This window comes from Saccopteryx bilineata, chromosome 3 (genome assembly GCF_036850765.1).
Source record: "Saccopteryx bilineata isolate mSacBil1 chromosome 3, mSacBil1_pri_phased_curated, whole genome shotgun sequence".
NCBI lineage: Eukaryota > Metazoa > Chordata > Mammalia > Chiroptera > Emballonuridae > Saccopteryx > Saccopteryx bilineata.
The window spans coordinates 307,412,360-307,549,749 of record NC_089492.1 but is presented as its reverse complement, the minus strand read 5'-3'; the positions used below and the strand labels follow the sequence as shown (position 1 = coordinate 307,549,749).

General features: G+C 50.0%; 10 protein-coding genes across 14 annotated transcripts in view; 3 read left to right on the top strand and 7 right to left on the bottom strand.

The window, feature by feature from the left end:
• The window catches only part of LOC136332087 (sialic acid-binding Ig-like lectin 13), a 7,597-nt gene extending 4,365 nt beyond the window's left edge, over window positions 1–3,232 (top strand). Inside the window, exons 6-8 of the mRNA XM_066271351.1 lie at window positions 86–176; window positions 523–583; window positions 1,664–3,232. Coding sequence (XP_066127448.1) covers window positions 86–176; window positions 523–583; window positions 1,664–1,828 — 317 coding nt within the window. The 3' untranslated portion in view covers window positions 1,829–3,232. The remainder of the gene's footprint in view (window positions 1–85; window positions 177–522; window positions 584–1,663) is intronic.
• Window positions 3,233–12,395: 9,163 nt separating this feature from the next.
• On the top strand, window positions 12,396–28,655 carry SIGLECL1 (SIGLEC family like 1). 2 transcript variants are annotated; one of them, XM_066265260.1, is made up of 6 exons: window positions 12,396–12,822; window positions 23,411–23,540; window positions 24,765–25,046; window positions 25,167–25,269; window positions 26,732–26,885; window positions 28,499–28,655. In XM_066265260.1, the coding sequence occupies exons 2-6, from the start codon at window positions 23,516–23,518 to the stop codon at window positions 28,511–28,513; spliced, it is 579 nt and encodes a 192-aa protein (XP_066121357.1). In that variant the 5' UTR covers window positions 12,396–12,822; window positions 23,411–23,515; the 3' UTR covers window positions 28,514–28,655. The 2 variants fall into 2 exon arrangements, with proteins under 2 accessions (XP_066121357.1, XP_066121356.1); XM_066265259.1 differs by having other exon boundaries at window positions 12,396–13,190.
• Window positions 28,656–49,674: 21,019 nt separating this feature from the next.
• Window positions 49,675–62,837, top strand: IGLON5 (IgLON family member 5). The gene is made up of 8 exons (XM_066271347.1): window positions 49,675–49,772; window positions 56,614–56,692; window positions 57,465–57,697; window positions 58,954–59,073; window positions 60,447–60,581; window positions 60,763–60,883; window positions 61,398–61,552; window positions 62,699–62,837. The coding sequence occupies exons 1-8, from the start codon at window positions 49,694–49,696 to the stop codon at window positions 62,785–62,787; spliced, it is 1,011 nt and encodes a 336-aa protein (XP_066127444.1). The 5' UTR covers window positions 49,675–49,693; the 3' UTR covers window positions 62,788–62,837.
• Window positions 62,838–65,551: 2,714 nt separating this feature from the next.
• On the bottom strand, window positions 65,552–75,695 carry VSIG10L (V-set and immunoglobulin domain containing 10 like). 2 transcript variants are annotated; one of them, XM_066271345.1, is made up of 11 exons: window positions 74,251–75,695; window positions 73,212–73,337; window positions 72,285–73,130; window positions 71,633–71,926; window positions 71,217–71,501; window positions 70,636–70,890; window positions 69,885–70,163; window positions 69,338–69,634; window positions 67,414–67,533; window positions 67,039–67,193; window positions 65,552–66,546 (listed from the first exon to the last, which is right to left on the bottom strand). In XM_066271345.1, the coding sequence occupies exons 2-11, from the start codon at window positions 73,249–73,251 to the stop codon at window positions 66,475–66,477; spliced, it is 2,643 nt and encodes an 880-aa protein (XP_066127442.1). In that variant the 5' UTR covers window positions 73,252–73,337; window positions 74,251–75,695; the 3' UTR covers window positions 65,552–66,474. The 2 variants fall into 2 exon arrangements, with proteins under 2 accessions (XP_066127442.1, XP_066127443.1); XM_066271346.1 differs by lacking the exon at window positions 74,251–75,695 and adding an exon at window positions 74,053–74,068.
• Window positions 75,696–76,573: 878 nt separating this feature from the next.
• Window positions 76,574–92,371, bottom strand: ETFB (electron transfer flavoprotein subunit beta). Of its 2 annotated transcripts, XM_066271349.1 has the most exons (7): window positions 92,234–92,354; window positions 91,704–91,987; window positions 83,762–83,920; window positions 83,448–83,606; window positions 81,275–81,337; window positions 77,483–77,641; window positions 76,574–76,785 (listed from the first exon to the last, which is right to left on the bottom strand). In XM_066271349.1, exons 2-7 carry the CDS (start codon window positions 91,827–91,829, stop codon window positions 76,615–76,617), a joined length of 837 nt encoding a protein of 278 aa, XP_066127446.1. In that variant the 5' UTR covers window positions 91,830–91,987; window positions 92,234–92,354; the 3' UTR covers window positions 76,574–76,614. The 2 variants fall into 2 exon arrangements, with proteins under 2 accessions (XP_066127446.1, XP_066127447.1); XM_066271350.1 differs by lacking the exon at window positions 91,704–91,987 and having other exon boundaries at window positions 92,234–92,371.
• Window positions 92,372–93,046: 675 nt separating this feature from the next.
• On the bottom strand, window positions 93,047–94,652 carry CLDND2 (claudin domain containing 2). The gene is made up of 4 exons (XM_066265258.1): window positions 94,233–94,652; window positions 93,803–93,940; window positions 93,410–93,529; window positions 93,047–93,158 (listed from the first exon to the last, which is right to left on the bottom strand). The coding sequence occupies exons 1-4, from the start codon at window positions 94,414–94,416 to the stop codon at window positions 93,085–93,087; spliced, it is 516 nt and encodes a 171-aa protein (XP_066121355.1). The 5' UTR covers window positions 94,417–94,652; the 3' UTR covers window positions 93,047–93,084.
• Window positions 94,653–96,290: 1,638 nt separating this feature from the next.
• Window positions 96,291–97,465, bottom strand: NKG7 (natural killer cell granule protein 7). Its single transcript, XM_066265257.1, has 4 exons — window positions 97,047–97,465; window positions 96,809–96,955; window positions 96,592–96,726; window positions 96,291–96,496 (listed from the first exon to the last, which is right to left on the bottom strand). Exons 1-4 carry the CDS (start codon window positions 97,201–97,203, stop codon window positions 96,438–96,440), a joined length of 498 nt encoding a protein of 165 aa, XP_066121354.1. The 5' UTR covers window positions 97,204–97,465; the 3' UTR covers window positions 96,291–96,437.
• Window positions 97,466–102,694: 5,229 nt separating this feature from the next.
• LIM2 (lens intrinsic membrane protein 2) lies at window positions 102,695–107,449 on the bottom strand. Its single transcript, XM_066265256.1, has 5 exons — window positions 107,357–107,449; window positions 106,816–106,996; window positions 104,803–104,952; window positions 103,246–103,380; window positions 102,695–103,046 (listed from the first exon to the last, which is right to left on the bottom strand). Exons 2-5 carry the CDS (start codon window positions 106,988–106,990, stop codon window positions 102,985–102,987), a joined length of 522 nt encoding a protein of 173 aa, XP_066121353.1. The 5' UTR covers window positions 106,991–106,996; window positions 107,357–107,449; the 3' UTR covers window positions 102,695–102,984.
• Window positions 107,450–108,389: 940 nt separating this feature from the next.
• On the bottom strand, window positions 108,390–110,120 carry C3H19orf84 (chromosome 3 C19orf84 homolog). Its single transcript, XM_066265255.1, has 2 exons — window positions 110,058–110,120; window positions 108,390–108,921 (listed from the first exon to the last, which is right to left on the bottom strand). Exons 1-2 carry the CDS (start codon window positions 110,090–110,092, stop codon window positions 108,390–108,392), a joined length of 567 nt encoding a protein of 188 aa, XP_066121352.1. The 5' UTR covers window positions 110,093–110,120.
• An 11,399-nt stretch (window positions 110,121–121,519) lies between these two features.
• LOC136332083 (sialic acid-binding Ig-like lectin 10) lies at window positions 121,520–131,803 on the bottom strand. 2 transcript variants are annotated; one of them, XR_010730593.1, is made up of 11 exons: window positions 131,243–131,803; window positions 130,820–131,104; window positions 130,498–130,545; window positions 130,107–130,370; window positions 129,032–129,079; window positions 128,664–128,921; window positions 128,289–128,573; window positions 127,913–128,006; window positions 127,707–127,830; window positions 125,825–126,317; window positions 121,520–124,861 (listed from the first exon to the last, which is right to left on the bottom strand). XR_010730593.1 is itself a non-coding variant. In XM_066271344.1 (10 exons), exons 1-10 carry the CDS (start codon window positions 131,706–131,708, stop codon window positions 126,102–126,104), a joined length of 2,088 nt encoding a protein of 695 aa, XP_066127441.1. In that variant the 5' UTR covers window positions 131,709–131,803; the 3' UTR covers window positions 124,871–126,101. The 2 variants fall into 2 exon arrangements, 1 of the variants encoding a protein (XP_066127441.1); XM_066271344.1 differs by lacking the exon at window positions 121,520–124,861 and having other exon boundaries at window positions 124,871–126,317.
• Between the last annotated feature and the right edge of the window lie 5,587 nt (window positions 131,804–137,390).

The following is a 137,390-nucleotide window of genomic DNA, read 5'->3' as shown; positions in this document are numbered from 1 at the left end:
GAGTGCACCTGTTAGCACAGACCTGAGAAGGCAGGATGCTCAGTTGCCTGGGTGAAAAGTTCATGCAGTGGTGTCATATCTGCAGGGACACCAGGATACAGGGAAGGTGTGATTGAGGGGACCGTCAGGGGAGCTGGTGCCACAGCCCTGCTTGCTGCCTGCCTCTTCCTTATCGTGTGAGTGATGGCCCCAGTCCGGGCAAAGACCTCAGGAGGTGGTGTCAGTGTGGGGGAGCTGTGGGGTGGGACGGTTCAATGAACCTCTGCAATTCAAAGCCCAGAGCACTGAAAGGAAACAAATCCAGGAAGATGTTCAACAAGTCGTGGCGGCATCAGGAATTTAGCCTCCTGACACCTTTGCTGGGTGTAGAGTGTGTTCCCAACATCTGGTTCCCACCATCTGGGAGGAGGGAACAGGTGTTCCCATTGTGGTACCAGCAGCCTCCACACCCTGCCTCAGGCAGCCCTTCCAGGCTCCCAGCAGCAAGCTGGCTGGGCTGAAAGGCGCTGTCTCTGTCCTCAGAGTCAGGATTTACTGGAAGAAGTTGGCAGGGAAGGCAAAGAGCCAGGAAGCTGTCTCGCAGGTGAGTGATGTGGGCAGCGTCCTACCCCATGTCCCAGCTGGATTGCCTCTCCGGAGGGTGGGCCATGATGGTGACAAAAAAATGAGTTCCTTATCTCCGCACCCCACCCCCAAACTTGATTCTTCTGAGATTTCTTGGCACAGTCACTCAGATCTGGGAATCCTCTCCTGTTTCCTCTCCTTCATCTCCCAGAGCCGGCAGTTGACCAAGTCCTGTTCCATTTCCCTTTAAGCAAAGCTTTTCCCCATTTGGCCCTCTCCTGCTCAGCCCTCACTGTGTCTTCTGGGTCACCGACTCCATCTTTTCTCCCCAACATTCCCTAAACAGCTGCCATGCATCCACCAGCTCCTTGCTCCCCACCGTTTAGATCAGTGAGTCCTACAGAAAGATGATGCGAATGATCTATATGACTTACAGCTTTCTAGTAGTGATGTTAAACAACTACAGAGGTACACAAGGTCACTGTTCCTGTCTGTAAAATGGGGAAAACAGTCATCTCTGTGGAGAGAAGTCATAAGGATTAAATGAGGTTAGCCTGATGAGGCAGAGGCGCAGTGGATAGAGCTCTGGACTGTGATGCAGAGGGCCCAGGTTCAAGTCCCCGAGGTCGCCGGCTTAAGTGCAAGCTGACCAGCTTGAGCACAGGGTCACTGGCTTGAGTAAGGGGTCACTTGGTCTGCTGTAGCCCCCTGAAAATGGGAAAACAATCAATGAACAACTAAGGTGCCACAACAAAAAAGTTAATGCTTCTCATCTCTCTCCCTTCCTGTATGTCTGTCTCTATCTTTCCCTCTCTCTGTATCTCTCTCTGTCTCTGTCACACACACACACACACACACACACACACACAACACACACACCCAAATGGATTAAGTGAGGTTGGTAATAAGAACAAGCTAGTATGATTAAAGTTTGTTAAGAGTACACATGAACAAATGAGCGAATGAATGAATGAGTTAGTGAATGAATCCCCAGAAAATGGGTGTGAAATGCATAAATGGATAAGATCCCCTCAAGCCCCAAGGTTCCCTGTCCAGACCCCAAAGGTCAACTCTGACACCCTTCTCTTCTCCCAATCAGAGTCACCTGTATGAATCCTCCTCAGACCACCTGCTCTCAACTGTGGCCACGGCCACCTCAGGGGAGGAGCTCCATTACTCTGTTCTCAGTTTCCACAATCTGAAGCCAGGCAACCAGCAGGCCCAGGAGACCACCACATACTCTGAGATCAAGAGGCAGAAATGACGACCCCATCCCCACCCGCAGGAGCTGGCTGGAGCCCGGAAAAGCCATCCCTGAAAAGAAAGGGCCACTAGGCATATAGAAAAGTAGTCAACTTCAGTAACAGTCAAGGAAATGCAAATAAATATTGCAATGCTATACCAACCACACAGGCACCACACTGGCAAAACTAATAAAAATATCAAGTGTTAGGAACATAGCATTAAGTGAAATTAGCCAGTCACCAAAAGACAAACACTGCATGATCCCAGTTATATGCTATATTTAGTCATTCAACTCTTAGAAACAGAGGGTAGAGGAGACTCTGGGGAGGGGAGATAGGAAGTTTCTATTCAATATGTTCAGAGTTTCAGTTTTTCAACATGAAGGTGTTCTAGAGAAATGATGTACAACAACATGCATAGAGTCAACACTACTGTGCTTTGCACTTAAAATACAGTGTGTCCTTAAAGTCATGGTGCACTTTTGACCGGTCACAGGAGAGCAACAAAAGACGATAGAAATGTGAAATCTGCACCAAATAAAAGGAAAACTCTCCCAGTTTCATACTATTCAGTGCGGTTCGATGTGGGCTCACGCACAGATTTTTTAGGGCTCCTTAGGTAGCTATCCCGTATAGCCTCTACAGACTCGTCACTGACTGATGGCCTACCAGAACGGGGTTTCTCCACCAAACTGCCGGTTTCCTTCAACTGCTTATCCCACCGAGTAATGTTATTCCTATGTGGTGGCGCTTCGTTATAAACGCACCAATATTCACATGCACTTTGGTCATGGATTCGAATTTAGCGAGCCACAGAACACACTGAACTTTCCTCTGTACCGTCCACATCTCGACTGGCATGGCCGTGGGCTGCTCCGCTGTATACACGGTGTTACGTCATCATCTGTACATGCGCACATGCTGCCATATCATCCTACAGAAACTGGGAGGGTTTTCCTTTTATTTGGTGCAGATTTCACATTTCTATCATCTTTTGTTGCTTTCCTGTGACCGGTCAAAAGTGCACCATGACTTTAAGGACACACTGTATTTTAAGTGCAAAGCACAGTGGTGTTGACTCTATGCATGTTGTTGTACATATGTATAAAATATCTACAGTTAAGATGGTAGATTTTGTGTCTTTTAACCACAACAACAAAGAAAATAATACATAGTGGTTACCAAGGGCTTGAGATTGGTGGGGTGGGGGTGAACCGTTAATGTCTTAAGCAGGCGTCCCCAAACTACAGCCCGCGGGCCGCATGCAGCCCCCTGAGACCATTTATCCGGCCCCCACTGCACTTCCGGAAGGGGCACCTCTTTCACTGGTGGTCAGTGAGAGGAGCACTGTATGTGGTGGCCCTCCAGCGGTCTGAGGAACAGTGAACTGGCCCCCTGTGTAAAAAGTTTGGGGACTCCTGGAAGGGTACAGAATTTCAGTTTAGAATGATGAAAAAGTTCTGGAGATTGTTGGTGGTGATGGTTCCACAATATGAATGTATTTAAGGCTACTGAACTGTATGCTTAAAAATAGTTAAAAGAGTAAATTTTCTGTTGTGTGTGCTTTATAACAATAAAAAGTTTATTAGCATAATCAAGTGTTGGTGAGGATGTGGAGTAACTGGAACTCTCAGACACTGCTGGTGGGAATGAGAATTGGGACAAATGCTTGAAAAACGCTGAGCATTCAAGGCAGCAATTCCACTCCAAGAGTGTACCCAACAGATACGCATGCAAATGCTCATGAAGCATAACAAGAATGTCCTCAGCAGCACTAGTTTAATGTATGAAAAATGGAACGTGCCCAAATTTCCATCGGCAGGTCAATAGGTTGCAGATTATTCATTCACACAACCAAAGAAGCAAATAAGAACTCCTCACAAAGTGTGGGAGTACTACAAACATTATCTTGAATAAAAGAATCCAGACACAAAGCATCCATACTATGTGATACCATTCAATGGAATGCTCAGAAACAGACAAAACTCATTTTTGGTATTAGAAATCTAGATACTAGTTATCCCCATGGGGTAGTGACTGGAGGGGGGAAGTGGGGACCATCTTGGGGTTCCAGTAAGAATCTGTTTCTTGATCTGGTCACTAACTGCTCATATGTATTCACTCTGTGAAACAATTTTAGTCAAACACTTGTGATTTTTGCTCTTTTAGAGAGGAATATTACTCTTTAGTAAAATTTACATTACACTTTTTAAAATGATGATCCTTGAAAGTATATAATTTTGATGTCCACCAAACTGTGAGCTTCCCCGGGCGGGGACAGCGCTATGCCTGGCCCTGTATTTTCAGAGTCCAACCTTGGACACAGCACACAAAGTAGACTCAGTCAACCTCTGGCGTTATGTGAACTCAGGTTCAAGGGCACCACACGACAGGGCTCTGCTGAGGCCTCCCAGGTTTAATTTTCAGCCGAGGCCTCTCTCTCCTAGGTCCTAACTCCCTGTGTCTTCTTCGACATCCCTTCCTGACTAACCGCAGGCTCCTCACTTTTAGCGCATCTCAGACTGAACTCCGCCTCTTCCCTCAAAGCTGGTGCTCCCCCTGCTCCTGCATCCAGGACATGAGACACTCTCACATCCTGTCTCGCATGGCACCTGAGATGCGACATCTGGACAAGGAGAGTTCATGCTCGTGTACCTCGATCAGCTCCAGTTTCTCACCAGGGCACACAGTTTCTAGCCTAGCACTCACTGGAACAGGCTCCCTCCCATTCTCCAGGCTCTCGGGTCCCATTTGGGCTTCTCTCTGTCTGTCCTTCTAAGAGCGCAGTGTCTGCATCACTTCCTGAATCTGATGAGTTTGTATCTTTTCTCCCCCTTTTCCTGGAGTGCTGTGAGCTTCCCCAGGCCACCATAAAAAGTGCCTCTTTACAGTCAAGGTCAAGACTGCCAGTGTGAAGCCTTCTTCAACCCCTTCCCACTACCTTAGGGAAGACTCTGGAATGCCTTCCTCTGGGACCCCACAGACCCCGTTCAGCTCTCTACCATACCTTTAATTTCAGCAACTACAGACTACCTGAACTGTCTTAGTGAATGAAGGCCATAGAAGGCAGAGGTTAAAATTTTAAACCTCCACTTAAAGGTATAGACAACCAAAAATGTCCATCCAAACAGATGAATGGATAAAAAAATGTGGGCCATCCACGCAATGGAATAGCATCCATCCATCAAAAGGTACAATGATACATGCCTCAACATGGATAGATCTCAAAGACATGCTGTGGGAAAGACAGCAGACACCAAAGGTCACATATGGTATGATTCTATTAATATGAAACTTCCAAAATAGATAAATCCCGGTGATGGAAGGAGATTTGACTTGGGGTGGACAATGCGTGGGGCTGTGTACAGATGATGTATTATGGAACAGTACACCTAGAACCTATAAATTTTATTAACCAATGTCACCCCAATAAATTCAATTAGAAAACTAAGAACTAAACAAAAAATAATAAACATTCAAAAATAAATGAACCCATAGAGACAGGAAGCAGATTAGAGACTGCCAAGGGCTTCGAGGAAGACACAATGACAAGTGACTCTTTAATGGGATGGTGTTTTTTGGGGGGGTTATAAAAACTGTTATGGGGACGAGACAGAGGTGTACTAAATTGTGACTGTTCTAAATGCCACTGAACTGTTCACTTCAAAATGGTGAATTTTATGTTATGTGTTTTCTCATCATTAAAAAAAAGTCATTTAAGTCTTAAAGTCATTCTGCTAAGATTCAAACATCTGCTTCATCACTGAGAGTCTTGCTACTTTCACTAGCTCATCTGATAAATGGGGATAAGAATATTCCTTAGCTACTGTGATTGTTGTGAGAACTCCATGAATTAATGCACACGGGTATGGCCAGTGCCCAGTGCACGGTGAGCTTGCAGTCACACTCAGCTCTGGGCTCTGGTCTAAGTGCACTCTGCCAAAGGCGGCCAAATCTCTAAATGACCTTCCGGCTTCATGCCACAAACAAGGGGTTTTCCACTGCACCCTGACAAAATGGGTGTTCCTGTGGTTATGGAAAAGACAGCCTACATGCAAGTTAGCAAATAGGTAAGCATAGGCCTATTTCACGTATCTCTGGTCAGGGTTTTGTTTCACTTCCCCTCCCACATTGCTGTACCCATGCATCACCGAGTCCCTGATCTGTCCTCTCCAACCTCAGATCCGGTCCCAGCCTGATCTCTGTCCCCAGAACCATTGAAACAGCTCCCTCCTCTGCCCAACCTCTGGGCTCCATTTTACTCTAACCGGCCCATCACCAATGCCAGCAGCACAGGGAGCTTTCTAATACTCAGCTCCAACCATGCCCCGCTCCCACCTAAACATCCTTCCACACTTGCTGTTTTTGAGGTCTCAAATCCAGTGGGAGTTGTTCAAGAACACTCACAGTCTTGGCTCTGGCAGGTTGGCTCAATGGGAGAGTGTCGACCCAGCGTGTATAAGTCCTGGGTTCAATTCCCAGCCAGGATACACAGGAGAAACGCCCATCTGCTTCTCCACCCCTCTCCCTCTTTTTTCTCTCTGTTTTTCTCTTCCCCTCCCGCAGCCAAGGCTCCATTGGAGCTAAGTTGGCCGGGGCCCTGAGAATGGCTCCATGGCCCCTGCCTCAGGCACTAGAACGGCTCCAGTTGCAATGGAGCAACACCCCAGATGGGCAGAACATCACCCCCTGGTGGGCATGCCAGGTGGATCCCAGTAGGGTGTGTGTGGGAGTCTGTTTCTCTGCCTTCCCACTTTCACTTCAGAAAAATCTTTTTTTTTAAAAAAAAAAAGAATTTTCACAGCTTCGCCATCAACTATCTTACCCCTTTCTCTCAGCCACCAGCTCTCACACAGTTCAGCCACATCTTTGCCACCACCTGAAAACCTCCTTCCCCTGCTTGCCTCTCTATGCTTCTTTCCTAGCAGTCGATCCAGCTCAAATGCCACCTTCTCAGATAAGCTGCATTTGCTGCCGCCACCTTCCTCTCATGTCTTTTCCCACAAGTTGGATTAGGGCTCTGGTTTATCAACCTTAGTGCTATTGGTATTGGGGCATTTGTAGCTGAGTGATTTTTGTGTTGTGTATGTGGGAGGGGGCTGTCCTGTGCATTGTGGGGAGTTTTTTCTTTTCTTTTCCTTTTTTTGTATTTTTCTGAAGTTGGAAATGAGGAGGCAGTCAGACAGACTCCCACATGCACCCAACTGGGATCTACCCAGCATACCCACCAGGGGGCAACGCTCTGCCCATCTGGGGCGCTCTGTTGCAATCAGAGCCATTCTAGCACCTGAGGCAGAAGCCATAGAACAGGGCTCCCCAAACTACGGCCCATGGGCCACATGCGGCCCCCTGAGGCCATTTATCCGGTCCCCACCGCACTTCCAAAAGGGGCACCTCTTTCATTGGTGGTCAGTGAGAGGAGCTCATTGACCATCTCATTAGCCAAAACCAGGCCCATAGTTCCCATTGAAATACTGGTCAGTTTGTTGATTTAAATTTACTTGTTCTTTATTTAACATATTGTATTTGTTCCCATTTTGTTTTTTTACTTTAAAATAAGATATATGCAGTGTGCATAGGGGATTTGTTCATAGTTTTTTTTTATAGTCCAGCCCTCCAATGGTCTGAGGGACAGTGAACTGTCCCCCTGTGTAAAAAGTTTGGGGACCCCTGCCATAGAACCTTCCTCAGTGCCCAGGCCAACTTTGCTCCAATGGAGCCTTGGCTGCGGGAGGGAAAGAGAGAGACAGAAAGGAAGGAGAGGGGGAGGGGTGGAGAAGCAGATGGGCACTTCTTCTGTGTGCCCTAGCTGGGAATCGATCCTGGGACTCCTGCACGCCAAGCTGACACTCTACCACTGAGCCAACCGGCCAGGGCCTTTTTTTTTAATGAGAGGAGGAGAGGCAGAGAGAGATTGCCGCATAAGCCCCAACCAGGATCCACCCAGCAAGACCATCAGGGAGCAATGCTTGGCCCATCTGGAGCATTGCTCCTTTGCACTGGGAACTATTTTTTAGCGCTTGAGGTGAAGGCCATGGAGCCATCCTCAGCATCTGGGGCCAACTTGCTCCAATCAAGCCATGGCTGCAGGAGAAGAAGAGAAGAGAGAGAAATAAAGAGAAATAAGCGAGAGGGGGATGGGTGGAGAAGCAGATGTGTGCTTCTCCTGTGTGCCCTGACTAAGGAATCAAACCCAGGACATCCACATGCCAGGCTGTCACTCTACCACTGAGCCAACCGGCCAGTGCCACATTGTAGGATGTTAAGCAGCATTCCTGGCACCCCACCCATGAGATGCCAGCAGCTTCCCTTGCCCTGTTTTAAAAAGCAAAAGTATCCCCAGAGATTGCCAAATGTCCATGGTGGCAATAAGCCCCCAGCTGAGAAACACTAGGTTAGAGTTTCCCTTCCCAGAGATACTTCAGCAGAATAACAAACTTTCTCTGATTCTTCTTTACGAGGCCATCACAAAAACCCTCACTCCTGACTAGTTTCAATACAAAAGTGCATATCAGCTCCTTTGCATCGCATTCATGAAACAGGCATTGGGGAATCCCTATATTTTTCCCCGTTTTTTTTGTTCTCCAAAATTTTACTGTGTGTCTATTATGTATAAACCAGAAATAGCAAAAAGAGGAAGATACAGTTTCTGCCTCAGGGTAGCTCAAGTTCATGGTTTGGGGTTTGGGTGAAAGACAGACATAGGTAAATTATTAAAACACAGCCTGATAAGTTTCCTATGGTCTGGAGGTCCAAGGACTAGAGCTCAGACCTTTGTCTCAGGGGTGGAAAGGAAGTTAGAAAAGGCTTCTCAAGGGAAACTCCTTTTCAGATGCACTTTGAAGGAAAAGCAGAAGTTAGTCAAGCAGAAGAAAAAAAGAAGAAAAGTATTTCAGTAATGGTAACATCAGGCACAAATCAGGGAAAAGGTCCTGGCAGTTGTCTGTGCAAGAGCAGTCCGTGGGCAAGAGCTGGAACCTAGGGGGGCAAGAGAGAAGGTGAGATCACAGCCCTGGAGTCTGTCTGGAATCTGTTCTCCACGGGCTCTGTACTCAGTCTGAGAAGACTGGTGTTCAGCCTTCATATAAACAATAAATGTGTATTTAGATAAAAAGAGACTTAATTCAAAAGGATTATTGCAATAAAGAGAGTGAGCTTACTGCAAAGGGGGGGGACTATTACAATAAGAAAAGAAAGACTCCTCTTTGCCAAAAAGCAAGTCTTAATAAACTTTAAAATATGGATATCATCTCTCTAGGCCACAGTGGAATAAAACTGGACATCTGTAACAGAAGGAAAATTCAAAAACTCATAAATATGTGGAAAGCAAACACCATGCACTTAAACACTCAATGGATCAAAGAAAAAATCTCAAGGAAAATTACAAAAATACCTTAGACAAATGAAAACCAAATACAGCACACCAAACTTCATGGGATGCAGTGAAAGAAGTACTAAGAAGGAAATTTATAGCTCTAAATACTTACATTAAAAAAGAGTCAACTTCGCCTGATCAGGCAGTTGCTCAATGGATAGAGCGTCGGACTGGGACATCAAGGACCCTGAGGTCGCCAGCTTGAGTGCAGGCTCATCTGGTTTGAGCAAAGCTCACCAGCTTGGACCCAAGGTCTCTAGCTCAAGCAAGGGGTTACTCTGTCTGCTGAAGACTCGCGGTCAAGGCACATATGAGAAAGCAATCAATGAACAACTAAGGTGTCACAACGAAAAACTGATGATTGATGCTTCTCATCTCTCTCCATTCCTGTCTGTCTGTCCCTACCTATATCTACCCCTATCCCTCTCTCCGACTCTCTCTCTGTCTCTGTAAAAAAAAAAAAAAAAGTCAACTGGCATAGATAAACATCCTCCCACAACCACATCTAATAAAATTACAACTAACCTATAGAACAACCATCATTCAGAAACACCTGAATCTAGCTAAATGGAGGTCCTACAACTAAGGATTTAAAGAAGCCACATCAGGACTTGCAGGGGGAACAGAGACGTGAAATAGGATGTTTCCACACTCATGTGGCAGATGAAAATCAGAAGGGATACCTTGGCTGGAGAGGTGCTCCCTGAGGAGCGAGAGGTTCCAGCCCCATACCATGGCCCCCCAGCCCAAGGTTCTAGTGTCAAGAAGAGTAGTTCCCATAACGTCTGGATGTAAACATTGGCAGAGATTGAGGGTGATGGAAAAAGGTTGCGGGAGTTCCAGGAAGTTCCTCTTAATGAACCCACACATGGACTAACTCAGACTCACTCTTGATGCACTCCAGCACTGGAGCAGCAGTTTGAAAGGCACCAGAGAGATATGGGGAGAAATTGAATTGTCCAGCATCAGGATGAGTTTCTTTCTCCCAGACAGAGCTAGCAGGCAGATGCCACATCTGAGATGCCATCAACCTAGTTAATACTCTTTGCCCTGCTCTGGTGATTCCCTAAGATCCTGCTCCATCAAACTTAAAGGCTCAGCTAAGCTGTTTTCAGTGCTTTTTCTATATAAATCGCCTGTTTTAGCTCACACTTCAGACTTTCCTAAAATCTCTCAAACAAGTCGCATTTGGCCTGAGCATGCCCCACACCTTTCATTAAGTGGCCCAAGCCTGGCCCTAGCTTGGGTTACAGTTTGGCCCCACCTTGGCACCTCCAAGCCCTGCACAAGTATCAAGGAGCTGAAGATTGCTTTGTAGCTCAAGCCAGGTGGCCCTGGAGGAAGCTGACCTTTACCTGTACCTCCCAGGAGGCTCCAGAACCAGTGCACCTGGTGGACAGCTTCAGATCATGTGGTAAAACCGCCCCACCATCTCCACAGTAACACACTAAAGAGGCAGACTCAGTGGGTGCAAGAGCCCCACTGAAGTAAGTCCTGCTGTGCACAGCTGATCCTCCATGGTAGTCAGTGGTTGCAGCCAGAGTTTGCAGCAGATTGGACTGGGAGTAAATCCCTCCCACTGATGTGCCAAAAGCAATCAAAGTTCAACTACAACAGGAGGCTGTACACAGCCCACATGGGAGTTGCGGGGGGGGGGGGGGGACAAGCTGGACTGCCCAGCTTGGCACTTGGAAAAGCTGTGCCACTGGACCCTACAGAACACCTACCACATTAGGCCACTCTACCAAGCCTGGGAGATGTAGAATACATAGAAACAAACACAGGGAGGCTGCCAAAATGAGGAGACAAAGAAACAAATGAAGAACGGAACAAAACTCCAGAAAAAGAACTAAAAGGAAAAAAATAAAACAAGATGAACAATCTACTAGATCCAGAGTTCAAAACACTGGTCTTAAAAAAGCTCAATGAACTTGGAGAAAGAGCTGTTGAACTTGGAGGGAATTTCAATAGCATAAAAAAGGACATGGAAACCATAAACGGTACAGTAGATAAAGAGGGATGTTTTACCACCTTAGGAGAAGCTAAGAATTCTAAAACGAAAAACAGATATCACTACCATAAAAATTTTTAAATGACAACTTGAATTTCACTGAAATCAAGACCTTAATTATAAACACCATTAAGAGTTAAAGACCGGCAAAAACTTGGAGAAGACATTTGTTACAAAAAAAAAAAACATGACAAAGACTATCCAGGATATACAAATAACTTCTTTAAAACAATTTTTTTTAAAGGCCAACTACCACTAAATTTTATTACTGGTAAAGAGTCTACATGAGCACTGTACCAAAAAAGTATTTCCAAGTAGTTAACAAGAATATGAAAATCACATTATCCACTCAGAAAAATGCAAATCAAAACCACAGTAGATACGACTACACAAATACCAAAATGGCTAAAATTAAAAATTGGCTTATCACGTGTTGGCAAAAATGTGGACTATCTAGAACTCTCCATTTCTGAGTGTTCAACATTATAAGAGTTCACCATTTAAGTGGAAGTGTAAACTAATTCGTTCACTTTGGAAAATTCTTTGGCAGTATCAGACAAATCTAAACATATACTTAACATGAAACTCTCAGCCCTGCCTCCTCCAGCCTGTTCTTGATTGAATACTTGCTGATGAATATAAATCACCCTCAGTTTTCCAGGCGTGAAGAAAAGAGCAGTGGAAAAAAGAAGAAGAGGGGGGAGGAGGAGGAGAAGAAAGAAGAAGAAAAAACAAAAAAACCCCTCTGTCCACATTGGGTAAGAAAGTGTCTATGAGTACGGTGTCAGAAAAATAAAGCAGGGCTAACAAGAGCAACGGAGCGATCACGACCACAGCAGGCGGGTAAAGTGTTTTTTATTAAGGTGGCCAGGAAAGCCTCTTCGATAAGAAAACTGATGCCCAGATTTCCATGGCACCGCCTACCAGCACTGATTGGCTCAAGCCAGCAGATCACTCACCTCCCATCCTCCACAGAAGAGGGCGGGACATGCGTTTTCAGCTCATGATTGGCTCTGATCACTGTCATCAGCTCTAAGAGGCGTGAGCCTCTGAATGCAAATCTTTACCTGCCTCACTGATTGGCTGTAGAGTAATAAAGCGTGCAGCTGCTGATTGGTTGCGGAGTAACAGCACGTGGAGCCATTGATTGGTTGTGGGGTATTTGTGCGGGTGCAAGGTGTGCTGGGAGGGACCGCCGGGACTAACGCGCGCGGTTGCGGAAGCTACCCCTTGCGGGAGACGGATGATCACTGGCCTCGCAAGGCCACGCTGGGCCTGTAGGCTTTCCTGACAGTCCTTGAGTGTGGAACATGCGTTGGGACTGACCAAACTGGGCTTCCAGGAAAGCAGACTTGGTCAGTCGGGCAGTCCGCAGCCAGTGTGACCTTGGGCGGCCAGGCTGTCAGGCGCGGGGACTGCTATCTGGCCTGAGAGGCCCCCTTGAGCCTCCTGGTTGGGCAAAGACCAATTCTGGGTCAGTCAGACGACGGGGCTCCCTGAGAGCCCGTCCGCCCTTAACCAGTCAGTTCACCAGGAGCCTGCCTTTCTCTGTATTCGTTCCCTTGTCACCAAGTCGGCCACCTGGCCAGCCCGAAGGGCAGTCGAGCAACCTGTCCATTAACGATCAGGTTAGTGCTCTTATCAGTCAGCAGTTAGTCCCCTCTAAACCAGTTATTCCCATAACGCATCCCCCCATCGCCTTCTCTGTTAACCAGTTCATCAGACTCCCTCTGAATCAGACCCTTAATGTTCATCTCAGCTGTTAGTCACACAGTTATCCCACGTGTCATCCGGTTAATCTGTTTTCGCTGCTAGACCTGGTTTCCCTAGAAAATCAGTTTTCTGCTGAAGTCAGTCAGTCCCCCCCAAGTCAGCTCTCCCCTTAGCAAGTCTGGAAAGCCCTTTGTACCACTCCCACTCCGCCGAGAAAATAACACGAACGGAAGTGTGACCAGGAAAAAAGGATATCCTGGAGGCCCTGAAACAAGAGAGGAAGGTAAAATGGAGAGATTAAGTGCTGGGCAAAGGAAAATGTACCGGGGGAGGAAAAAAGAGCGTGCGTGGGGAGTTGTCCCCTGTATCTCTAAAGAAATCAGAATCTGAGAGCTAAGGCTGATCATTGCATCTCAAACAGAAACACCTGCCCATGGTGCAGAGGAAATAAAGGAAACCATAGAGGGAGAAATAATTTGACCAGGGTTGTTCTTTTTTAATTGATTGATTGATTAATTGATTTTAGAAAGAGATGATGGGAGAGAGAAACATCGATTTCTTGTTCCACTTATTTTTGCATTCATTGGTTGCTTCTTGTATGTGCCCTGACCTGGGATCAAACCCGCAACCTTGGCTATCTGGACGATGCTGTATCCAACTGAGCTACCCATCCAGGACTCATTGTTTTTTGTTTTGTTTTGTATGTCTGTTTTGACCAGAGTTATTCAGTGGTTTACTTGCACATCTAGGGCCGGGTCCCAGAGAGCACTTATTTCCATATCCAATATGCAGTTTTAAATAGGAGAAGGGGAAAGGAAGAGATTGGCAGTGCAGAAAAGGAGCGATTGTAGGCTGTGATGAAGAGAGGTGCTTCATTACCTGGCAGTCTGGGAAGTCTTCTTTATATGAGAAGGAGACAGATCTGTTTTGATACGGGGAGGTTAAGGTTTAAGACAGAGTCCACGCAGAGGAGTCCCATGAAACATGTGGAAATACGGAATAGGGAAGCAGAGGGCTTTTTCTAGAACCAGAAAAACACTGGCAAAGGCTTAGAGATGGTCAAGAGCAGTCCCAAATCTAATGCTGACAAGGGGTCAGGCAGGTAATTTAATAAATAATAGCTGGCATTTATTGAATATATACTGTGTGAAGCTCTGGTTGAGTAACTCTTAATTCTAAGAACCACCTTAGGAGATGCATGCTGTTACAATCTAAATTTTAAATGTGAGGAACTGAGGCCTAAGGAGAGGGGAACCTTCTTGCTTACTATTATTACATAGCTAACCAGAATCCATACCCAGGAAGTTGAAATTTTCCTTTAAAAAAGGAGAATCTGAAAGTTTGAATTATTTTGTGAAATATACTGCTTTTTAAATGTTACCTCACAAAAAAAAAAAAGTTTATTTTAAATTTAAACATTTAGTAGGCCAAACAAGACCTACGTATGGATCAGAGTCAGCATGGCTACCACCGGTTTGCAATCTCTGAAGAAGACCAACACTGAGGGAGTGACTTACCTAGAATCTTCCAGATGAGGGAGACAAAGATTAGGCCTTCTGACTTCCAATCCACTTCCAGAAAGAATCTAGATCCCTTTCCCAAACATACTGTGCATCCTATCAGCTCTAATTAAAAATATGTTTCACTCACATTGCTGTGCAGTTTACAGCTCTCTGCCTACATATCTTTCCAATCCTGTGATGGCTAACTGATTTATTCCTGTATTTTATTCATGAGAATTTGGACTCAGAGAGGAGAATGAACTTGACCATGCTTACACAGCAGTTTTTAAGGAAAAAAAAAGTGTCACGGAAAGGACAGTGAGTGCGTTTGGAGTCAAGGGTTGAGTCTGATATTTGTCAATGTAATGGCTGCAAATGTTTGGGTCAGTCATGTACCTCTGGGTCTGTGCTTTCTTCTGTGAAGCCGTAATAATGAGATCTGTCTCCCAGGATTTTTGAGAATTTTAGTGACGTAAAATTTCTAAGTCCCTAGAGTTGTAAGTGACAACGATAGTTTCTCATTGGATGTTAGCTGCAAAGTTCTTACCAGTTGTAGCAGCAGGTATTATAATTGATTAATAATAACCAAAAAGTAGAAGCAACCCAAATATCTGTTAATTGATGAATGGATAAACAAAATATGGTATGTCCATCCTTACATGGAATATTATTCAACCATAAAAATAAAAGTAGTACTGATGGACCATGAATGAAAACATTATGTTAAGTGAAAGAAGACAGACTCAAAAGACCACACACCATATCATTTTATTTGTATAAAACATGCAGAATAGAAAATATATAGTTACATAAAAATAGATTAGTGGTTGCATACCACAGTGATTTTTAACTTTTTTATCTCATGGCACACATAAACTAATTATTAAAATTCTGTGGCACACCAAAAAATATAGTTTTTTCTGATCTGACAAAAAAAGTAGGTATGAGTTTGGTTCATTCACACAGGATGGCTACTGTTGTGTTGGCTGTTGTCATTTTTTTATATGACAATCTAAGAGAAAACAGGTCAATGCCCTGACTCAAATAGTGTTGCATGTTTTAAAAATTATTGCAGCACACTGGTTGAAAATCACTGGCCTAACACTAGGGGATGAGGGTTAAGGGAAATGAAGAGTAAGTGTTCCTGGATACCAGGTTTCTTTTGGGTGCTTTACGTTCACTCGGACTGCTGTGTGAAAAATGGACCACGTGGGGGAAAAGTGGAAGCAGATAGACCATTTGGACAACTGCTTCTGGCAGTTTGATAAAGGTGATGTTGGCGTGGCTCAGAGGGTAGCAGTGGAGATTGAGAGTTTTTGTATTGAGGACATCTTTTGGAGTTAAACTGAGCTTAGTTGGTGAATTAGATACAAATCGATGATGGGAAGAGAAGAATCAAAGATGACTCAAGTTTTTCATCAATCAACTGCATGGATTTCATTTTATTTTAACTATCAGTTGCTGTGTCTGTTTCCCCACCAAACTTTATGCCCTGTGAGGAAATTGTTGTGACTCAGTCACTCTGACTCTCCAGCACCCAACATAACAAGTGTCCAATGAATATCACTGATGAAAGGAAAGTTTGAACTGAGAGTCATTTTAGCTATATTTTTATATTAATTTTAAAAATTGGGATGTAATTGTCAAACCATAACACTCACCCTTTTAAAGTATACGATTCAGGAGGTTTTAGTATATTCACAAACATGTACAACCATCACTACTGTCTAATTCCAGAACATTCTTTTTCTTAAGCATGCTAAACTCCTCAAACTTGGCAGTTGCTGTTCCCTGTACCTGCCATTAACTGGCCTCATTTGCCATGGCATTCTCCCTTCTAGGTTTCTGCTGAAATGTCACTTCCTCAAAGAGGGGCCTTTGCTGACCCACCCTAACCTAAACTGTTACCTTATTGCATAATATCCCATAACTATCTTACTATCCTGTATTATTTTTCTCTATAGTACTTACAGCTATCAAATTATCTTCATTGTTCACTTGTTTATTGCCTGCCTTCCACACTAGAATGAGGACAGGAATGTGTCCTTCTTGTTGACTGCCATTTCCCTGAAACAGCACCGGACATAAAGGAGGCATTCAAAAATGTTGTGTGACTAAAGAAATGGAAAAGACTGTCATCACAAAGAAATGTACTTTTTTTCAAATATTTTGTTTGATTTCAGAGAGAGAGAAAAAGGGAGAGAGAAAGAAACATTGATTTGTTGTTCCACTTATTTATGCATTCATTAGTTGATTGTTGTATGTGCCCTGACTGGGAATCGAACCCACAGCCTTGGTGTATTGGGACAATCCTCTAATCTAACCAATTGCGCTCCCTGGACAGGGCACAAGGAATGTGCTTCTTGAGAGAGACTCATTAGAGGGAGCAAACTGCTTCTTTGGCTCTTACTCTGAGTGAGATGAGAGCTGTGGAGAGTTCTCAGCAGAGGAGGGGCAGGTATCCTTAGGGTTGATAGAATCCCTGTGGCTGCTCCCTGGGGAATAGATTGTAAGAGAACTAAAGCGAGGCTAGTGAGAAGGTTATTGCAGCAATCTGAGTGACAGAGGATGGCGGCTCTGCACAGGGTGGCAGCAGTGAGGTAATTAGAAGTGAGTTGAGTTTAAAGATATTTTGAGAGCAGTGCCAACAGGATTTTCTGACAGATTGACTGCCTGTGGGACATGAGAGAAGAAAAAAAAAGACTAGTCAAAAAGAGGACTCCAAGATTTTGGTTCATTTCTTCCTGGATGGGATTTTATTCGATTTAGATACATGTTTCTTTCTTTCTTTTTTTTTTTTTTTTTTGTTGTTGTTGTTGTTGTTGTTGTTGTATTTTTCTGAAGCTGGAAATGGGGAGAGACAGTCAGACAGACTCCCGCATGCGCCCGACCGGGATCCACCTGGCATGCCCACCAGGGGGCGATGCTCTGCCCACCAGGGGGTGATGCTCTGCCCCTCCGGGGCGTTGCTCTGTTGCGACCAGAGCCACTCCAGCGCCTGGGGCAGAGGCCGAGGAGCCATCCCCAGCACCCGGGCCATCTTTGCTCCAATGGAGCCTCGCTGTGGGAGGGGAAGAGAGAGACAGAGAGGAAGGAGAGGAGGAGGGGTAGAGAAGCAGATGGGTGCTTCTCCTGTGTGCCCTGGCCGGAAATCGAACCTGGGACTTCTGCACGCCAGGCCGAAGCTCTACCACTGAGCCAACCGGCCAGGGCCTAGATACATGTTTCTTAAATGTTAGTTGATTAGTTTTTTCTGAGAGGAGAATGTTTAAACTTTTAATTATTGATTTCTACTCTTACAATACTGCCTCTTGGCCGGAGAATGCCGGTAGCTCTCTTGAAAGCTGGTGTGGAGAAAGAAGAACTTGAGTTTTAAATCCATCCCCACTTACACTTGCTCAGTGACCCTGGGAAAATCACTTCTTTGAGCTTCAGCCTCCTCCTCTGTAAAAAGGAAATTACAAGATTGAATTCCACAGCCTTCTCTGAAGAAACAGACAAAGACCACCCAAACAAGAACAAACTGGCTCTTCATTCAGAGCTTGCTAACACAAGAGGGTCAGCCCCCGTCACTTGAATTTGGCAAAGGCTCAAAGGCAGGCAGGGTAGGGGGGAGCCCTTACAGTGTAAAAGAAAAAAGAGAGAGAGAGAAGGAGTTTCAGATAGTGTCTGACTGGAGATTGTGATCACAGGGAAGCTGGAAGTTAGCTAATTACAAGTGGAGGCACTTGATGTCATTGGGTGGGGGAGCATATTTCACTTTCTTTGATTGGTTCTGAGCTAGAAACAGGGTAAAAAATAGGAAACCAGGTATTCATTGGCCAAGTTCTGGACTTTCTGGGCCAATTACTCTCTAGTTTGGCTTCTTAGACTAGTTGCTGCAAAATGAGGAGCAGTGTCATTCATATATGTCATATACTTGGGCCTGAAGGTCATATATAATCTGGTCATTGTGTATTCAGTCTTTCAGATTCTTGGGAGGACTAAATGAGATGTATGTGTGAAATTAATAGGTGTATAGTAAAAAACAAATATTGGTTTAAATATTTTAAAATTTTTATTATGGCTTATATAATCCTTTCTTTGTTGTTGTTTTTTTACTAATCCATCTTTATGAAGAGAATTTATTCACCAAGGTAATACTAATGCAAACTAATATGTCAAACAGTACCAAAGTAGACAGATATAAAAAATGAAAATTCTACTTCGCCTTTTTCATAATTTCTGCTGTATCTATAGGTAAGTACTGGTGCTAGTTTATCATAGATTTTCCTATATCTTTATTTTATTCATTTGTATGTGTGTATATTTGTGAATGTATTATATATGACCATATAATTACATATGAGCATATATATTTATGCATTATATATATATATATGTACAAAATTTTACATATAAATGAACGTTGATCATACTTCCATTAAATGTATGAAATATTTCAGACATACAGAAAGATATAAAAATAGGACAACAAGAGCATGTACCTACCACCCCAAACACATCTCCCATTTGAAATTAAAACTAGTTGCTACCTTGATTTTGGCATTTATCACTCTGTGTCGTAAGGAATTTAACATAACCTGAAGAGAGGTCTGGCCTTTGCCCTCGGCTTCTGGGAGGTAATTTCTAAATCCTTGGAACAGCAGTGTGATAGGAGTGTCTGCTTGGTTGTGGGCCTTGCATCACACTGAAAAGTCTAAAAATGTGACTAAGGGCTGGGGCTGGCCCCACCAGAGACTTTAACAGTGTGATGTAGGGTGGGGTCTTCAGATCACATGGCATGAGCTCAACTTCAAAAGGTGCTGGAGACTAAGATCAGCCGTGGAGCAGTCAGCCATGCCCATGTGATGAAGGTCCAATAAACTCTGGACACGAGGTTTGCGTGTGCTTCCCCAGTTGTCATGCTCTGTGCATATTGCCGCACATCATTACCAGGACATTTAAGCTGCGCTCTCTGTGACTCCACAGGGAGAGGATAGCTAGAAACACTCTCTGGTCGGGACTTTCCTGGACTCTGCCCTATGTGTTTCCCTTGGCAGATTTTAATCTATATTCTTTAGTAGTTATATTGAACAGCAACCATGAGTATAACAGCTTTTGGTGAGTTCTGTGAGTGCTTCTAGTGAATTATTGAACCTAAGGGTAATGTTAGATGGTCCAAAACTTGAAGTTGGGCCCAGAAATGGAGCTGTTTTTAGAGACTCCTGGAATCTGCAGTTGATGTCAGAGGTGAGGGCAGCTTGTTGGACTGTTCCCTAACATTATAGTGCATCAGAAATAAGATTTTGGAAAACAAACCAAACTTACTGAAACGTGGTTTGGGAAGAGAAAGGATGTGAGAGGCCAGGGGACATGGAGCCTTTGATTCCTGAGTGGCCCTGAGATTACCTGCAGGTAGGGAAATACAACTGTTCTGCAATCAGTTACAGCAGGTGAAAGTTATCAGTTTGTTTTTTTTAAATTATGGATCCAATCCCCAAGAAGTTGGTGTATTTGGGTTCATGAGGAAATACAAAATAATAAGAAAGAAGCTAAATATAGAATCCCATAGCTAATTTTATCTGTAATAGCGCAAATGAAAGTAAAGAAAAAGACTGGTGGATTCTGATACTGCACCAAGTGGGGTCTCTCCAGTGGTGGATTCAATAATTGAACAACTGGTTCTCTGCCCTAATGGCCATTTTAAGTATAAAATAAAATGATATACTAAAAGGTAGTTCATTGTTTCATGCATTTAAAACTTAAATAAGAACAATAAAAAAGATACACAAAACTAGATTATATCATGGCCCTGGCCGTTTGGCTCAGTGGTAGAGCGTCGGCCTGGCATATAGGAGTCCTGGGTTCGATTCCCGGCCAGGGCACACAGGAGAAGCGCCCATCTGCTTCTCCACCCCTCCCCCTCTCCTTCCTTTCTGTCTCTCTCTTCCCCTCCTGCAGCCAAGGCTCCATTGGAGCAAAGTTGGCCCGGCACTGAGGATGTGGCTCCATGGCCTCTGCCTCAGGCACTAGAATGGCTCTGGTTGCAACAAAGCAATGCCCCAGATGGGCAGAGCCTGGTGGGCATGCCGGGTGGATCCCAGTAGGGCGCATGAGGGAGTCTGTCTGACTGCCTCCCCGTTTCCAACTTCAGAAAAATACAAAAAAAAAAAAAAAAAAACTAGATTATATCATAAGAGTTTTAAAATATTAATGAGAAAATATTAACTAATATCTGAAAAAAACAATAAAACTGTTATTTGAGATATGTCCATGTTGCTTCTTGATTGGCATCCTCACTTGCATTTTTTTTTTCACCTACGGAGGAATGAACATTCCTACAGGCACTTAGAATACTCTGTTGCACAGATGAATGTTAAAAAAGAGTGAGGAATGTAAATTTGTGATTTCCACATTGGGTGGCTGCCCAGGTGCCCATCTTAGAGAGAACCCTGATTACAAGTGCCATTTTAACAACCTTTTTGTCAAACCAAACAAAAATTAGGTCTCGGTTCTGCCAAACAGTGCAAACCAGCTGAATCCCACCAGTGGTTCTGTCCAGTCTGAGCTACAGCTGCTAGCCTCCGGGCTGCTACTAAAGGGAAATGTTCTGTTGAAACAACAGATAACAAAGGAAATTAGAGTGATCCACAAGAGAATGAAGAGAGATAAAGAGGAGAGTCAAAGGAACTCATTCCAAAAGGAAGGAAATATTTAAACACTTCTTAAGAAGTGGGATGAATACAGTGGGCATTGATGGAATCAAACAAAGGTCTCAATGCAGCAGTCTTGGAGTATGGGTGGACCACTGGGAACTCAGCACTGAGGATCTCTAATCCAATTTACTTTATTTACTCTAGTTTGGAGGTAGTAATATGACAATGTAAAACCTGATACCAAACTGCCTGAAGTGGTGGTCTTATAATCTAATCAAAATCCAGACAAAAGGGCCTGAGTTCCTCAGCCCACCCCCACTGGGGACTGAAAGCTATATGCACATTAATGGTAAAGTGGTCAGCAGAAGAGATGTTCCTGGGACTCCTTAATATGGAAACCTCATGATTCTAAAACCTGTTGGTGAGTCCCAATGGGAGTTATAGTTAAATTGGGATGACTTGTGAATGTAGGCATTGATGGGAGTAAGGTGAGAGTTTGGATGAAAATTAGAATGTTGAACAGATTTTATGAAGTCGTGTGTCCCCTCATTTTCCTGAATGTAAATAGATACTGTGTCAGAGTGTGAAACATATCCATGAGCTAAAATTATAAAACCCTCCCTTCAACCAATATTGATTACATAGTAAGTGAAAACAAGTAAGATTCCCAAGGCCACCTAGGTTGTAATTTGAAGTGTATAGGATATCTCCTGGAAAAGACATTCTAGAAGTCAAATGTTTGGTTGGTTTATTTGGGTTTTGGAAGACACTGTCCATATCTGTGAATCTTGCTAGCCTCTATTTATAAAACTAACAGAAGAAGCCTTGGAATCCTTATACAGACCACAGCTCATGGCAAAAAGCAGTGAGCACCTCCCAGTGGCAACCACAGGGATTTTTGGCCCAAAAATTTCCATTACAGAGACAACTAGGTTGGGCTTTAATTGAAACTGCCCCTATGGCTGAAGAACATAAAATAATCCTAAAACCTAAATACCCGTGATGTCTTGGGTAATGTGGAATAAATATACTAATAAGGAGTACAATGCCCACAAGAGTTCCATAATACCATGGAAATGCTTTACAGAGGAATGTACCGCCACGGGCTGTGAGGAGGTACTCGTAGTATTCAGGAGCAGCTGCCTCTTTTCCCGTAGAACTGACTCTGGAAACACCTAAAGATCTGCTAGACCCTGGGTGGTGTCAATGAATAGCTCTCAACTGACCAAGAGCTGCTTGGTTTGTGGATGGCAGATCCAAGGGGATGGCCTTCTTTGAGTGGGACGTATTAGCAGTGGTGTGTGGGTAAATATTTCACAGCAGACCTCCAAAGGGCGAGGGAAGCCCTGAACTATATAGTATTGCCAACTTCCACTTTGTAAATACTCTCACCATAGTCACTTCCAAGCTACCAGCCGTGATGTGGAGTTAGGAAGAGATACAGCCGCACACCATTATGGAGTATTTCCATCATACAGGTCCTCATACAGGCACTATAAATCTACACAACCTCAAGAACACAGATAACAATAAAGTGAATCAGAAAAATGAGAAGTAATTGGTTATAAGTAATTATTACTTTTGGTTTTTAATATAATTTACTTAACCAGAGATTTCTATAATTTAATTTTTAATAATGAATGTATTTATAACCAGCTAGCTGCATTCTTAAGATTTCTAATAATCAGCAGTGAAATTTGGAAAAGGCAACATTTTCTCTTTGGCAAAGAGAATGTTGGAAAAGGCAAAGGGAGCTAGAGGCAAGGGCGCGGTCGCATTGTGGAGAACCTTATTAGCAAAGCAAGGAAGTTTGGAACTTTTCCTACCAGCAGTAGTACGTAATTCCTGTCCATTTTTATTCTCCCAAAGATCTGTGAAATCTGTCTCTGCCTCTCCATCCCTGTAGCTCACGCACCATCTCAAGTGTCATTCATTCCTGACCACCACCTAGTCTCTTCTCTGGACACCTGGCTGGCGGTCGCTTCCCCTGCAGGTCATCTCTCACGTGGACCCCAGTGGGATATTCAGAACACCCAGACCCGACCCTGTCCCTCCGTAGTACACTGCCCTTCCAAGATCCCCATTAGCTTTGAGAGGGAACCCTAGGGACCTGGTAATAGAGTCCCTCCTAGAGCGAGCGTTGGGACTGGGAATGAAAGGCGAGGGGAGGGAGAGGAGAGACCTGGCACTGGGGTCTCCCAGATGATGGGTGAGTGTCGCCCTGTCTCTAGATGCTCTTGAATATCTCATCCTGTGTAATTCTTGCTTCTCAGGGTGGGCTGGCCTTCAGGATGACCCAAGAGGCAGAAGCCCCTGGCTTGCTAAGAATACTTTCTGCTCCTCTACCCCACATCTTCTTTCAGTTACTCATCGTCTCATCCTTTCTGGACCACGCAGTTCTGAGGTTGGAGCTGGCTGCAGTAAGGGCCCTGGGCCTCTCCTGTCCCTGAGAACCGCTGCTGCTGCAGATGGCACTGCCACCGAAAGATGGAGGTGAGTGGCAGAGAAGTGGCGCTGGGGTGTCTGAGGAAGCTGAGGGCTCTGGGGGCACAAAGGAAGAGAACAAAAGGGGGCAGAGTCCAAGATAACCAATATGGATCAGACGTGTGGGTGTGGGCCAGATTCTGACCAGGCTGGGTGTCCAGGGCAAAGAGCGGACTGGCCGAGGGAGTGGAGTTGGAGGTGAGTGTGGTTTGAAGATACGAGAGTTCAAGGAGCTGTTTCAGGCATCTCTGGCACATGCTGGGAGCTCCAAGGAAGTCAGTCGTCCAGCCTCTTATTGGTTTTCCACAAACATGTATTCCCAGATGGAAAAAAATTAAAAATCTAGAGAACAGCAGTGGAAGACAGGCTATACATCACCCATCACCACCCCCTACAAATTCCTCATCACCTCAAGTGGCCCAGGTGAAAGGACCAGGACCCAGGGTTACTGTATAGGGGAAATGACTCATTTCTTCTGGTGAGGTGGTCTTCAGCCAACTCCAATGAGAAAGCACACAGAAACAGTAAGGGCCGACCCCTTACTAACCCATGATATTCACCAGCTGGACAATATGTCCTCCCCATTCCATGTAGAACGAGGCAGCTTCAAATGTTACCCAGAAAATGTCATTACAGCCATTGCTTCAGACAAATGCACAAGCAAAAGGCACTTGGGAATGGGAAGAACATCTAGAAAGGCATTCTATTTATTGTGGATAATGCTTTACCGTGTACTGAGCTAGGAACACTACAAATCTTAGGGCATCCATCCACCCAGCCATGATGGTGTGACATAGATTCAGTGAATATCCCTATTTTCCAAAGGAGCGAAGAGAGGGGAAGGGATTTGCCTGGCAACATCCAGACAGTAAGTGATGAAGGGAGAAATTGATCACCGGCCGAGCTGGAAAGGGGCAGAGCCAAAGGGGAGAGTGGAGATGGAAGGGAGAGAAGGAAGTAGAAGCTGAGGCTGGGAAGTCTAGCCTGGCGGGTAGATAAGGGATTATATGCAGTGTAGACCCCCAGAAAATTCCAATCTAGAAAGTCTAGTATTCGGCGTCAGGCCAGAGAAGGAGAGAGGAGAGAGGTCTATGAGACGCGACTCCTTTGGCCTTCCAGAAAGTCTTTCCAAATCTCCTTGTGAGCCATGAACAAGAAGAAAGCTGGGTCCTGGAGGAAGTGGAGAAGGAAAGTCAGGATGCCTTGCCAACCCCTGACTCTCCCTCCCCACAGAGCCTGCCAGGCTGGTCTCTTCCTCTTGCTCTTTGGAGAAGATTCTGCAGTGCAACTGCTCCTTCCATGGGGCCCCCGCGCCCAACGCACAGTGGTGGGTGAAAGATAACCTCATGGGTGCGGACAGCATGGACAACAGCACCCAGGTGACGTCCACCATCCTTGGGCCCTGGGCCAACACCACCATCAGCTTGAGCAAGCTGCCAGAAATAGGCACGCACCTTCGCTGTGAGGGGAACAACGACTATGGAAAGCATGCTCTGAGCATCGTGCTGATGTCCAGTGAGGATGAGGGAGCGTGAATGGGGACGGGCACAGGGCCGGGGGAGGAAGCACAGCTTCCGCTCCAGTGTCAAAGTCACCGAAGAGAAGCCTTTTCCATATGTTCTCTACTTCCAACAGGGCAAACTTTGCTTATCCAGAGTTTCATAAACGGGCTCTTCCAGGGCCTTGTCTACGGAGTCATTGTGACCACACTGCTCTTCCTCTGCCTCCTCCCACTCATGTGAGTTCTGCAGTTAAAATTCATCTGTAAGCCTCTCCCAGGGCCGGCTACTCGGCAGGCCCTGGCTGTGGTGCCGGCACAGAGTGGGCAAAGACAGGACCCCTGCCCTCAGGGATCTTAGGGTCTGGCAAGAGGCCGAGGCACAAACATGGTCATCACAATCCAGGGTCATCGGGACCATTCTGAGCCACAAACAGGCCCAAGGGACAGAGGCTTTCAGTAAATTTCCTAAAGGAGAATGCAAAGAGGACCTGGCAGCCCTGGTGAGGACAGCCAGTCCCCAGAGCAGTACTGTCTGTAGTGGATGTGGAGGCTGAGCACTCATTTGTTTGGTGGGAAGTAGTATATGCAGAACCCGGGGACATGTTAGAGGACTTGCCAATGTCGTTATGCAACATCAGTTGCACTGAGAGTGACAGGTAATGGCTAAAAGTGAAGGTGGAAAAGGGCCCTCTGGGTTGGTTCATAAAGGCTCTTGAAACTTTGCTAAACCAATTCTAGAGTGAAAAGGGGCAGAATGACCAGAGCTCAGGTAAAACGGTTCAGCGGAGGGTTCTGGCCAGTCCAGACGTCTTGGGCTTAAGCCTGAGTTGGGAGCAGTGGAAGCATGACAAGCTGGGAAGGAAGGCATGAGCCTGGGGTGGAACACAGACTGGAGAGGGAGAGCCAGGAGGCCTGGGAAACACTGACAAGGTAAGTGACGAGGGACACTCAGAGACATGGGGCTCGGGAGTGACGGGATATCCTAGGTGAGAAAGAAAAGGAGCAGGGCCAACAGGGAAGCCTTTTTTTTTTTTTTCTGAAGCTGGAAACGGGGAGAGACAGACAGACTCCCGCATGCGCCCGACCGGGATCCACCCGGCACGCCCACCAGGGGGCGACGCTCTGCCCCTCCGGGGCATCGCTCTGCTGCGACCAGAGCCACTCTAGCGCCTGGGGCAGAGGCCAAGGAGCCATCCCCAGCACCCGGGCCATCTTTGCTCCAATGGAGCCTCTGCTGCGGGAGGGGAAGAGAGAGAGACAGAGAGGTAGGAGAGGGGGAGGGGTGGAGAAGCAGATGGGCGCTTCTCCTATGTGCCCTGGCCAGGAATTGAACCCGGGACTTCTGCATGCCAGGCCAACGCTCTACCACTGAGCCAACCGGCCAGGGCTCAGGGAAGCCATTTTTAAAGTATAGTCAGATGGACTTAAAGGTCAACTACCATCCTGTATAGTTGCAAAGCCCCTTCTTAGCTGACCTCATCTGAGCCCCACAACCTGACAAGCAAGGTGTCCCCATTGTATGGAGTTTGAAACCAATTCCCAGAGAGTGGTCTGGCTCAGCTTAGATAACATGAAAGGATGGCAGTGTGACTGAGGCTCTGAACAACAACTTCTGCTTGAAACCACAGCCCCCTGGGTGGGGTAGTGGGGGGACTAGGGAGTGGAGAGCCAGAACTGATCCTGAGAGTAATTTCCTTAGAATGAAACACATCAGAAGGAAGCTGGCAAACAAAATTGCAGCAATTGAGGCAGACGGGAGCCCTAAAGTCAGAGCATGCCAACAACCCGACATGTCTCTGAAGCCTGAGGAACCAGAAAAATCTGTAATCACGCCATCTGAGAGCCAGAGATTGGTGAGTACCCATTGTGTCTAGAATCTAGTCTATCAGAATAATGGGAACAAGACCCATGAGGGGAGGCCCATGTAGTATTTAAAGAAATTAACATCCTCAATCTGCAGAATGCCAAAATATGCCTGAACATCATCTTCTAGACAGGGGTCCCCAAACTTTTTACACAGGAGGCAAGTTCACTGTCTCTCAGACTGTTGGAGGGCTGCCACATACAGTGCTCCTTTCACTGACCACCAATGAAAGAAGTGCCCCTTCCGGAAGTGCGGTAGGGGCCGGATAAATGGCCTCAGGGGGCTGCATGTGGCCCGCGGGCCGTAGTTTGAGGACGCCTGTTCTAGATGATGAGCCTAAGGCTCAGGGAGGGAAATAAGGATGAAAATTATGAGAAACAAATTGAAAGGTAATTAGAATCAGCAGTGTACACACACACACACACACACACACACACACAGTCCCCATGGAGAAGGTTGGGAGAACATCTAACAGCAGTTGTAGCATTAGAGTAGAAACCAAAGGGTTTGGTCTCTGTTTGGCAATCTGTGCTCAGCAAGTCTGTAGATGCCACAAGCCCAAGTTAGCTCAAAGTGCTGGGGGAACAGATTAAGCCCAAGTTACTTCTTCAGTTACCTTGCCTCCCATGTCCCCAGCAGGGTTTGGAGGAAACAATGCTTGAGGCTGCTGAGACTCACTCTTGTTCACCATTGACAACTCTCTAGCACCAGAAAAGCCCTGTTGCTCTCCTGATACCCTGCTGGGATCTCAGAAATGGGTCAGACCCAAGTCTTGCCCCCTGAGAGCAACCAAGCTGGTGGGGAAGGTGCCCTCAAATTACCAAGGCTGAGCTGGGGGTTCTGGTTGCTAGAGGAAAGAGGAAATAAACCTTCCTGCCAAAGCAGGCAAAACTTCTTAAGTGAGTCTGGACCACAGTCAGGTGGCTCCTGGTGCTGGGAATGCATTGTTGGGGGGAGCGGACAGCAGGAGAAGATGTGGTTGCAGGCACCAACCAGGGTATTGCAGGAAAAGGTGAAGCCAGTGCTTGCTGCGAACCAGCACGGCTAGTAATTCCATGGCCTGACGGAGAATGATGCAGAATGAAGAAAATAAACTTAAAGAGAAATAGGATGGGATCGGGAGGCCTCTGAAAGCTGATGGCAAGACAGAACAAAACAACCCCCAGTTTGCTTTATTATACTGTACAGCCATATGCAAATAAGGAAGTCTCCAATACAAAGTCACACATCTCTAAGGCAACCCAAGAATTCTCCCAAGTGCAGAAACCCTCCACCGTGCATAACTGAAATCAACCAACATCAGAACAAACAAGGGGTGAGAGGAAGGGCATGTAAATTGCTTCTAGCAACTTAAGCAAGCAAGTAGAGTAAGGGGATGGGATGAGTGCAAATACTCAGCTTCTTAGCCAATATGGAAGTGGTGGGAGGGAGAACTAAGCCTTTTGCTAAGCCTCGAACTACAAGAGCTTTGCTATTTGTAGTCTCCCACAAACACTTGAGCCGTATTGCCTCAAGTGCTTAAAGGGAGTGAGCCAATTTTGTCCTTTTCAGACTTGGATACTTCATCTCTGAAGCTGTTACAACATCCTTCTTTCTTTGCAGCACCCATTCCTCTAAACTTCCAGGAAAAAGCAAGATAAGTTGGAGTTGATGAAGCCTGGGAAAACTACATTCACACCCAGCTGGAGTGCCAATTATCCCACAGAATTGTGAAAGTCCCAGAAGCCCAGGAGTCTGTAACAAACCTGGAGCCCCAGAGTCTCCTCAGCTCACAAAGGCCTCTCAAGCCTTCCCACCCTATGCATCACACTGGTTCTCCATCGACTAGAGTTACTCTTGGACCTGATCTTAGAACCTTTGAAAGCAAATTTAACTGTCATTTGGGTTAGCCAGAAGAAGTATGTCCCATCCTAGAATGGTGTCAAAGGAAGGAAAAATAAATGTTCCTTTGGACTATGAAATAAGTCCACCAAAAATTTGTTTTTGAGCCCCTACTGTGTTCCCAGGACCTGGAATACACATACGAGAGCACCAGACTTTAGAGCCATCATATATGAATCCCAACTTTAGTTCTTAGTAGTTATATGTGTTGGATAAGATTGTTTGCTTACCCTAGAACTTTAAACTTTGAACTTCAGCTTTTCACCTGAGGTATACCTGGGTGGAGTGTGAATGAAAAGTGGTGTCCAGAGATACAGTTCGGGAAAAGACACAAAGATGGGCCCTGAATGCCAAGATAAGACATTGGATCTTTATGTCGTAGGTACACATTCGGACTTAATTAGAATATAAGTTCCACAGAAACAGGGATCTTGTCTGTCTTTTTTGTTTCCTACTTGTATCACCAGCACCTAGAATGGTACCTAAAATATAATAAACTTTCAGAATAGTTTGCTGAATAGTTGATTGAATGAGTGAATGAATTGTAAGCTGCTGGAAGGTTTGAAGCAAAATAGTGGGTGACTAGATATATAATGAAAGATCATTTTAGCAGTAGTTATTGAAGATGTATTTAGAAGAGGTAAGGCTGGAGGCAAAGAACCTAGTTGAGAGGTTATAGCAATATTTCCTGGCCAAACTGAAAGGCAGGCATATTAAGAATGAGAATGGGATTCTGGCACTAGAACAGACCATGGCCGTGTATTGTTCCCCTCCGCATAGATGGCAACCTTTCCTCTGATGCCAGAGGCTGGTCATTTTCAGCTGTTTGAGAAAAGGTCATCTCTTCCCTGGGATGTTATTTGTGAGTAAATCTAGTGGTTCTTCAATCAGCACCAGTGAGCTGGTCATCTTGTACTCGAGGTAAATATTTTTAAAGCCTTCAAATGTATTGTCACCTCTCTTGCATTCAGTTTATACATTCCACAAAAATACGAGCATTCATCTTGTGCCAGTTGAGGGAAACAAGTCCAACACTGACTTTGCCTCTGTGGAGCTTGTGGTCTACACAGATACACAAACAGTGAAGAAAGAAAGAAACACAAAAGTATAACTTAAAATGATGAGTGCCAAGAAGAAAAAGGACAGAATGCTATGAGTATGTCTAAGGGACCAGAGGAGTAACCTACCTTGGATTAGAAAGTCAGAGAAAGGCTATTTGAGAAAATGATGTTTGCAAAAAACCTAAAGAACTATAAAGAGCTAGTCAGAGGGAACAGCAGATTCTAGGCTCTGAGATGGAAGATGTTTGATTACTTAGGAGCTGGGGGCCAGGGACAGGGTTCTATGCTACCAGAACTCAGGCTGAGGGGTGAGTTATGCAGGAGAGAGACCTTTCAGGGCCTCTAGGTGAGAAGTTGACATTTCATTCTCTCTCGTGGTTTCTTCCTTGTGTGCTTTGTAGTCCTGGAAAGTGGGTTCCTATTCATCAGGACTTTATCTGTGAGAATATTGTGTAATGGAGGTTTTAAGTTGAGGGTAGAATCCTTTTTAATAGGTCTGGTGTTTACTTCTATCAAAGAAACAAATCCTCAATCAGGGAGAATTGGACAAGGATGGCAAAAGAGAGGTTGCTAGGTTTGAGGAAAGGGTAGAAAGTGAGAAAAAGGAAAGGAACTGGGTTAAGAATAGGTCAGGGTTGGGTTGTCATGAAAACAGAGAGCTCAGTCTTCCTTGCGTGTCTTTTTTGTTCGGGACAGGATGCTTGGTTGCAAGATGAGAAACAAGGGCATACCAAAGTGCCTTCTGATCGGCTGTGAGGGTCGTGCACTTGGCATTTTGTGCCTTGATCAGTGGCCTCCAATCCGCCCATCACCTGCTTCCTGGGTTGAGAAAGAGCATGCCTTAACGACTGATTGGCCTGGAATCTAGGGCTCTCGGAAGGGTCTAGAACCACTAGCTCAAGAAAGACGATTCTCCCAAGGGCTGGAGAGGAAGAGGCCTGCTCGGTCCAGGGTTCGCAGTAGTGGTGGCCGTTGCTTCAGACTGGCTCGCGCACTGGACAGCCACGAGGCCCCTCTCCATCCCAGCGACGCCCACAGTGTATCCTCAGGCGCTGATTGGCTCTGAACAGGCTCGTGCCTGCTCATTGGTGCGCAGGCGGTGGCAGCGAGAGGCAGGGGTGGGAAGCGAGTATCCACGGTGACCTCTGTCTGGTGGGGTGTCGGTGGAGCCCCGGTACGCCAAGGCCGCCTAATGAGCTGGCTATAAGGTGAGGACTCATCCTTCCTCTGCTCCAGTCACTTCCCGGTCAGTCACTTAGCGGTTGCGTACACGGTTAGTCCACAGGCTCTCCGTGAGGCCTTAAATCAGCCCTAAAGTTCATTCCCCTTGAAAGTAAGTTCTCCAGTCCGTGTTCTATAACACGTAGCAAGCAAGTCGGCTACCCAGTCACTTGTCACTCAGCAAAAATGCAGGAGGGCGTTCAGTTTTCAAGGAAATAGCCAGGTGGAGACGTGTTGAAGAAGGTCCAGGCCGGAACTCCTGGAACCCAAACCCAAGAAGAGGAAATAAAACTTGGAAAAGGAAAAAGGTTGCCTGTGGAGACAACCAAGGCCTGGAGAAGGGAAGGAGACTGGAGAGAGGAATCTTAAAGCCTGAAGGACCATTACCCACTGGGCAGTAAAATTCTCTCATGTTATAGATGATGAAAAGGAGAAGAGATCAGAGAGGGAACAGCGCTCAGGGTGGACAGATGGCTGCTCCACCTCCAGTGTTCTGGTCACATTCCAGGGAAGAAGAAGTGAGTGACAAGGAGAAAGTGTGGGTGCCAATATCAGAAAAGCAGAAATCCCCAAAGTCTCCAGCAGACAGCCTCATCTGTTTGGTATTTTATAGAGACCAGTCTCAAAACATTTGCTTAATAATAAGTCTAGCACAAAGGTTTTTATTTTCACATTGTACATGTGGGAAAAGAAAAAAGTGTAATCTCACAGATAGATGTACAATTTAGGGAGACAGCACCGTCAATTACAAGGTTGTGTTATTGGAACAAGAAATCATCAAGTAAGACAACTGGTCAGAATTCCATTTTATTTGAATATCATTTTCATAAGACATAGAATAATCTGTAACATCTTTGGAGTCCCATAAGACCACTTTGTTTAAATTGTCCTTTCAAGGGAGTATTTGTATTAACAGAGAATGGAACAAGTCAGTAACAGTCATGAATATTTATTAAAAAACTATATTGCAGAGGAGAACATAAATTATATTTTTGTAAACATTCTCAGTTTTTCACAGTATCAAATGAGCTTCCTTGAACCCTTTTACAACATAGAACAATGTATTTTGATTTATAGCTGCAGGGGAAGGGAACATCTCCTTCAATCCATTCTGAGTTGTTTCCTTTATTATGAAAACTTGTTGTTTTTTTAAACTAAGCTCTGGAATTTTATTAGCTAGTGTTATAGAAAAAAAAACCCAAAAAACTAAAACAGATCTTCAATTGCGATGGCAAAAAAAATGGCACAAAGACTGAATAGGCTTTTATTTGCTGATAATTTAATTTCATTTTTCTTGTACTTGGACTCAGTGGCCACAGCTATGTAACATGACCACTGCTAATGATTTTAAAAAAGGCAAGAAAATACAGGGGTGTCCTTAAGAAGTGGGGGCTTGATTACCTGAACAAATTTGAAATAATGAGATGCAGGAGGGTTGAGATCATGTAGGCAACTCTCGAGGTTCTGTCTGGGACAGTACCATAAAAGAGACGGTCAGATGTGGGTGCTGAGGAGAATCTGAGAAAGGTGGCTTCCTGGTTGTGGAGAGTTTTGAAAGCCACCAGAAGGAAGTTACACTTGACCCGGACTTGGCTAGAGTGGCAGAGTTTGAATGTGGGCAGAGAAGAGAGCGGTGGAAGGATGCCATAAAAAGGGGCGTGGCCCGAATCACCACACAGAGGTCGGAATGTGTGGAGTATGCGTGGAGTATGCGTGGAAAGGGTACCTTTTTCTCCTTCACATGCAAAGAATGGCAGAGGTGTAGAGAAGGGGCAGTGGAGATAGGGCAAGTGTGAGGCAAAATTGTGGGAAGCCTCAAATGCAAGGCGAGGGAGTTTGCAATGTATCCTGTCACCCATAAAAATGCCTTTTTTTGGTGCGAATATCTTAAATATATCCCATCTTCTCCATCCCCCACATAGCCACTGTGGCAGTTGAGGCCCTGTCATTTTTCTCCTGAATTCAGTTTCCTCCTCAGTGGACACCAAGAGGAACATTTAAAATGCTCAAACCTGCTCCCCATGGTTCAAAACCTTTCCATAACTTCCCTGTTGGCTTGAGAGAGAGATCAAACTCTGCCTGGCATTTCAGGCCCTTCAAAAGAGAAAGATCTGTGTGAAGATGATAGGAGAGAGAAGAAAGCAGACATGGTGTTGGGGCTTCGCAGAGAATCATCAGGACTCTTCTCTGTTCCTGAAGCTCTTAATTCACAAGATGAACAGACCTTAAGAATGATGGAAGAGGCAATAGCCCCTAGGAAGCAATGAATTTATTTCTTCTCTCACCCCAGGTCTCTTACAGATGCATTGCTTCTCATTCATCCCAAATCCTTCCCTTTGGGACATATGGATCTGAGGCAAAGTTAGCAGAAACTTAAGTCCTGGTCCTCTCTTGTCCCCTGAGACCCTGTTGGTGCTGATGGCACTACCACTGTTATGGTTGGGTAAGTGGAATGAGAGGGAGGGTGGGAGGTGTTTTGGGAAGCCAGGAATGCACTGGGGTGGGGGTAAGTGTGATGAATGATGAACAAGACTGAGGTAAGATAAAGTGGGGAGGACCTAAAGAATTAAGTACTTGATAAATAAGTCATAAAAAATTCCACATGCACATTCTATGATTGGCATTGTGATCCACCATGTGTCCCATTTCATCTACTCAACTCCCTGAGAAATAATTATCCCCATTTAACAGATGAGGATACAGGCTTTGGGAGATTAAACAACTTACCCAAAGTCTCTAGAAATTTTGCTAGTGGAGCCCAACTCCTCTGACTCCTAGGTCCATTTTAATGCCATGCCCCTGCAATTCTAGAACTTAGATAATAAGTGTATCCATGCCTGCTCTCTCGCTAACATCCTGTATGGTGAATATTAAGTCACGTCTTGCCTGACCAGGTGGTGGCGTAGTGGCTAGAGCGTTGGCCCAGGACACTGAGGATCCAGGTTTGAAACCCCAAGGTCGCTGGCTTGAATACAGCTCACCAGCTTGAGCATGGGGTGACCAGCTTGGGCATGGGATCATAGACATGACCCCATGGTCCCTGGCTTGAAGTCCATGGTCACTGTCTTCAGCCCAAGGTCACTGGCTTGAGCAAAGGGTTTCTGGCTCAACCGGAGCCCCTCAGTCAAGGCACATATGAGAAAGCAATCAATGAACCACTAAGGTGCTGCAACTATGAGTTGATGCTTCTCATCTTTCTCCCTTCCTGCCTGTCTGTCCTTCTCTCTCTCTTTCTCTCTCTCTCCCTCCCTCCCCCCAAAAGGTCACATCTTAGAAAAGAAACACCGCATGGTGGCCCTGAACCAAGTGTGTCAAGATCCATGGATACAATGTCTTACAGTGCCAGATTTCACATGTGAAAAGCTGGGGTCCAAGTGATGCTGTTACCTTTCTCTATAACATGGGACAGGGCCCTTAAATTTCTCAACCTCAGTTTTCCTATACATCTAAGAGAGTAAGTAATAAAACCATTATGAAAATGGTTTAAGCTGATTTCTATGAAGGTACTTGGAAATCTGTAAACACTTAAAATGGCAGTATTTCTTCCATCATTTTAGGATGTCATTACTAGAAGTGGCCTCAGGAACCATGAAGTTTATAAGTACATCTATTTTGCACATGACAGAGTTGTCACCTAGGAATGGGAGAAGGAAGAAGAAATCATTGTTCACTAAAAGTCAATGGTTAAATTACAACCTGCAATTATTATTACAAGGTGCCATGCACCTCTGTAGTTAATACCATTAATTCCCACATTGTAACATTGCTATTTTTTTTTTATTGATTTTAGAGAGAGGAGAGGGGCAGGATCAGGAAGGAAGAGAGGAAGCATCAACTCGTAGTAGTAGTCACTTCTGGTATGTGCCTTGACAAGGCAAGCCTGGGGTTTCAAACTGGTGACCTCAGCATCATTCCAGGCCAATGCTTTATCCACTGTGCCACCACAGGTCAAGCAACATGGGTAATATTGTACCCATTTTTCTGATTTAGAAACTAAGGTTTAGAAACGATGCAACATAACCAAGGTCACAAGATATAGTTACCACCAATAATGAAAAGTCCAGCAGACTCGATTATGTTGGTGCAGTTTGGGAGTTCCCAGGACCACCCTCAGGTTCCATGATGCACAAGAAAGAACATGACTCACAGGACTCATCAGAATGGTTATATTCATGGTTACAGTTTTTTAGAGCAAAAGAATAGAGATTAAAATCAGCAGAGGGAAGTGGCACATAAGGCCAGGTCTGAGAAACCAGGCGGGAGCTTCCCTTTGTCTCTCCCCGTGGAGTTGTGCAGATGATGCTTACCTCTCCCAGCGACCATGTGTGGCAACACTTATGGTATTGCCAAGCATGGAAACTTACTGAGCCTTGGTGTCCAGGGTTTTTATTGAGGGTCTGGTCTTATAAGCATGGCTGACCACCCCCTGGCCGACCTTCATCTCCAGCCCCTCCAGAACTCAAGATGATATTGTGTGCCCCAAGATCCCCCCCCCCCATCAATCATATTGTGAGCATATACCGTCTAGTTGTGGCCCAAGGCCTCAGGTAAACCAAGGCACACACATCAGGCTGGATATTCCAAAGGCATATCCTAGGATATGGACAATGGCCAAACCTATCTAGGGTAAGCTTAATCTCTCAAGGATCTGTTAGAATATTGGGAGACACTAAGTGAGTCTTTTTTTTTTCAACTTGAATGTCTCCCCACAGGGTTACTTCCTCATGTTTGGATGGAAGTCATGAAGATACCAGTGGAAGAAGGCGTGTGTACTACAGTCCCTTGCAGATTAGAATTTCCAAAAGAATCCCCAAACAATTCCTTGATCATGGGCTACTGGCTCAATAAAAACATCAGCTACCCTGTCATTACAAATCAATCCAATGCTGCCATAGATGATAGCACCGATGGAAAATTCAACATTATTTGGAATCTTGAAGAGCAAGACTGTACCCTGCTGACCCACCATGTACTCCAAAGGGACAACATGACATACTTATCCTCTGAGGTTCTAGGAGAACAAAGGGGCGCTTTACTGAAGGAGAATATCACACTCTTCCTGTCAGGTGACATTCGATCTCAGACAATGGGCAGTTTGGGAAGAAGGAACTCCAGAAAGGGTTTTAATAATTGTGTGGTTTTTACCTCACTGGGCACCAACTAGACTTTACAAAACCATAGCGATTTAATTTTTACAGTGATCATGCAAAGAGATGGGTAGAGTTGATAACTTTATTTTTCTAAATAGAAATGGCAGGCCCTGGCCAGTTGGCTCAGTGGTAGAGCGTCGGCCTGGCATGCAGGAGTCCCGGGTTCGATTCCCGGCCAGGGCACACAGGAGAAGCACCCATCTGCTTCTCTACCCCCTCCCCCTCTCCTTCCTCTCTGTCTCTCTCTTCCCCTCCCGCAGCCAAGGCTCCATTGGAGCAAAGATGGCCCGGGTGCTGAGGATGGCTCTGTGGCCTCTGCCTCAGGTGCTAGAATGGCTCTGGATGCAACAGAGTGACGCCCCAGAGGGGCAGAGCATCGCCCCCTGGTGGGCATGCCGGGTGGATCCCAGTCGGGCGCATGCGGGAGTCTGTCTGACTGCCTCCCCATTTCCAGCTTTGGAAAAATGAAAAAAAAAAAAAAAGAAATGGCAAAGAGAGAAAATGACTTAGCCAGCAGCACCCAGCCAATAAGAGATAGAGGTGTAAATAATCACAGATAAGCTGCTGGGAAAGGGCAGAGCCTAGAGAATGGGGTTGGGAAGGCAGGGGGCAGAGTTGGAGCGGGCCCTAGGAAGTCTAGGCTGGGGTCCAAACGTGGACTCATAGGCAATCTAGATCCTTAGAAGATTCAGTCACCCTCAGTCTTAAAAGTCTAAGGTTTGGACTCAAGTTCTGCCACTTTAAAGGAAGTCTCTTCCATTTGCTCACCTAGATGATAGGGTATGCCCCTTCCATGCAGAGAAGGGAAGTATACTTATGAAAAGCCACCTAACACTGACCATCCCAAGTTCCATGAGGTTGGGGGGTGGGGGAGGAGCACCAAGTGAGCTAGTGGGTGGGGAAGTACTTTTTAACCTGAGAACACCATGCATTAGTGAAGTGTCTGTGAGGGTTCTTCGTCCCCAAGGATTAGGTACATCTATGTACCTACATCTCTCTCCTTCAGACCTGACCCAGAAGCCAGAGCTCTACATTCCAGAGATTCCTATGCTTGGGAAGCCAGTGACCTTGACCTGTACCATCAAAGGCTCCTGCACAGAAACAAAAGCCCTCTTCCTCTCCTGGAAAGAATCCACCATGTCCTTCAACACAGATGGTTTCAGAAACTCCTCCTCCTCTTCCTCAGTGCTGTACTTCGCTCCAAAACCTGCGGACCACGGCACCACCTTGCAATGTCGGTTAAACCTCTCCCTGCCTAACTTGACCAGAAGTGTCCAGTTCCCGGTGGCCTGTGAGTGCTGGTGGGCAAGGGAAGACCCAGAGCCTGAAATAAATGATAAGCCCCAAGAAAGGCCTGAGTCCTTGTAGGAAGGTAAGGGAAGAAGTCTGGGAAGCAGCCCCATCTTCCCCTGGCTTCTGGGGCTGAACGGTCAGAGGTGAGAGCTGAGCCGAAGTCTGAGACAGATGAGGAGAGGGGATGGAGGAGAACTGCTCTGAATCCCAGCCCCTCTGAGCTGCCAGAAAACCTTACTGAAGTTCCTCTGAATCCTAAGCGAGAAGGCTGGGTCTTGGAGGAAGTGGGGGAAGGGAATTCAAGATGCTGTGCCGACTCCTGGTCCTCCCTCCCCACAGTACCCGTTACCCTGTTCCGTTACTCTTGTTCCTTGAAGACGGTTATGCAGTGCAGCTGTTTGTTCTATGGTGTCCCTACACCCACCGTGCAGTGGTTCATGGAAGGCGTTCCTGTGAGAGGGAGAAACATGAGTAACATCCTCCAGGTGATGACCACCCTATCTGCCCCCTGGGCCAACAGCACCATCAACATCATCAGGAATCCAGAAAGAGTCACAAGCCTCTACTGCGAGGGAAAGAACAAATATGGAGTCCACGCATCCAAGGGCTTCCTGGTACCAGGTAGGTATACAGTGGTCTAGGGACTAGGCTGGAATGACAGCGCCTAGGGACTGGGTGAGAATGGGCATGGGGACAAAGGAAAAAAAGGTATCTCAGACTTCACAGCCGTACTCTCTCACTTCTGGTTCCAGATAAGAATTTAGTTTCCAAAGTGTTTGTGAAAGGGCTGATCCAGGGCATCATGTATGGAATCATTATAGCGACACTCTCCTTCTTCTTCCTTGTTCTTCTTGTGTGAGTATCAAGGTAAAATTCATCAGCATGCCTTTCCAAAGGCTGACTATATTTATTTTTTTCCTTTATGTCCTTTCTTATAATTTTTCCAATTTATTGTACTGTGTCTACCCTCTTGACATGGACCCTTATCATTAAACTGAAGTCATTTTTCTTCTCCAATATTTGCTCTAAGGCTACAAATTTCCCTCTCACAAATTTAATATAAAATATTGTACTATCACTTAGTCAAAATATTTTAATTTCCATTAAGGCTTTTTGATCCAAAGTTATTTTTAGACTCATCAAATTTTCTAACAACTCTCGTTTTTACATTTTTAGCTTAAATCCAGTAAGTTCAGAGAATATATACTATATATGGTTTCTTTTTGTGTGTGTGGTACAATTTTTGTTCAGTTTTTGTGAATATTTCATGTGGGCTTGAAAAGATTGTGTATCCTATACTTGTTAATAAATTCAGTAGTGTGTGTGTGTGTGTGTGTGTGTGTGTAGGCTTTAAATCAAGATTACTAAACATGTGTTTTCTCATACCTGGTCAAAGTTTACTCATCATTTAAGATTGATCTCTCAGCTCTTCCACCATGTGCTCCAGGAAACCTTCCCTGGCCCCTGGGTTGGATGCCTTTTGAGAACTCCCATAGCCTCTGACCTTGGGAGTATTTGCACTAATGCTTTCACTCTGGTGTGACTAAGTGTGGGTGTCTTTTTGTTGTTGTTGGCTGTTATTTATATTTGTTTGGCCTCTTTCATCTGTATTTTTGGTGTCTTTTCTCAATCCTGAAAAATTCTCAACTTTTGTTTTTTTCATATATTGCCTCTGCCCTTCCCTTTCACTACAGGGTTTTCATTAGATACTTGTCAAACTTTCTTTCAGTCTTTTTAAATCTTACCTTGTAGTCTTGTATTTTCTAGCAATGTAGACGAGCAAACGAGTATACTAGGTTGAAAGTCTGTATGAGGAAGATACTAAGGGAATCCTTCCCCTTCAGTACTTCCATCCTTTGGTGGGGGCAGTGCATCAGTACTTCCAGAAATGCTTCAACTGACCCCTACTCAGCCTTCTCCAACACAGCACTCTGTCAGTATTATAAATGTGTTTCTTGTCTGTGGCCAGTAGCTCAGTGGCTCGAGCATCAGCCCGGCATATGGATGGATATCCTGGGTTCAATTCCTGGTCAGGGCACACAGGAGAAGCAACCATCTGCTTCTCTCCCACTCACTCTTCCCCTTCCCTCTCTCTTCCCCTTTCACAACCAGTGGCTCCATTGGTCCCAGAGACTGAGGATAGCTTAGTTGTATGAATGCATCAGCCTCAGGTGCTAAAAATAGCTCAAGTATCGGCCCTAGACAGGCTTGCGGGGTGATCCTGGTTGGGGTGCATGCAGGAGTCTGCCTCCATATCTCCCCTCTTGTCACTTAAAAAAATGTTTCTTTTTCCATAGCTCTCATTTTCTCTTTTCCCTCTCACTCTCAGCAGTACGTTTACTTACTTAACAAGAAAAAGCAACCCCAACAGCTACAAAGTTATTACCACTGGTGCCAATGACTCACTTCTTGCCTTTTTCAGAGAAAGAGGCATTCTTCTTCTTGTCTGAGATTAGCCCCACCCCCTTTGCTTGGGAATCCATCTCCTCCACACTCCATTAATCATCTCTTCTCTCTCCGAAATTTTTAATCATTCTGTCTTTACTGGATCTTTAGCTGAAGGATATAATCATTCCCACATCTCTCCCACTTGAGCCTCACACACTTCCTCTGTGTACCATCCAGTATTTTATCTTGAGAGAATAGCTTACACCCACTTCCCAATTCTCATCACCCTTACATTCTTCAATCCATAGCAATCTGCTCTCCAGCCCCATGCCACTATGAGAGCAACACTGTCTAACACAACCAGTTATCCTTAGTGTCAAAACCCAATAGCCGATATCCTGTGTTTCCCTTGTTCATCTTTAGCTGGCATCTATGATTTGAGTGGGTGGAGTGAGGTCCTCCAACCCACTGGTCTCTTTTGACAGCAAAGGATTTTGCCAAAGGCATCTGTTGAAAGTGATGTGAGTGAGAGGAGGGGTGAGGGGTCGGGAATTTAAGAAAGGTGGTGATGATGTCAGGGGTGGTTACAACAACCACTGAGGAGAAGAGGTGGGGTCTGTACAAAGACATGGAAAGCAATTGATGAGCAGCAGCGAAGGTCCCATGGTGACTGGAGCTTATTAACTGTGAATGTTGCCAACTGTCTTTGCTGTGGGATGTTTCCTCCCAGCCGTGGTTATTGGGAGATAAAGACTAGGTGGAATTGATCTAGGTTTGGACCGTTGCAGGCAGAGTGCCATGGAAGGGTAATGATGTGGGCAATGAGGGAAGCATTGAGAGTGGAGGGAGAGAGCACTTCGAGTGAGTAGCCATTTACCTAGTGATGTAGGGAATGAAAGAAAAGAAACCAAGATGGATGCTGGGGAATGTGGGGATTGAAGCTTCCACCTGTGAGATCAAGGAATAAGAACACTGCTTGACCAGGTGGTGGCGCAGTGCATTGAGCTTCAGCCCAGGACACTGAGGGCCCCAGTTGGAAACTCTTAAGTTCTCCGGATAGAGCGTGGGGCCACTGGCTTGAGCATGGGGTTGCCAGCTTAAGCACAGGATCAGCAACATGCACCCAAAGGTCGCTAGCTTGAGCAAGAGGTCACTGGCTCGGCTGGAGCTCCCAGTCAAGGCACATATGAGAAGCAATAGCAATCAATGAACAACTAAAGTGAAGCAAGTAGGAGTTGATGCTTCTCATCTCTCTCCTCCCCCCTCCCTTCCTGTCTTCCTTGCTCTAAATAATAATAATAATAATAATAATAATAACAACACGAGATTGGAAGGAAAGCACAAGGAAACTGGACGGAATAGAAGAAATAGGCAGACTGTAAACTGTTAAGGTTTAAAATTTCAGAGGTAGAGAAGTTTGAGGGCCATAATGGGCCCTTGGCAGTTAAGGGAGACAAGTCACATTAATCAGGACTGTTCCAATTGTGAGCAGTTTTAAAAGCACTCGGTAAGTTCAAGGAAAAATAGAACAATTCTAGTTATCTGTTATTATGTCACTACCCCCAAAATTCAGTAGCTTAAACAATGATTGTTTTTAATGTTTCTCATAATTTCATGGATCAGGAGTTTGGATAGGGTCCAGCTGGATGGTTTTTCTACTTCCCGCAGCATCCATTGAAGTCACTTGGTAATATTCAGCCAGCAGGTGGGCTGGGCTAGAGGGTCCACAATGCCCTAGTTCAGTGATCCCCAACCTTTTTTGGGCCACGGACCGGTTTAATGTCAGAAAATATTTTCACAGACTGGCCTTTAGGGTGGGATGGATAAATGTATCACGTGACAGAGACAAGCGTCAAGAGTGAGTCTTAGACGGATGTAACAGAGAGAATCTGGTCATTTTTAAAAAATAAAACATTGTTCAGACTTAAATATAAATAAAACAGATATAGTGTAAGTTATTTATTCTTTCTCTGCGGACTGGTACCAAATGGCCCACAGACCGGTACCAGTCTGCAGCCCAGGGGTTGGGGACCACTGGTCTAGTTCACATGCCTAGCATTTTGATGCGGGGTAACCAGAAGGCCAGGCTCAGCTGAACTTTTTTCCCTTTCTATGTAGTCTCGGGGCCTCTCGTCTCTTCCAAGGCAGAAGTTGCCAGAGGTCCTTAAGGCTAGGCCTGGAGTTGACTGAGCACTCACTTTCCGTCATGTTCTGCCAGTCAGAGCAAGTCACAGGCTAGGCATGATTCTAGGGGGGAAGAAACAGACCTTATCTCTCTATGGGGAGAGAACCAAAAATTCGTAGCCATCTTTAATCTGCCACAAGAACACGTTGACCACATGTTAAGTCTAAGACTTAAACAATAGAGACTTTTTTTTTTTTTCCTCCAAGCTGTGGAGGCTGGAAGTCCAAGATTTAAGTGTCAGCAAGGTTGGTTTCTGCTGAGACCTCTCTCCTTGGCTCATAAGTGGCCACCCTCTTGCTGCCTCTTCACATGGTCATCCTTCTATGCACACATGCTCCTGGTGTCTCTCCCTCATCTTACCAGGACACCGGTCATATTGGGTTAGGACCCCACTGAACTCAATCGCGTCTTAAAAGTCCTTATCTCCAGGCCCTGGCCAGTTGGCTCAGTGGTAGAGTGTCGGCCTGGTGTGCAAGGGGTCCCAGGTTCGATTCCCAGCCAGGGCACACAGGAGAAGCGCCCATCTGCTTCTCTACCCCTCCCCTTCTCCTTCCTCTCTGTCTCTCTCTTCCCCTCCCGCAGCCAAGGCTCCATTGGAGCAAAGATGGCCCGGGCGCTGGGGATGGCTCCTTGACCTCTGCCCCAGGCGCTAGAGTGGCTCTGGTTGCAACAGAGCGACGCCCCGGAGGGGCAGAGCATCACCCCCTAGTGGGCAGAGCATCGCCCCTGGTGGGCGTGCCAGGTGGATCCCGGTCGGGCGCATGCGGGAATCTGTCTGTCTCTCCCCGTTTCCAGCTTCAGAAAAATACAAAAAAAAAAAAAAAAGTCCTATCTTCAGGTACACCTGACCCTTGAACAACACAGGTTTGAATGTATGGGTCCACTTATACACGGATTTTCCATTGACTTACTCAGTTCCAATCCGTGTTGTTCAAGGGTCAACTGTGCAGTGACACGGAGTAAGGCCCATCCTTTAACCTTAACTGCTTCTTTAAAGACGCAATTTGAGGGGAGGACACAATTCAGCCCATAACAGTGAGTACCTATCCTTCAGGCATGACTGAATCCAGGCATGCAAATGATGTCTTCAGACTCTTTCCCCATCCCTTGGCTCTGCTGCCGCTGCATTGACTTGATCTCTGGAGGTTCTCTCCACCTAGTAGGTGGGATGGCCCACAGCAGCCCTGAGGTCACCTCCTCCTATCTTAGCAACCAGCTGAAGGGGAACTTGTCTTTCTATTGGTGATATACACTCCCAGAGATAACTCTGAGTGTCTCTGCTTGAGTCACAGGGCCATCCTAGACCAACGGCCATGTCCAGGTGGGCACGGTACTTTGATGAGCTTATCCTAAGTCTGTTTACCCTCCCTTGTTTGTTTCCATGGAAACACAAGAAAAGCTTTTACCCATAGTGGCCCCTCACTCCTGGCAGCTCCTGACTAACCCTGGTGCTTCCCCATGTGACCCTGCAATGCATGCATGCCCTCTCTCCTGGGAACTCTGAATATCAGTTTGTATTTTCAGTGGCAGTTGTACCCTGATCTGTTGACTTCCCATAGCCAAATACAAATACAAGTCCAGCCTGATCAGGCAGTGGCACAGTGGATAGAGCATTGGACTGGGACCTGGAGAACCCAGGTTTGAAACTCTGAGGTCACCAACTTGAGCATAGCCTCACCAGCTTGAGCGAAGGGTTGCTGGCTTGAGTGTGGGATCATAGACATGACCCCATGGTCACTGGCTTGAGCCCAAAGGTCATTGACTTGAGCCCAAAGGTTGCTGGCTTGAGCCTAAAGTTGCTGGCTTGAGCAAGGGGTCACTCACTCTGCTGTAGTCCTCTGGTCAAAGCACATATGAGAATGAAATCAGTGAACAACTAAGGAGCTGCAACAAAGAATTGATGCTTCTCATCTCTCTCCCTGTCTGTCCCTATCTGTCCCTCTCTCTGACTCTCTCTCTCTCTCTCTATCTCTCTGTCAAAAAATTGAAGAAAAAAATCAAATACAAGCCCAGGTGCATTTTAGAACAGCTCAGTAAGAGCCAGCCTGGGCCAAGCAGGGGGACCCCTGGGCGGGCCCACAGTTGACAGAGCAATAGAGGAAGGGAAAGGTTATACAGTCAATGACACCCACACCTGTAAAGATAAAGGATGCCCTCGATGCACTAATAGGCACAAATATTCCAGAACTATTAAGAGAAAGAAGAATGGTACTAAAAAAGATTAGTCCAGGAAAAAACAAACAAACAAAAAAAACACCTGTATTCAAATCAAGACATTAGAAGACTGGGAGAGAGGCAGAGGAAAAGGACAGTCATGAAGGGCCACCAGGCTGGAGGGCTGAGACTTTGTCCTGGGGCCGCTGGGGAGCCATGGAGAGACTGTGAGCAAGGGAGGGGCAGGGCAGGGTCAGCTCTGGGGCAGGGGGCCAGGAAAGGGGCTGGAAAGAGGGGCCAGGGGAAGTCAGTGTGTGTACTCCCGTTTGATGAAGGGAGATGAGAGGGATGGTCACGGAACCTTAAAGAGGAGAGAAACTTCGTCTTCTGACCTCCAACCCAGGGCTCTGTCTGCTACTGGAAGCAGGGGTGAGGGACTGATCCCAACATTAACCACAAGGTTGGCCTATTGCCTTAGAATGAAAATGCTCAACTGGTGGGTGAAGCGTCGAATCCCCAAGGACGAAGAGGCCCTGGTCCTCAAGAAACCCACGCTGCTGGAGGAGCCAGAAACCTCCAAAGAGACTGAAGCTGAACCCTCACCAGCCCAGGCTACAGGTGAGTCCCCGGGACTGGCCCAGCCCAGGCGGCCCACCAGCAGGCTGCTGCACCACCGCAGCCACCAGGGGATACTTAGTAGAAACAAAGACTCCCAACTGGCCCTGGACTCCCCAACCTGGACCCCTAGGACTGGAGCCCAGAGGGTGTATGCTTGGGTCCAGCTCTCCAGCTCATTGCAATGCAAGGCCACCAGCACCAAGGGACAAGACTGGGCCTTAGCCACCACCGTCTGGTTCTTCCCACTGAGCTCCCAGTCCAGCAGCCAAGCCCCTGTCCCACAAAGAAGGCCACTTGGTCCAGGTCCAGACAGTTACCGCCCTGCCCAGAGAGGATGGTAAATACTGAAAAGAGAACGTTATTAGTCTGCCCAGGCTGCTGTGACAAAGCCCCATGCACTGGGTATCTTAAACAACAGAAAATGGTATTTTTTCATGATTCTGGGATCTGGGAGTCTGAGACCAAGGTGTTGGCAGCGTTAGTTCCTCCTGAGGCCTATCTCAGCTCCTTAGCTTGTAGACACTGTGTTCTCTTCGTGTCTTCTTCACATGGTCCTCTCTCTCTGTGGCTGTGGCCTAATCTCCTCTTCTGGTAGGAATCCAGTCCTATCAGGTTAAGGCCCACCCCAGTGACCTCATTTTACCTTACTTATCTCTTCCAAAGCCCTATCTCCGAATATAGTCACATGCTGAGGTTCTGGGGTTAGGGCTTCATCGTATAAACTTGGGGGGGGGGAGCACAGGGCAGCCCATAACAGAGCCTTCCAGGACTCAGTTGGATCCCTCTGCTTGCAGGAGACGCGGAGAGAGGGACAGGCTTGTTCAGCGCAGAGGAGCAGCACGATGTGGCTCCCCTGCTGCAGGAGGCTGCGGAGGAAAACGACTCCAGGACAGATGATGATGAGCGCCTGGCTTGCAGAGGCGCAGATCCACAGCCTAGTCAGACCAGCGCGGACCCGCAGAGCGAGAAGGGGGAGTCCATCTCAGGCTAAGATGAGAGACCACTGCTAGACACTCGCCCATTCACCCGGCAGACATCCCCCAGGCCGCAGGGGGCTGGCCTCTGGTCAGCTGTTATCAGGAACATGCCCACTCCCTGCCTTAGAGGCGCATGTATGAAATACCAAAGACCCTGGGGCACCAGGAAATGGACTCTTGCAGTTGCAGAAGCCATAGGGGCACTGTGAACCCAGAGGGCCTGCGACCCCCCTACAGCGTCAGGGGCACCACCGATTAAATCCTGCTTCTGCATTCTACAGAGAGAGAAACTGAAACCTGCAGAGAGCAAGGAGCTGAAACTCTAACCACACACGCACACACACACGTGTGCACACACACACACACACAGATGGAGGTCTGTCTGTGGGGGCTTTGGGGATCCCGAGACTCCATCCTCCACACTCTTCTTTGCAAACAAGAAAACTGAGGCTCACTAAGTGTCAGGCCACAAAGCCAGACTGTGCCCTGCTCAGAACCCCTGAATCCTAGGTCCTTGGTCCCTCTCTGTCCTTGGTCATCTTCTCCTGCCCAAATAAGACTCTAGTGCAGGGGTTGCAAACTCAACACTCCATGGGCCAGGCAGGTAGGAAATGAGGGCAGTGGACCTGGTCAGCCCATCTGGAGAGTCGGAACCCCACCTGAGGGGGCCCCACAGACACTCCTACCTCCCCCTCCCCCAGACACGCAGGTCCTAGCAGGAACGGGATCTCCATTGCCAGTTCTTCTTACCTTTTTTTCTCCAGGAGAATCCAGAGATTCAGATTTCAGTATGAAATTTCTGGATTCGAGCATATTAGTAATTAAAATCCATATATGTATATATTTTTTCTTTTAACTGTGTCCTTTTTTTTTAACAGCGATGGAGCTATAACTTACCTACCAGAAAACTTACCACTTTAAGTATACCACTGAATGGGCATTAGTAAACTTATGTAATGTTGCAAACATTAGGACAATCAAATCTGAGGACGTCTTGTTGTGCTCATTTGCATCAACCTCCTCTCTCACTTTCAGCCCCAGAAAGTTACTGATCTTAAAACCATGTTTTTAATTGATTAGATTGAGGTGGCGCTGGTTAACATAATGATGTAGGTTTCAGGAGCCTGACTCTACAACACATCTCTATAAACCGTTATTGTGCATTCAGCCCCCAAGTCAAGCCTTCATCCATCACCATTTATGCCCCACCCCCTCCTCCACCTCCCCCACCCCACCCAGGCAATCACCACACTGTTGTCCCCCATCAGTGAGGTTTGTTTGTTTGTTTTTGTCCTTTTGGGCTCAATCCCTCCACCCTCTGCTACCAACCCCTCCCCCAACAGCTGTCAGTGACAGTCTTAAAACCATATTTTTGATATTTTATTTTTTATAGTAAAATAATAACTATCTGTATTTTATCTTTTTTTTTGGCAAAACAGCATATAACTCAAGAATATAATCAATTGAGACAAGAAAAGCCTCTTCATCGTATCTTTAAAATTTTAAAAGCTTTTTAGGGCCTTTTTATTTCAGTCTTGATGATGGCGAGAGTCCGGTTTTTTTTTTTAAATGTGTTTTTTTTTCCTTTGGAGAACGGCTCACATTTTATTTTGGCTACATAACCACGGGTAAAGACGGCTTTCTGTTATTGCAACCTGACACAAAATCCACAATTAGTTCTAAACGCTTGCTGTCTGCACCAACTTTCTCTCTCTCTCTCTCTCTTTTAATTTACTTAGAAATTAAATGTAATCAGGTGACAGTAGTCTATAGGAACATGTAAGTTTCAGGTGAACATCTCCATGGCATGTGAACAGTTCATTGTGTTGTGTGCCTGTCATCTAAAGTCAGACTACTTCCCTCACCGACACTATATATTTGACCCCCTTTACTCCCTTCCCCCCACCCTGTTCCCTCTGGTCACCACCGCATTTTTTTCTACCTCTATGAGTCTCTTAAAACCATATTTTCAAAAAAGCAGTAAGGGTCCAAAATAAGCCTCTCATTTGCAAATCTGATTAGAAGCACAGCTAGGGAAAGGCCACTCTCTCTAAACCCATGTCCTGCCAAAAGGAGGTATCTTGACTCAGAATGCAAACTCCTTGCCAAATGCAAATGGAATCCCCAGAAACTGGGCAGAAGCTTGGGTGTGGAAGGATGACATTTCCTGAGTGGAGAAGGATGTTCCAGGTGCCTAGGCGACCCCCCAAAAACCCTGCCCTGGCAAAGTTTACATTCTGAAAGTGGGGAGCAGAGGGGAGAAATGACTAAAAATAGACAAGTGAATGCATGAAATAAGGGAATGGTACATGCTAGGGAGAGAACAAAACAGAGGTGTGACACAAAGATACCATCTTGGTAGTGGGGTTACTTTGCACAGCATGAGCAATAGACACAGCTTAAAGGGAGGGACCTACATGATAAGAAAGAGTCTTGTGCCAGTCTGGTGGGAAGAGCATTGCAGAAGAGGGAACAGCAAGAGCAAAGGCCCTGAGGCTGGAATAAGTTTGGTTTGTTCTAGGAGCAGAAAGAAGGGCGAAGCAACTTGAACCGAGTGAGTGTTTGTGGCAGGGCAATGGTGTCAGGGTAATGTTCAGGGGTTGTTGAGCTAAGGGGCAACAAAGGTGGGGGCTGGGAGAGCAGGATATTGGCTGCTGTCATCAGAGCAGCCACACAGGCAGAAATGGTGGCAGCTCAGAGCCAGGTGTGGGGACCAGGTAGAGGACAGAGCTGAGCTCTGCTTAGAAGGCAGTGCCAGCCTCTCTTGCAGACACATTGGATGTGGGTGGAGTAGGGTGGGGGAGACTGAGAATGGATTTGCTTTTGAGGTAAAACAGCACCTATGGGCGACTCTGAAAGTTCCTGCCTCCAAGGTGCCCCAGACACGGAGCAGGCCCAGAGACCATTCTCTCACCTCAGAGGCCTAGATGAGAGATAGGGGACAAGGACACTTCACACCTGGTGGGCCAGGAGGGAGTACTATGCAAGTATACGGCTAGGAGGAAAGAAAAAATTGCAGGTTGTTGGGGTGCTGGGCAGGGCTAACACCTCCCCAGGATCTTTCTTATTTTTCTTAATAACCTTGGGAAATGGAGGAGGTTGCAGCTCGGAGGGGAAGACCCTGAGGTTCTGGAAAGAGAAGTGACTTGTCCAAGGTCATACAGCCAAGCCTGTGAAAGAATGGGGAAAAGGGGGTTTTTTGCACTTAATTAAGCCTTAAACTACCATCTCCTCCCCACTCCCAACCCCAAGATCAGGTCCCCCAGTCCTTCCCATTCCTTTGTAATCATGGGGATGAAGGTTGGGGTGGAAGGAAGAAGGAAATTCCTACAGGAAGAGGGGGCTGGGGGCTCGGACTCCCGGGTCTGAAGAGGGAGGAGGGGGCCCAGACTCCTGGGTCAGACGGAGGAGAGGGTGGGGGAAGGGGGTCCTGGGTCTGAGGGTGGATGACACTGGGACCTGAAGCAGGAGGAAGGTGGGCTTCATGAGAAGTGTCCCAGATTCAAGATTTTGGGGGTCGAGAAGAGAGGACATGGGGATGTCCGGGGCGGGAGGGGGTAGGGGCCGGGCCGCAGTAACAAAGGCCTCTCCCTCCCACAAGTAACCCCCTCGGCCCCGCCCACCCTGCCCCCCGCCCTCCCTGATTGGTCGGTCCTCCTGCCCGTCAGCGCCGCCCCCCTCCCCGGGTCTGCAGCAGCTCAGGCCGCCTCGTCGCGCCCCCCCAGCCCCTTCCCCCCGCCCCCGCCGCCCCCCCGGGCCGGTGCAGCCTCTGGCGGGGTCCCCCTCCCCCTCCCCCTCTCCCCCCAAGGCCTCGCGCGCCCCGGGACGGCCCCCCCTTCCCCCTCCCCCTCCGCGCCGCCGCTGCCGCGATGCCCCCCCCTGCGCCCGGGGCCCGGCTCCGGCTCCTCGCCGCCGCCGCCCTGGCCGGCTTGGCCGTCATCAGCCGAGGTACCGCAGCGCCGGGGGCGGGGGGCTCGGCCGGGACACCGGGGTTCCGGGCCGGGACTGGGGGCGTGGGGGAGCTGCATCCGCGGACGGTGAAGAGGAGGTCCCCCTGGACGCCGAGGTCCGGGCCCGGGAGCGAGGGCTGCATCCCCGGGCTGGGAGCACGGGGGTCTTCGGATGACTGCATCCTTGCCCGAGGGGTGAGCCTGGGCCTGGAGGCGGAGGTCTGCTCCTCCGGGTCGGCCGGAGGGTCGCGGACACCTGGCCCTGGCCTGGGGGCGGAGTGCGCAGCGCCGGGTCAAGGAGGGGGACCCAACGCGAAAGTCAGGGTCCCGGGCAGGGTCTCCGAACTGAGTTGGGGTGCAGGGGTAGGGGGGTGCGCCGTCGGCGCTTTCTCTCTGCGTGGAGAGGGTCCCTCAGGGGGGTCCTGGCCTGAAGGCTGAGGAAGGCGTTTGTGGGCAAAAGAGGGGGGATGGGGTCTTCCCAGGGTCAGTATGAGGAGGAGGCAGGGCTGTCCAGAGACCTCAGCCCCAGGGCCTGGGAAAAAAGGGGCGGTGGTCTGGTCTCCTAGCTGGGAAGAGGCTAAAATCCCCCAGCTGGGTCCTGTAGGTTGGGGGAAGCGTTGGTATTTAGGGAGTTGCAGTTATAGGGGGGAGATGAGAAACCAGAAAGATGGGGTGCTGGGTTGAGGACTCAGCTGTGGGGAGCTCTGGCTAAATACCTGGGTTTCCCAGGGCTGGACCCAGGATGAGAGAGCAGATTGAGAAGGAAGGGAAAGGCTAACATGGGGTCAAAGGGTGAAAGTCAGCCCTCCCAGTGGGGGAGGGAGCTCGGGCCTGGAATGTGGAGCAGAAAGGAGAGAGTGCAAAGTGGGGCTCAGGGAGCGCAGCAGGTGGTCCCCAAACAGAGGAAGTGTTGCTGGACCTTGTGTCTCCCCAGTGGGGGCTGCAGCCCATGTGGTCCAGGAGATGCCCCCTGAAGTGGGGAGGGGTGAACAAGGAGGCAGGAGGCCAGGAACAGGTTAATTCAGTGCTTCTGGAGGATTCCCCTGGGTCCTGCCTCTAAACAAGGGGCACAGAGCCAGGGACACACAGTTGGGGACAACCTAGAGCCCCAGCATTCTCAGTGAGGCGGCAGCCCTTGGCCCCCCTGCCACACACACAGGGTCAGGCACAGCCACATAAACAGGGTCACTGAGTCCAACTAGGAGCACGCCTGCAGCCTCCCATGGTCACACCAACACCGCTTCACCTTCCCCACTTCAGGCAGGCAGGTCAGAGGTCAGACAGCACGCAGGACAGGATGCAGGGCCTGGGCCCCAGCAGATCCCAGCGCCTGAACCTTCCTGGTGCTGACTGTCTGAGCGCTCCTTTATATGACTGGTCTGACTCACTGTCTGACTTTCTGACTGCCTGCCTGCGTCTCTTCGTCTCTGTCACTTGTCTCTTTGTGTCTCTCTCCTCAGCGTCTCAGCCATTTCCGGAGACTCCCTGGCTCTGGGTGACATTCCCTGTGTCTGTGTCTCTGGATCTCTGTCTCACCATCCCTGCTGGGCTCAGCACAATTTCACATCTGTCCTTGCCTGCCTCTGGAAATGCTTCCCATTACCACCCCACATGTGTCTCTGTCCCTTCCCGCCTCTCACGCGAGTCTTGGTCCTCATTTGCTTTTGGGCACTCACATCCTCTCTTAGTCACTGACACCTCTCATTTTTCTCCCTGTCCTTTCCTTGTCTCTCACCTTCTCCCTCTCTTCCTCTCATTCCCTTCCACTCCCTTCACCTCCCCCTACCCTTTCTGTTGTTTCACTCTCAAGATAACTTCCTGCTTTCCACTTTTCAGGACACCAGACCTCCTGGTGTTCGCACACCCGGGGCTGGGAGCTTAGTGGAGGCAGCTGCTGACCTAGGTCACTGCTTTCCCACCACTGGGCTTAAGCTTCCCCATCTGAGAACTGGGGGCATTGGGCTTGGGGCCTGGTGAGCTGAGACAGGACCAGGAGGCAGAAAGGCAGCCCCACCTGCCTGTCCACCCACTGACGGTCGGGGATCCCTGAGATAGAGCTCATGAGAGATACACAAAATTGCTGCTTCTCTCTTGTTTTCCGACCATGGGAGGAACGCATGCAGGTTACCACTCCTCTACAGCATATCCCCCCAACTAGTCTCCTTCCTCAGCCTTCTCTCACTTAGACCAAGCTGGACTCACAGAATTCCACATTTGTAAGGGCTTGGTTTGTGTGTTGATACTTTTCTCAAGATAGAAACAAAATAAATCCATTTCTTTGCAAGTGGCTTTTTTCTAGGTCTCTGGCATCCATAGATATTGTTCTACCTTTAATTTTTTTTTTCCTACGGGGCAGTTCCTGAGCGCAACTGCTTACTGGATGGACGAGGCAGGGTGGACCCAGGTCCACCAGTTCGTCTGGACTCTGGTCTCAGCCTCATCTGTTCACTTAGCACATACTTACCAAGCACAATCTCTGTTCCCGGCACTGGGGGTCAACACATACATGGACAGATGAAGTCACTGCCGTCATGGAGCTTAAATCCTAGTGGGATGGAGAGAGATAAAAAAAAAAAATTCTAAAAACAAGACTGCAAGTAAATAGGTAATTTTGGAGAGTGACTCAAAGAAAATTAGGGATCAGCTGGTATGCAAAGCGAGCTCAGGTGTCTCTGGGCAGGGAAAGTGCAGTTCAGATTGAAAGAAGCAGAAGTCAGCCTTTAAAAGACCCCCCCCCCAGGGAAAAGCAGAAGCAAAGGCCGTGAGGTGAGAACCAGGGGGAGTTTCCAGGGCTCTTGGCTCAGTGTTCAAACTCCAGGCATCAGTGATGCAACAGCCTCTGGACTTCCAAGGTCAGCAATGAGACCGAGGGGCCCAGGGCTCCAGGGCAGCCGTGAGGCCAGGTCCCACCCCTCAGAGCCACTTACCCTCTCCCAACATGTCGCCACACCCCCTCGGGCTGTCCACGCTCCGTCACTGTCTCACACACACTCCTGGGCCTCAGGTTCCCAACTGTGGGTTCCAGGACTGTGGAATTTAAGCATCCCCTCATTGGAGGGTCCCAGTTTGCCTAAGTTCCTTCCAGTGGTGACAGGAGGTTCTTATCTCCAACTGAAGGTCACCCAGCTTGTTAGAAATCTCCTTCTCTCTCAAGACGGGAGAACTCACCTACCTACATACAACCTTCACCCTTTGATTTATCAAAAAGACTCAAGGGCTGCAAGTTTGGACCTGCAGAGACCAAGTCATCCCTGGACCCCCAGACAGGCTGGCACCTGCCCCGTAACAGTGTCCCCCGTGCAGCTGTTGGCCGGCACTTAATCAACAGGCTCTGTATTGACCTGTTATTTGAATGACCTCATTTCATCCTCCCCCCACAACCAGATGAAAAATGCACGATGATTGTCCCTGTTTATGGGTAGGGAAACTGAATCCCAGGGAGGCAAGCCAACTTGTGTGACACAGGAGCAGAGCTGGGGCTTGAACCTGGGCAGCCCAGTTCCTCAGTCCGTTCTTTCAGGCGCCGGCTTATGCTGGCGTCGGAGCAGACGCTGACGGAGCATCTGTAATATTGCCGCGAACTCAGGGGTGGGTGCTGGGCAGAGAGCAACTTACAACCCAGATGCCCCCTGCCCTTCCCTTCTGGCATCCAGTCCCCAGGAGACTGACCTCGAACCAAGGATAGTAGTAGATGTTTCTTAAAAAAGAAGGTGCTCTTTGGAACAGCTGGTATTTATTGGGCTCTTTCTGCATGCTAAGCACTGAGCTAAACATTTTGCTAGCATTTTCTTGTGGAATCCCTCACAAAACCCTCAGAGGGAAGAACAGATGGGGGAACTAAGACTCAGACTGGTGGTGGTGGTGTGTGGGGTAGGTTACCTAGCCAGGAAATGGATCTCCTAGCTCAGGCTCCTCAGGGCTTCTTATCCAACTGCTAGAGACCATCTATTCCTCTACGAACATGTCCCTGCTCTGAGCTGAGCCCAGCTCTGAGGAACACAGCCAAGGTTTGGGCCCTCGAGAAATTCCTGGCCAGGTGGGGGACACTGCCAAAGCTGAGTCAGAGTGTACCCATTAGAGAGAGTGGAGATCCTCTGCCTTAAACAGTTAAGGAGGTCCTCCTGGAGGAGGGAGCATTTGAGTTTGGGTCTTGGAAGAATGAATAAGAGTTCAAAAATTGGAGAAACATGGTATAGGCATCCATATACATATATATATGTGGAGATATTATATATATTCACTCACTTAACAAATACTTCCCAAGACCTTCTAGGACCAGTTCTCATGCTGGGGACACAGACCTGTGTCAGACCCCAGCTCTGCCCTCAAGAAAGTTGAGACTGCTCTCAGCCAAACCCCGAGCTGGGCATGCTGCGGATGCAGAGATGGTCTGCCCCAAGTTCTGCCTTAGAGGAGCAGAGTTAGGAGACAATTGACCCTGATCTAAGGTGCCCTGGGCTTATATGCACCATCTCTCCCAACAGAAGCCCCACTATACTAGGTCCCTAAAGTAGGAGAAGCATTTTGTGGGGAACTTTGAGACAGACAGATAGACAGAGCTGGGTACCACACTCACTAAGGGAGACAAGGCAGGAGAGTGACACCAGGGCCCCCGACACCAAGTGAGGGGTCAGACTCTGTCCTGGTGGCAGTAAGGGGCCGCAGGAGGGGCCAGGAAGTTCTGTGAGTTGTAAGGACCTCTCTGGCAAGGGGTTTTTGTCTGTGTGTATTTCTGTCTGCTGGGACATTCGGTTAGGGTCCTGGATGCTGGTGTGGGGCCCACTTCTCACCCCTGCCCCCTAGTTTGTGGGCCCAGCTCCTGTGGTGGTTCCTGGCTGGAGTCCAGGGCTGAGCCCAGGCGCTCTGGGTTCCTTGAAGCTTGAGCAGCACCTTGGACAGCTCCCTCTTTAACCCCAGGCTGATGCCCCTCCATGCTGGGATGGTAGCAGTCCCAAGGGCGTGTCCCCCTAGGGGACATTTAGCAATGACCCCGGAGGCATTTTTGGTTGTCACCACTGTGCGATGGGAGGACTTGTTGGCTTCTAGAGGGTCAAGGCCAGGAGTGCTGTCTCACACACTCCACTGCGCAGGATGGCTGCACGATGAAGAATCCTGCAGCCCCAAACGCCAGAGGTGCCACGGTGGAAGAGCCCTGGCTCAGGACGTGTGTGACCGAGACTATGACAAATCCTGTGGGGCGTACAAGGGCTCTCGCGTGTGTGTTTGTGTGTGTGTGTGTGTGTGTGTGTGTGTATGGACATGGTCGTGTGTGATCTGATTGTAGGTGACATCGTGACTGTGTGCATCTGATTCTTGGCCCAGAGCGGCCCTTTGTATTTCAGAGGCTGTGACGATGTAACTGTGTCACTGCACATAAGCACAAAATTCCAGAGTCCCGGTGAGGATGAGCGTGGCCCTCGGGCTGGAGGCGTCAGGGCGGTGATGAGGCCAGCATGTGTGAGGGCGCGTCTGTACGTGAAGATGGCCCCTGGGCGAGGCTGTGACTGTGTGCAGATTCTGCACCTGCATGTGGAGGCTACTGGTGTCAGTGTAACCGTGTTGTACTGTACACAGTGGGGTGACTGCGGATGCAGCACTGCTTGGCCTGCAGCCGCCCCTCTGGCCTGACCATGACAACAGGAGTGCTCCTGAGAGGGACTTGTCTTTTCTAACTGACCTTCTGGGTGCGTGTCCCGGACTGTGTTGTCACCCTGAGCACCTGTAGCCTGTCCCTCTGAGCAGGGCCATTTGTGTGACAGAGTGTGGGGCCGTTTCCTGGCCTGGCGTTGGCTCTGTGTGTCTTTCCTGGGCCCTGGTGGCTGTGTGCGTCTGTTCCCTGACTGCCTCCTACTGTCACTAGGGCTGTGTGTGGCACTGTCCACTCTACACAGCTGGGGAGGGCCAGACCTTTCCTCCACCCAGGAGTGACTGGGGGAGGCCAGGGTGAGGGGCTGCCCACTGCCTGGGCTCTGCCCCAGCCCTGTCCTGAGGGGCTGCTGATGGAGAGGGCCCTCGGGAGTCATTGGGGCGGCACGGGCAATTAATTCATCAGATTAATTAGCTCTTCATCCCGGGGCAGGGCAAGGCCCTCCCTCCCCAGGCGTCCAAGGTCATCCGGCCTTCTCCTCTTCCCAGACTGGTGCATCTCCATCCGGCTGCCTCCGCTCGCCCAGCCCCCACTCCCTGGCTCCCGTCCAGCCTGCTGGCCACCATCCACAGAGAGATGAATGGGTGGGGGTGGGAACCCTGCTGGGCAATGGGGCTGCAAGCCGCGCTTGAGTGCGTGGGCAGGCGTGGGCCTGTGCCCGCGAGAGCGTGCCCGGGGCGCGTGGGCACACAGATGTGTCTGCGTAGGCCCGTGTGTCTGCAAATGTTGGTTGCATATGTATATGTGTCTGTGTGTATATGTGTACTCATGCGCCTGAATATGTGTATGTGCCCATGTCCATCTGTGTTTATGTTTGTGGCATATGTGTATGTGTATGTTTGCCTGTGTCTATGCATTCTTGAATCTGTGCGTGTGTGTGTCTTCACTGTGAAGGTGTGTGTCTTGCATACATGTGTGTTTGTGTGCTACAACTCGGGTGTGGTTTCAGTGTCTGGAGGTGTGTAGGCTTGTGTGTCGCAGTCTGTGTCAGTGTGGGCTCATGGGGTGATACGTGTTGCATGTCTTTGAGTGTGTCTGCTGTGTGTGTTTCTGGAAACATCAATGAATATGTGTGTGGGTGGATGCAGAGATTGTGTGAGAGGGCACGCACATGTGTGCATGTGTATGCGTGTGCTGAGGGCCCCTCCCCAGCCCCGGCCCCACTGTGCTGAGCTGGCCCTCCCATCCACAGGGCTGCTGTCCCAGAGCCTGGAGTTCAGCTCTCCCGCCGACAACTACACCGTGTGCGAAGGTGACAATGCCACACTCAGGTACAGGGATCGGAAGACATCTTTGGGACTGCAGCCCTGCCCTCTCACTTTCCCTGGGAAAAACAGTCCTGACCTGGGGCACAGATCATTCCCCTCAGTCAGGAGAGGCTGTTAGGAGTACAGATGGACTCTGGGCCACAATGTCCGTCAGTCAAATGGGCAGAAAAAGTCACCACTGTCAGTTGTGGTGGGGATTCAAGGGTCTAAGAGACACCCCAAGCTGAGAGAACACAGCACACTGTGACTGCTGAATGAGTGAGAGCCAGACCAGCAATTCCCTGGGTCTCCACCTGTGCCCACTCTGGGGTCCTGCCCCCTCTCCCTGGGTCTCTGTCTTCCCCTCTCCCTAGATCTCTGTCCTCCTCTCTGTGGGCTTCTGTCCCCCTTTCTCTGGGCCCCTGTCCCCTCTCTCTGGGTCCCTGTACCTCTCTCCCTGGGCCCCTGTTACCCCCTCTCTGGGTCCCTGTCACTGGCACTCTGGGTCTGTGTCCCTCATTTTTATACATTTCTGTCCCTCTCTTCCAGAGTGCTAGTCCTCCTCTTTTCGGGTCTCTGGTACACAACAATCACTCCATACACAACTTTCCCTCCTGGGGCCCAGTTTACTTACCTGTAAGGTCGTAAAGCCACAGTCACCTCTGGCTCACAGTACTGCAGTGGGATCTGGAGATGCAGTGCCCTCCCCACCCCAAGCCCCTGAGACGGAAGAACCTGGAAGGCCAGGCTGGGGTGGGGGATAGAATAACCTTTCTCCCCTCTTTGTCCCGGGCAGCTGCTTCATTGATGAGCACGTGACCCGCGTAGCCTGGCTGAACCGCTCCAACATCCTGTATGCCGGCAACGACCGCTGGACGAGTGACCCACGGGTGCGGCTGCTCATCAACACGCCCGAGGAGTTCTCCATCCTCATCACCCAGGTCGGGCTGGGCGACGAAGGCCTCTACACCTGCTCCTTCCAGACCCGCCACCAGCCGTACACCACTCAGGTCTACCTCATTGTGCATGGTGAGCCCGCGTGGGTGGGACGGGGCGCTGGCCGGCGAGGGCACGGAGGGGGGGTTTGATCCTTGGTCAGCCCACGTGGAAGGCAGACACCTTGAGGATTCCAGTCAAGAGGAGAAAAGGACGGTCACATAGATAGTGACCCTTTAGCCTGTTAGCTTCTAAGGCAGGAGAGAGCTACAGGGTGAGGGGTATGCTCACAGGAAGCCCACATTCATTGGCTCAACCCCGTTTCCTGAGCACCCACAATGTGCAGGCATTGCGCCGGACCCTGGGGATAGAGAAGGAGCCGATCGAGCTGTTCCCACTCCTTTGGCAATGACTTTCTAAGGAGAGGTGGCTTTCTCAGACATACTGTCTGAGCTGAGACCTTCAGCCTGGTGCAGAGCTGGAACTGGGGAAGGACCAACAGCATGTGCCAGGGCCCAGGGGGGAATTAGTCAGGTGTGCAGAGGCCAGTCAGAATCCATGGTGGGAGGACAGGGGCTGGAGAGATGGTGGGGGGGGCATGAATCTGCCTCAGGTGGCATCAGAACTGGCCTGGGGCAGGGAGCACTTCGAGAGAAGGGAACCTAGACATAGGGACAGCCTAGTGGGCCAGGACAAGGCTGACTCCAGAGCCAGACCACCTGGGTTCCAACCCCAGCACCACCACAGCCGGAGCAGGTGAGGTGGTCCCGGATGCCTCACATGCATCCAGTCTGAGACGTCATTGATTGGAAAGGGCACCTTTATCGTGTGCTCTGCTGGAAAAGGGAAAATCCCTGCCAATTACACTCTGGCATTTGATTAGAGACATGATCAAATGGGGTTAAAAATAACCCACACGTGTCAGAATTGATGAACATAGCCACATCTACCCCAGAGGGTGGCAGTGAGGGCTCAATGAGTTAATTTTTATAAAACACCAAGAACAGGATTTCCACACAGTAAGCACCATACGAGTATTTGTTAATTAGTTAATTTAAAAAATAATAATAACAAATAAAAATAGAGGTGGAGGAGAGAAATTCAGGACATGAGATAGAAAAAATAGGTTAGGATGAAGGCAGAGAGAGAGAGACTGAGAAAGAGTGAGAAAGACCAAAGCTAGGCAGGAAGCCAGACCCAGAGGCAAGGGAGAAACACAGAAATCTTACGGAAAAACACAGAATGTCAGCTGGACGCCCGGGTCTGAGGGGGGAGGGGCTGGGGTCCCGGACTCCCAGGTCTTGGAAGCCCCTATCCAGCCCCTCACTGACCTGTCCCCCCGTCCACAGTCCCCGCCCGCATTGTGAACATCTCCTCACCCGTGACGGTGAACGAGGGCGGCAATGTGAACCTGCTTTGCCTGGCTGTTGGGCGGCCAGAGCCCACAGTCACCTGGAGGCAGCTCCGAGGTGAGGACCACCCCCCTGGCCCAAAGCCCCTTTCCCTACCTCACAGTTTGGGCCCCTTGTTTCCCCATACCCCTAGCTAAATTCCCAGAGCCCCCTTTTCCCCACTCCTGATCCCCCTAACCTTTGTGATGACTTGACTTCCCCCTCCCACCCCAACACCATGTTATCCCTGGCAGACCTCAGATCCTTACAGCCTTCACCCCTTGTCATACTAGGCAGAAGCCACTTCCTCACAATCTCCCACTAGACCCCAGCTGTGCCCCCCACCCCAACCTGTCCCTAATAGTGTCTTCCCCACCAGCCACAGGATTCTCCTGGACTCAGTCAGATCCCTGCCGCTATGGCCTGAGCCAGGTTACAGCCAGTGGCCCCGCCCACATTCCCGCCTCCTGGCCACATCACTACATCTCTGCGGGACGCTCCAGCCCAGCAGTTCTCAAAGTGTGGTCCCCAAAATGGCAGCATCAGCATCACCTGAGAACTTACCAGAAAAGCGCATTCTGGGGCCCACCCCAGACTGGATGGCTAGAGATCAGCCCCCTCCCGCCACCACCACCAACACGTTTTAACAAGCCCGTTAGGTGACTCCGATGGTGGAGTTGGGAAACACTGCCCTAGGCTACCCTGAATGTCACTTCCCAGATCTTGACATCTCACACCAACCATTTTACCTGGATCTCCACCACTACTTCCCAGACGCCTAGATCCTCATTCACTGGGTCTTTGGGGACCAATGGCGCCAATCACTGGATCACCTGAGACCCCAGAACCCAATAACTAGGTCTCAGATCCCTGATCCTCCCCCACTGGGTCATCTGAACCCCACAATCCTGTTCTGAGATCCTGGCATCCCAGATGCCCCAAGTTCCAAAGGGTCTTATGAGCCCAGATCTGTTATAAGACCCTGTGTATCCACGTTATTGATTCCAATCACCAGGTCCAGATCCTCGGAAACCCAAGAGCTAGATCCTAGAACTCAGGACCCTCCCCCCCCGCCCCGTTGGGTCTGTATTTCCTGGATCTTTCTGAGCCCTGAGGTCCTAGAATCCTCCCCACTGGGTCCTCTGAGCCCCATAATCTGAGTCATGTGCTACCAGATCCCTGGATCTCCTGTACCTCCAAATTCTAGGACCCTCCCCACTAGGTTCTAATTACTAAGTCCTGATCCTCACCCCCTGCTCTACCATTAGCAGGAGATCCCAGTGCCACACCCTGCCCCTCCCCAACCCTCCCACAAGCCCCCCTCCCATTGACCCGGGCACTCCAGGCCCTGTAGTGCCTGCCCCGCTGATGTGTGTCCGTGTTGTGCCCGTGTTGTCCCGTGTTAAGTGTTTGTGTCCGGCCCCACCCCCTCCCCTTCCCAACCTCCACAGATGGCTTCACCTCTGAGGGCGAGATCCTTGAGATCTCCGACATCCAGCGTGGCCAGGCTGGGGAATATGAATGCGTAACTCACAACGGGGTCAACTCAGCACCTGACAGCCGCCGCGTGCTGGTCACAGTCAACTGTAAGCCCCCTGGAAGTGGGCAGGAAAGGGGGGACAGGGCTTGGGTCCCTAGATAACAAGGGTCTGAGGGAGGAGAAGGTAGGGGACTTGGGCTCTGAGGGAAAAAGGGGGAGGGGGCTGGGCGCAGGATTGCTTAGGCCCACCTGGCTGGGGAAATTCTCTGACTCTCATCTGTCACCAGACCCTCCAACCATCACGGACGTGACCAGTGCCCGCACAGCCGTGGGCCGGGCTGCCCTCTTGCGCTGCGAAGCCATGGCGGTGCCCCCTGCGGACTTCCAGTGGTACAAGGATGACAGACTGTGAGGACAGCACCAGGGCCGACTGTGGGAGGGGGGTGGTCCCTGCTACCTTGGGCTTGGATAGGTTCTTGCAAGGAAGGTGGCATATAGTCTAGGTCCCAGGAACCGGGAGGGGGGTTTCTAGTTTTTTGGTGATGGGGTCTGCTGGGCCCCAGAGTGAGACTGTCGGGACCCACTGTAAGCCTGGGTCCTACGATGATGATTGCTTGAGCTCAATCTCCTTGAACTATTCAGGGAGTCAAGGGTCGATGCTGAGATTCTGTGGGAAAGCTTTAAGGGACCACCAGGGCAGGGTCCAGCAGGGTCTGGGAGCCCCAAGAGACAGGGGGCACACACCCGGAGACTCCAGTGTCCCTGAGGAGCAGGGGTGCCTGGAGAGGGGTCGGGATCCTTGGGGAGCTAGACACAGAGGGTGTATGTGGGGGTGTGGGGGGTTGTGCGCGCGCGCTCCTGTCTCTGGGGAATTTGGAAACCTGAGAGCCGAGGACCTGTCCCTGACCCGCATCCCCGGCAGGCTGAGCAGCGGCACGGCGGAGGGGCTGAAGGTGCAAACGGAGCGCACCCGCTCGATGCTACTCTTCGCCAACGTGAGCGCCCGACATTACGGCAACTACACGTGTCGCGCCGCCAACCGGCTCGGAGCTTCCAGCGCCTCCATGCGGCTCTTGCGTGCGTCTGAGCGCCGGTGGGCGGGCGGGCGGGGCGGGGCGGAGCCTGGGCGGCGTGGGCGAGGTCGTGGTAGAGTGGGCGGGGCCCAAGCGGTGGCGACGCTGGGACCGCCCCCAGGCTCACCCCAAAGTTAGAAAAGAGGCAGACATTGGGACTCAAGCAATCTGATTGAACAAGAAATCAATCCCTTCAGTGATGATCGACTCACTGAGTACGCTGGGGACAAAGAACTTACGGCCTAGTAGTAGAGAAAAGCAATAAAAAAGTAGACATAAAATGAAAAGCAATCACATTTACACATGAAAAAGCAAGTAATAATAATAATAGGATTGGAGATGGTAGCGTTAGATGAACTCATCAGGGAAAGCTTCCTGGAGTGGGTAACAGTGGAACTGAGCCCTGAGTGCTAAGAATCAGCCAACCCAGCCCAGGTCTGCGGGAAGAGCTTTGCAGGCAGAGGAACAGCAAATGCAAAGTCATAGCGGGAGGCCAGCATGACCTGAGCAGAGGGGTCATGGAGCCCGAGGTTGGTTAGTCTCCTGGGCCATAGTAAAGATTTTAAATTTTATTCTGTAGGGCTAGGCCACTGGAAGCTATGAAGCAAGGGAGTGAGAGGTGGTTGATGCTTTTCAAAAGATCACTTTCACTATATTTTGAGAGATGGGCTGTGAGGGGCGCCAAATAGGGGCAAGAAGACCAGAGAGGAGGCTACTGCAGTCATCCAGGCTTGGAGGGGGGGGGGGGGGAGGCGGGGCGATGTGCGGCACAAACTGTCTGTATGAGGGAGATGTTTTGGAAGTGGAAGGAAGAGAAAGGTGGAAGCCAGGTGATTCCCAAGTTGGCTTAAGCAGCTGGGTGGATCGCGATGTAGTATTGAAGTATAAATGGAAAAAACAGTGGGGTGTGGGGCATGGAAGTATCCAGTCTGGGGGAGCAAAAGTCAAGAATGAGGGTCAAATACTCCACCAGATGCTGAGACTCAAAACAGCCAAGAAAGCAGGCACGCAATGTGAAAAGTTACAATGACCTGTGGAGAGGTAGCCTCAAATGAGAGCCTCAGGGACCCCGCAGAGACAGGCACCTGGGCAAGACACACATGGGTCTCCTCCTCCTAGCTTCCTCCTGTGACCCTCTCTCTTTCCCCAGGCCCAGGATCCCTGGAGAACTCAGCCCCGAGACCCCCAGGACCCCTGACCCTCCTCTCTGCCCTGGGTTGGCTGTGGTGGATGATGTAGGAAGAACCCAGTGCAGCTCGCCTCCCCCTGAGGGGGTCTGAGACCAAGAGCAAGAGAAAAAGGGGGAGCAAGCGGCGTGGGTCTCGAAGGGATGGAAGAGCTCTCGGCCACTGAGGAAGAAGAAAGGAGAAGGAGGAAGAGGAGGAAGAAAGATCTTTAGAGAACCCATCACTGTGAGGGATAACGCAAAATTATGCATCTTTCTACAGCCATTCTCGCCACCGTTCACGTTTCCAATTGTGACCCACCCCCGCCACCCCCAGCCCTCTCTTAGCTCAGGCTGTCAACTGGATCGCATGTGTGTAGTGGGTGTGTGTGCTTGTGAGCCTGCACGTGTGTATGTGTGTGTCGGGGGGAGTGGGAGGGCAGGGTGGGGAAGGGAGCTGCACTCTTCCCTCCCAAACACCCCACGCGCACTGCCCCAACCCTGCTGCCTCTCCCCTAAGGCTGGAGGTAGGTATGGGGGCTTCAAGTTAGAAGCTCTGAGGGGAGGTTTATCTCCTGCTTTCCCAATATATGCACGTATACCACCCCTCCCCTCTCTGCTGAAAAGGTGTCTCCTGGGCTGGCTGGAGCGGGGCGGGTGTCACACTCACCTGTCAAGTTGTCATTCAGCCTTTGTGAGCAAGTGGGGCATCTCCATCTGGGCTCTGGGTCCCCCTGCTGCCAACCACCAACTGCCTGTAGCCAGAGGCCCATCACTGGCTCAGCAGCCTGAGACCATCCCACTTTCCCTGTCCCCCCTCCCCTGGACTTTCTGGCCCCCTCCTGGGCCGATCGGTGCTTCCATCCAACTGTCAGGCTGGTGTCTGTGGTCACCTGTCTGTCTCAGTGCATTGCCCTACCCAACCCCCACTCCCTCTGGCCACCTGCAGTGCCAACCAGCTGCCCTCAGCGTCCCTGCAGCCGGCCCACATCTGTGGGTTTGCTGGTCTACTACTCCCTGGCCTCTCCACCAACTGTACCTCCCAAAGGCTGACCTGACCCCGCGTGCGTGCGTGCGCGCGCGCGCGCGCGCACACACACACACACACACACACACACACACACACCAGCGACTGACCAGCAATAGCCCCCTGGCTTCAGCTGTCCTGGAGCCAGCGACCAGCTGTCATTCCTCCAAGAGTGGGCAATGTTGTCGGGAAGGAGTACTTAGAGGCTGTAGCCTCTCTCCAATTGTAGGAATACCCCACCCTGGCACACCACATCATGCAAAGTGGGGAAGAGAGGCCTCACCCAGGTATCTCGAGCCCAGACCAAGATGCCAAGTCACCAGCTGCGACTCCCGGGAGACCCTCTATAAACACCCACCTTGAACCACACCACCCAGCGCTTGTGGGGGAAGAGGGCAGAGCAGGGGCAGGGAGGCAAGGGGCAGTGACTGTACCTCAGACAGGGGCGTGGGCCCCATCCCACATTGTCTTCCATTCCCAGGGTCCAGGGGATGGGGATGGGAGGGGGAGGGAGACAAGGGAGGGGGTGGGGGGCCCTGGGGGCGTGTGTTCCGATTCATGGGGAGTGTTGAGACCACCACACCAATAAACGCCTTTTTCCAAAGTCTGCCTGTGGGTATCAATAAGGATTTGGGTACACAGAGGACAAAGGTCATGGTCATCATTGGTGCCTCCTCAGCAGCATCCCCATTGTCTCCTTTCTCTTTGGTGGATTTGGAACTGAGCCAGTGCAGAGGCGGCCCCTGATTGGCTTAAGCCACTGGGAGAGACTGAATACCAGGGCATATGGATTCACAAGAAGAGATGGTGTTCCATTGGATAATGTGACTCAACGACGTGAAGTCTGGACCTACGTAGTTGCTTTTCTCCATCATAGGGAGAGATCTTGGGTCTGTAGGAACAGCAACGGTGGGGAAGGCAGGATGTAGAGACTGAGAATGATAGAAACACTATGGAATGCAGAGTGGATAGAGAGAAACTGAGCCAATGATAACATCATTGGAGCTACTGGATCAAAACTCACCTGGCGCCTGTCTTTACTTATACAGTCAAAGTCCCCTGTATAAGTCAATTTGTGTTAGGTCTTATGTCTCTGGAAATCAAAAAGGAAACAACAATTCTAACTGGTTTAAAAGAGATACAGAGGGTCCAGGTACCCAGGACTCCAGCCCTTGACTCTTTAAAAATGATCCAAGAACTCTATTTCTGAAAGGCCTCTTTCACCTCTATCTTTAACCAGAATGCCTCTACTCCCTTTCTTTCCCTGAGGTGGATGTTGGTTGCCTATGCTTTAGTTATTTGTTTCCTCTTTTTTTTTGCTTTAAACACTCTCATGGTACAGGTTAAGATATTTGGTTCCCAGCCTCCCTTGTAGTGAATGATATGGCCAGTTTAGGGTCATAAGACAAGGGAAGTTTTCTGGTAGGCTTCCAGGAAAGTTTTACCCCACAGATGAGGTTGGACAAGGACAGGTGTGTGAGAAGAGAACTCTGCTCCCTTCTTTTTGTCCTCAGATACAGTTGTGTGAAGATGTGATGCCTGGAGCTGCAGCAGCCATCTTGCTACATGAGACATCATGCCAACCTGCTGTGGAAGGCAGAGCAGGATGCAATGAGCCCAGGCCCTTGATGAGGTCACTAAGTTTCTGTGGCCGCCTGAAACCACCCATCTCCATGTTTCTTTCCACCATTTATCTTGTTAATTGCAGCCAAAAGAATCTTCACTGATGCACCCCCTAAACTTCCAAAGAGAACCTGCTGAAAAAGAAAGACACTCTGGGGAGAGCAGAGCAGCAGCAAACCCAGCCCTTCAACAGCACTAAAACGTTTGATCAGTTAACCAATATTTATTGATTGCCTGCTGCGTGCAAGGCTCTGTTAAGTTCTGAGGATAACAACATGGTTTCTGCCTTCAGGAAGCTCTCAGCTTAGAGAGGGAGTCAGAGGCTAAATGAGTAACTATGTATTTAACGATGAGGAGGAGGAGATTGAGGGTGGCTGGGACCTAACCCATGACGGACACTGGGATTACAGAAGTATCTTCTAAGATGGTTAACGGTCACCTTTACACTTGAGAAATGAATAACACAGGAGGAAGAACCATGCTCCCGACAGAGTAAACTAGAGGCAAAGGCCTAGAGGCAAAATAAAGTGGCAGAGAGAAAACTAGTGCTACTGGAGTGTGTGTGGTGGGGAGTATTGGAAGGGGAAGTCAGAGAGTCCAACAGAGGCCAAACCAAGAGGCTTGGAAGATCATGATGAGTTTGGACAATATCTGAAGGGCAATGGGCAGCCATGGAAGGGTTTAAAGAGAAGAGGGATGTATGATGTGATCTATTTTAAAATGAAGACTCTGGAAGCTTGGATGAGCATGGCCTGCAGGAGGCAAAAGTGGACGTAGGAAGACCTTTTCCGAGGTGAAGTGAGGGCCCCTCTCTGGCTCAGAGCAGCACAGCCAGCTGGCCTGTTCACTGCACAGCCCTCACCTGTTGCCTGCTTGGTGGTTAGCAAACCACACTGTTAGATCAGCAGGAGCCTCCTCCAGCCCAGGAGTCCCACCTCCTTTGTTGCACAAATACAGGCAGTCTTCTGAGATGAGAGAGGGAGGCAGAAGTCCCACTTCCAGAGCCTGATCTTTGGTCACAGTGTGACAGGAAGACCCTCCCTGCTTGCCGCTGAGGTGAAACAGGAAGTCCTACCAACAAGTCCCGCATAGAGCATGCCATTAGCCCTGGTCACACCTGTGTGGCCGCCCGAACAGTCTTTGGACCCCCACCTGGAGAGACGACTGGACCGGGGCTGGTGGCCTGAAACAGAAGAGCCGTGGGAGACAACCTTAGGGGTTTCCCTGGACGTGACATGACTCACCTTTCCCTAACATTAGCTCTCCTTATTCAGAAATTAGCAAGGTTTCCTCCACTTGCAAAGAGTTAAAAAATGACTAGCCACCCTTGGGAGAGAAAAGGCATGCAACAACCCAACTTTACTAGGGCAAAAATGTCCCATCCCACTTCAAGAAGAAAATGAAAGTGTTGCCCATTTTTATGGAAAGAAAAATAATATAGGACATCCCACTGTACTCCTTTTGTGGTAAAAACAGTGATGTTACTCTTTTTCTAAAATACAGTAAACAGATGGGAAGCCCTGTCTAACTTTTATATATTTACAAAAGGATAAAATTTTACCAGAATTATAAACAAAGAAGTAAACCTGGAGAAAGAGAATGCAGACCATCTCATTTCCCTAAGTAACAAAAAATTCTACCCTGTCTAGGGAAGTCCTGGGGCACCCACACTCACCTGGGGGGGCCTTGTTGTGCTAGGATCCTGTAGAGGGACTTTGGGGGGCAGAGGCTGTGGAGTCATCACTGGGGCTACGCTCTGCATCTTTTTTTCTGGTGGGGGTACCACGGGGGTGAAGGTGAGGAGATTCTGCTTTTTCTTGAGAGTCTCTCCTAGGAAAGAAGAGAGAAAGACAAAAGCGTGATTGGCTGCTCCAACATGCCGACCAAGCCAATAGCAAGGGAAGCTGGGTTGAGAGGTGGAGCCTTAGTGTGATTGGCTGATATGGAGGGAGAAAGACAGACAGGTGATTTGTAACCATGCTGATTGGTTCATCCAGGCTTCCAATGGAGTTTTGTCTAGAAACCATTTTTCAGTTGGCCCCTCGCTCACCCCGGAAACGGAAACGGCGGAGGCAGCAGGCGCACAGGACGATAAGTGCAGCCAAGAGTGCCAGGCCCAGTAGGGAGCCCAGGACGATGCCGGCGATGGCTCCGGGGCCCAGTGTGGGGCCTGGAAGAGACAAAGAGAAGAAAAATAAGAGTAGTGAGAGCCAGGGCCGGACTTGTTTTCTAAGTCCCTTGTCCCAACCCTCTCAGAAGCCAGGAATTTGGGACCCCGCCGTCTCAATATATTTAAAGTTTACTGCATGACTATCGTGGGCCCAGCATTTTACCAGGTGATGACGACCCACTGCTGAGCAAACCAAGATACCTACTCGCCTGAGGATTAATTTTAGGGGGAAAATCAGAAATGAATGTGCAAACAAATAACATAATTACAGGGTACACTAAAAAGGAAAATTAATGTGCTATGAGAGAAATAATGGGAGCGGAGGTGACATTCAGAAAGGATGGTGAGGGGCGGTCCCTGAAAAAGTAACATTTGAGCAGAGACCTGGAGAATATGGAGCCAGGCAGGCTACATGGGGGGGAGGGTGCTCCAACCAGAGGGAACAGAAAATACAAAGGCTCAGAGATACGAGTTTTCTATGTTTAGTGACGGCCAGTGTGGATGGGGGCCATGGAATAAGCACCCCCCTGGGGGGAGGGATGTAGAGGAAGATGTTACAGGCATTGGCAGGGGCCAGAGCCTGGGGAATCTTAGAAGGGATTCATGAAAGACTTGTAAGGAGGTCAGCAGTGACATGTGATTTCTACGAGTCTGGCTTCTGTATAGTGAAAAATGGGTTGTAGGAGGGCAAGAGCAGGGGAGGGGGGGATAAGACGAGATAAATGGTTTTGCAGTCCAGGCAAGAGAGGAAAGTAGTGTCTGAGCAGAGTGTTGGAAAGGAGATGGAAAGAAACAGATGGATTAGAAAAGCATTTGGAAGGAAAGTTGAGGCTATTTGCTAGTATTTGAGATATTGGGGGTGACTTAAGCATGTGGGTGGCACCACCGACCAGGATTAGGAAGACTGGAAGCTGGGTGGGAGCAGGAAGGTGGGATGCAGTTTGGGGGGGAAAAACATGAAGAGGTCTATTTTGGAGATGCAGAGTCTGAGATGCCAATTGGACATGCAAAGTAAAGGTTTCAAGTAGGGAGGTGGCCTTTCAAATGGGTTCAGAAGAAAGGTCTGGACTCAGAGTCAGAAAGTTGAGAGTCATCTGAGTAATAATGATATTTAAGAGTCACACTGGGGAGAAATACAGGTAGAGAAGAGGCCTGAGCACGGAATCCATCCAATACTTACTTAGAAGTTGGGAAGTGTCATCTGCTGAATTGTATCTCCCCCAAGAAAGATATACTGACATCTGTCAGTATCTGTAATGTTACTTTACTTGGAAATAGAGTCTTTGCAGATCATTTTGACTTGGCCACACCCACTCTATTTCCAAATAAGGTCACATTCACAGGTACTGGTGATTAGGATGTCAATATATCTTTTTAGGAGAAATACAACTCAACTAATCAAGTCAAGATGAGATCATTAGATTACACCCTAATCCAATACTACTTGCACCCTTACACAAAGAAGACAGAGACACACACGAGGGGCAGGCTGTGGGAAGCTGGAGTCAGAGACTGGGCTGATATGGCTGCAAGCCAAGGAATACCAAGGATTGACAGGCACCATCAGAAACTAGAAGAGGCAAGCAAAGCTTTTACCCAGAGACTCAGGAGCATTTCCCTACTGACCCCTTTATTTTGGATTTCTGGCCTCTAGAGCTGTGTGAGAATACATTTCTGTTGTTTCAAGCCACCCAGTTCATGGTCCTTTGTTACAGCAGCCCCAGGAAACTGTAAGGAGGGGGAGAATCCATGGAAACAGACTGATGGAAGCAGCCTGGAGAAGGCTGCAACAGCCCCGACTCACCAGCATTGTAGACCCGGATTTGTGATGGGGTCCCTGGCCGGCCCCCCAGGGTGGGCAGGATACGCAAGGCCCAGGTCCTAGGGTTCCGAGGAGGGAGTGGCACCACAGCTGACCTATCCTGGGGCCCCAGGATGAGCAAGGAGACCCAGTCCTGGTAGTTGATGGCTCTGCCCAGGTCAGATCCCTCCGGCCGTGCCTGGATCTCAAAACCACTGATCAGGGCCCCACGCTCCACATCCCAGGTCAGCACTGCTGCATCCTGGGCTCTCTGCAGCCTCCACGAGGAGATGGAGGGTCCTGGAGGGATCAAGTGGGGGGGGGGGCAGAATTTGTGGGTCCTAGAGGGGAGAGGTAAGGGGGCTGCGGGCCTGGACTCATAGGTCCCAAGGAAAGAGGATCTGACTACCCAGACTTCTGGGGCTACAAGAAGGGGCTGGGGTTTTGGAATTGATCTGAGGGAACAGTTAGGGGGTTGGATTCCTGGGTCTGAGGAAAGAGAGGACTGGAGGACCTAGACTTCTGGGTTCTGGGAAAGGACAGAACTCACCAATAAGGGTGAGCTGGTCACCCCCAGCACCCAGTGCCCCACTGCACAAAATGGAGTAATTTCCTAGGTCCCAATCCAGGCTAAAGTTGCCAATGAGGAGCCTTTGCCCATCCTGGCTGATCCTCAGGCGCCCCCTGCCTCCGGAGACCAGAGGGCGTCCTTCCCGGGCCCAGGATGCTTGTGAAGGTGGCAGACAGCCAGAGGCCTCCAGCGCCACCTCTGCCTCCCCTGACCGTGTTTCCTCCACGATCGGATGCAGCAGGACCTGTTGAGGGGCCTCTGCAGGTGCAAGAAACATAGTCAAGAAAGTCAAGACCTTGCCCTGAAGTCAAAGAATAAGCCCTGTGCTCTTTGGTGAATTAAGCAACAGTGAAACCTCGGCAACTTAGTTACGTGAGAAAGCACCATCCACTCCTTTCCTCCCTTATTCACTCATCATCTGACTTCCTTAACAAGAACTTATGAAGTACATAGCCCAGGTCCTGGACTGGGGAAACTCCTGTTGTTTTTAACCAGTTAATGCTCTGAACACGAGGTAAGGTGTCAGTCAGCCCTCCTCCCAAGCTCAGAAAATAAATTTTGTTCCTGACCCGCTTAAGGCATAGGAACAACCTGGGTCCTTCTGTAGGGTTAAAGACAGAGGAAATCTCTTTTTCTGAAGTTAGGAAGTCTCCCTTTCTCATGTCCTAAAACGGAGCTAAGAAATACCCGGTCTTCCTCAGGACGTAGGAAAGAAGTCCCAGGCTCACACCTGGGGTGACAGTGCAGGTGCGTGTGGTAACCAAGTGGCGCGCAAGGCAGGTGACTGGGATGCCGCTGAGTCGGGGATGGGCGGGGACAACCGCCAGGAGCATCGAGGGCAAAGGCCCCGCGCGGACGCCTTCGGGGAGACCCTGGAACTGCAGGAAGGCGGCAGGGACCCCACCGGGCCACCAGCAGCGGAAGTGAAGGCTGCGGTCCCCGGGACCCCCTTCGACTGAGCACTGTGGGGACCCGGGAGGCAGATCTGTGGAGCGGAGGGAAGAACCAGGGAATCAGCCTCTCGTGTCTCGGCGCGTTCACCCCGCCCCTCCTTAGCCCCGCCCAGTGAGCGCTGACCGCGCCCCATGACGGCCCCGCCCCCCTTGGATCGCTCAGCCCCTTTTACTGGGAATCTCCTCCCTTCCGTGCAAGCCCCGCCCTACCCCGTGTATCCCAGCGTCTTGCTGTCCCCTCCCCCCGTCTCCCCTCCCCCCCGTCCCTTTCACGGTGGCACTGTCCTCTCTGCCCCTCCGCGGTGGCACTGTCCTCTCAAGGCACCCCGCTTCTCCATCCTGACCCGGCTGCGCCCACCCGCCACGGTGAGGTTGAGCAGCGAGCGGCGGCGGCGGCGGGTGCGCGGGTTCGTGGCCAGGCAGGCGTAGGTGCCGGCGTGGCCCGGTCCGACCGCGGGCAGCAGGAGGCGAGGGCCGGCGGGCACCGCGGCCTCGGCGGGGTCGGCCAAACTCCACGCGATGTCTGCTGACGGCCGCGAGGGGGCGGTGCAGCGCAGGGTCACGTTGCTGCCGGCGGTGACATAGAGGGCGGGGTCTGCGTCGCGGTCCGAGGAGATGGTGATGACCGGTGGGTCTGGGCCGTCTGAGTGGAGGGAGTGGGCGGTCACCCGGGTCTCCTCCAGGGTCCCGGGAGGCTGGACCGCCAGCCCCCTCCTTCCCAGGGCTCTCCCCTCCCCCACGACCCGAGGCAGAAGACCTCCCCCCCCCACTCACAGAAGACCCTGACGTCGGCCGCGGCCTCCGTGTGGCCGAAGGGGCTGCGGACGCGGCACGTGTACCGAGCGTGGTCGCTGCGCACAGGGCGCGCGATGTGCAGTTGGTCGCCCACTGCGCGGATCCGGGGAGGCTCCGCTCCCTCCGGGTCTGCTGCCTCCAGGGGGCGTCCATCCCGGCTCCAGCTCAGCTCTCCGCGACCCGGCCGCCACCCTACGCAGCGCAGCCGGAGCTCTGCTGACCCCTCCTCTGTCTCCGGGGCCTCGGGCTGCACGAACAGCTGAGGCAGGGGCTCTGGGAGAGGAGGAACGTGCTCAGGACGCAGCCCCGGGCCACCTCCTTTTAGGTCCAGGACTCCAAACCCCAGCTCCTCTAACCACTATACATTGGACTTCCAGGCCCAACCGGGGCCTCCTCTTCTCACAGACCCAGGAGTCTAGCTTTCTCCTCTGAGGAACTCAAAATCTGGGGCTCCCAGGAGTCCTGATCCCCAGGTCTAGCTTTCCTCAGGTGCCCGAATCTTGGCTCCCAGCCCCTTTTCTCCTCCCTCTCAACCCAGAAGTCCTCTTTCCTCTGTCCCCTTCTTCTGGGGAGAAAGCATCCTCAGAACAGCAGAGCAGCCTATGCATGATGGACCTCAGGGCTCACTTACCATAGACACCCACTGTGAACTCTTGAATCTGCTGGGAGACCCCAGCCCGGATGACCTCAGCCCTGTAGACTCCAGCATCCTCCAGCTGGGCGGAAGCGAGTTCCAGGCCCCCTCTGGCCTGGTCAAATCTTAAGCGACCTCGGTGAGCAGGGTCGAGGCTGATCAGAGAGGCCCCTGGTCCCAGGCCGCCTGCTGCCAGCACCTTGGAGCCCCGGCGCCAGACTACCAATGGGACAGGGGGTTCGGGGCTGGGAACTGGAACCAGGGGGAGCTGGATGGTGGCCCCCACTAGCACGGCAAGAGGCACCCCCACCTGCTGGGGGAAGCTTAGCCCTTGAGGGGCCTCTGCAGAAATTTTGGATTCAGGGCTCTGGGGGGAGAATTTAAGATCCAGATCCTCGGGGAAGAACTTTAAACCTGGGTCCTCCATAGATACATTAGCATCAGGAACTTGAACAGAAATATTTGAGGCTGGGGTCTTAACAGAAAAGGAAGGTTCCAGGTCTCTGGCAGGAACTTGAGAACCCGAGATATCAGGAACTACTTGGGAACCAGGGATCCCAGAGACGGTGGGGTCCAGCCCCAACTTTTGGTCCACAGAAGTAGTATTCGACCAGAAGGACCCGGGTGCATCGTGCAAATTCAGGGTCTCAGGAATCCATTTGGAATGGGGGATGTCAACAGTGGCTCTTGAACCTGGAGACTGATCGTGAAATTTCTGTTGTGGGGGTTTGATGAAAGAAACATTCAAACCCGGGTCCCGAGGAGAGCTGTCTGAGTCAGAGGTGAAATTGGTTCGCTGAACTCCAGAAGAGGAACTAAGAGTGAGGATCCCTACTCCGGAGGCTGCAGAGGAGAGGAGGGGAGGGCGTTGGAGCGCTGCTGAGAAGGGGGGCTGGTGGGGAAGGGACTGAACAGGGGACTTACCCAGGAGCAGGAAGAATGGCAGAGCCTGTGAGGTGTCCATGGTGCTGGCTGCACCCTGGAGGACACGAGTGTCTCAGGGCAGGCAGCTGTCCCTCCCGGGACAAGTCCGACAGGACTGGTAGCTTCCTGGGCGGGGAAGGGAGCCAGACACAGTGGGAGGTGCAGGGATCCCCCACCCCAATCTGATGGCTGAGCCACCTACCCCACCCCACTGATCTTCATCAGCTGGCCCCATCTGAGGGGACACCCAGCTTGACCTCTGCCCCTTCCAGGAGGGGAGAGAGTGAGACCTGAGTCCCAGCTGGAAATATGAGAACAAAGCCAGGATGACTTCCTGGAGAAGGGTAAGGTAGACCTTTCAGAGATCCCCACATCTCATGGTGCCTCAACTCAGGCTCCCTCCTCCCTAGCCTCCTGGCTTTGGGTCCATTCAGTCCCACCTGCAGCCTAAAATATACCCGCATCTGGCCCCCTTCTCCTCTGCTCCACACCCTCCCGTGATTTCCTTAGTCCCTCAGGACTAAGTCTCAAGTGGCTCTATCTGCTACCCGGTCATCTCTCCTGAGGTCCGGGCTGCATCTTCAAGTCGCCTAGAGCCTCCACGCCCTGCATCCCACTAAACTCAGTGTCTTCCATGTAACCCGACCCTTTTCCTGGATTCTCCATCTCAAACACTGCTGCACGAACTGCAGAGGCTGGGGAGCCTTCCTCTGTCCTCCCTCCTCCCCGCTCACCACTGTGAACCCCTGAATCCCACCTCCCCTGCCCCCTAAATCTCTGTCCAATTCCTTCCGCTCTGTTCCAACTGACCAGTCCTCAGCGTAAGCCCCGCCCTCTCTACCTACCTCTTCAGCCTCGTCTCCTAGTCTGTGGATGGTGACATAGCTCCTTAGTTTTTCTATACCCAGACATGTCCCTGCCCTGCTGACACCCCTCCCATAGCTCCTGAGAGCCCTCAAGAGACACCCAAGGAATTTTCAGACCCTGCCTTGCCTACACCCAGGCACTCCACCCATCGTCACCCACCCCCAGCACTTACTCTTTGAACACCCTGCCATTCTTAAGCATATCCTTCCCCTCCCAGATTTGCAGACACTGCCTGGAATGCTCTCCCTCGCTCTCCACCCTGCTCCAATCTGGCTAAACCATAACTTGTCCTTCAGGTCTCCTATTAAGAACCAAAATAATAATTACCACTTATCGTGAGCCAAGAACCGTGCAAAGATGTTGCACAGAGAGTATGGGCTGAACCCTTCCAAACGCCTATGAGCTGGGTGTTGACCCTCTGGGGGATTGTGGCTCTGAGAGGGACCTGCTGGAGGCTGCACAGCCAGAGGGAGAAGTTGGGCAACCTCCGCTCAGGATGGACAGGCCGCTCACTCCTGGCGAGCTTTTTGTGCCACCCCACGCTGGTCTCAGCGACTCTGCTCGGGTCCCAGTCCTCTGAGCTTATCCAGGTAGGGTTCTCACCATGCAGATAATAATTATATTATATAGAGAGCATGTCAAGTGTGGTTCTGGGGGAGCTGCATTAATCCTTTAGAACTTCATGGGGTAGGTTTTATGGTTTAAAGATGGCTGCAAATTTAACCCTCCTCCCATTAAGGATGAGGGTCTCTGTCCCCTCCCCTTGTATCCGGGCTGGCTCTGTGACTCTAGACCAAGAGTAAAGTGGAGTGACCCTGTGCTTCTGCAGCTAGGCCTCAAGAGACTGGCATATTCCAGTTCCTGTATAGTGGAATACGCCTGCTTGGAACCCAGCCTCCATGCTGTGAGGAGGCTCAAGCAGCCCCATGAAGAGGAGTCATGGCCCTTAGTTAACAGCCAGCTCGAGCCAACAGCCTCAGCCAGCTTGCAAGCATGTGACACAGCCTTCTTTGATGTGGATCCTCTGGCCCTATTTAAGCCACAGAAGAGAGGCAAGCTGTCCTTGCCCAGCCCTGCACAAATCTCAGATTTATGAGCAAAATAAACAATTGTTGGGTTAAGCCACCTAACAACAGACAGCCCAACTTTATCACAGGTATTGTTACCAACTGCACCTGATGGAGGAGGAAATGCAGGCTTAGACTGTAGGAAGTTATCAAAGGTCCTCGTGGAGATGGATTAGCCAGGATCTGAACCCAGGGCCATAACCACTAGCTCCTAGTTTTTCTATAGAACGCATGAGAAAACTGGAGTTCAGAGATGGGAAGTAACTCAATACCTCACAGTTGGTAAATCTGAGAGTTTCAAATCACTAAGTCAAGCCCTGACCGGATATCTCGGTCAGTTGGAGCATCCTCCTGGAGACAGAGGTTGCAGGTTTGGTTCCCTGGTCAGGGCATGTACAGGAGCAGCTCCATATTCCTGTTTTTTCCTACCTCTCTCAAAAAAAAAAAAAAATCATGGTCCCTGGCTGGTTTGCCCAGTGGTAGAGTGTCGGCCCAGCATGTGAATGTCCTGGGTTCAATTTCTGGTCAGGGCACACAGGAGAAGTGACCATCTGCTTCTCCCTTCCTCCGCCTCCTTCTCTTGTTCTTCCCCTCCTGCAGCCATGGCTCGATTGGTTTCAGTGCATCAGCCCTGGGCAATGAGGATGGCTCTGTGGAGCTTCCATCTCAGGCACTAAAAATAGCTTGGTTGCCATCACAGTACAGATGGGCAGAGCATCGGCCCTAGACAGGAGCAGGAGTCTGTCTATCTTCCCTCTTCTTACTTGGAAAAGAAGAAAAAGAAATCACTAAGTCTAACTCCAGGCTCTGGTTCTTCATACCCGTACTAGATTTTTGTTTTTAATTAATTTTTAAAGAGAGAAAAGGTGGGGAGAGAGACAGAGAAACATCAATTTGTTGGTTGACACTTGTATGTGCCCTCACCAGGGATAGAACCTGCAACCTTGGCACACTGGAATGATGCTCTTGCTTGCCTGTCTCCACAACCAAAATCAGAGCTTCTGGCCTCCTTCTGTTTTGCGTCCCAAGTCTCAGCAGGGGCCTGGCACCCAGGAGTCCCCAGTAGACCCTTGGCAAATGAAAGCCCTTCTTGCCCCCCCCCACCTCATTGATATTTGTCTTTCAAGACTCAACTTAGATGCCACCACACTGAGGAGTCTCTTTGACCCCGCAGACCTGCTCTGATACCCCATGTGGGCTCCCAGTTCCCAATGCTGCCTCCACATACAGCACCCCACCTCAACGCTGCCTTTGCCCGTGTCCATCCCCCCTTCAACATGGAAGCTTCTCAAAGGCAGGGGCTGGGTGTGACTCACCTGGGTCTGTAGCTCTGCCCAGCACAGGGCCTCACAACCAGGAAACTAAGAGAATGTTTGTTGACTGAATCAAAGAATGGGTGTCCATGGAATGAAGTAACAGAGACAGATGTTGAAAGTCATAGTTTTATTGCCAAGTTTCATGGAAGGGGCTCAAATCCGCCCAATCTCCCTCAGCTTGGCCACCAGGTCCTCCGTGGTCTCTACCTTGACGCCAGCTGTGCGCTGCGGCGGGTCCTCCACACTAACCACGGAGAGTTTGGAGGTCAGGTCCACACCCAGGTCCCCAGCCTTGAGCACTTCGATCTTCTTCTTCTTGGCTTTCTACACACAGGAAGCCACAGTTCACAAAGCTGCCAAGTCCCCTGCCCACCCTCCTGCAGCCCCATGGGTGCCATGTCTGCTGAATGACTCCTATTGGCTGAACCCTTCTGGACCTACCCACTGGCTGGGACACATATGACCTCTTACAGGGCCACCCTGTGTGGACAATTCCTGTTGGCTGAGATATACTGGGAAGCTCCCCCATTACAGGAGTCCTCCTCCAGCCCTTAACTGACTGGAATGAACAGGAAAACACATCCCCTGGTACTAACTCATTGGACTTTTGGCCAAACTGACCCATGAAACTCACCCTATTGGCTAAGATGACTGAATGAATCGATCTGATTGGATGAGATGACCCAATAAATCCTCTTTATTTGGCTAGGATTACAGAATGAACTGTAATTCAACCCACTGGTTGTAATCACAAGGGGAACCCTTTTTATTGTCTAATGAAGCCCTTCTATTGGCTGAGGTAAACAGCACCCATGAGCTCTCATTGTCACAGATGACCCAGTGAACCCTCTCTGTTAGACAAAATGACCATGATCCCTGCCTTTGGATGAGATCCTGTCTTGGACCCTGCCTCCTCCCATCTGCCCACCAGGGAGGCAGGGGGCCTGCAACACTCATCCACCCTCAGGCTCTCAGGGACCCCGACCCGCAGGCCCGCAGTGACCCGCCTGCAGGTACTCACCATGATGTTGGGCAGCGTGGCATAGCGGGGCTCGTTGAGCCGCAGGTCGGCGGTCACCACGGCAGGCAGCTTTAGGCGCACGGTCTCCAGGCCCCCATCAATCTCCCGCTCCACTTTCACCTTGTCCCCTTCCAGTGTCAACTGGGATGCGAAGGTGCCCTGGGGAGGGACAGTGTGGGGGGAGGGGCAGATTAATTCAGGGCAGCCCTGAGCAGTCCTCCATAGGCACTCTGCTGAGTGCATGCACAGAGGTGCAGATGAAGGAGAACGGAAGGGTGAGCATCTGGCAACATGACCTACAAGTTCAAAAATGGGGAGAAGCCACAAACAGGATCTCGAAAGTCGCTGGGAGCATGTCTTTACTTTCAGTGGAAGCCAAGCTGTAGGTTCTAATGTCCTGAACCGAGTGCATCTCCCTTCCTTAATAATAATGAACACGGATTGAGTACTGGGTGCCACTCTAGCAATTGAAATGAATTAAGTCATCAAATTCTCATAGGAGTTCCATAGGAAAATGTTATTATCCCTGCTCTCCAGATGAGGGAAACTGAGACAGAGAGCGACTCAAAGACATTCCCACTGTCACCCACAGCTGGCAAATCCGAAAGCTGGCAGTCTGATCCTACGCTCCATGTCATGCTGTCACCTAATGCTCCATTCTGTCCCTAGGAGTTCCCCTTCAAGGCCCCTCTGCAGGGAGACAACAGCCTTGTGCGCTCACCTCCAAACATGAAACATCCTCTGGGGCCCCATCTTCCTGGCTCAGTGCCCATGCTCGGGCCAGGCCCCTCCCCCCCCCAGTCCTGATGCATCACTTCCTGAACTACACACTGTCTGACCCATATGTCCTCCCCATTCACTTGGTCTCTGGACAAATCTTTCAGGTCTCAGTTGGAACGCCCCATTATTCTTAGTCTCCTTTGAGTGCCTATTATCCCGGCTCTGGGGACAGGCTGTGAACATGATCAACCAGGCCCCGCCTGGCTTTAGTGGGCACTTATCCTGGCAAAGAGGGCCGCTAGTCACCAAGTAAACACGGAGTCATCACTGGCCACAAGTGGCTTCTGATGTGTGAAACGTGGCTGGTGCAATTGAGGGAGGGAATAATTAGATAAAAGAATTTTTCATTTTATCTAATTATTTTAAATTTAAAAACCAGTCCCTGGCTGGTAGGCTCAGCAGTAGAGCATCAACCCGGCGTGTGGAAGTCCCGAGTTTGATTCCGATCAGGGCACGCAGGAGAAGCAACCATCAGGTGCTCCACCCCTCCCTCTTCTCTCTCTCTCTCTGTCTTCCCCTACTGCAGCCATGGCTTGAAAGCTTAGAGCAAGTTGGCCCTAGTCACTAAGGATGGCTCCATGCCCTCCCTCTCAGGTGCTAAAACAGCTTGGTTGCCAAGCAACGGAACAGTGGCCCAGCTGGGCAGAGCATCGCATGGTAGAGGGTTTGCCAGGTGGATCCCACTCAGAGCACATGCGGGAGTCTGTCTCTCTGCCTCCCTACCTCTCACTTAATAAAAAATAAATAAATAAATTTAAAAACCAATAAGCGAGACATATTATCAGGATCGTGGTGATGACTTCCTGGGTGTACATATGCTCAAGGTTTACCAAATTGTACACTCTAAATATATGTACAGACCTGGCCGGTTGGCTCAGCGGTAGAGCGTCGGCCTAGCGTGCGGAGGACCCGGGTTCGATTCCAGCCAGGGCACACAGGAGAAGCGCCCATTTGCTTCTCCACCCCTCCGCCGCGCTTTCCTCTCTGTCTCTCTCCTCCCCTCCCGCAGCCAAGGCTCCAGTGGAGCAAAGATGGCCCGGGCGCTGGGGATGGCTCTGTGGCCTCTGCCTCAGGCGCTAGAGTGGCTCTGGTCGCAACATGGCGACGCCCAGGATGGGCAGAGCATCGCCCCCTGGTGGGCAGAGCGTCGCCCCTGGTGGGCGTGCCGGGTGGATCCCGGGCGGGCGCATGCGGGAGTCTGTCTGACTGTCTCTCCCTGTTTCCAGCTTCAGAAAAATGAAAAAAAAAAAAAAAAAAAAAAGAAAAAATATATGTACAGTTGTTTGTAAGTCAGTTATATCTCAGCAAAGCTGTTTTACTTATTTTCTAGATTTATTGACTGATTTTAGTGAAAGGAAGAGAGAGAAAGAGACAGAAATATCGATCTGTTCCTGTATGTGCCCCGACCACGGATCAAACCTCAACCTTTGCATATCGGGACAATGCTCTAACCAAGCGGACTATCCAGCCAGAGCTCAACAAAGCTGTTTAAAAAAAAAAAAGAGGTACTGATACAGTTATTAGAAAATGTTTAAGTCTGCAGAAAACTTTAGGTGTATGAATCTACTTTTTCAATAGTGAATTTTAGGAATCTAAGTATATATTCCTAGTGGAAATTTAGTATCTGCATTGAGATGTGTTACCTATATAAAATATACACTAGATCTGGAAAATTTCATACAAGGTAGCTCAGTTGGTTAGAGCATCATCCCAATATGTCATGGTTGTGAGTTCGATCCCCAGTCAGGGCACATATAGGAAGCAGCCAAAGAATGCACAATTAAGTGGAACAAATTGATGTTTCTCCCTTTCTCTTCTTCTTTCTCTCCCTTCTTCTCTAAATTCAATTAAAAAAAAAAAGAATGGGGATATTGGGTGGCTGGATGAAGAATGTGAAGGGATTAAGAAATTGGTTGTTACAAAATAGTCATGGAGATATAAAGTACAGCATAGGGAACATTGTCATTATATTGTAATAACTCTGCACGGTGCCAGGTGGGCAATGGGAATATCAGGGCGATCCCTTTGCAAAGTATATAACTGTCTAACCACCCTGCTGTACGCCTGATACTAATACAACATAATTTGAATTCCTAATACAGAATAGTGATTATAAACTGTAATTGATAAATCAGTAAAGGTATTTATCAAAAAAACATGACTTTAGCTGGGCCAATGGAGAGCCAGCCCTGGGAGCTGTGGCTAGTCTAGAAATAGAAAAACCTTATCAAGAAAAAATAAAATAATTCAATATTTTTTCTATTGATTACATGTTGAAATGATATTTGAGATATATTGGGTTCAATAAAATATCATTAAAATTAGCTCTGGCCAGTCAGCTCAGTTGGTTAGAGCATCATCCTGACATGCTAAGGTTGCGAGTTCAATCCCCAGTCAGGGTACATACAAGAATCAACCAACAAGTGCATAAATAAGAGGAACGACAAATCAATGTTTCGCTCTCCCTTCCTCTCTCTCTAGAACTCAATACAAAATATCATTGAAATTAATTTTGCCGGTTTCTTTGTACTTTTTCAATGTGGCTATGAAGAATTGTAAGTTAACCACTGTGGCTTGCATTTCTGTTGGACCGGCACAGGCAGGGCTGGGAAATCTGGAGTTTGGAGGGAACGGGAGTATCTCAGAGAGGGTGGGCAAGGGAGGCCTCTCTGAGGAGGTGACATCTGAGAGGACCCTACCTGAAGGAGGACAGTGGGAAGCCCTGAGGCAATCTGAGGGAGCCAGTGTTCCAGGCTGAGGGAACAGTAAGTGCAAAGGCTCTGAGGCAGGGATGAATTTGGTGTGGCTGAGGAGCAGCAGGGCTGGTGGGGATGGAGCACGGGAAGGTCCAGACAAGGCCTGGGGTCCTGTCTGGGCTCTCCTCCTTCCTGCATGCTAAAGTAGCTGTCCTGCTTTGCATCTGCCTCCCCCACGAAAGGGCAGGGACAACGGTGGCCCTGCTCTGAGCCCCCAGGTCTATCCCTCAGCAGGTGCTCCCCATTCCAGCCTCACCTGTGGCCAGTCCAGAATTCCAGCTGTCATCTGCCCTGTCTGGTTACAATCATCGTCAATGGCCTGAGTGGGGAAAGAGAGAGGACTGTGTAACAACAGGACTGACTTCTCATGCATCACCAGGGCCTGAGTCCACAACAGGGCTGGCCAACGTTTTCTATGAGGGGCCAGACAGCCAGACAGTAAATAATACCCTGTGGTCTCTGCCACAGTGCCACAACTCTGCTGCCCTAGAGCACAGGCAGACATAGACAACACGTGTCTGTCTGTATAAACGAAGGGGTGTAGCAGTGTTTCAATAAAACTTTATTTACAAAAGTGCAGTCTCAATGGGCCACAGTTTGCTGACTTCTGGACTAGAGTGAGCCCATCCCCCTTACATGCGCCCAGAGACAGACAGTCACTCGTCTGGGGGTACATGAGGGCACCTGGCATCCCCAATGCCAAATCTTTTCCCTGTTTAAATATTTACAAAAGCCTCCCTTGAGCCAGGCCCTGGGAGGGCCACACCGGGGGCTGAATGAACAGGATCAGGGCCTATGAGAACATTCTCTCCCTGACTCCAGTGATTGACTCAGGAATGAACACATGACTTCAGCTGGGCCCATGGAGAGCCAGCCCTGGGAGCGTGGCAGGACCCCTTGTGAAAGGGGCTCTTTTTTTCCCACCTGGGGTGGTTGGGTGGGTGGGATGTATGGTTGGAGATGCAGAGTACAAAGCCCCTGTGTGACCCTGGATCAAGCTGCCCCTGAAGCTCTCCTCACATGAGCTAGTAAGTTTACTTTGTGGCTGAAGCCAGTTTGAGTTGTAATTCTGCCACCTGCAACAGAGAGGATCCCAACCAGCTCATCCATCATCTTGCCAGCAGGAGGCCCAGGCCCCAGGAACTGTCCCTGACAACCAGGACAAGCAGGGCATCAGAGTCTGAGGCCCGCCAGTAAATGCAGGAGGCTTCAACAGAAGGCCATGCCACCAGCACTGGTCACCTGGGGAGCTGGTATGACACCTGAACTCCACCAAGGCCACCCCGGACCATGCCTCTTTGGCCTCTTCTTGGTTAGAAACTCGGCCTCAGTTTCTTGATTTGTACTGTCTCCTTGGCTGTCATCACTCTCTGTTTTCTACTGCCTGAGCTGGGCAGGAGACCCAGTGACCTACCTGGACCCATCAGTCCCCCCCCACCCCCAGGGGCCCTCTGGAATCCTTGTCTCTCCCCGCTGGGGCCCCAGCTCCACCTCCGAGCCTCCTGTGTGTCTCTGCCTGTCTCACCTCGCTGTCTCTGACTCTCTCTCAGCTCCCTCCCTGCCTCCTGACCTCCCTGCCATCCAACCCGTCTGTCAGAGGCTCTTCCAATGGCTCTCTTCTGCCACTCCCCCAGGTGAGGCCACCAGGTCTGTGCTCAGTGGAAGTGAGGTGGGGAGGCCACCCCCGAAGAAGGGCTTCCGGGTCTCCTGAGGGAGGGGCACAGCCGCCATGGCTGCAAGTGCCACATGCTGGGGGAGGTGATGGTGGGGTTCTCACCTCCGCGTACCTGGTCAGCGCCCAGCCTCTGCCCTACAGCCCTGGCCTCCTGGCCTTCCAGTCCATTCTTCATGGGGTCTTTCTGCACCCACAGCTGACCCTGCCCTTCCCCTGCTCACAGAGCCCCCATGGCTTTCAACTTCTTCCCAAAAGCCTCTGATCTGTTTCAGCCCAGGCCTGTCAGAGCCACGTGAACGCCCCCACTGCCGCCTTCCTCCCAGGCTCTCCACACTTCCTCTCACCTGTTCCTTCAGGGTTTCCCTCGCTGGGCCCCCAAGGCTCCACCTCCCCCACCCTCACTCCCTATGGCTCAAGCCCTGTCCCTCCCTCCAGGCACATCTTTCTCCGCTCTGTCCTGTCCTCTGTCCCAACGGCCTTCCCCAGGCCTCCTTTTCTCCCACATGGACTGTCGTTGTGGCCCCCGGGGCTCCAATATCACCTCATGGGTCCCTAAGGGGACGTTCTGAAGCCCACAGTGACCCTGCCCTTCCTGATCCAACTCTCTAGCAGGGATCCCAAAGTCACAAGGTGCTCAGCCTGGGGCGTGTAAACCTGGGCCTGAGTGCCTGCGTGTCAACTCCCTCCCTCCCTCCCCACCCACCCCTCCCTATTCCCAGACAAACAGGATGTGGGAAGACATGGGCACACCCACCTGCTTGCCCAGCACCACCAGGTTCACCTTCTCCTTCTGTGCCAGCTTGGCCAGGACCCGGGCCACCTGCAGGGGACCCAGGCGCTCTGCGTCTGCTGCCGGCACCTCCACGTGGATGCCCCGGTCTGCACCCATGGCCAGCGCAGTGCGGATGGTCTCCTGTGGAGGAAAGAAGAGGCTCAAACTTGGCTTCTAGCCCCAAGGGGACCCAGGAGCCTGGTCCTCTCCTGTCAGACCCCTAAGTCAGGCCCCCACCCTCCTCCTTCCTCAGACAAAAGTCTTCCAGGCTGAGACCCCTCCCCGGCCCTGGGCACCTGGCATGGGGTGGGCCCGCAGCTGACAGCAATGACCTCCTTCACCAGCTTCTTCTCCTTGAGCCGCACAGCCTCCTCCACAGCGATCTCGCAGAAGGGGTTCATTGAGTGCTTCACGCCATCTGTGACCACACCCGTCTTGTCGGGCTTCACCCGGATCTGCTCAGACAGGAGAAGGGACAGGGTCAGGGGTCAGAGCTGAAGCACCAAGCCTCACACAGCCTGGGTGGGGACAATGGGGCCTGGAGAGGGTCAGGGCCTTGTCCAAGGTCCCACGGCTCCAGGGACAGAGCGGAGTTAGAATTCAGAGGCGGGTGGAGGGTCGCGCTCTCACCCTCTCATTCAGACATTCCCTGAGTACCTGGGACACTGGACACACTTGTCCCTGCTCCTTGGGCCTGAAAGAGTGTGTCTCAAAGTTTTGTTTATCATCAGCCACAGTGAGAAAGACATTTGATAATATCTCCAAGTGTATTATAAATCCATACATATATTCACATATAAATATAAAGATCATTGCAGTATGAGGTTTGGTGAGCAATACTCATCTTTATTTATATCCTACCAGTGGTCGGCAAACTCATTAGTTAACAGAGCCAAATATCAATAGTACAACGATTGAAATTTCTTTTGAGAGCCAAATTTTTAAAACTTAAACTATATAGGTAGGTACATTCCTTATCAAGGTAGTGCCCACACGTGGTATTTTGTGGAAGAGCCACATTCAAGGGGCCAAAGAGCCGCATGTGGCTCACAAGCCGCAGTTTGCCAACCAGGGCCCTAGACCATGACATTTTCTATTCTTTCTTTTTTCTTTTCTTTCTATCTTTTTTTCTTTCTTTCTTTCTTTCTTTTTTTAAGCGAGAAAGACAGAGACAGACAGGCAGAAAGAGAGATAAGAAACATCAGTTCTTTGCTGCGGCACCTTAGTTGTTCATTATTTACTTTCTCATATGTGCCTTGACTAGAGGGCTCCAGCAGAGTGAGTGACCCCTTGCTCAAGCCAGTGACCTTAGGCTTCAAACCAGCTACCTTTGGGCTCAAGCCAGCGACCATGCGGTCATGTCTATGATCCCACACTCAAGCCAGCAATCCCACACTCAAGCTCGTGAGCCTGCTCTCAAGCCAGATGAGCCCGCGCTGAAGCCGGCAACCTTGGGGATTTGAACCTGTGTCTTCTGCATCCCAGTCTGACATTTTATCCACTGTGCCACCGCCTAGACAGGCTCTATTCTTTTTCTTAATGCCAGCCCTCTACACAGATTTCACAATCAATATATGGTCACAATCTAGTTTGAAAAACACCAATGTCAAAGGCCTCTCTGCCACGCAGACAAAGGTGGGGACAAGCAAACCTCTCCTCACACAGTTGCCTTCACTGAGCACCAACTGCATGCCTGGCCCTGCACTGCAAGGTCACCTAGATTCTTGATGGAGAAAATCAGGAAAGTGACAAGACTGGAAGTGGGGAGGCAGCTGGGTGGCTGTGAGTCACTGAAATAAGAAATGACAAAGGCTTGGAGAACCTTCACTGGGATCTGGAGAGGTGGACAGACTGGTAAGGTCTTCGAAGGTAGAACTTGGTGCTGGATAAAGTGCTGGGGAGGGTGAGAGGGAAGAGTCAAGAAGGAGTCTTGGGGTTCTGGTGGGGCATTAGTACAGCGAGGAGGATGCTGTCATCAGCTCTAGACTTGCTGTGTTTAAGAAGCCCATGAGGCCCTGGCCAGTTGGTTCAGTGGTAGAGCATCAGCCCGACGTGTGGAAGTCCTGGGTTCGATTCCTGGTCAGGGCACACAGGAGAAGCGCCCATCTGCTTCTCCACCCTTCCCCCTCTCCTTCCTCTCTGTCTCTCTCTTCCCTTCCTGCAGCCAAGGCTCCACTGGAGCAAAGTTGGCCTGGGTGCCGAGGATGGCCCCATGGCCTCCGCCTCAGGTGCTAGAATAGCTCCGATTACAGCAGAGCAAAGCCCCAAATGTGCAGAGCATCACCCCCTGGTGGGCGTGCTGGGTAGATCCCCGTCGGGTGCATGTGGAAGTCCGTCTCTCTGCCTCCCCACTTCTCACTTCAGAAAAATTAAAAATTAAAAAATGAAATGGAAGAGAGGAGTTTCCCCTCTAAACAGGAAAGCAATCCCTCTACCACCACTGTGCTGGTGAGCTGGGCACTAGTGGAGGGCCCGAGCCTGCCCTAGCTCTGGCAGGACATTGCCCCAGGCCCCTGACTCCAAAGAGGACGGGACCAGAGAACGCTCGCCAGCTCAAGTCCTCCAGGGAGATCCTTAAACTTGAGATTATTTCCAGCTTCAAAAACACTGTTTAGCTAAATTACATGTGTCGGGGAAATCGTTGGTCTGAAAAATCAGTGACGACCTTTCTAAATAACCATACTGATATTCGATAAATTGGGGAATATGATTCAGCATGAAATGTCCAGTCTTTCTCTTAAAGGTGCAACATATTGCCCTTCAACAGGAAACAGCCCTGAGCTAAGCAGCCCTGGCTCCGAGGCCTTTATACTCATCATCTCGTTTAACTGCGTTAACAGCCCAGGAGGTGGTTACTGCTCTCACCATTCTTTAGTGTGTGTGTGTGTGTGTGTGTGTGTGTGTGTGTGAGAGAGAGAGAGAGAGAGAGAGAGAGAGAGAGAGAGAGACAGGAAGGGAAAGAGATCGGAAACATCAATTCTTCGTTGTAGCTCCTTAGTTGTTCATTGATTGCTTTCTCATATGTGCCTTGACGGGGGGGGGGGGGGGGGGGGGACTACAGCAGACTGAGTGACCCCTTGCTCAATCCAGCAACCTTGGGTTCAAGCTGGTGAGCCTTGCTCAAATCAAGTGAGCCCGCGCTCAAGCTGGCGACCTCGGGGTTTCAAACCTGGGTCCTCTGCATCCTAGTCCAATGCTCTGTCCACTACACCACCACCTGGTCAGGTGCCCTTACCATTCTTATTGGACATAAGGAGCAACTGAGGCACAGACAGACCAAGCACCTTGCCCAAGTCACACAGCAAGGAAGGCAGGACTAGAGTCTTACCCCAAGTCTGTCCTGGGAACCGTGAGACTCTCCAGGATGCCAGGAGTGCCTGCCCACAGAGGTAGGAGAGTTGGTCTCTATTCTCGGCCTAGCCAAGCAGGTTTTTATCAAGTGATTTCTTTATTTTTATTTATTTTTTATTTATTTATTTTTTTGCATTTTTCTGAAGCTGGAAACAGGGAGAGACAGTCAGACAGACTCCCGCATGCGCCCGACTGGGATCCACCCAGCACGCCCACCATGGGGCGATGCTCTGCCCACCAGGGGGCGATGCTCTGCCCACCAGGGGGCGATGCTCTGCCCATCCTGGGTGTTGCCATGTTGCGACCAGAGCCACTCTATCGCCTTAGGCAGAGGCCACAGAGCCATCCCCAGCGCCCGGGCCATCTTTGCTCCAATGGAGCCTTGGCTGTGGGAGGGGAAGAGAGAGACAGAGAGGAAGGCGCGGCAGAGGGGTGGAGAAGCAAATGGGCGCTTCTCCTGTGTGCCCTGGCCGAGAATCGAACCTGGGTCCTCCGCACGCTAGGCCGACGCTCTACCGCTGAGCCAACCGGCCAGGGCCTATCAAGTGATTTCTGACGGTGCTTCCTGAGCCTGTGATGCAGCTCAAGGATTCCTGTGAGGTTCAGTCCTCCAAACTTTACTATTAAGCAAGTCACTGGGCATGTGCTGGGGCCTCACGCAGGGCACAGAGTGACCAGGACACAAGTTAGCCGGATAGCCCACACCAGACGGGGAGACAGTGGCCACCAAGCCATGACAGCAACAAAGCGCTCAGACAGTGGTCAGCGCTAAGACACCCTTCAACAGGACACCTTGTGTGGGGCAGGTGAAGAAGACTGACATCCACAAGGAGGTGACATGTGTGGCCTGAGGGACGAGGAGGTGCCAGCCTGCCGAGAGCAGGAACAGTAAGGGGAAGGAGACAAAGCCACGGGCTCCCAAAGCCAAGAGAAGGCACGACTGGTTGGGTTTAGGCCCAGAGATGGAAACAGGTTTTCAAGGGCCTGAAATTTCCATTCCTGGCGGGTCTCCTTTAAGAAAATGAATAGCTAATCATGAACACAAAATTGTTCCAGCCTGTTCCTGGGCTTTGAAAGGTTAAGCTTCATCAGCCTCATAGAAAATATGTCCTTGGCCAGAAGTGGGTATTACTGGGTTGCCAAATGCCTATTAATACCCTAGATATAGACACACAGACACAAATAGGCACCCAGAGACACGGACACACACAGACACAGAGATAGTGACACACACAGAGACACTGAGACAGAGAAACAGACACACATGCACACACACACCCAGAGACACTGAGACAGAGAAACAGGCACACACAGATACAGAGACACAGACACACACACACCCAGAGACACTGATACAGAGACACAGAAACACACAAACCCAGAGACACTGAGACAGAGACACGGACACACACAGACACTGAGACAGAGACACAGACACACACACCACACACCCAGAGACACAGACACTGAGACAGAGACACAGACAAACACACCACACACCCAGAGACATAGACACTGAGACAGAGACATGGACACATACAGACACTGAGACAGAGACACAGACGCACACACACACACACCCAGAGACACAGACACTGAGAGACACGGACACACACAGACACTGAGACAGAGACACAGGAACACACAAACCCAGAGACACTGAGACAGAAACACGGACACACACAGACACTGAGACAGAGACACAGACACACACACACACCCAGAGACACAGACACACAGACACTGAGACAAAGACACAGACACACACACACACCCAGAGACACAGACACACAGACACTGAGACAGAGACACAGACACACACACGTTGAACATAGCACCTGTCATGTTTTAAAGAGATGACTGAATAAACTCTTGTTACTATGACTATCAGTAGCAACAACACTCACTGAGTGTCAGCCAGCACTTACTGCACACCCCGCACTGTTTTAAGAGTTTCATCTCCACTACAACCAAATAAAGGAAGTACTATCCTTATCCCCACTGCAAACAGGAGGAAAATGAGGCTCAGAGTGGCTAAGTAACTCCCCCACGGCCACCCAGCAGGATGCAGAGGCTTGGAGTCCACACTGTGAACTCTTCCACTAGGGGCACCTGCTGTCTGAGATGGCAGTGATGACATCAGACACACTCTCCTCCCCACCCTCGGGCTCAAATTCTGGAAGGGAGACAGTCGCTAAAGCAAGAGGTCAGTAATTACATTATGAGTTACAATGTGACAGAAGCATAGGGGGAATATAGCAAGGAAGCAGCCAGGGACTAGGGGGCTGACCAAGGAAGGCCTCATAGAGGAGGTGACATCTGAACAAATGCTGGAAGGAGGTGAGATAGGATGCTGGGAATTAGAGGGAGTCAGAGCCAGCACACCCCAAAAGGAACTGCCAATAGTGTGTGTGTGTGTGTGTGTGTGTGTGTGTGAGAGAGAGAGAGAGAGAGAGAGATCTGGGTAAACAGAGGATCCCAATTCACTGAGGGGAGGGCTGAGACAGGAAGGCCCAAGGGCCTGACCACAGACACACCTGAGGTAGCCTAAGGAGGTAGAACAGAGGGCTTCCTGGAGGAGGTTATGCCAGAGCATCACTAAACTTCCGTGCATCCACAGGACTGAGTTAGGCAGGACAAGAGCTAAGAAGCAGAGGCTGGAGGGTGACATGGGAAGTCACCCAGGCAGAAGGCACAGCAGGGACAAAGGCCCAAGGCAAGAAGCCACCTGGTCTTTGGGGAAGTACAGACAGGTTGGAACTACGGAAGCACAAAGGGTTAGGAAGAGACAGGGGAATGCGGAGGGCTGAGCAGGGGACCAGGGCTGAACCTCGAGGGGGCCATGAACACCTGGCTGAGGGTTGGGACTTGGTCCTGAGGGGGCTGGGCCACTGGAAGAGGAGGGTCAGCTCCAGGCACAGGGAGAACCCTGAGGCTGGGAGGGTCCAGACTGCAGAGGAGAGACTGGAGCCGGGAAGGAGACTGGGGTGAGGGTCCAGGATGGAGAGAATTAGGTCTGAACTGCGGTGGCCATGAGGATGGAAAGAGAATAAGGCAGGGAGATGAAGAAGGCAGGAAGGTCCGGGCTGGGAGGTCAGGAAAGGAGGCTGTACCCAGATTCTGGTGGTTAGGTTGTGGTCAGTGTTTGAATCATTTATTCATTCAGAAAATAACATCAGCAGACACATCCATGGAGACAAGCTGCAAAGCCCCAGGGAACTGTGGGAGGGGCAGGCAGCACCCATACTTCAGAAAGGCTCTGGGAGCTCACCCCAGGATGCTCCACTCTGCCTCGCAGCAGCACACACAGCGGAGGCACCCATGTGCCAGGCCCCAGGCTGGGCGATGCTGGGACCCAGAGCTGAGTTCAATGTGAGCCTGCTTGGTGGGGACAACAGATAGGACCCCAGAGATTGCAGGCCAGAGACTGCGGCTGGGTCTGGGGCTGGATCAGGGCTAGAGGTCCAGGAAGCTATGAAGCCCAAAAGAACAGAGTCAGGGAACACCAGGAGAGTCAGGTCTCAGAACCCCAGGAGGAGCATGTCTTTGAGGAGACACCGCTGCCCTATGCTGCCAAAGCTGTCAGGAGGCTGCGTGGAATGCAAGGAGCACAGACTGGAGTGGGACTTGGTTTTGTTTCAATCCTGCCTGTCACTGCCTACTGGATGACCTGGCAGGTACCAGACCCTTCCCCTGCTTCAGTTTCCTCATCTGTCCAATGGGGTTAACACATCTAGACCAGTGCTTTTCAACCTTCTTTCATCTCATGGCACAGATAAACTAATTACTAAAATTCTACGGCACACCAAAAAATATATTTTTTGCCGATCTGCCAAAAAAAAAAAGATAGGTGTAATTTTGATTCATTCACACCAGATGGCTATTGTTATGTTGGCTGCCGTCATTTCTTTTTTTGAAAATAAAAGGGAAAAGAGGTCAGTTACCCTGACTAAATAGTCAAGTATTGCATGTTTTAAAAATTCTTGCAGCACACCAGTTTAAAATAGTTGATCTAGAGATTATTCCCTGACCAGACAGTGACACGGTGGATAGAGCGTTGGTCTGGGAAACAGAGGACCCAGGTTCGAAACTCCGAGTCGCAGCTTGAGCATGGGCTCATCCAGTTTGAGTGTGGGATCATAGATGTGACCCCCGGTTGCTGGCTTGAAGCCCAAGGTTGCTGGCTTGAGCAAAGGGTCACTCACTCTGCTGGAGCCCCCGGGTCAAGACACATATGAAAAAGCAATCAATGAACAACTAAGGTGCTGCACGAAGAACTGAAGCTTCTCATCTCTCTCCCTTCCCATCTGTCTGTCCCTATCTGTCCCTCTCTCTGTCTCTGTCACAAAAATAAATAAAAATAAAAAGTAAAAATACAGATTATTGAAAGGACTGTTTAGATTAATCTCGGATAAGGACTTAGAATGTTGCCCAGTGAACAGTTAAATACCCACCAAATGTAAGCTGTTATGATCAAGGAAGTTTCCATGCCAAAACCTGGCTCCTGGGCCCTCCTCCCCATCACATACCCCAAAACTAGCAGGGGCCCCAGTTTCAGCCACCCAGGCCTCCAGCATGCCAGGTCCTGTGTGGAGCAATGCTAGGGAGAGAAAGGCAGGCTCCTGTCTGATGGGGGGCAAGGAGGACAAAACATGGATGGGCAGTCACCAACCCTGCCTAGTTTAGGCCCAGTATGGAGAGAAAGTGGTCTGTGGGCGTGTGTCTGATTCACCTGTCTACACCAGCTTCTCTCTGAGGACAAGCCAGGCTCTGAGAGATGTCCCCAAACCCTCTCAGGAAGAATGTGAGCCATCCCAACTCCTCAGACTGGCTTTCATCCCTAGCATACACTTTCCCCTCCCTCCCTAGCTCCCACGTCCTACTCACCCTGGAACTATGCAGGGTGAAACAGCTCCTGGGTTCCCCAGCACCCTGTCTGAGCTCCACTATAGCACGTTTCCTGTTCTGTATTAGTCCATCGAGTTTGCAGCGCAGCCCAGTGGGTGAAAGCATGGCTTGGGTGCAAAGCGCTCATGGGGGTGAGGAGTCAAACGGAATCTCGGCTCTGCCCCTTCCTGGCTCGGTGACCTCTCTGTGCCTCAGTTTCTCCGTGTGTTAAACAGGGGACAGGCCTCCTCCAGCAGGTAAGAAACAAGAGACGGTAACTCTCCCTGCATGCAATTATTAAGACAGTGAGTTCAGAATTGGGGGGGAAAGGAAACGGGTTCATAACCCCAGAGGAGCACCAGATGTCAGAACCTCACAGTCCTTGATCTTTGCCCTCAGGTGTGACTTTGACGTTTAAGGAGAGCGCGACAGAGACCAGAGATTACGAGAAGACCCTCCCCCCTACAGGGTGCGATTGTGACCCCGGAAGCACACAGCCACGGAGCAAAGGGAGGTGGGAGCCTGGTCACCTTCACCGCGAAGTCGATGACCCTCTTGACAGCTACAAGCGCGCGAAGCTCCGCCATCTTCCTGCTGCAGCCACCTGCGGGATCAGGCTGCACCCTCTACCCCTGGACTCTGAAGTCCCACCCCCGACCCACCCTATCCCTTTCTGCGCCTGCGCTCCGGCCGCCAGCCAGTCGACCTCTGCGGTGCCCGCCTCCGCCCCGACAATGGACCAATCGGGAGGCCAGGGTGAGGGAGGGTGTGACAAGTGGCTTGGAACCAATAGGAGGGGGATTCCAGAGAGAGAGGCGGAACCCGGAGTTCTAAGGGACAAGGGCTTTGTGAAGGGGGAGTGGCAGGGAACCAGGGAAAAGGTCGTTCTGGGGAGGGAGGGGCTCGAGGAGTGGAACTCCTCCCTGTCATTCTAAACTTTTCCTAGAGTCTTCGGATCTACCCTTGCCCCCAGTTCCCTGCCTCTTCTTCTCCGCGCGGGCTCCCTCACACCTCTGCGTCCTCTCGTGTCTGTCTCCCTATTTTCTCCACGTGCGTGTCCCTACAGCCTCTCCACGCGCCCCTGTCCCCTCCTGACTCCACTCTCCCAGGTTCCCGTTCCCCTTCACATCCATGTCCTTTCTCCACTCCATGGTCGTATCTCCATGCCAGTGGCCCCCAGGGTTCCACGTTCCCTAGGTTCAAGTCTTTATGTCTTCTCTGAGCTTCTGTGTACCCCTGTATCCGAGCCCCCCGTGCTCGTCATGATCATGTTCCCACGTCTGTTCATGTCTCCCGTGTCTGCAACCTCACATTCCCCAGAAAGGCAGGCGGATCCGCAGAGGTGGAGGCCGTTCTTTATTCTGCCCCAGGCGGGCTGAGGTCACAAGCATACCGGGAACCCACTAATAGCATCTGTACTCTGCACGATCATGTCCGCCAGCAGAAAGCATAAGCCTGGCAGGAGGAGAGAAGAGGACAGGTGGAGGGCGGTGGGTCCTGGGGCAGATGGCCGGAAAGACCCTGGGGCCCTGGGTTTGGGGCTCCGGCGGCGTCTCTACCGGGTCTGTGAAAGTCTGGAGTGGAGGATATTGGGGAGTCCCCAGGAGGTCAGAATGAGGTTTCTTGGAAGGGCGGCTGGGGGTCTCTGCGGAAAGGAGGGACCCCTGGGTACTCTCCTCCACCCTCTTCCCACTGTCCCAAGTTACCCGCGAGAACAAAGAATGGAAAAGCCAGCCACCCCGAAAAATAGGACCAGGAGAAGAAAACATCGTTTTTCCACGCATTCTTCACGGTGTAGCCTGTCAAAGCGATCAACAGCAGCAAGCCTGGCCCCGCCCATCCGCCGAGTGAGCGAGGCCAAGTGGAGCTGCATCCAGGCCCCACCTAGACCGCGCCCACAGCAAAGACCACGCCCCTTCTGGGCTACCCGGCCAGAGAAGACCACGCCCATCTTCTCTGGGTCCCGCCCCTGGGCTCGCCCCCTGTAGCTCAGCTTCCTTCTCTGGGTCACCAGCCCCCACGCCGTGGCTCACATCCCAGTGCCTTAATCGTGACCCATGGACCCCTACCGCCTGCCTGGCGGCCTGCTGCTGTCTCACCGCAGAGGAAGAAGACAGCGATCGTAGTCTGGCCCCGCAAGTCTCCTTTGTGGCACAGAATCCACAGCCCCATCGCCAAGCCCACGATGCTGAAGCCCGCCGCCAGCACCATGCACGCCGCGGTCACCGCTAGAGTAGCTGGGGAGAGCCGGCCGCCTGAGCCCCGCGCAGGCGCCACCGCTGACCACCGCCCCCTCCCGCCGGGGACGGGGCTGGCCGCAGAGTCAGGGATTTAGATGTGGACTTGGAAGTTGTAATAAGGGGTTATGTATACGTGGTGGCCTCAGTCACGGAAGGGCAGCTGGATATGAGACTGGAATGGAAGGAGTGGGGGTGGGGCCCCGCAGGATGCGCCCAGCTGTTGTGTCAGGGGAAGGAGCCCGCTGAGATAAGGGCTGGGACTGTCGGTGTAGGGGGCTGGCATCCGGACTGGCTAGACCGCACTCTGGTAAGGGGGTGTTAAAGCAGACGCCGCCGTTACAATTCTGCCACAGGCCACTGTGTCCCTTGGGGAAGCGGATCCAGTAGTTGGTGGCAGTAGAGAGAATCGTGAGGATGTTGGCCAAGAAGCCCAGGAGGGTGCCCCCGCTCTGAAGGCTCCGCTTCACCCCCATACCAGGGAGGCTGCTGCAAGGGACCACACACGCAGGACTGGCCAACACCCGTCCCGCCCCCAGGCCCCTCTTCAGGTTCCCTGAGAAGCCCTCCTACATGTCTCTTGTACCCCTCTGCCTGGGGGCCTGGAGATACCCCCTCAGTTCCTCCCACGCTGTGGGCCCCTCTCCCAGCACCCTGTCTGAGGATGTTGAGACCTTCCTCCCTCCAGGAGTCACTGCTTAAAAACTCCCTATCTTCCAGAGACCTCCCTCCCCCAGTGGAATGTCCCTTTGGCCAGTCCGGTGTGGTCCCCACCCCTTTCCCCCATACACCCACCTAAGTCCTCACAGACAGCTCTCAGGCCTTTTAGAGGCAAATCCAGAGAGGTGGGGGAGGTGAGATTGGGTCAGTCTCTGTGAGGCAGCAGGAGTTCTAGAACCCCTTCTCACAGCCACCATTTAAAGAGATAAACACCCACCCCCTCATCCACACACACACAGGCATCTCTCCCAGCAAAGTGACAGCTCAGAGTCAGACGGCAGGTCTGGGGGGAGCCTGAGGGCCATGACAGGCTGGACCATGGTCTTCTAAACACTTCTCTTCCCTTGACCCCATAAGTGCCTCTGGTCCTCAGCTTTGGCAGGGCATCCTAGGCCCCCACACCTGCTCCTGCCCCTCCTGCTCCCTGAAGCTTGCACCTTCACAGGTGAGCTTCCTCACTCGCACAGCTCCAGGGGCCACGAGACTCAGAGAGCATCCCAAACTCCATCTGCAGCCCTGGCCTCTCTCCCAAACCTTACACTGGAGCCCTGGTCTTCTCCCAGAACCCTGGTACTCAATGAAAGATGACCCCGCCATCCCACCTCTGGGCACTATCCTTACCCCCTTCCTGCCTCTTCTCCCACAAAGTACTTGGATCCCCAAGTCTGGTTCCTCCCGCTCCCGAATCTTTCTGATTCCTTCCCTCCTTTCCACCTCATGCCCTGTTCCGTCAGGTCTTGTCCGGACTCATGTCCCATCTGCTGTATTGCCACGTCCCTTTCTCTTGTTTAGCCTCTCTGGATGCTCCCAGAGAGAGCTTGCTGACACTGCCCCCGCCCCTCTGATCCTGGCTCTCCACTCCCCTCAGGAGAGAGTCAGCTGAGGCCTTAGGGGTCCCGGAGTTCACCTGTCACTCCACCCTCATTTTCCACCCCACCCCCACATTCCATACCCCGCCACAAAGCACTGTTTATCCTCTGAACACTACTGGCCTCTCCACGCCTACACTCTGGAGTTTTTCTACATGGGTTATTACCTTTCCGTGGCCCTCAAGAAGTCCCTAAATACCTTCTCCCCAGCAAGCTCACCTCCACCCACCATGAAGCAATCAGTCTTTGTCCTACAGCCTTCCTGGGCTGTGCCTGTCCTCTCGCCTATACACACACACACACACACACACACACACACACACACACCAGACCTCCAGACCTTGGTGGGCAGGACCCGGGTCTGCCTCATGTCATTGTCCCCAGAGAGGCCCAGCAGAAAGGAAATGCTTGGGAAAAACCAGTAGAAAGAGTAAATGAATGAATAAAATGAGCAAAGAAACCTGGAGCGCAGATGAAGGGCGGAGAGGGAGTGAGAAGGAACGTGCTAAAGCAAAAGAGACACAAGGAAGAAGAGAGAACAGAAAAGGTGGAAATGGGAGACAGGCAAAGGAGAAAGACAAGGGCCAGAGAAGGGGAGAGAGGATGTGAGGCAGTGTCGGGTCCACACTGGCCACACACTGCAGGAGCCCCCAGAAGCAGGTGGAGGCTTCTGACTTATTTCTGGGTGCCTGGTGTTCCCACTATGGAGCCAGCATGCTGTCAGCTTGTGTCGTAGTTGAAATAATCTCAGAATAACCAGATTCCAGCAAATAGTTGTTGAATAAATGAAGAAACAAACGGAGGGGCTATGGAATAGAAGGGTGGGAGGCGAGGGCCGAGGGAGGGCCAGTGATTCGCAGCTCTCTCCATGATGACTTTCAACCCACCCTGCTGTCCTTGCCTGCAGCTCACAAGGTGTCATAGCCAGGCCGGGGGCCATGGCAGTGAGCTACCAGACTCAGGCCACCTGGAGGGGAAAAGGGAGGTCAGCGCGTGCATCTGCACTGCTCCCTCAGAGCTGCCCTGCCCCCTCCCCCCACAAGCTCCCCGGGCAGCAGTCACCTGCACTGAGCAAGAGGGGAATCGAAACCCAGCCCAGGTAAAAGGACCAGGAGAAGAAGGTCTGGATTTGGGGTTCTTGAGGTTGGCTCCACCGTTCACCAGTATAGACTGCCATGGCTACCATCATGCAGAGGGCTGGGACAAAAGGCAAGAGGACTGCTGAACCTCTCTGTGGGGACTCAGTCCCCCAGGCCCACGGGAAGCCCTGATTCCTTACCTGCGACAAAGGCTGTGATGGATGAGACAAGGGGGCCTTGGCCGGGGGCAGACAGTGAAGGGACGCAGGACAGGACCAGGAGGACCAGAGACACCAGGCCACACAGGGTAGCCAGGATGTTGAAGGTCTGTGTCACGCGGATGTAGCCTGCGCAGAGAGGAGACCTCTGAGTCGGAAGGCCTGTCCCCTCTACCTCCTCTCCCCTACCTCCCAGAGAGGAGAGACCACTCTGCCTTACCTGCTACTGCATGCTGATCCCCATTTGGCCAGAGGCCTGAGTGAGCTGATGATGTAGGCCCCAGGGCCACGAACCAAAAATCTGTGCCCAGGGCAACCAGGACACAGGTCAGGGCCAGGGAGCCAGTCAACAGGGCCAGGGACCGACAGGGCTCCATGGGGGTGGGTGCTGGCTTTCTGGATCCTGAAGGATGAAGAGGATGGTGATCTACACCCTTGAGTCTATGAGGGAAGCGGCTGTGCACTCAGATCCCTGGGCCCTCTGAACTCAAAAAAGCAAGCAGTCGTGACAACTCGGTGGCCCGTGCTCCTTAAGGCCAGGCTGGCTCTGTTTCGCCCAGTTCAGTTCCTGGCAACTGACTGTCACACACCCTCCCTTGCTGGGTTGCACTGCTAATGTCTCCCCTCCCCGAGGTCCTGGCTCCCCTCACAGTGTGTGGTGAGGAAGGGTGTCATAGTCAGTGGTTTGGTCGGTGGTTCAGACCTGCCTCTCTGTCTCGGGTTCTCTACCCCCCACCCTTGGAGCCCTTCACACCAGAAAGGGCTTCCCGGAAGAGATGGTAGAGAGGCCTGGGGGGAGGCTCAAAGGTGGGGGTGACAACTGAGACCAGGGTGTGAGCTCAATGGGAGGCGAGTTGTGGCCAGAGGGGACAGTTGGTGGATGCGTCATGTTTTCCTGTGGCTGCTGCAACCTTCCGTTCTAGGAGAGAGGGGCGGGTGAGGGGGTTCATACTAGGGTCCCCACAGAAGAAGGGGGCTGGAGGCCATGATGGGTGGGGCCGAAGGAGGAAGGAGGAAAGGCTCAGACTCCAGGACCCCCGCTCAGAGCTTATGCTCGGGGCAGGTACAATGCGCAGAATCACAATTCTAAAGGTCTGTGCCGGAGAAGACATGCCCACATCCTCATCTGAGAAATGAGTTCACAGACCGCTCTGCTCTGAGCACGGTGGGCTTTGTCATCGGGATCATAGTCCCTGGTGGTGGGGGTGGGGGCACAGGGATTTCAGTGCAGGACCCTCTGGTCCTCCAAGCTCCTTCCTCCCACACCAACATCAGGACCCAGGAAGCACTTTACCTGGGAGCAGGTGTAAGGTGAAGATGCCACAGCCCAGGCAGAAGGCCCAGGCAAACTTGGCCCCTGTGAGACTGGAATGCTCTGACCAGCACCTCTGTTGTAAGGATAAACTGCTGGCCATCCCCGGAGAGCTGGAGAAGGGAGAACCAGCCACTCCACAGGCCAGTCCTCTTCCCTTATTGGAGACTCCGGTTTGCAGGTCCCATCCTTCACCCAAACACTCACCAGTGAGGTCACTGGCCATTCCCAAAGTCTGATCACACAGACAGGCTCCCAGAGGTGGACCCAGGTCATGAGCGGTGTGGGCACCAGTGCTCCAGTGGCTGTGGACATGGCTCTGGTGAGGAGCAGGGCAGGCTTCAGGAAGTCTGGCCCTGGATGTGTGGTGAGGGGAAGTCAGAGCACAGAACCCATCTGTGACCTTTACCCCATCCCAAACTCAGCCCCATTCTTAACCCCATCCCTATCCTCCAACCCAAACCCTTTTCATTTCCAAACCTAACCCTTTCTTAACCCTAGATCCAACCCCAAACTCAGCCCCATCCCAATTCCCAACCTAACTCCATTCTCATTTCCAAACCCAACTCTAAACTTAAACTCAATTCCAGCTCAGCCCATCCATAACCCTATCTCAACCCCATCCATAATTCCACCTCCAACCACAACCCAATTCCCAAAACCAGCTGTAAACTCAATCCCACCCAAACCCCAAACACTAGCCACCCCTTAACTCCAGCTCCATCCCTATCCCCAACCTAACTCTATTCTTTTTGTGTGTGTGAGACAGAGACAGAAAGATAGACAGAGAGAGTGACAGAAAGGGACAGAGAAACAGGAAGGGAGAGAGATGAGAAGCATCAATTCTTTGTTGAGGCACCTTAGTTGTTCATTGATTGCTTTCTCATATGTGCCTTGATGGGGGGACTATAGCAGAGCAAGTGACCCTTGCTCAAGCCAGTGACCTCAAAGTTTCGAACCTGAGTCTTCTGCATCCCAGTCCAACGCTTCATCCACTGCACCGCCGCCTGGTCAGGCCCTAACCCCCTTCTTTTTTTTTTTTCTTTTTGTATTTTTCTTAAGTTGGAAACGGGGAGGCAGTCAGACAGACACCCACATGCACCTGAACGGGATCCACCCGGCATGCCCACCAGGGGGCGATGCTCTGCCCATCCGGGGCGTCGCTCTGCCGCAGAGTCATTCTAGCGCCTGAGGCAGAGGCCACAGAGCCATCCTCAGTGCCCGGGCAAATTTTGCTCCAATGAAGCCTCGGCTGTGGGAAGGGAAGAGAGAGACAGAGAGGAAGGAGAGGGGGAGGGGTGGAGAAGCAGATGGGTGCTTCTCCTGTGTGCCCTGGCTGGGAATCGAACCCGGGATTCCTGCACGTCAGGCCGACGCTCTACCACTGAGCCAACGGGCCAGGGCCCTTAACCCCCTTCTTGCTGACAAATTCAACCCCAAACTTGACCCCATGCGCATCCCCACCCCCAAACGCATCTTTATTCTGAGACGTAACTTTATCCTCATTTCTGTCCTCACACCAGATCATTTCCAAACCCAACTCCAGCCCCAGTCCCATACCCACCTCCTCCTTCATACTTCTCCCCAACCCCTATAAGTTCTACCTCAATCCGCCCCCACCACCATTTCATCTTCATCCCACTTCCAGGTTTGAGGCTGTAACCCTGTTTCTAATCTCCCTAAGTCCCACCGCTTCCATTGACCAAAGAAAGGTGATCTTGCCTGTTTCCCTAGAGAGGCACCTCTAAGCTTCTGGAATGCCCTGCCTGATGAGCATCTCTGTTTACATGGGGTCCTTGGACCACACTAGATAGTTTGTGGGGGGTGGGGTTGTACTATGTCAGTTTGACCGCTGATGAGGCTGGAAACTGAATAACTGAGGTCAGCCATGTGGGCGATCACTGCCCATAAAACTGACCTCTCGTGAAAACTCTGGACATCAAGGTTTGGGCGAGCTTCCCCTGTCCGTAAGACTCCACTGGGAGAGACAATGGGGAGCTGCTGCCTGGTCTCGCCTGGATGCTGCCCTGGGAGGCTTCTTTCTTTGCCGATGTTAAATTGTTCCCTTTCACTGTCACACATAGAGTGTAACAGTTTTCTTGAGCTCTGTGAGTCCTTCTAGCCACTCAATGAACCTGGCGGTGGTCTTGGAGGCCCCCAAACTTCAGTGAGTGAAGGGGGATTAAGTCAGAGAGTTAGTGGGGGCCAGAAAATGTGGCATTTTGTATGACCTGAACTTGATAGACCTGAGATTGGAGGCATGGGAGGGCTTAGAGCTGGAGAAACATGATATATATATTTTGTGTGTCTGCGCGTGACAGAGACAGAGACAGGGACAGATAGGGGCAGACAGACAGGAAGGAAGAAAGATAAGAAGCATCAATTCTTTGTTGCAGCACCTTAGAGGTTCATTGATTGCTTTCTCATATGTGCCTTGACGGGGTGGAGGGGAGTCTACAGCAAAGCGAGTGACCCTTTGCTCAAGCCAGCTACCTTGGGCTTCAAGCCAGCGACCTCTGGGCTCAAGCTGGTGAGTCTAGCTCAAACCAGATGAGCCTGTGCTCAAGCTGGAGACCTCGGGGTTTCAAACCTGAGTCCTCTGTGTCCCAGTCTGATGCTCTATCCACTGCACCACCGCCTGTCCCGGCTGGAGTGACATGAAATTAATAAACATTCCTCTAAATGCTGCACAGAGATGACTGTAGATGGGGGTGTGGTGAGGGATCAGGACTGAGCTGGATAGGATGGTGTGGCAATTATCCAGGTGCTAGATGACGGTGGCTTGCATTATTAGGACGATAACTGGTTAAGCAAGATAGAGTCAAATTCTAAACACATTTTAAAGGTAGAGGCCACACTGCTGGCCGATGCAGTAGGATGCAACAGAGCAGCTGGATAAAAATGGAGTTGTCGTTTACTGAGATGAGGGAGACCAGGGAGGAACAGGTGCGGGGTGTGAGAGACCAGAAACACAGTGTCTGATATGTGAGGTTTGAGATGCCTCATCTTTTCAAGTGGAAATGCTGAGTAAGACGTTGGAGATATGAGTCTGAAGTTATAACATCATCATTGCTAGAGTAAGCCCCTGTAAATATGGTTACTGGAACAAGCCTCTGTAAATATTTCCACTTAAAGTGACCTAAGTAAAGTATTATTAGAGAAGACATCAAATGCCATTATTATCGGAAGAAGCCTCTATAAAAATAGTCTAATTGCTATTTGAGGAGGCTCCCATAAATATTATTTCTAGGGAGTAAGCCTCTATTAATATAACAATTACTAGCATAGGCTGTGGTCAACATTCTTACTCTTAAAATTGGCCTTGCTAAGTGGCTTTAGTACTTTATGATTGGCATCAGAAAATCTCACGTCAGTCGGCATCGGTTTATTGAGTGAACTAATGAGTGAGTAAAGGAAGAGAGGATCAGGGTCACAGTGTGAGAAGGGGCAAGTGAAGAAGGCATAGGGTCCGAGCTCCTTGTTTCTGGTTGGAAAAGCCCAACAGGAAGGGGAGAGGGGGTTGGAAGAGCCAATGGAGGTGAGGTGGGGCAGGTGGGAAGGGAAGCTGTTTTATCTTCACTGAGCTTTTTGTTTATCCTATTATCCTACGGTGATATTGTGATTTAGAATGAAAAATATGTTTCTGGCCTGAGTCCCATTTACAACAGTTCCTAAAACCCGTGGAGTTTCCCAGGTCATGAAAGCCATAATGGTGTCTTTTGCTATGTAAATAAGGGGACTGTTAGACCCACCCCACACAAGGATGGAGGACTGGTTGCCAGGGGAGCCAACCACGTGATTAGAAGGTGGGAACTTTTCAATGGCCAAGAATTTAGTCAATCACACCTGTGTCATGAAACCTCCTCAGGGAGCTACAGGGGTGGTGAACACTGAGAGGTTAGGGAAAGTGGCAACTTCTTCGTTAAGAGACTTTAATCAACTGAATGGCCCACCATATTCTGGCTCCACTGTTCCTTTGCCATCTGCCTGAATCCAATGGGAACCCACATGGCCATGACAACTATGGCCACTGGCATTACACTGGCTCTCTGCATCTCTTCCTACGGATTGTTTCTGAGTTATAGCCTTATATAATATACCGGCAATCTAGTAAGTGAAATGTTTCTCTGAGTTCTTTGAGCTGCTCTAGCAAATTAATGAAACCCAAAGAGGGGGTGTTGGGAACCTCTGGTCTACAACTGATGGTCAGATGCACAGGTGACAACCTGGAGCAGCGATTGGCATCTGAAGGGGGGTGGGGTGGAGGACAGTCTTGTATGACTGAGCCCTTAACCTGTGGGATCTGATGCTGTCTCCAGGTAGATAATGTCAGAGTTGAGTTCATTGCTTGCTGGGCTGAGAGGGGAAATGCACATTGGAATTACTGTCAGAATCAGCCCTCCACATCAGTTCCCTAGAAGTTGAACTGCAGTCTATATGAGGACTGTGTGATTTATCTCTGTCCCCATGCCAACAGATACAGCAGAATGGATTGCTAGGATACACTCCCCACCCCCACCCCCATTAACCACCCCCCTCAGGAAGTCACAGTGTAGTAATTTCACATCAGTTTTATTAGACTTCAAAATATCGCTCTAGTGGAGATCGCATTTTTCAAACAACACCCCTGGCAGGTGGGGCCCTGGGTCCTCTCAGCTTCCTTCCACCAGGCCCCGTTCTTCCTGCTTGCCCCGTGGGGCTCAGGAGTCAGGGGCCCTCACCCGGAGTCCGGGACGAGAACCCCCGCATGCCCCCAGGAATCAGAATTTCAGGCCTCTAGACCCTCCCCCTCCTCTGCAGTGACCTCATTTGAACTTCCCCATGAAGTTGGTGGATACACCTGGGCTCAGCGGGGAGTGGACAGGCGCCGACATTCATTCATCCGGTAGGCACACATGTAGAAAATCCCTGTGCAAGAAAAAGTCCCAATGGATGCCTCTCCAAGCCCCGGTCCCAGCACCCCTTTTCTCCCGGGGTGTTTGCCAGGCCTGGAGTCTATCTCCCGCCTGGGTGCTGGGGGTACCTGTGGGACACCCCACCCTCTCGACTTTGGGATTGCACTCGCTCGTCCCCAGACACTGCCCTTTCCACCCCCAAGCCCCGATACCTGCAAAGAAGGTCATGAGCAGGGCCACCCAGCCCAGGATGTAAGACCAGGAAAAGCGCCAGTCCCCAAAACGGCGACCGAGGAAGCTGACAGTGACTCCAGTGTAAATGGCCAAGGCCAGCAGGACGAAAAAGGCTGGAGAGAGAGGGTGGAGGGGGGAACACAGAAGAGGTTGGGCTTTGAGATGAAGGTGGGCTTAAGATTGAGGAAGAGGCTGGTGTGAGTGGCTGGAATGGGATAAGCGTGAGGACAGGGTTGAATTGAAGGTGGGAGTAAAGATGGACAGGAGGTGGGGGAGAGGAGGGATGGGAGGAGTGGAGGTGACGGGCAGGGTTGTGCTGCGTCATAAAGAATCTGACAGGTCTTTGTCTCTGGTTCCTGGGAGCGGTATTCTAAATCCTGGGATTTTTTTTAATTTTTATTTATTTTTTTGTATTTTTCTGAAACGATAAGCAGGGAGGCAGAGAGACAGACTCCCGCATGTGCCTGACCAGGATCCACCAGGCATGCCCACAGAGGGTAATGCTCTGCCCATCTGGTGCATTGCTCCACTGCAATTGGAGCCATTCTAGCACCTGAGGTGGAGGCCATAGAGCCATCTTCAGCACCCGGGACAACTTTGCTCCAATGGAGCCTTCGCTGCGGGAGGGGAAGAGAGAGAAATAAAGAGAAAGGAGAGGGGAGGTGTGAAGAAGCAGATGGGCGCTTCTCCTGTGTGTGCTGGCTGGGAATCAAACCCAGGACATCCACACTCCCTGCCGACGCTCTACCACTGGGCAAGCCGGCCAGAGCCAATCCTTGGAATTTCTTGAGTTATGAGTGTCTTTGCTATTGTTGAGCCTCTGGGATCACATCTGTGATTAAGCTGAGATGACTCAGGAATGGGAGCTGGTCACCAGGGAGACCAACCGCCTGCATAGAGAGGTGAAGGTTTGAACTGGTTGGTGTCAGCCCCTCTGGGGAGGGGACCCAGGAGGAGATCGAGTTCAAGCAAGTACGTGGCCAGTGATTCAGTCAGGAAGCTAGTAGCCTATCTGGGTGCCAAGTGCACTGGAGCCTCCTGGCACCTGAACACAGAGAGGGTGCTGGTCCTCTCAGCCTTCTCCCTCTGCTTCTGCTTATCTGGCTGGTCTTGAGTTGAGCCTTAATCATAAAACTGTACTTGTGGGGATAGTGCTTTTCTGAGTTTGGTGAGATGTTCTAACAAATGTTCAAACCTGAGTGGGCCTCGGGAACCCTCAATTTCGTAGCCAGTTAGTTAAAGTGCAGTGGCTTGGGGCCCCCACTGGCAGCTGAAGCAGGGGCAGCCTTGTTGGAAACCAAACCCATAAACCGGTGGGGTCTGATCTAACACTGGCTAAGCCAGCACTGCACGGCAGTGTCAGAGCAGGTGGAATCAGAAATAGTCTTGGAGGTGGTGTTGGGTGTGAGGTTGGGATTAGGATGAGATGGGGTTGAGAGAGAGGACCTGGGGATGGGAATGGACTGAGGTTGGAGATGGACAGGAAGTAGGGTCAGGGGGGTAGGACAGGATAGGGTAGGGGGGTGTCCACTCACTGGAGGCGAAAAACATGATGCCGGCAGAGAAAGGCCGGGATAGGCGAGTGAAGGTGGGCTGCTGGGCGAAGGCCAGGATGCCCATGATGATGCCGGCAGTGGCACACAGGGAAGACAGGATCATGAAGGCCCGGGTGGCATTCCAATATGCTGTGGGAGTAGCCCAAAGTCACTGCCAGGCCTCCGCTGCCCTCATTGGTGAGCGCTGCTGCCTCTGAGAGTGGGAATGCCTTACCCCTCTTCGTACCCTTGACCCAGCTTCTCCACCTTTCTGCAAGTGCCCTGCTCTTCACCTGGCACACTCCTATCCATCCTCCAAAGCCCAGCTCCCAAATCCCCTGCTCTAGGAAGCATCCCTTCGCCCCTCAGGCATCATCCTCACCCCCTGCTCTGAGTTGTGACTCTTGGTTGGTCTCCCCCTGTAGCCTGATTGCTCCCTGAGGACAGCGACTGGGCTGATGCTACAGTATGAATACCCCAGCATAGATTTGCTTTGCACACAAGCCTGGAGGATTGTTTGTTGGATTAATCAGTGAGTGAATGAACGGTGATTTCCCATATTGTCTTGCTGATCCATTTTTATCTCCCTCCCATTGCTCTATTTTGTTTCCTTCAGACCATTTGCTCCTATATGAAAATGCCCTGTTTGCTTATTTTTTAGCTTGTTTAGGATATCTGTCTCTCCCCACTGAATTCTCAGCTTCATGAGGACAAAGGTCTGCTTTCTCATTCACCACTATATTCCCAGCACCTTGTGCTTGGCACATGAGAGCTACTAAATAAACATGATGAATGAATGGATGTTGAGCATTGGGAATAATTTCTTTTCTCTTTCCATAAAATTATATGCATATTATTCATTATTAATATATATTATATAATATATAGTGCAAGAGCCCTATACTGGAAACACTCCTTATCCCTATACTTATAATATATATTATATTATATACATATGTACATATATGCATATATATGTTTATATATTACATAGCTTGGCAAATAGCAAGTATAAAATATACTTAGTATTTAGCTACTACACTAAATATCTAGTATTTAGCAAATTTAGGGTCTATCTTGCTTTCTGTAGGCTCCAGTATCTAACATAGCTTCTCTTTTGCAATTGCAGTTGACATTCAATATTATTTTCTATTAATTTCAGGTGCACAACATAGTGGTTAGACAATTACATAATTTATGAAGTGATCTCCCGATGATAAGTACCTAGCTGGCACCACAAATAGTTATTAGAATATTATTGACTCTATTCCCTGTGCTGTACTTTACAGCCCCGTGACTATCTGTTTTCTAATTTTTTTTTAATTCATTATAGAGAGGAGAGAGAAGGGGAGAGAGAGAGAGGAGAGAGAGAAGGGGGGAGGAGCTGGAAGCATCAACTCCCATATGTGCCTTGACCAGGCAAGCTCAGGGTTTCAAACCGGCGACCTCAGCATTTCCAGGTCGATGCTTTATCCACTGTGCCACCACAGGTCAGCCCGTGACTATCTGTAACTACCCACCTGTACTTCTCAATCTCTCCAACTTTTTCACCCCAGCCCCAAACCTCTACCTGGCATCCATTGGTTTGTTTTCTGTGTCTGTGAGTCTGTTTCTGTCTTGTTTGTCCATTTATTTATTTATTTTTAGATTCTATATATAAGTGAAACAATATGATATTTGTCCTTTTCTGACTTGTTTCGCTAGCACACTGACATAGAAAGTGCTGTTCCGGCAACCCCAGGCCCACCTGCTGTCCCTGACCTCTATTTTGTATAAGAGATGTCGCCTCTCCCTCCTTAACTCCTCAATGAATACATTCTGTAATTGCAGTAGGAAGAAATACTGAAATCCCAACTTTGTCCTTTCCGTGCTGTGTGACCTTGGGTTGGTCCCTTTCCTTCTCTGAACCACAGGAGTTCTCCATCTGCCAAGCCGGTGGCCCTTGGGCTGCGAGGTTCTGCCTTGCAGGTCTCTGCCCCCAGGGACAGCCTAGACCCTGTCCCGGAACCTCACCAATGCTTTCCGTCTGCAGGTAGCACTTGCTACCCAGACAGTACCGCCACAAACCCTGGTGGGCAAAAGACCCCGACAGCCGGTACTGCATCCAGTGGTCAGTCGCTGTGGCCACCACCAGGAGGATGGTGCCTACCCAGGCGCAGAAGAGGCCGCCACCCATGAAACTGTACATGATGATCTGTGGGGAATGGGAAAGATGGGTTCAGGAGCTGGGCTCCTGGGGTCTGGGGAAAAGGGGGCTGGGCGTCTGGACTCCTGAGTCTGAGGGAGGAGGAACCCAGGATTTGATCTCCAGGTCCTAGGGGAGAAAGAGTCCAGAGGCTTGAACTTCCAGGTCCTAAATCAGAGGTGGGAGGGCACTGGGACACCAAAGTCCTTGGGGGAAGAGGAGGCTGTGGACCTGGATGCCCAGGTCCTAGGCGCAAAGGGGGCTAGGGGCCGGAATCCCATCAGTTCCCAGGGAGAGGAAGGAGCTGGGGGACTGAATGGCTAGGTCTTGGGGGAGGAAGAGCCCACAGGTCTTATAACCGGTGCCTACCTGAGAGGGAGAGCCTGTCCCGAGCCCTCTGCCTGCCTCGGTCCCTCTGTGCAGACTGAGCCGAGCCAGGTTGCTGGCCTTTCTGCTCCCCTGGCCCCCCAAATCCCTTAAGCCTCCCCATACAATGGTCCCACAGCCCAGCAGCTTCCAGCGAGCAGAAGTGCAGTGGTGGCAGCAGCCCCAATGGAATTCGCTGAAGCAGGAATCCAGGGGCTCCCCCCCACCCCCGCCCACAGCCCTAGGGCCCCACTGGCCTCTCTCTGTGACCTTCCCACCCTTTCACGGGCCTTGCTCACGGCACCCACTGCGTTGGCCTGAGCTGCATAAGCACACACATAGACACAAGACATAAGGGCAGTCATCCATTTATTGTTCAACCTAGGGCCCCCACCTCCAAGGGCAGGAAATGGAGTTGGGTCTGGGAATGTTGGGCCTGGGGGATTCTTTGTGGTTGGGGGACACACAGCATGACACAGTTGGGGCCCGGACAGGAAAGAGGTGAGGAGGAGATGGGGCCGGCTCTGGTAGAAGACTGGTTGGGTTTGGGGCGGAGTTTAGGATGAAGATTATGATGAGGGTTGGGTTGGCTCAAAGTAGGTGGGGAACGAGGATGAGGAAGCTGGGAGTGAGGTGTGTTCGGGTGGAAATGGCGACAGGGATGGGCATGAATGGGAATATGGTACTGAGAGGGGAGGTGGGGGGCTGCAGAGGCAGGTGAATGGCTTCGAGGTGTAGAATGGGGTCAGGATGGGGTTGAGAATGAGCTGAGGGTTGTCGCTATACAGGTGGGGATGGCGTTGGGATGGGGAGAGGCACTAGGCATGAGGTTCAAGGACTTTTCTGGCTTGGGATCTTAAGTCAGGTCCAGGATTCACCCAGGAACTCCCTGGCCCCACTGTTGAGGCCATGGTTTGGGGGAAAGAAAGATGGGGTATTTCTGACAGGGTTGGAGGTCACCCTCGGATCCAGGAACACCTTCTTGGGGCCTCTGAGTGGCCCTCTTCGGACTCCACGGTGCTGGACCCTCAGGGTCCTAGTACTCAGTGTCCCAGTCCTCAGCGGCAGATGACGTGGCCGGGGGTGGCTCTGGGCCTTGAGCTTCCTGCTTTCCGTCCTGGGTAGGCAGTGTTGGTGGTGATGATGGCATCATGGGCGGGAGCCTGGGGCCAGCCCTAGAGTCCCCTGCCCAGACCCTCCTTGGCTGCTCAGAGCTCCCTGGTCCCCATCGCTGCTGGCCCCGGTGCCGACCCCAGCCTGGCCTATGAGGGACGTCCCAGCCACTGCGTCCCCTGAATGGCCTCGTGGTGGTGCCCGGCTGGGTGCTGCAAGCCTGGGGGTTGCAGGGGCAGGAGGGCAGGGACTGCTGAAGGGTGTAGACCCCCAGCAGAGCGCTATGCAGGAGGTAGGAGAGGGCGTCCAGGCGGATGGGGACAGTGACAGAGGCCAGGTTCTCAGGAAGCCCCAGGTGGGCTGGATCTGGGGTGCCCAGGGGTGAAGGTGGCAGGGACGGGAATGCTGTTGGGAGCCACGGCACAGTCGCTGGAGATGGCGGGGACAGGCTGTTCCTGGAACGCCAAGAGGACAGGTCAGCAGGTCTCACAGTGTGCAAATCCGCCCTAGCACAGCCTAGCTGCTTCTGTCCTTCTCCCGGGGCCCATCTCTCTCCGTCCTGAGTTTTGCGTCCACCTGGGAGGTCCTCACCCCCTTCTCCCCACCCCCTCCTCTGTTTCACCCCCTCTCTCTTCAGAGAGGTAGGCAGCTCTGCTAGAACGTCAGCATCAGGCAGAACTGAGCTTCGATTCCAGGCTGCCCGCTCACTCAGGGTGCGTCTCAGGCCAAATCACTTTCCCATTCTGAACTTAAGCTTTCTTTTTTATTTTTATTTTTTACATTTTTTAAAATTTTATTTTAAAGAGAGGGAGAGAGAAACATCAATCTGTTCTTGTATGCACCCTGACCCGAGATCCAACCCATAACCTTTGCATATCTGGCAAGTTATCCTGCAAGGGCTGAACCTTCATTTTTCCTACCAAAAGATGGGGTTCCAAAGGCCCCTGTTAAAGGGCTGGGTCTGGGACGTGTTCAAGGAATGTAGACCATTATTATAATTATTTCTCCAGTCTATGGCTGTTTCCAGCATTCCCATTCTCTTGCTTTAACCTTGAAATTTCTTTATTCCACAGATATCTTTTCTGGGCTCTTTCCCTAGTTCTGAGTATCTTGTGCAACTCTGTCACCAAGATGCTCTAAGATATTTAGTTTTTCTGTGTGTGTGTTTTTTATAGAGAGAGAGATGGAGGGACAAACAAGGACAGACAGGAAGGGAGAAAGATAAGAAGCACCAACTTATAGTTGCTGCAGCTTAGTTGTTCATTGATTGCTTTCTTATGTGCCTTGACGGGGTGGGGGGCGTAGAGGAGGGCTACAGCTAAGCCAGTGACCCTTTACTCAAGCCAGCGACCATGCAGCCCAGCGCTCAAGGTGGGCACAACCTTGGGTTTCAAACTTGGGTCCTCAGCATCCCAGGGCAAAGCTCTATCCACTGTACCACCACTTGGCCAGGCTAAGATTGTGTTTCTGTGTGATGATACCTAAGACTTATTTTTTTTCCACTCTGGGTCTGTTCATCTTCCTCCGATTTTCCCTGTCCCCTCTGCTCTCTGCTTTCTGTCCTCCCCAGCGGAGCTCTAGAGGCTCTCACCTTTCCGGATCCGTCCCTTCCTTCTGCTGTTCCATCTTCACCGGTGGTCTCTAGCGTCTCTCGCGTCTCTCGAGTCTCTTCTAGCACCTTCCACCGGATTTCTCTGGGAACCAAGGAGGTGGGAGGAGTCCGGGAAGAAAGTGGGCGGGGCTTTGTCTGAAATAGGGCGTGGCCTGCAGGGAGTGAGGAGCGGTGGGAAAGAGTGCCAGACGGGTTCACAAGAGGTAGTTACAAAAGCCCACCCAGCTCGAGACACAGCCCCTGCCTTCCCAGACCCAGGAGTCCATGACCCCCAACCCCTGCTCTCGCTCCATCTATATTCGTGCTTTCTGAGGACCTGATGCTGTTCTTTAGGGCTAAAGGCACATTCAGACGGAAATCTGTATAGGTCTGGATGCTCTCCAGGGTAGAGGGGTTAGTAAATAGGCTAGGAGTTTTAGGGGCTGGATTCCATTCTAAGCTCTATCTCTGAGATACTTGGTGACTTTCAATCCTTTTAGTCGCTCTGTTTCGCTTTCCCCATATGAGAAATGGGCTAATATTACCTTCCAGGTTCTCAGGAAGTTTAAAGGATACCACGTGTGTAAAGTAATCAACACAGACTATGAACTATAATTAGCCTCAACAATAAGAATTACTTATCTTTATAGCTGGAAGTCATGGTAGTATTTTACTGAGAAACAGTAGTCATTCTTCTATCCGTTGGTATACACACTCAATGCCTGCTCTATGCTAGGCTAGGTGCTGGGGGTGTAACCAGAGATAAAATAGATGCAGCCCCTCCCTACTCCCACGTGTGTTTAGAGAGACCAACAAGACACAAACAATACATTTCCTGTAAGTACTGTGAGGTGTGAAGCCAGGGCAAAGGGGGTAGTAACTTCAGCTAAGATGGTTAGGAGAGAGAGGCACCAGAAGACCTGACACTAGAGTATTCCCAGTGGAGGGAACAGCAAAGTCCAAGGTTTGGGGGTGGAATAAGCGTAGTGTTTGAAGGACTGGGCAGGAATGAGGGTTATGAAGAGAGGGATAGGTCTATTAACAAATTGTTTATTTTAGATATTTTTATATTTACAGAAAAGTTACAAAGATAATACAGAGAGTTCCCATAGACTCCTCACCTAGCTTCCCTACTGTTAACTTCTTACATTGTTGTATAGCATTTGTCACATGTAAGAAACTACCATGACGGTTAACAAATTTTTACACTAATGTCCTTTCCTTTTTTTCTTTCTGTTTCAGAATCGAATGCAGAATATCATTTAACCATCACATCATCACATCTCCTTCGTATTCTCTGGTCTGAGGCTGTTTGTACAGCTCTAACCTCCCTCCCTCGCACATACACACACACAATTTCGACAGTTTTGAGGAATACTAGTAGCTAATTTTTATAAAATAGAGGTCTATTTCAATGAATACTTCTTACTTATTAAATTCTCATTTCAGAGAGCTTAAGTAAGTTGCCTGAGGTCACGGAGCTAGTAAGTGGCACAACAGGGATTTGAACCTAGGACAGCCTGGCTCCAGAGACTTTTAATGGAGACATGAGTAAAAGCCAGACAGAAAAGGACCTTGCAGTTTACAGTAAAGATTTAGGACATTTCTTTTTTAACTTCTATCTAGAATATTAATATGACTTTGAACATTTGAAAACAGAAGGGTGTGACATAATTTGATTTATGCTTTAGGAAGAGTACTGTGTCTGCACTTTAGAGAATGGACTGTATTGGAAAGCAAGAGTGGATGCCCAGAAGCCCGAGGAGGCAGCCCGGGAAGACCAAGGTGGTGGGGATGGGAAGATTGGAATGAATTCGAGATGTCCATGTGACCCTTGAACTGCATGAGTTTGAATTGTGTGGGACTACTTACATGCAGTTGTTTATCAATAAATACATACAGTACTATAAATTTTCTCCCTTATAATTTTCTTTCTTTCTTTTTTTTTAGATTTTATTTATTGATTTTTAGAGAGTAGAGAGAGAGAAAGAGGGGGAAGAATCAGGAAGCATCAACTCATAATTGCTTCCTGTATGTTCCTTGACCCGGCAAGCACCAGGGTTTTGAACTGGCGATCTCAACTTTCCAGGTTGACGCTTTATCTGCTGTACCACTAAAGGTCGGGCACGATTTTCTCATCTTTTCTTTTTTAAAATTTCATTAAGTGAGAGGTGGGGAGGCAGAGGGACAGATTATCACATGCACCCCAACCAGGATCCACCTGGATGCTCTGTCCCTCTGGGGTTGCTGCTCTGTTGCTTGGCAACTGAGCTATTTTAGCACCTGAGGCAGGCCATGGAGCCATCCACAGTGCCTGGGGGCAACTTGCTCCATCCATTCAAGCCATGGCTGTGGGCAGAGAAGAGAGAGAGGGAGAAGAAAGGGGGAGAAGCAGATGGTCATTTCTCCTGTGTGACCTGACCAGGAATCAAACCTGGGACTTCCACATGCTGGGCCAATGCTTGAGCGAACCGGCCAGGGCTGTGATTTTCTAATAACATTTTTTCTTTAGCTTACTTTATTGTAAAAATACAGCATATAAAACATATAACATACAAAATGTGTTGTCCATTTGTTTTCTGTAAGACTTTTTGGTTAACAGTAGTTAAATTTTGGAGGAGTCAAGTTACACCTGAGAAAACCCGACTGCACAGAGGTCAACACCCTTAACACCCACATTGTTCAAGAGACGACTGTATTTTGGAGGAAGAAGTACAAGGACCCCAGCAGGACTGCTGGGGTGGGTAATGGGGAAGGAATGAGGCAAAGTCTTCAGCCTGCACAGTCCCTTTGAACGTGGATCTTCTTATAAAAGGTTCACAACACCTCATTTTAAGTATGAAAAATCCCAAACATTAGATTTCACTTTGAGTTCTCTCAAATCCAGGCCTTTTGCTGGATGATGTCGGTGACACCAAAATGATGCAGAACCGGTACTTGAGGTACTTCAGTCTTGAGTGCTGGGGTGCAACACAGAGATAGTAACACTTCAACACTCCAGGTCGATTAGAGCCCTAAGTAGGAAAAAGTGTTGCCTGCAATCAAAGGGTAAGGATGAGGTCTGGGAGGTGTTTGTAGAGGAGGTGGCCTCTTCCTGCTTTAAAAAGGGGGGGGGGGAGGATAAAAAAGGAAAAAAAAAATTTAATTAAGAAGGTTGCCTTTACTTTGCTAGCTACTATGGTTAGGATGTGGATCTTCAGACCTGAAGTTTGGGTCTACCTATTCGGTAACATCGCATCCCAAGAGGCGGCTGATGTCTAGACAGGGTTTGTAAATTCAGGGTTCGAATCCCCGCTGTTTACCAGCGCGTGACCTAGCAAACTGCTTAGGTTTTTCGAATCTCCGTTTCTTTGCGAGATAGTCCTTACTGCTCAATCCAATGTAAAGAGAACTGCTCCTGGTTTTGCTCTTCTGCGTTTCCCCGCGACCACAGTCCGCGATTACTGTCTGAATTCTTCACGTACCACGTGCCTGGCCCTTTAAGGATCCCCTCTCACTCTGCGGGAGAGGAAGAGGGAACCTTGAGTCTCTAAAAAAACGCTTTTTACCCAGCTTTCAAAATTGACAGGCAAGTTCTGAAAAGTGCCCAATCAATTCCTGTGGGGGGGGGGGAGGAGCGAAACTTCCGATTCGCGCGATAGCCCTTTAGCCCCGCCCACCTCTCGTTACTTAGGGCCGGGCAAAACATCATTGTTCACTCTGATTGGAGAGTGAACTTGAGTTGAGTCCCTATCTCGCTTTTTGATTGGCTACTTTTTTTGAGCGCGCGCCCCTCATCCTCGGATTGGCTGTCCTCTTTCCTCATCTTCTTAGGCTGTAACTGATATTTTTTTGGGGGGGCTTCCAGCGGTAGTCATTGTCCGTTCTCCTAGAGGAGGTTATCCGCCGCATCAGTCCGGTGAGACCCAGCCCAGACCGAGAAATCCTATTGAAGCTTGGAGAGGACGAGGGGCCCAGGGCGTAGGAAGAATCCCGCCCAGGGATCTCCTTGGCTCACCAGGAATCCCCCTTGCCCCACTCCCGCCTTAGGACCAACCCTTCCTTTCAGCGCCCCCCCCCCCGCCCCCGCAGGCTTCGTACAGGCAGAGACACAAGATTTGACCTTCAGCCCCCCACCCCCATCCTCACCCCAGCCTACCGGGCTCACCCATTGCGTGAAGTCCCCCTTTCCCTCATTTCCGGCCCCTGCAGGACGCCGTGGGGGACCCTGCACTCTCCCCTGAGCTTTACCTGTTACATTGGAACAGCCAGAAACAGACCTTTGCCACACTATTAAGTAGTCAAATTAAAGAGTCTTGATTGCAAAAAGCCGTCAACCAACGGGAAAACTAGAGTTCCAAAAACTAGTGGGCCCCACACACATTCAGGAGCTAGTTTTTAAAGGCAAAGGAACATTCTGCCCAGGGTATGGGGAGGAGGGTGAGCCTAGCAGTAAAATAGAGCAGTGAAACAAACTGATTTACAATGTTTATCATTAGGATTAATTCAGGAGAAGCATTTAGGGCACATCTGCAACCCTGCAAAACCAGCCCAAGGCCACAGCCCTGCAAAACTAACCCAAGGCTAGGGATAGGGAGTCTTTTCAGATAAAGTTAATTTTGGGTAAAGTTAACTCATGCTAAAAGCCTTACTTTTCTACATTTCATATGCACTTATTCCTTCCTTCCAACTTGGGGGCCATTCCGCATTGTAGGCATCAGGGCCTCCAGGACTTAGGGGCTCCTGTCACTGCTGCCCCAACCTGCCCCTACAACCTCCCTCCTCCACCCGTGGTCATGCTCTCACCCCACACCCCCCTCCCAGCCCTTTCAAAGCCCAGGGGTTTGTCCCCAGACCCCTCAGATGACTCAAGGAATCCTGTAGACTCCAAGGAAAGGTTCTGGGCCCACACTTCCTGTTTGCCCCACCACCACCACCACCACCACCTGCCCCTTCAAAATGGAGATCCTGACATCCCCTCAGGGGTTTGAGTTCCACTTCTCCTCTTTCCCCCTTCTTCCAGGCCCTCCCTCCCATGCATAGCCCTGCAACTCTGCATTTCTAGAGGGATGGCCATATGGATGACCCCTACTCTCTGGAGGCATCCAGTATCCAGGGGAGGTGGTCTCTAGGGACCCTCTACCTTCAGATTCGTATTCCTTCACCTTCCTTTCCCCTGTTCGTAGGGCCCACCCTCATTGCCATTCTCCCCTTCCCTGCTCCCCTCTTTTCTGGGTGGGTCTTCTTTAACCCAACCACCACCACCATCACCGCCTCTGGTTCCTGAGGTCTTCTCTATCAACTCCTCATCTGCCAGGTTCCCTGGCCCTTAGCACCCACTGTCTCCTGAAGGCTCCCCCCCCCCTCACTGTTACCTTCTTCACATTTAGTCCTTCATGGTAAAGAAGGTGTAAGGCCAGGGGCCACCACCATTGTGGCTATTAACATGCAGGTTCCCATTAGATTCGGGCAGATGGTAAAGAAACAGTGGAGCCAAGAAATGGTGGGCCATTCCTTTATTCAGGACTCACACTGGCCGGCGAGCAAACACACAGGGAAAACACTTCCCTCTGGTTCCATAACCAGGATAATCTTCTCCGGTTCCTCCTAGAGTCAAAGGCCTCACCAGTCTTAGTGAATGTAAAGCCAGTAGCCACGGTAGCCATCACAGCCGCCTGGCCCGGGCAGGTTCAAATTTGATTCGGACAGATGGTAATGAAACAATGGAGCCAATAACTGGTGGGCCATTAGCTTTAATCCTAGCTTGCACCGGCGGGCAAGAAATACACACAATGGGAAAACACTTCCTTTTCCATTCAGGGCTCCCAAAACCACTGACTTACCCGAGTTTCCTAGAATCAAAGGTTTCTACCTCACCAGCCTTATTTACCTCTGTTCCCCATCTCCTCTCTGCACAAACTGGCTTCTCCTTCAGCACTCTGCCGTCTTGGCTGCTTCTCTCCTCCAAGTGGCCTTTCTCTGCTCTCCTCCAGCATGGACTTCTCTGCCCAATTTTATAGTGTAGAAATCAAAACCTTTAATCCAATATACAAACAAGGAAGTCTCTGATACAAAGTCACTTATCTTAATGGGATTTCTCGTGAGAGTGCACCACCCCACATCATGCAACAGTCAAGGTTGTGGGGAAAAGCTTAGTCCTAAAACTAAGCCTTAGGCTATAATGACTTTGCTGGCTTACAGTCTGTCCCCCACACCCAATGCAAACTATAAGGGAGCAGACACATATATCATATTTACAAACTTATTTGACCGATAGTGGAGCTCGCAAAAGCCCCTCATCTCTGGTTCCTCATCTGCACAAACTTCTTCAACACTCTGCCTTCTCTCTGCTCTCACTCTGCAAAAATGGCTTCTCTTTCCCTGCCATCTTGGCTTCTCCTTCAGCACTCTCCCTTTTAAAACTTTTCTGGCCCAAAAACCTCTCTTCCAGCAACATTAGCATAACAATGGCCCTTCCCAAGCAGGAAGGTTTAGCAATTTCACAGATCACATACCTGGCACTGCCCAGCACCATCTTTAACAATAAAAGTGAGCAAACTTAAAAATCATATTTTACAAACTTATTTGTCCAACAGGGGGCATTCCTGCCCTGTGAACACTGCTCTGCCTACTTAGGGGATCCCCTCTCACAGCCACTTCCCTTCACTGTCAAGAGGACCACCTGTGATTACTCAGGGCCTCTCCCTCCTTTGGAAATGCCGCTCCTCTTGACGATGCTTTTTGTCTTTTCTGAGTCATCGGTGTTCAGGGAGTCACTTTCAGGGCCTCCCCACATTGAAAACTCCCACAGAGCAGGTCCTACACACACTGACTGTCCCCTCAGCCCCTCAGAAAGTAGTATGTAGTCACCGTCCAGGTTCAGAGGGTGGTCCTGAGGGCTCCCCTCAGCCTGGGATGCTTCCCCAGCCTGAGGCTTCTTCCTCTCAGTACTTCCCTCCTCACACTCTTCGAAGACCCTACATCCTCTAGAGTCTAGACCAGTGGTCCCCAACCTTTTTTGGGCCACGGACCGGTTTAATGTCAGAAAATATTTTCATGGACCGGCCTTTAGGGTGGGATGGATAAATGCACAAAATAAAATTATGCAACCGGTGTAAAAACTGTGGTATTTTTAAATATAATTGTTGAACTTATGAGACAAGCATCAAGAGTGAGTCTTAGACAGATGTAACAGAGGGAATCTGGTCATTTTTAAAAAATAAAACATCGTTCAGACTTAAATATAAATAAAACGGAAATAATGTTATTTATTCTTTCTCTGCGGACCGGTACTGGTCCGCGGCCTGGGGGTTGGGGACCACTGGTCTAGACCCAACAGCTCACTTTTAAGTACTCTCCCTAGGATTCTCCCCGTTCTTCCAACTGCCAGCTCCCTCCCTTCTTTCAGCCACTATTCTGAGATCCCTCTTTGCACAGTCCCCAGCAGCATGCTCACTTGCAGCCTCCACCCTCCTCTCCCTTCCCCTCCCTGGGTCATTTTCAGCGTGCAGGCAATCAGTCTTAGGATAGCCTGTGCCTCCTCCCTCATCAGAATAACATCCTATGCTCTCTCCCCTTTTCCAAACAGCTGAGCCTGCCTGCTCGTGCTCTCACAAATATATCCCCCGGAATCAACCTTGGGGTCCCCCCCAGGAAACTTCTCCCCACATCCATCACACACAAGAGCCCTTCCCTCATCCCCCTGACTGCAGGATTCCTGATCCTCACTTCACTCCTTCCCAGCGGCTAGACTCCCAATTCGTCTGACTTAGCCTTTAGCCAGCAGTCCCTGTTCCAGCCCGGGTCCCACCTGGGGCCTTAGACCTGGGTGATTTAGCCACAACCTAGGAAATGACCAGGGACGTTATTGGCAAGACATTCCTGGAGTGAGAGTAAGTTTCGGGGTCAGATTTGTGAACTGAGGTCTGTGCTGAAGTGAGTCCCTGAGGTTTGGATGGTCCTTAGACTGTTTGAAACTGAGGATTTGCTAGGAGCGGCTGCTAAAGTGGCAGTGGGAGTCTGGTCAGGGGGTCCCCACAGGGGAGATCCTGTAGACACTTTTCACTTGTATTAGCAATTCATTCTCGCCTTCTAAAGTGATCAATATATATTCATGTTGTTTATCTTTTAATACAGTAAAATTTACTCCTTTTGGTGTACACACCTGAGTTTTGGCAAATGTATAGAGCCATGTAACAAACTGTTGTATTGGAACAGCGAGAAACAAATGTCTTGCCACACAAAATCAATTAGCCAAATTAAGAAATTAAGGAGTCTTTAGTTAACCAGCTGAGCGACCACATGGCGATCTAATTCGTTCAAATCAGTGTGGCAGGGAACACAGTTTGGGGTTACCTTTTAAAGGGAAAATTACATACTGACTGAGGAATGGGGAGGAGAGGAAGTATAGCAGTAAAACAAAGCAGTGAAACAAGCTTTCTTACAATGTTTATCTGTAGGGTTAATTCAGGGAGAAACATTCTGAGAACACCTGCAACTTTGCAAAGCTAGCCCAAGGCCACAGTCTGGGAAACCAGCCTCAAGGCCAGGAATAGGGAGTCTTTTCAGAAAAAGTAAGTTCTGCTAAAAGTCTCTCTGTTTTAGAGAAAATAAGTTTTGCCAGAAATTATTCATGTTAAGAGCCTTTCTTTTTCACACTTCAAAACAAGATGCAAAATATTCCTATTATGCCTCAAATTCTCTTGTCATAATAACCTGTGAACAACAAAAACAAAACACCACCATTTTTCTGGAGGACAAAATTGAGAAATCTAGCAAAATTGAGGAAGGCACAGCCCCTTAGATCTATGAATACTATTGCCAAGGGGTCATCTATGGATAGATTAGTTACCTCGCATTTTACTGATCAATGACGAATGGCTTGGAGAAGTTCCTCATGTCGTTTTGGCAAACACACAACAAAGCCAGCTAAGACGAATCCTGTCGTTGTGACTTCCTTTTCTTCCATACACTGCATTCCAGTACCATTGGTGGTGGTGATGACAACGACAATGATGATATAATAATAGGGATAAAATAATAATATATATTTTTGAAGACACACAAGGCATTAGACAATACCAAATGACTTTATCTAATTCAGTCCTCACAATAGTCCTAAGAGGTAGCATTATTCTCTCTCCCATTCAAGTACTAAGCGGGCCTGGCCCTGCCTAGCTTCAGAAGTCAAGTCCCTTCAGGGTGATATGGCCTAACATGGTATTGCAGCTGATATTATTCTCATTTTACAGATGAGGAAACTTAAGTCACAGGGAGGTTAATGATGTGCCCAAGGTCACACAGCTAAATGTATGGCCTTTATTAGCTGCTCTGGCTTCATTGTTAAATTTTATATCCTCCCAGAGCCTTAAAGAAAGAGAAGGAATTTTGAATTGATACATTTGGCTCAATTTTCTGAGTGAGGAGGGTTTTTGTTATTTATGGTGAGGCCCTCAGACCATACTTGAGTTTATGCTAACAAGACCGCCTACATGGTGGCCCCCAGTTAGTTTCATTCTGGAAAGATTAGCCCTGTAATTAGGGCTTTGGGGCTTTGAGTCTTGTGATGTCAGCTTGACCTCCTGGAAGGGAAAGGAGACTGGAGATCAATCATGCCTACGCAGACACAGAGCTTTGCGTTTGGGACCCTCCCTGACCTTCCCCTATGCATCTTATCTTTTGGCTTGTCCTGATTTTTATCCTTTCTAAGGAAACTGTAATAATTTGGATAGTGCTTTTCTGAGTTCTGTGAGTCATTATAGTGAATTGGTGAACCCAAGGAGGTCGTGGGAATCTCAGGATTTGTACACAGTTGGTCAGAAGTGTTGGTGGCTTGGGATCTCGGAGCTTGTGGCTAGTGCCCGAAGTGGGGTCAGAGGAAGTACAGCCCTCACCCCACAGTCCAAAGTGGTTAGGATGTGGGAGTCAAGTGGGCACCAAGGAGGGTAGCCAGGTTTCAGCTATCTAGAACAGTGGTTCTCAACCTTTCTAATGCCGTGACCCCACAATACAGTTCCTCATGTTGCGGTGACCCCAAACCAAAAAATAATTTTGGTGGCTACTTCATAACTGTAATTTTGCTACAGTTATGATTCGGAATGTAAATACCTGATATGCATTATGTATTTTCCAATGGCTTTAGGCGACCCCACCAGGGTCGCGACCCACAGGTTGAGAACCGCTGATCTAGAAGATAGCTAATCTCACCAAAGAAGGCAGCAGGCCACGTGGCCTGTGCTAGTGGTGGAATTGGAAAAGGTGTGTGTGAAATAATATACAAATAAATATCAGTTTCTGCCCCAAGTTCATGGCACAGAGCTCCTGAAGCCCTTATGATTTCCTGAGTGATAGGAGTGTCTTTTGCTCTAATGAGGGGACTGTTGGTGGCCTCCCGGATGGGCAGATCACTGAAAAGACCAGGCCATGATTAGAAGCTTGGAACTTTCTCCCCTCCAGCAAAGGGAGAGAGGCTGGAAATGGAGTGAATGATTAATCATACTTACATGATGAAGCCTCCATAAAAATCCCACACTGTGGGCTTTGCAAGGTGTCGGGAAGGGGACGCATCTGGTGAGAGCACAGAGGTTGTTCACCCCTCCCCACACTGTACCCTGTGCATCTCTTCCATCAGGCTGTTCCTCAATAACATCCTGTTATAACAAACCAGTAAATATAAGTAAGGGTTCCCCTGCGTTCTGTGAACCATTATCAAATCATCAAACCCAAGGAGGAGGTCACCAGAACCTCCAATCTATTGGCCATCGGTCAGAAGCTCACATGACAAACGGACTTGAGACTGGCATCTGAGTTTGGGAGAGGGGGCGGTCCTGTAGGGCTGTGGGTTCTGATGCTATCTCCAGGTAGCTAGTGTCAGAAGTGAGGTCAGCTGTAGGACACCAGCTGGTGTGAAAGAACATTTGATGTGTGGAAAACCCACACATCTGAGGTCACAAGTGACATGAAGTGTGGTAGCAGAGTGAGTAAAAGAGGAACACGCAGGAGGCCTTTTGTCCCTTACATTGTAGGAAGAGGGCACAGCGTTCATGTCAAGAAGCAGAGGAGTCCAGAAAGTCTCAGCAGGACCAAATCCTCATGCCCTGGCTCCATGAGAGAGCCAGCCCTTGGACACCTGCCACACAGAGGGCCAGCCAGGGTTAGCCAGAGAGGCTGTTTCCGCCAACAAGAGGCCATAGCTGTGACCAGGCAGGGCAAGGGTCACTTGTCCCCATACCTGTCCCTCCTCTGAGCCCCAGTATTTTGGGCAACTAGGACTTGAAACAGGAATGAAGAAAAGCTGTGTCAGGGACAACTGGTCTCCCTGTCTTGTCCAAGGAGTCAGGTCCCAGCCTAAACGTCTGCTGGATAGACAGGGGAGAAGATGGGACGTAGATCTAGTTGGAGGTGAAGATTTAAGATCAAGCTGATTTTAGTAATCAGAACTGACTGGAAAGTTACAGAAAGTCTCAGACACTGTTAGGGACAAAAAAAATATTTTTAATCAAAATGCAACGAAGTCAGTGAACAGAAATCTGGAACTGTTTTATATTTCCTGGAGTTGAGAGTCTGAATAAGTGATTACAGAGAGTATCTGCAGTGCAGGGAGTCCCAGCTGGGTGTTCTGACTCCAGGCCTGGTGGCCGGTCTTCGTTTGTTTCTTTGCTTTGTTTCATCTACACAACACTGCCTTTCCCTGAGAGTACTGGCTAACAACACCGCCCTTTCCCTTGAAGTCCAAGTTATTATTGCATAAGTCAGGACCTTAACACACACATTTCAAAGGTACTGACCCCTGGTCAAACCTGTTGTCCTAGCAACACAACCTTACAATCTTGCTATTTCCCAGGTCAGACAAACGCCAAAGACTTGCTCTCCTGGAAGGATTTGGGGGTCAAGGAGGGAAACATGCTCTTCTAAGCATCCGCCCCACTCTATGTTTATGAAAAAGAATTCAGGACCTGCAGTGCTCATCTATTTTAAGACCTGTCTGAGTTTGGATTTCACTTCTGCTATTTTGCGGTGTGACCTTCAACAAGACCCTGGCCCACTCTAAAGCCCACCTATGACAGGAGGCAGGTGCACTGGGTGACCTCATCCACGACTCTTTGCTTCCATTACTCTGGGGGCCAACTTCAGTCCTGGCCGCTCAGTTTGTCTTTTATTTTATTCAGTCCTCAGAGGCGCTGGCACATTGGGAGGCAAAACATGCCAGAGTGGGCCTCCTCACCATTTCACCGACTACCCTGTGACTACCAGACCAAACCTCCTAGTGAATTAGGGCTTGGCAAGATGGTCGTTGGCCAAAAATCTCCTAACTTTTCGTATTGGGTGGGGTGATACAAGCATTAAACTACAGTGCCCGGGGTAAGTGCTCAATAGATGTTAGTCAATATTTTAACAGATAAAGAGCTCTAGAATTTGAGAGGGTTTAACTCAGGTGGTGCCATCTCTGAATATCCTCTCTTATTTTCTCGCTCAGGACACCGGGACTCAGGACACAGGCGGTCAACTCTGCTTTCACTCAGAAAACCTTAACCTATCTGCTCATGGCTTTTTTCTCTCAGTCTAAGTTGTCACCTTTTGAAATTAAATGCCTTCCCTACAAAATCTCATCCTGTTCTTAAGCACCTTTTAAATGTTTGATTTCCCATTTGGAGGAAAAAAAAGGAAATATTTATTATTAGGTGATATTATTATTATTTTTTTTACATGGAAAATCCAAAATAATTTACAGATGAATTATTTAAAATAGGCAACCCTCTCAAGGTTGATAGATATAAGATTAACATGCAAAATTCAAGTGTATTTCTATATATAAGAATTAACGAAAAAATGACATATATAGCAATGTTATTTTTAAAGAAACAAAATATCAAATACCTTGATAGAAATCTAACCGAAATATGTATGTCTTCTACACAGAAGATTGGGAAGTATCACAGAGCGAAATTATAAAAGAGCACAATACATAAGGGGAAAGACTGAAAAATACTGACAATTTTATAAAGATGTCAATTGTTCCAACTAAATAGTCTCCTTTTTCAAAATTTTTAGTTATAGTTGACATACAAAATTATATTCTTTGCAAATGTACAACCTAGTGATTAGACAGTCAGATACCTTACAAAGTGACCACCCTGGTAAGTCTAATACCCACTCGGCACCATATATAGTTATAATTTTTATCTTTTTAGATTTTATTTATTTGTTTTTAGAGAGAGAGGAGAGAAAGAAAAAGAGAAGAAGGGGGGTAGGAACAGGAAGTATCAACTCCTATATGTGCCTTGACCAGGCAAGCCCAGGGTTTCAGATCAGCGACCTCAGCATTCCAGGTCTATGCTTTATCCACTGGGCCACCACAGGTCAGGCCAATAATAGTATCGACTATTTTATCCTGTGCTGAACTTTACACCCCCATGACTGCTTTTATAACTGGCAATTTGTACTTCTTCACCTCTTGCACCCTTTTGCCTATCCGCTAACGCCCCTCCCACCTTGATCTTGTTGACTACAAGCTAGGTCAGAGATGGGGCTTGTATGTCTGTTTCTCCCAGAGCCAAGCCACGTGCCCTGCCTGGGTTCTGGCCTGCTGTTCTGAGTCCTATTCACCCAATAGCACCCCTTTCAGGAGGGATCTTGAAGCACAGGGAGATGTGGGGGAAGTTGTGGGGTTTGGGGTTTTTTGGGGTTTTTTTTGTATTTTTCGGAAGTTGGAAATGGGGAGGCAGTCAGACAGTCTCCCGCATGCGCCCGACCGGGACCCACCCGGCATGCCCACCAGGGGGTGATGCTCTGCCCATCTGCGGCGTTGCTCTGTTGCAACCAGAGCCATTCTAGTGCCTGAGGCAGAGGCCATAGAGCCATCCTCAGCACCCGGGCCAACTTTGCTCCAATGGAGCCTCGGCTGCGGGAGGGGAAGAGAGAGACAGAGAGGAAGGAGAGGAGGAAGGGTGGAGAAGCAGATGGACAGTTCTCCTGTGTGCCCTGGCTGGGAATCAAACCCGGGACTCCTGCACGCCAGGCCGACGCTCTACCACTGAGCCAACTGGCCAGGGCCGGAAGTTGTGGTTTTAAAGCCAGCCATCTCATCTCTCCTGTGTGGCTTCAGATAAGTTAATTCACCTCTCTGAGTCTCAGAAATCTTCACAATGGAGATCCTCTTTAGCACACACCCCAGTTGTCGGAGGAGATAACTAGAAATGATTGATTCACAATGTGATATGTAGGAGGTGCTTCCTCCCCTTCTTCCTCTTATGACACTGCCACTTATGTACAGTTTGTGAGTTGAGAAAACCCAATTTGACCTGCTTTTACCCATATTTTTCTCAGCTTTACTTATAAACCTCTTCTGCTTTATTCATACTCCTTTTTCAGCTTTTCCTGTCATCCAATCTGTAACATCCCTTTTGTTATAAATGTAGAGGCCAGCATCTTCTCTAGGCTCCCCAGTTTTCTGCCTGCCAGGAACCATCCCCAAGAGGACCGTCCATGAAGCAATTACAGCTATGACCCCTGGGGAAGGACAAAGGAAAGGGAAGTGCTTGGCAGTGAGAAACAGACTCCTCTTCCTTCCTGTTCACCAGCTGCTTGGTTCAGAGCATTGTCAGTTCACTCTTCACCCGACTTTGCTGGTGTTCCCGCCCCCTGGTCTCCAAGTGTTTGCCCTTCCTGATGTTCTGAGGCTGAAAACCGGAGCACCCCTAACCTCCTTGTCGTTTCCCTGCCCTGCACGTCCTCACCCTGGAAACCTTTCACCCAGTGCCACAGCTGGTCACGCTGGCCTTGGCTACGTTTGAACCCTTTCTGAGCCTCTGCATCTGTTTCCTCTTCTGTGAAAATAAGTGGATGAGTTTACTTTAGATTAAGATCTGCAAACTTGCCTTTGCTAGTTGGCTCAGTGGTAGAGCATCGGTCCAGCGTGTGGAATTCCAGATCAATTCCCGGCCAGGGCACACAGGAGAAGCACCCATCTGCTTCTCTACCCCTCCCACTCTCCATTCTTTTTACCTCCCGCAGCCAAGGCTCTATTGGAGCAAAGTTGGCCCGGGCACTGAGGATGGCTCCATGGCCTCCACCTCAGGTGCTGGAATGGCTCCGGTTGCAACGGAGCAACGCCCCAGATGGGCAGAGCATCACTCCCTAGTGGGCATGCTGGGTGGATCCCAGTTGGGTACATGTGGGAGTCTGTCTCTCTGCCTCCCTGCTTCTCACTTCAGGAAAAAAAAAAAAGTCAGCAAACCTTTCCTGTGAAGGACCAGACACTTAATTATCCTTAGGCTTTGCAAGCGGGCCACTAGTGCGCCACTCAACTCTGCATGACATTGGCCACAGGAGGATGATATTTGAGAGTAAGGGAGCGGCTTACTGGGAATTCCACACGCCGGACCGATGCTCTACCACTGAGCCAACTAGCAAAGGCAAGTTTGCAGATCTTAATCTAAAGTAAACTCATCCACTTATTTTCACAGAAGAGAAAACAGATGCAGAGGCTCAGAAAGGGGTCAAGCGTAGCCAAGGCCAGCGTGACCAGCTGTGGCACTGGGTGAAAGGTTTCCAGGGTGAGGACATGCAGGGCAGGGAAATATAATAAAGCAATAACAACTTTATTAATGGTCACTGACCTTTGCATTTCAGATTTTCACGCATCACAAAGCATTCTTCTTCTTCAATCGCCCCCCAACCATTTAAAATTTAAAATACATTCTTTGCTCTCGGATGGTATGAAAATGGCATGGGGTTAGCTTGCCAACCTCACAGGGATGACTGTTGAACCATTTGTAAAGTTTTCTCACCTTGGAGAAAAGTGAGACTGTGAGTAATCAGCGAGGGTGGTGCCTGGGTTTGTCAGACAAAAAGTTTATCCTTGTTCTCAGAATAGTGTGTATCCAGGAAAGGTCACTCTGAAGAGAGTTGTCAAGTGGTTCCAAATGCAAGGCCTGGGATGGGATGACCCATCCTTGGAGGAAGTAAAAAAGAGAAAGAGAGAGAGTTTGCCCTCTTTTCTTCATCCTCTCAATGGCTCTGCCTTTCTCCCCCGCCTGCATGCTGGGTCCACAGCCCAGGGGACTGTCAGTGGAATCTGATTTCTGCATATTCTGAGCTGGTGTCCTTGAACTCCCGAGTCTTCTTTGGCTTGAGACCTGGGAAGCTGAGGGCAGCATAATGCATCTCCTCTTGGTTGTTCCTTGATTCTGGGGCTGGCGGGGACAATTTGGGTCCTGGGGAGTTAGCATCTGCAGAGGAGGCCCCGGAAGGACTGCTGGGTTTGACTTTTCGATTTCGACCCTAAGGGAAAAACAGTCATCATCCATTCATTCATCATCCATTCAACAAATATGTTAGTGCCTACTACCTGGCAGGCACTGATGGGGAAACTGGGGTCACATCAGGAAATAAAGTCTCTGTTCATACTGAGCTTACGTTCCATCTCAGGATAGAAACAATAAACAAATGTCTATTGTTCAAGGCACTCAGTCTGTGGCTCTTTGCTGTGGCCACCCGGGCAGACTAACACAGAATTGGCCTTAACCCTGGGCAGGTATTAATCTGTCTTCCAGCTCTACAATTTTACTTCAAGGGTGTTATATACATGGAATCATGTACAATGTGACCATTAGAGATTGGCTTTAAACCATTTTTTTGCCCCTAAATCATTCGTTTCTTTCTTTGAATTGTACTCAAGGGGGTTGATGGGCCTATTTGGGTTTTAAATGACTATGATGTACAGAGTAGATTGGGGTGTGGGAACAGAGGGGACCCACAAAAGGTGGCAGTGGTTCCCAGGTGAGATGCTGGAGTCTGGAAGAGGGAGGTAGGAGAAGAAGTGGTTTAAGGGGACTTGATGATGGATTAATTGTGGAGCGATAGACAAGAGAGACATGAAAGATGTGTCTGAGGTTTTAGGCTTGAGCAGCTGAGAAATGTGCTATTTGCCGTGATGGGGAGGATGGAGACGATATGGAAATGGTGTAGTTACTCATGAATTTGCCTTTGGACAGGTTAGCTTGAGATGTCTGTTAGACATCCACGTGATGATGCTGCCTAGGTCATTGGACACGAGTCTAGAGTTCAGGGGAAAAGTCCAGGGTTCAGGGGTGAGTCTGGGAGATGTGAATTTTGGAGTCATCAGGATATAGATATCTTCTCTGAAAAATATCCAACATTTCCAAACACTTAGTAAGTGCCATGCACTATTCTAAATGTTTTCCAGGTACAGTAGGAGCCTATTGAATACCAGGAATGATCCTCGTTGGTAGCACTACTAGTTCCCTCATTTTAAAGTTCAAGAAAGGGCTCAGGGAAGGTAAGTGACTCGCCTAAGAACTTACAACGATGAACACAGGTCTGAACCCAGACAGCCCTGTTGTTAGTCCCCAGGTCACAGTCTCTCAGTGCTATTAATAGTTACATCATTAATTATAATTACTAATGTCCTCAGAGGTGGTAATAACGGTGTAGCTCCTACATATTGAGCAAGGGCATGTGTTTCACTCTCAAAACAACTCTCAAAGAAATGGAAGCCCGGAGGGAGCCAATGATTTTGGTCAAGGTCTTATTACACAGTAAGTGCCAGTCAGGATTTGAATCCAACAGCCATGCTTCTTCCACCTTGACGTCCCTCAGGGAAAGGGTGGGGGCAGGGTGAGAACTGGGCAGTTCATCTGGGCCACTCACCAGGCCACCGGAGTTAGGGACCATGTTGATGTAATCCAGGATGGTGCTCCTTCTTGTGACCCTGGGCCTCTGAGTCTCTGCCTCGGTCGGGTTCTGGGTCTGCTTCTTCCTCAGAGTCTTCACACTGAGGAAACGACAGCCCTCGTGTGTGCCCTGGCTCCTTCCCGTCCCCTGTCCCCAGACCCTCTCTCCTGCTCCTAACTCACATGATCAGGATGAGGCAGATGAAGAGGAGGGTGGTGATACCAGTGCCCAGAACTATTCCTTTAGAGAATCCTTTTGAGATGAGTTCTTTCTTTTCTGCATGGGGAAACGGTCAGAAGTTTCCTCTGAGCTTCTTCTCCCCAAAACCAGGGTCGTCCTGCCCATCGCCACCAGGGCACTCAGGCTCGGCTCACCTGCAATCCCTTTCAGTCTATTTCTTTAAAACCCTGCTACACTCCAGGCAGGCTTTGTATTTTCCCCTCTAAACCCCCAGCCACAGATGAAGGGGCGCCCCTCCCCAGCTCTTGCTCAAACCACAGAGCCCTGTCCCTTCCCTTCTCAGGCCCCGCCCCCAAGGGCGTTGGGTGGGCCCCTGACCTGGCAGCAGCAGGACAGCGGCGCTCTGGGCCCCGTGGACATTGCTGGCCTCGCAGCTGAGTCTGAGGCCGGCGCTGAGCTCCTGGCTGAGGCTCAGGGAGCTGTTGGCCCAGGGCCCCGCAGAGCGGGAGGTGATCGTGCAGGAGACATTGCTGTGGTTCCCCTCCAGCAGCCCCGCCCCCAGCCGCCAGCGCAGGGAGGGGGCCGGCTGGGCTCGGGAGGAGCAGCTGCAGTGCAGACCCTGATCCTCCCAGGAGCAGGAGGGGCCCAGCAGCTGCGGGGGGTCTGTGGGGAGGGAGGAGTAGGGTCAGCGGTGCCTCTGCCTTCCCAGGACCCAGATGTCCTGTTCCCAGGGCCCCAAATCATCCCACTCACAGTGCACAGAGAGGCTCAGCGAGAACTGCACTTTGCCCCGCACGTTCTGGGCTTGGCAGGTGAATTCGCCTTCATGCTCCCTTTGGATCCGAGGCAGCTCCAGGACCCCGGGTGCTGAGGGCTGGGAGGGTTTCAGAATCTGACCCCGCAGGAACCAGCTCAGCTCTGCTGGGGGATTGCCGTCAGCTACACAGAGCAGCCGCAGGCTTTGGCCCTCCAGGACTGGGAGGGATCTGCCATTCCCGAGGTTTTCCAAGACTAGGGGAGGGAAGAGAGAGGCAGGACGTAGGCAGAGCTGAAGACCCTCTGGCATGCGCACATACCAGACGCCCCAGCCTCGATGTGTCACCCAGAGGCCCCTTACATACCTGTCCCATTAGCGCGGGAGATCATCACTCTCAGGTTCTCAGGGGCATCTGAAACAGACAGAGCACCAGCTCTAGAGGGACAGGGACTTCACTCTGGGCAAAGGGTCCCTGGAGACATGACAGTGGCAGGTGGGGGAGAAAGATTGAGTCACCCCCAGAGTGACTCACCACTTACACAAACCACCCAAGAAAATGGACGGGTAAGAAGGGCGCGTCCCTGTGATGTTGTGATTTATAGTAAGAAATATATATTTCTTATTATATATTTAATATATATTTGGACTTGGTCCCCGTTCCTGGCACAGAGCTCCTGAAAACCTTGCAGTGTCTAAGTGTTGAGGGTGACACAGGGGTCCAGATGTTCATAACAAACCCCTTTCCACTACACCTGAGTTTAGGTTAGTGAGCTGACTTTTGGAAAGCACCTAAAGATGGGGGCTGGTTGCCAGGGAAACCAAGCACAGCTTTGGAGGATTAAGATTTTCAGTCCCACACCCTGACCTCCCAAAGACTGAGGTGCTGCAGATTGAGCCCAATGATCAAGGGCAAAGGATTTACTTAAATATGACTATGAGAGAAGGCTCCATAAAAACCCGAAAGGACAGGTCTGATTGACCTTCCTCAGGTTGGCGAACACGTGCAGATCCGGTAACCCAGTAAGTAAAATGTTCCTCTGAGTCCTCTGAGCCACTGTATTGAGGAAATTAGTCAAACCTGAGGAGGGGCTTGTGGGAACCTTCCATCTGTAACCTCTAATCTATAATCAGAAGCACAGGAGACCACCTGCACTTGCTATTGGTGTCTGAAGTGGGGCAGTCATGTGGGACTGAGCCCTCAGACTGTGGCATCTGTCCCTCTGGATACACAGTGTCAGAACTGAGTTGAACTGCGGGCGCCCAGCTGGTGTCGGAGAATGGCTTGGTGGTGGGGAGACGAATACCTGGCCAGACGTGGAATCAGAATCATTAGTCCCATAGATGGAGGCTCCAGAAACCTTGCAGATTGGGACACGGTCCCCAGCCCCTGCCCCTCACCCTCCCGCCTCCCGAATCCAGGCCCTGCTGCCCACACTCACACTGCACCGTGAGGGTCAGGGTGCCGCTCTGGAAGCCAAGCCTGTTCTGCGCCAGGCAGGTGTAGCACCCTGCATCCCCAGGCAGCACCCTGGGCAGCACCAGCTCCAGGCCTCCAGAGCCTGAGGGGCGGGACCAAGACAGGACTCTGTCCTCCAGGGCCCAGCTGAGGGTGGCAGGGGGTCTGCTGTCAGCCACACAGAGCATCTGCAGGAACTGGCCCTTCTGGGCTTCCAGATGTGGGCTGTCTCCCTGGAACTCTGGGGCTGCAGAGAGGGAGGGAGGGAGAGACAGAGAGAGACAGAGGAACCCCATTTCCCACACACAGCTGACATTTTATCATCTCCCAGAGATGGCTGGCCCAGCCCTGTCCCACCCGCAGGCCCTCAGTACCTGACCTGTTGTCTCGGGAAATGCTGATAACGGGGACTTTGGGGGCATCTGCAACAAGATTGTAAGCTGGCATAGGGAGGAACGTTTGGTTTCAAACAACCAGGAAGAACCCACTCCAGGGACAGAAAGTGTCACTAACCGCCAGGAAGACAAGTGACAAATACACACTTGTGAGTGGAAAACCAGATGGCATCTCCTTCCCCTCCCATCACGGGACTCCACACCTTCCTCTCTGTGGTCCGCCCCCCGCTGAGAGCCACCCTTCACCAGCCGCATGTCCACCTCCCCACCCACTGGGCCTGGTGACCACCACCAAACTCACAGGCCACATTAAGCCGGACACTGCTTTCGATGTGCACAGTCGTTCTGGGGAAGTCCACTCGACAGGTGAGATCGGTGCCATGGTCCTGCGGACTCGGCGTGAGGGTGAGCACTGAGACATGGGAGATGGACGGACGGATTTCTTGGTAGGGGACAGCAGCCCCCATCCAGGAGAATGTAGGGGCTTCACACAGTGCAAAGTCAAAGGCAAACACACAGATGGCTGTCACCTGGCTCCCAGCCTCCAGAGTCTCAGGGATATAGACAGCTGGCTTCTGTGTCCGGGCTGGGATGAGAGAGGGCACGTTGTTGCCCCAGATAGGGTACTTCAGGGGGTGACCCCTGGCCTAGTCCCCACAGCCCCTCCCAGCATGAGAAACAGGGTGGCGGGGGAGGTCCCACCCCATTCCAGCCAGTTCCGTACCTGTCACATTCAGACGGAGCTTATTTTCCACAAAATTATATTTTACATTAGGGCCTCTCTCGATGCGAAAGTGGTACGTTGTGCTGTCTCCCATCTGCACATCAGTGATCAGCAAGGAGCAGCTACCATCCCGGGGACTTCCCGCCAGCTGGAATCGATTCTGGGCCCACAATGCCACCGTTCGAGACCGGTCATTCGTGGCCACCGGATAACCACTGGTCGTTTTGGTTCCATCTTTGAACCAGTAGCCATGAGCCGGGGTACCTTGAGTCCAGCCTTCCTGGGGGTAGGAGACGGAGCAGGGCACGAGCACACACAGACCCTGGGGCACTGTCACCACCTTCTGTACCGTCAGCGAGAATCCTGAATCCTGACCCTGCTGCCGGGTGCGGTCCCCACCCCGGCCTGTCCCGCCCTCGGCCCACTCACCGCCCCGCAGCACGGCCAGGAGCAGCGTCAGGAGCATCTCTGCCCAGAGGACTCTTGGACCAGCCCTGGGACAGGCACACTCCGGACACTGTGACTGCACTGGGCAGAGACAGAAGAGGAAGCAAGGGCGGCAGGCGGAAGCTGAGCCCGGGGACTGATGCATGAAATGAACTTCTGACCCGGGACCCTCGGGAACCTCCCTTTCTCCCCTCTCCCTCCCACCTCGCCCACTTGGGCTTCTCCGTCTTTCCTGCGGGGGTGGGGGGTCTGTCTGGCACTGGGGGGGGGTAAGTCACTTCTGCTGGGGGGAGCAGGGGGCATGTCTGCAGCCCTGGGGCCTGGCCTGGGTGGCAGGGGGCTGTCCCGAGAGGCCCGGGTCATGGCGGAAGCAGAAGTGAAAGCTCACAGTGAGCTCTTCTCTCAGGGGCCCTGGTGATGGAGTCAGTGCGACAGAGGGGACTCCTGGGGACAGGGGACGGGGATCCTCCTGCCAGAGAGAATGCTCTGTGCCCAGGAAAGTTCCCTTTCAGATAAACAAGGAATCTTTTTTTTTTTCTTTCTCTCTTTAAGTGTAAGTGTGTCCCAAATATTGCAAGGGACATACTTATCATAGAGCAATACATTGTTTATACTTCAAATTTCAATTTAACTTTGCACCGTGTGTATTTACTTGTTAAATCTGGGCACTGTGGGCTGTCTCGGTGCAATCCCATCATCCTCTGAGGTGGGCTCATGGACCCTGGTTGGGCGGGAGCACCCGCCCCCAAGACCCAGGTTCACTTCCCACCTCTTCTCCTTCTTCTGTCATACAGTTGGGCACCTTGTGTGGTAAGAACACCTGCATCCGGAGGTGAGGTATGGCCGGACCTGCAGGCATGTGAAGGGCATGGGAGATGGGGAGTGAGTGGGATCAAGTCTCCCGCATGCGGTGTCCTTAACCCAGCTCTTCTGAGGATAGCTTTGTTTCGGCCAAGTACAGACCATGTGCTTCTGTCCTCACTTCCTACCTTGGAACCACAGCTGTGGCAGGTGCCATGCTGCGTACGGGGGACACACGGGTAAATCAAGCAGTGTCAGACCTCGGGGGGCCCAGTTTGGTAAATAAAGATCCTTAGAAACAGAAAAGCACTAAAGTGCACATAGATGTCCCACTGACCCCGCATGCTGGGACAAATGTTCACGATGGGCCTGAGGAGGGAGGGCTTACTTCTTCCTGGTGAAGTCAGCACAGGGGTCCTGGAGCAGAAGACATCTAGCCGCTCCTGTCCTCTCATATCCACTGTATTCCTCCACTCTGGCTGCCATAAGACCATAGACTGGGGGATACAAACAACAGAAATTTATATTCTCACAGTTCAATGTGGTGGAAGTTCAAGTTCAAGGTGTCACCATGGTTGGTGTCTTCTGTGGCCTCACTCCTCGGTGTGTAGCTGGCTGTGTTCCCCTGTGTCTTCATATTGTCTTCTTCCTGTGTGTGTCTGTGTCCTAATGTCCTTTTCTTATCCTTTTTCATGTCTATACTTGATTTTTTTATTGAATTTATCATGGTGATGTTGGTTTATAAAATTATTTAGGTTTCAGGTGTACAATTCTATAATTATCACCTGTGCATTGTATTGTGTGTTCACCACTCCAAGTCAAGTCTCCTCTCATCACCATTTATTCCACCTCTACCCTCATCTACCTCCCTCCACCCCCCTTTCCTTCTGGTAATCACCATACTCTTCTCAGTAGCTGTGAGGTTTTTTGTCATTTGCTTTTGCTTAATACCTTCACCTTTTTCACCTCACCCCTGGATGCCCCTCCCTCTGATACCTGTCAGTCTAATCTCCTCTTCTTATAAGGACACCAGTCCTATTAAACTCCACCCCATCCTATGACCTTATTTTAACTGAATTACTTCCTGAAAGGCCCGATCTCTAAATACAGTCACATTCTTAGGCACTGGAGGTTAAGGCTTCAACATTGAGTTAGACATGGGACAAAATTCATTTTATGTCACCCATCCTCCTCTTTCCTCTTCACTCTGGTCCTCGGGTCCCCAGCGCCCAACCTGGCTTTTCATGAGACAGCCAGGATTCCTTCTCCCTGGGTACCTCACAGAGGAGGGACCTCTACAGGGAGGAGTGAGAGGGATGGAGGGACGTCTGGTCCTGCTGGGGAATGTCCTGAAGGAGCTGGATACTGAGCCCCCAACGCCCAGCCTCTCCTGTGCCTTTGAGCATGTCCAAGCTCCTATCAGAGTAACTAGGGTGGGAACCAGGAGAATGGCAAACCCTCTGCCCGGAGGTGGCTTCTCCACACTGCTCTTCAGTGCTGCCCCTTCAGCAGGAGAAAAGAGAAGACCCTCAGGTACCTGACAGCTGAAAGGTGACAATTCGTGACTCCTTGGGTCCCCGAGGCTGACCCAGGAACTCAGGACTCTACCTCACAATGTAGACTACAATTGGGTTATATCCCTGTTTGAACCTCAGAGCTGCTCTGTCATGCGTGGGGCTGAGGAGGACTCCAGTACCAGACTGGGACGGCTTGGCAACCCCATATCCACAACCACGTTGACCGGAAACATGGAAGTAGAGTGGGTTCCAGGGACTTTTAACTGATCCTTCTTGTGACCACCCCCTCCCCCTTCGGGATGCAGCTCCCAGGAAGTTCCTGGAGGTTGTCCTGAAACCATTAGCTCCTCCTCCCCTTTCCCAGAAACACTGAGGGTCCCTTTTTCTTCTCTTCATAGGAAAACTTCTACAAGAATAAGTCCTTCTTTACTGACTGTCCTTCCTGCCCAGCATTGTCCAGCTTTGCTCCATGCCAGCGTCACTCAAACTCATCTTATCAAAATCACGAGACCTCAAGTGGCAGCGCCATTTGGTTGCTCTGCTACTGCCCACCAAGAAAGCTGGAATGCCCACTAATGGGCTGTAGGGACTAGGTTGACCAGCACTGCAAAAGTGGGCGGTTTTTATAAAAAGTTTGACTACCCTTGCTAGTTGTTCATTGGTTGCTTTCTCATATGTGCCTTGACCGCGGGCCTTCAGCAGACCGAGTGACTCCTTGCTCAGCCAGCGACCTTGAGCTCAAGCTGGTGAGCTTTTGCTCAAACCAGATGAGCCCACGCTCAAGCTGGTGATGACCTTGGGGTCTCGAACCTGGGTCCTTCTGCAGCCCAGTCTAACGATCTATCCACTGCGCCACCGCCTGGTCAGACCCATTTCTCTTCTAATCAAGATAGCAAGTTACAACGCAGGAAGGTGAGCTAAATACTAGAAGAGGATAAGTCAGTTCACATTAATTTCCAGTAAAGAAAAATTTTGCAAGTTTCATAATTCCTGATCAGTTATAATTGCTAATCACTGGTGGGTGTTGAGACTCAGTGTGACGTATTCTTTTCTCCAAAAGCAAATTCTTTATGTTATAAATTTAGGCTATGTGAGGCCTGATCCCCGCTGACTTCTCCAGCCTCCTACCTTTTGGCTTCATTACTTTTTAAAATTGTCTTATGAGAGAGACTCTAAAGCCGTCCCTGCTGGCACTCAAGGCCGGGCCCTGATGTTCTCCTATTGAACATAAATAATGTCACAGGATGTCACACCAGAAAAGGTCATTGTGACTGTGGTGGAACAAGACTGCTCCAGTCATGTCTCCGCATAGACACAAACAGGAACATTGTCTAAGCCACAGACGACCTAACACCTCCTTATCTAGGGAGATAAGAAAACTGCTGATTGTTAAACAGCTACAGCTTCAGTCACTGCCATGGACTGAATGTTGTGCCCACTTCTCACATCCATATGTTGAAGCTTTAACACCAATGACATGGTATTTGGAGTTTGTGCCTTTCAGAGATTAGGTCATGAAGTGGAGCTTTCATGATAAAATTGATGCTCTTCCACAAAAAACTAACATTAATAAATCAGGAATATTGAACTTATACCAAGCATATTTTCTGACTAAAATGCTTTGAAATTAGAATTTGACTGTAAAAAGGAAATAAAGAAACCCACAAAAAATGTGGATATTAAGCAAACTACTTTTTAAAAGATCACTGGGTCAAAGAAGAAATAAAAGCAGAGATCAAAAGATATATACAGACCAATCAAAATGACAACATATCAAAATTTCTAGGACTTAGCAAATGCATTAATAAGAAGGAAGTTTATATCAGTACAGGCTTATATCAAGAAACAAGGGAAATCCCAACTAAACAACCTAACATCACATTTTAAAAAACTAGAAAAAGAAGAACCAAGGAAACCCAATGTCATCAGAAGACAAGAAATAGTAAGAATTAAAGCAGAACTGAATGAAGTAGAGAACAAAAATAGTAGAGAAAATTGATAAAACAATGATCTGGTTCTTTGAAAAGATCAATAAAATTGACAACCCACTGGACTCACCAAGGAAAAAAGAGGAAGGACTCATACAAACAAAATTTGAAATGAAAGAAGAGAAATTACCACAGACATCATAGATATACAAAGGATCATATTACAATATTATGAAAGATTATATGCCAACAAATTCAGCAACCTAGAGGAAATGGAGAAATTTCTAGCACTAAATGATCTAGACATTGTCACAAAGAAGTGGAAAATATACATAGTCCCATGAGCAGGGAGGAAATAGAAACAACGATAAAAAACCTGCCAAAAAACCAAAGTCCAGGACCAGATGGCTACACTAGTGAATTCTATCAACCTTTGAAAGCAGATTCGGTACCTCTATTTCTCAAAGTATTCCAAAAAATAAAAGAAGAAGCCATATTTGCAACACATTTTATGAGGCCAGCATAACCCTGATACCAAACCTGGCAAGGACAACACAAAGAATGAAAACTACTGACCAATATTTCTAATGAATACAGATACAAAAATCCTAAACAAAATACTAGCACATCGAATACAACAACACATGAAAAAAAGTAATAAATCACGATCAAGTAGGATTCATTCCAGGAGCACAAGCATGGTTCAACACATGGAAATCGACCAACATAATATACCACATCAACAAACCAAAGGATGAAAATTGGATGATCCTATTAATAGATGTAGAAAAGACATTTGATAAGATACAACATTCCTTTCTGTTTAAAACATTGAGCAAAACATGTATAGAAGGAAAGTACCTCAACAGAATATAGGCCATATCTGACCAACCATCAGCTAATATCATACTAAATGGTGAAAAACTGAAAGCTTTTCCTCTATAACCAGGAAAGGCTGCCCAGTCTCTCCACTCCTATTCAACATAGTTCTGGAAGTCTTAGCCAAAGTAATCAGGCAAAAGAAAAGAATAAAAGGCATCCATATTAGGAAAGAAGTAGTAAAGGTATCACTTTTTGCACATTACAGGATCTTATATATAAAAAACGCCAAAGACTCCACCAAAAAACCTATTAGAAACAATAAACTAATACAGTAAAGTCGTAGGATACAAAATCAATATACAAAGGTCTGCTGCCTTCCTATATGCCAATGATGAAACTTCAGAAAATGAACTAAAAAGAAAAATCCCTTTTACAATTGCACCAAAAAGTAAAATAAAATACCCAAGAATAAACATAACAAAGGATGTGAAGAACCTATATACTGAAAACAAAAAAAACATTGAAAGATACAGAAAAAGACACAAAGAAATGGAAAAATATTCCATGTCCACTGAATAGAAGAATCAACATAGTTAAAATGGCCATATTACCCAAAACAATATACAAATTTAA

What these genes read in the sequence shown, in the direction of transcription:
- ETFB (XM_066271349.1), bottom strand. Translation starts at nt 91,829, where the DNA reads ATGCTTTCACCCACTGGGCTGCGCTGCAAACTCGATGGACTAATACAG. An exon ending in TCACCCTGCATAGTTCCAGG is followed by an intron (nt 83,921 to 91,703) that starts GTGAGTAGGACG and finishes CTGTCTGAGCAG; the next exon opens with ATCCGGGTGAAGCCCGACAA. An exon ending in CCACGCTGCCCAACATCATG is followed by an intron (nt 76,786 to 77,482) that starts GTGAGTACCTGC and finishes TCCTGTGTGTAG; the next exon opens with AAAGCCAAGAAGAAGAAGAT.
- LIM2 (XM_066265256.1), bottom strand. Translation starts at nt 106,990, where the DNA reads ATGTACAGTTTCATGGGTGGCGGCCTCTTCTGCGCCTGGGTAGGCACC. An exon ending in CATCATGTTTTTCGCCTCCA is followed by an intron (nt 103,381 to 104,802) that starts GTGAGTGGACAC and finishes CTCTCTCTCCAG; the next exon opens with CCTTTTTCGTCCTGCTGGCC. An exon ending in GCTCATGACCTTCTTTGCAG is followed by an intron (nt 103,047 to 103,245) that starts GTATCGGGGCTT and finishes TTTCTTGCACAG; the next exon opens with GGATTTTCTACATGTGTGCC.
- VSIG10L (XM_066271345.1), bottom strand. Translation starts at nt 73,251, where the DNA reads ATGGACACCTCACAGGCTCTGCCATTCTTCCTGCTCCTGG. An exon ending in GCCATTCTTCCTGCTCCTGG is followed by an intron (nt 73,131 to 73,211) that starts GTAAGTCCCCTG and finishes TCTCCTCTGCAG; the next exon opens with CCTCCGGAGTAGGGATCCTC. An exon ending in GCTCAACCTCACCGTGGCGG is followed by an intron (nt 70,891 to 71,216) that starts GTGGGCGCAGCC and finishes TCCGCTCCACAG; the next exon opens with ATCTGCCTCCCGGGTCCCCA.
- IGLON5 (XM_066271347.1), top strand. Translation starts at nt 49,694, where the DNA reads ATGCCCCCCCCTGCGCCCGGGGCCCGGCTCCGGCTCCTCGCCGCCGCC. An exon ending in GGTGACAATGCCACACTCAG is followed by an intron (nt 56,693 to 57,464) that starts GTACAGGGATCG and finishes TGTCCCGGGCAG; the next exon opens with CTGCTTCATTGATGAGCACG. An exon ending in TGGTACAAGGATGACAGACT is followed by an intron (nt 60,884 to 61,397) that starts GTGAGGACAGCA and finishes CATCCCCGGCAG; the next exon opens with GCTGAGCAGCGGCACGGCGG.
- LOC136332083 (XM_066271344.1), bottom strand. Translation starts at nt 131,708, where the DNA reads ATGCTCCTGACGCTGCTCCTGGCCGTGCTGCGGGGCGGTGAGTGGGCC. An exon ending in TGTCCGGCTTAATGTGGCCT is followed by an intron (nt 130,546 to 130,819) that starts GTGAGTTTGGTG and finishes ATCTTGTTGCAG; the next exon opens with ATGCCCCCAAAGTCCCCGTT. An exon ending in CGCTGTCCTGCTGCTGCCAG is followed by an intron (nt 128,007 to 128,288) that starts GTCAGGGGCCCA and finishes TTCCCCATGCAG; the next exon opens with AAAAGAAAGAACTCATCTCA.
- SIGLECL1 (XM_066265260.1), top strand. Translation starts at nt 23,516, where the DNA reads ATGGCACTGCCACCGAAAGATGGAG. An exon ending in ACTGCCACCGAAAGATGGAG is followed by an intron (nt 23,541 to 24,764) that starts GTGAGTGGCAGA and finishes CCCTCCCCACAG; the next exon opens with AGCCTGCCAGGCTGGTCTCT. An exon ending in CTCTGCCTCCTCCCACTCAT is followed by an intron (nt 25,270 to 26,731) that starts GTGAGTTCTGCA and finishes TAATTTCCTTAG; the next exon opens with AATGAAACACATCAGAAGGA.
- C3H19orf84 (XM_066265255.1), bottom strand. Translation starts at nt 110,092, where the DNA reads ATGGAACAGCAGAAGGAAGGGACGGATCCGGAAAG. An exon ending in GAAGGGACGGATCCGGAAAG is followed by an intron (nt 108,922 to 110,057) that starts GTGAGAGCCTCT and finishes TTGGCGTTCCAG; the next exon opens with GAACAGCCTGTCCCCGCCAT.
- NKG7 (XM_066265257.1), bottom strand. Translation starts at nt 97,203, where the DNA reads ATGGAGCCCTGTCGGTCCCTGGCCCTGTTGACTGGCTCCCTGGCCCTG. An exon ending in GGATCAGCATGCAGTAGCAG is followed by an intron (nt 96,956 to 97,046) that starts GTAAGGCAGAGT and finishes CTCTCTGCGCAG; the next exon opens with GCTACATCCGCGTGACACAG. An exon ending in CATCACAGCCTTTGTCGCAG is followed by an intron (nt 96,727 to 96,808) that starts GTAAGGAATCAG and finishes CTTTTGTCCCAG; the next exon opens with CCCTCTGCATGATGGTAGCC.
- CLDND2 (XM_066265258.1), bottom strand. Translation starts at nt 94,416, where the DNA reads ATGGGGGTGAAGCGGAGCCTTCAGAGCGGGGGCACCCTCCTGGGCTTC. An exon ending in ACCAGAGTGCGGTCTAGCCA is followed by an intron (nt 93,941 to 94,232) that starts GTCCGGATGCCA and finishes GGCTCTCCCCAG; the next exon opens with CTACTCTAGCGGTGACCGCG. An exon ending in CGCTGTCTTCTTCCTCTGCG is followed by an intron (nt 93,530 to 93,802) that starts GTGAGACAGCAG and finishes GGGCGGGGCCAG; the next exon opens with GCTTGCTGCTGTTGATCGCT.